General features: G+C 44.6%; 3 protein-coding genes across 6 annotated transcripts; 2 read left to right on the top strand and 1 right to left on the bottom strand.

Moving 5' to 3' along the window:
- Window positions 1-810: 810 nt before the first annotated feature.
- Window positions 811-33,114, top strand: ANKFY1 (ankyrin repeat and FYVE domain containing 1). Its single transcript, XM_059866171.1, has 25 exons — window positions 811-965; window positions 5,644-5,836; window positions 7,337-7,455; window positions 9,760-9,895; window positions 11,343-11,466; window positions 12,680-12,829; window positions 13,318-13,483; window positions 15,488-15,692; window positions 16,415-16,483; window positions 17,213-17,412; window positions 17,829-17,926; window positions 18,311-18,536; window positions 19,495-19,593; window positions 19,952-20,105; window positions 21,025-21,193; window positions 22,374-22,492; window positions 22,839-22,995; window positions 23,947-24,147; window positions 25,365-25,541; window positions 25,949-26,096; window positions 26,374-26,464; window positions 26,848-26,972; window positions 27,219-27,365; window positions 27,845-27,935; window positions 28,904-33,114. Exons 1-25 carry the CDS (start codon window positions 956-958, stop codon window positions 29,034-29,036), a joined length of 3,507 nt encoding a protein of 1,168 aa, XP_059722154.1. The 5' UTR covers window positions 811-955; the 3' UTR covers window positions 29,037-33,114.
- Window positions 33,115-35,169: 2,055 nt separating this feature from the next.
- Window positions 35,170-38,795, bottom strand: LOC132337521 (neuferricin). The gene is made up of 4 exons (XM_059866172.1): window positions 38,555-38,795; window positions 37,969-38,109; window positions 37,256-37,442; window positions 35,170-35,556 (listed from the first exon to the last, which is right to left on the bottom strand). Exons 1-4 carry the CDS (start codon window positions 38,775-38,777, stop codon window positions 35,340-35,342), a joined length of 768 nt encoding a protein of 255 aa, XP_059722155.1. The 5' UTR covers window positions 38,778-38,795; the 3' UTR covers window positions 35,170-35,339.
- Window positions 38,796-39,708: 913 nt separating this feature from the next.
- On the top strand, window positions 39,709-99,149 carry ZZEF1 (zinc finger ZZ-type and EF-hand domain containing 1). 4 transcript variants are annotated; one of them, XM_059866214.1, is made up of 55 exons: window positions 39,709-40,085; window positions 44,199-44,343; window positions 45,347-45,541; window positions 46,425-46,596; window positions 48,046-48,245; window positions 49,284-49,494; window positions 51,268-51,384; window positions 51,595-51,773; window positions 52,815-52,913; window positions 53,985-54,076; window positions 55,088-55,236; window positions 55,778-55,889; window positions 57,400-57,615; window positions 58,111-58,211; window positions 58,548-58,717; window positions 59,478-59,611; window positions 59,908-59,978; window positions 60,428-60,542; window positions 61,154-61,313; window positions 62,247-62,368; window positions 62,453-62,563; window positions 63,199-63,365; window positions 63,926-64,007; window positions 64,600-64,801; window positions 67,059-67,207; window positions 67,982-68,222; window positions 69,735-69,814; window positions 70,675-70,768; window positions 71,322-71,838; window positions 72,469-72,633; window positions 73,288-73,407; window positions 74,278-74,439; window positions 75,132-75,261; window positions 75,511-75,649; window positions 76,685-76,850; window positions 77,324-77,586; window positions 78,548-78,708; window positions 79,251-79,398; window positions 79,953-80,092; window positions 80,519-80,796; window positions 81,881-82,055; window positions 82,752-82,884; window positions 83,998-84,194; window positions 84,767-84,886; window positions 85,786-85,974; window positions 86,331-86,431; window positions 86,937-87,072; window positions 88,027-88,386; window positions 90,261-90,404; window positions 91,266-91,434; window positions 93,265-93,363; window positions 94,122-94,287; window positions 94,938-95,088; window positions 95,571-95,642; window positions 96,123-99,149. In XM_059866214.1, exons 1-55 carry the CDS (start codon window positions 39,750-39,752, stop codon window positions 96,195-96,197), a joined length of 8,898 nt encoding a protein of 2,965 aa, XP_059722197.1. In that variant the 5' UTR covers window positions 39,709-39,749; the 3' UTR covers window positions 96,198-99,149. The 4 variants fall into 4 exon arrangements, with proteins under 4 accessions (XP_059722197.1, XP_059722195.1, XP_059722196.1 ...); XM_059866212.1 differs by having other exon boundaries at window positions 39,710-40,085; window positions 78,548-78,720; XM_059866213.1 differs by having other exon boundaries at window positions 39,710-40,085; window positions 78,548-78,720; window positions 79,956-80,092.
- Window positions 99,150-127,380: the final 28,231 nt, after the last annotated feature.

A 127,380-nucleotide genomic window follows, 5' to 3' on the forward strand; every position in this document is an offset into this window, starting at 1 on the left:
GCCCAGCTCTGGATTTGCTGTTTTATCCAACAGCAAAATAAATGGGCTGCAGAACAGACCTTTTCAAAGGTCACTTCATGGTGGAGTCCAGAAAAAATTATGCCTGTAAAACAATACAGTGCATAAAGTCTTCAAACGTTTAACTGCAAGTTGCTCCTCAAAGCAAGCAACAAATTTGCTGTTGGACCAGCATGGAGTATTTGGCATTTCAGTCGCATGTAAGCAGGAGCGATGAACAACAACTGCCGAGGGGGCAGCAGTGTTGTACACGTGGCTGGGATAATGATCCTGTTACTGGTACGCGGTCATTGCCTGTGGAATGCATCCATTCACCCACCGGGCACCAATGCAGCGTCCGGGGGGCACAGATTCAGTGTCCGGGATTGTTGGCTCTGAAACAGAAGCAGGACCTGAAGTGGCGAGGAGCCCCCGTGCCCGAACGCCCTCGCCGTGGTTCCTGCAGCCGGGCGGGCACTGCCGCGCCGAGGGCGCTTTCCGGGCCCGGGGCAGCGCTCCGGGAGAAGATGAGCGGAGGCGATTTCCCCCGTGCTGTACCCGGGCGGTATTTTCCAGCGTTCCCCAGCCGTGCCAGTCGCTTCGGTGTTCCCCGCCATCCCGGCGCTCCGGCCGGGATCACCGGGCGCCTCCTCCAAGCGGGAAGCGCATCCCGGGGCGGCTCCACCTGGCCGCGCTCTGCCTCCCGCCGCGATCCCGGGGCTGCGCCGTGCCGCCAGCCGGCTGCCGGTGCCGCCGGAGAGCCGGATAATGCAGGAGAAGGCGGGATAACTCAGGAGAAGGCGGGATAAGGCGGAGAAGGCGGGATAACGCGGGGCGAGCGGGACCGTCCCAGCAGCGCGGCCGGTGGCGGCGCTATTGCGCTGCTCTCGCGAGACCGCCGCGCTCTGGCGCTGGAGCGGGCGGCGGCTCTCGCGAGAGCTGCGGCGCCGGAGCCAACATGGCGGAAGGTGAGGGGGGGAACCCCGGTGAGGGGCCGGGCGGGGCAGGGGACCGCGGCAGCCGGGGGCCTCCGCCGCTCCCGGGGCACCGCAGTGTGAGGCTGCGGCCGCTCTCCCAAGCGGGACGGGCTCGGTCCTGCCCGCGGCGGCTGGGGCGGGCCGCCCCCGAGATGAGCGGGAGATGGCGGGGGCCGCGGGCGGACACCCCCGGGCGGGGCCGGCCTGGCGCGGGCGGCTTTGCCTCTCAGGAGGGCGTTTGGGGTGGCCGTGGGTGGCGGGAGCCGGCCAGGAGGTCCCGCCGACCCGTCCCCGCAGGCGGTGGGTCAGGCGGGGCCGCAGGGGGCTCCTGCCCGTGTCGTGGGGCTCATCCCGGCGTGCCCTGCCCGAGGCGCCGCGGGCGGCGGCTTTCCCTGGAGCCGGGCGGGCTGCCGGTGCTGCAGCCTCCCGGTCACTTGTCCCGGAGCCCTTTTGTCAGGCTCAGGTGAGGTTTGCAGAGCTCCTGGAGTGCTGTTTAGCTTGAAGACTGGCAATCGCACCATTCTAATTAATTTAACCTGAAGGGATTTGGAAAAAGAAAAAAAACCGCTTGGATTTTTACAGTTCTGCTCATTTCTGCAAGACAAGCTTCCTCTTTTTCTTGGAGGAAACGGAGTGTGCAGACGGAGCTAAAATGCTCCAAGTTACAGAGGAAATGAAGTTAGAGTCGTGAAAGCAGAGCCTTCAGCTCTTGAAGTGCAGCTCTTGGACAGTGGTGGAATTTTAGGAACACTTGTAGAATATTGACTAAGATGGAGCAGATGCTGCTGGACTGGCATGCATCAGCTGAGAGGATGCTGTAGTGAAGCTGGTTTGATAAGTCCTCAGAGCAGTGCCTAACTTCTTGTGTGCTGAAATACCACTGCTTCATATTTAGCTGACCAGCCTCTTATGCTTGCTTTTGGGCCTTGGTGACCCAGTTCTGGAAGGTTTTAGATGTCCAGGTTGGCTTCAGGTGGTGAAACTTCCCCAAAAAGAGACTCTCAAGGATGTGAGGCTCTGGCTCAGGATCCTCCTTTGCAGAATTAACCTGCAGCTGATACAAGCAAGCCCTGTTTCAGATAATCTGTACTTATCAGGGATTCTTCCCTGCCTTAAGTAATTCTCTGATCTTTTGGCTGAATAAAGCACATGACCAACGAATGATCCTGTGTGAATTGGAATAACAAGCTGGAGTTGTCACCCTTCTCAGTTCCTTAGGTTGTGTTGGAAGAGGGCCTCACTTTGTCCCTGCAAACAAGGTACCTACCTGCAGCCACACTTTTCCAGTTAAGAGCTACCCTTGAGTCAGCTGAAAAGTGAAAGCCTATTAAGGAAGGGAGCTTGTCAAGTTGTGGTTATTAGCTCAGAAGCCAAGTGCTTCTTCTTATAAGGAAGTGTTGCCTCTGTCTAGAAAAATACTACATCAGATTTATTGCAATTGTTGCCTGCAGATTGACTGAACATCTTAGTGTGTAATTTCTGTGTTCTGTACTGCTGATACAGGAGGCTTACAGGCAGGCATGGGTAAGAATTGTTGGATTAATGCTTGAGTGGAAAGAAGCAGTAGCTGTAGAGCTTTGGGGTGGTAAAGATCAAAAATAAGCAAAAGTGAGGAGGAACCAGAAAGCAGTGACTTGTATATCCTTGGGAGATTAGGGTCTGAGTGTGGAGCAGTGGAGGAGATAAGGAAATGATTTGGTTTTCTGAAATATTTCACTCAGGTCGACTTTGTAAGGAAACAAAGTTTGTCTGTATGGCTTCTGGGACTGCTTTTGATGGGTGGAATGGGCTGTGTGATGGGTTCCACTAGAGCCTCCCTCTAATTTTTGATATGTGCTCTCTGTCTCCTCATTGCCTTTTGCCTCCCTTACTTGCATTCACCTATTTGCTCCCATGTTCTTCTGTTCATTCTCCTGTAAGAAAATGACAGTAGCCTTTCCTGAAATCCTCTTCAAAGCCTTTGATATGGAATATAAACTTCTGCCAGTTCATGAGATGCTGATCAGTCTGCCAGAAAGCTGTTAACAAAAGCTACTCTTATTTACCTGGACTGTGGCTCAAAAGAAGAGGCATTTTGTGTTTTCTGCTCTGCTGAACCCGGGCATCCTCCTCACTGAGGCATTGGGGTTGCTGTTTAGCCAGAGGCTTACTGGTATCTGACTCAGCCTGTCCTTTCAGTGTCTTGAGGCAAGGACCATCATTAAGAGTGTGTGTGTGTGCCTGCAGTAATTGTACCTTTTATTTGCTCACTCCTTAAGTGAGCAGTTTATAGGGAAAACTGAGCCTTTGCTCTTGTGCTGTAAATGTAAATTAACTGCATCGTGAGAACTCTCTTGGATGTGCATTTGTAATGTGCTGTAAGGTCAAATACTGTCCTCAAGTCTAGCTACTACACAGGTGTGCAGGTTGTCATGCAGAATAAGAGAAACTTTTTATTTTACAGTTCTTGTAATTGGTACAGTAAGCAAATACCTGTCAGCCCTTCTCACTGAGTTTGCAGGGAGCATATGGTGTCAGTCTGAAAGCAAGAGTTCTCAAAGCTTTGGGTCTTCAAGGTGCTTTCACTGCTAGGAGGGATTGCCTGGGATTGCCCTGAAAGCAGCAGTGACAAAGCTGGATTGTTGGTCATGCACAAAGCTTCAACTACTGCTGTTTGGGGGTTTATGGTAGTTCTGCATTGTATCCTAGTGATTTCAGGGTAATTTGGAGGTAATGAGCTGACTTTGGTAAAATGACAGTATTTATGGTGGTACAGATTCTTTATTCCCACCTTTGCACTCCCATGGTTTGCTTGGAAGGTGCAGGATTTCTGTAGGGAGGTGCATGCAAGGAGCTTCACTAGGCAGCTTCTTATTCCTAGCTTTTGTATTTGTATGCCATCTAAAAATCTTACTGGATAAACAGTGGTGCTGTTCATACACTAATTTTTGGTGCAGTTCTCAGTGTGTTTTGCTCTGGGCTCCTGTCAGACTCCTGCTCTAACAGTAGGACTTGCTTTGTGCCCCAACACTATCCTTCTAGAGAAATGAGGAAGGAGTAATTGCTCAAGGGACGTGTCCTTCTAGTTCTGGGAACACTAAAACTGCATCTATCTTCACATAGAAAGGCTGACCACAGCAGGATTTCAAACCTTCCTTGAGCCTTGGTGTGGTGCTGATGGCACAATTCTGAAATCAGAGTATATTTCAGTAGAAAAAGAAAGGTGTCCCAAAGGAGGTGGCATCTATGAAGTTTTGAAGGATGAAGCTAACAAAAAGGCTGTTGAAGGAAGTACCTGCCAAGACTTCTTTTGCAGTATTAACTGAAAAATAAAATGGGATATGTTGCCTTTTGCTTATCCATTACAATGGTTGTTAAGTTAGGAGGAAGCATTTGCTGCAGGGTCTGTAGAGGACAGGCTAAACAAGGTGCTCTGTCTGCAGCAGAGCCACAGAGTGATGCTCTGCCCTGGGGACCTGTGTCAGAGCAAGGCCAAGGTCAGCTGCACTGTTGAACTTTTCTACAGGAGCAAGAAGAAAACACTGATCAACAGAGCTCAGTTTCTCATTGTTTGTACTAGTGATGTTTAGTAAATATTTTGGAAAAGTCTTTGAAATATGAATTCCTGGCTAGTAGGGAGTAATCTTGTAGGAACTTTCCCACCTAAAACCCCTGGTTAGCCTCTGAATTTATCCTCCCTGCCCTCTCTTATTTTAGGACTGGTTTGGGATTTGGCCTTACTTGAAAAATCAGCCCAATGATAGGGGGAAGATAATGAAGGCCTGTGATTGATAGGAAACATACAGTTTTTGCAACTAATCCATAAATAAGCACTCATAAGTTGGATTGGTTTTAAATACCTGTACAGATGTTTCCTTCCGGCAGCGAAGTGTAGAGGTTTCTAATGGGGGTGGACTGGGTTGATTTACTCCAGCATGTTGTGGAGTGACCAGTTAAGTGTGGTGGAAGAGTGGCTTTTGCAATGGGATGGAAATACCTGCTCAAGGATCAGATTCCTGGGTGCTGTTGCTTTGCTGATCCTGGACTGAAATAGCCATCATGGAATTGACTCCATTTGTGATGCCTTACCAGTGGAGTGCCTCCAGTGGAGGAGTGTGTGTGCCAGCAGGAAGTAGTTTGATATACTTTTGACTGGCCTTTAACACATAGATTCTGGGGACAGTCTGCTTTCCACTCTGGCCATATTTTGGGGAGTTTCTTAGCTGACAGGTTGAGGAGTTCTAAACAGGTCAGTTAAAATACTCTGAGGTAGATATGATACTTAGCAGCTGTTCTCATGCTTATTTGTGGTTTAAGTATCAGCTGAAAAGTCAAACAGCATCTTAACTAGGCTGAAAAAAATGAGTAAGAACCAAAGACTTAGTCCTCTGCCCCACCATAATTCCCACAGAAATGGACTCCCATGGCTTTAGGAACTTTATGGCATTTCTGACAAAGCAGAATTCAGAACTTTCTTTGTAAGTGGCTTTTATCACTGTTACAATTTTAAAATGTATTTATGAAAATGATAGAAAATAGGAGGTTTAATACTGGGGGTGAGGTGCTCGGGTATTTGGAAGAGGAGAGACTCTCCTTGGAGTGTTGTAATTAAACAACATGTGAAGATACCCTCAGATGCCAAACAAGGTGTGCATCTCTCAACGTTGTAGTAACACTGTGTGCCTTACAGAGGAGGTGGCCAAGCTGGAAAAGCACCTGATGCTCCTCCGCCAGGAGTATGTGAAGCTGCAGAAGAAACTTGTTGATACAGAAAGGAGGTGCAACCTTCTGGCTGTGGAGGCCAACCAGGACAATGCCAGCGACACCTTCATCAGCCGGCTTCTGGCCATTGTAGCTGAACTCTACCAGCAGGAGCAGTACAGGTAAGGAATCCTCCTCTGGGAAAGGGAAGTTACAGGAACCTTTGGTTTTATTGACTGTGTTAGGTCCTGGTCTTACACAGGGAGAATTCTTTGTTGCCACATATGAATAGAGTCCTGAGTTGCAGTTGTAGATGGAAGAGGATGCTAAGGTCATGGCATACTGAATCCAGTTCTTGAATTGAGAGCTCTAAGCAGAAGTTCCTTCCAGACAAGTTCAGAGAAAACTAGCCACAGTCACTGTCAGCAACAGAGCTCACTTTGAAGAAGAGAGGAGTTTTGAACTGAACCATGCTCAGTTGATGGATTAATTACACAATGTGTCCGGAAAAGCTGTTCCTTTTGTGAAAGGCTTTGTCCTAAAACATTTTCAGTGCTGTATTCCTGTTGTGTGTGAAGAAGCTTGATTAATTTGGCTTGTCTGGTTGTATTAGTGGTATATGTGACTTAGTGATACACTGTATTTTTGAATCTCAGCACAAAATTGTGCTTAATAGTTTCTTTTCCATAGGCACACTAAGGATCCCTTCCATATTCTAGATCCCTGAGCTGATTAAGTTCTGAGACTGCTACGATATTTATCGGTTTCTTTGCTGTTACTGAAAGCAAAGCCAATATAGTAAAGGAGTTTAGTCATGTAAGGGAAAATCTATTTTAGTTAAAATTTCCTTGCACCAGCATCTCATCATGAGCCTGAGAAAAGGCTCTGTCCGTGCAAGAACTTCCTGTAGCCTGGTGGGTAAAAGATTTGTTAGGTAGTAAATGTCAGAAGAGTTGGAGCACTTTATTTCTGTTCAGCTTCTTAGCTTTAAAGGCATTCAATAGTTGTCTCAAAGGGCCTACATATCACAGAATGAGAAAGGTAGCAGGTCCCAGTGCAGGTTTCATTAAGTAACTTCTCTGTGTGTGCTGTAGTTTATAGCAGTGCTTTGATTTGGAAAATGGTCTGGAAAGCACACCTACACAGTCAGAACATTTGCAAGCCATGGGATTTCAAAATGAGCAGGGCAAATGGATAACCTGGAATAAAGGGTCAGGATGAAATGGGTGTTCTTGACAGCTGCTCTCCTGGGAACTGGGGATTCTGTCTTGCACTCGGCCTCCTGTCAAACAGCGTTGTTCTCTTGCTGGTCTTGCCTGAAAGCATTGGTGCTCTGCTGACAGTATTAGTATGGACACTGTGGCATAAATACTTAACTTCAAGATCGTTGGCTTTTCCTAACTTCTACAGTAATTCTCTTCCTGTTTATTCTGAAACGGTTTAAAAAACCAAGCCCAACCAAGCACCTGAAATATGAATGACTCATTGTATTTCTCTCTAGAAAAATAGGAATTGTCATTTGGCAACATGTTCTACTTAACCAGTTGTGTTTTAATGTCTCAAACAATTTGAACCTGAATGTGGATACCCAGATATAGATACCATGGAGATGCTGAATCTATACATACCTAAGTGCAGGAGAAGTCTGCATAATACATGTTTGGGCTTTTTTCTCCTCTCAGTGATCTGAAGATAAAGGTTGGGGACAAGCACATCCATGCTCACAAATTTGTCTTGGCGGCACGCAGCGATACGTGGAGCCTTGCCAACCTTGCCTCAACAGAGGAGCTGGATCTGTCAGGTCAGTCACTGCTGAGTAATGTGATGCCTCAGTTGTCTTTAGGGTGACTTGTGAAAGGGCCTGTTGGTAGAAGGTTACTTAAGTGCCTTCCAGTCTCCTGCTGTGCACTAAAAGTGGTGCTTAATCTGTTTATAACCAAGCTCTTTCTCTGGAGTGGTAGTGAGCTTGTGAACTGGGTGCTAGGGGTAGTTAAATCAATAACCTGCCTTCTTTCTCTTTAACAAACAGGGGTTGAGATTGGTGGCCTGTTTGTCTTTTCTAGAGTCAACTAAACATAATGAAAAACAAATCTATATGGAGGAGCTTGACTTCTTCCTTTTTGAGGAAGGACAGGGCTTTTTGAGGTAGTGTGCATAATTTCTCTGAAGCGTGTCATGGAAATACCTTGCTGCTTGTTAACATAGTGTGTGTGGGAAGTGAATGCAAGTACTGATTTGTCACTGAAATTGTTTGCTTTGGCACTTTGATACCTTTGTAAAACAGGTGAGGAAGAGAAATTTTCTAACAGACCGTCTTCTACATGAGTGTTTTGTTCTGTGTAGCTGTTTCTTGCATGTACTTACACTGGGCAGTGCTGCTGCAGATTGAACCTGTCAGAAGGCTTTTCTGTACTTAACAGTGTAGGAGAGCCTTATACAATTAGTTTGTGAGCAATAAAACCAGGTATGAAGTTAAGCAGGCTTGTGGACTGGCATGTTGAATATTAAGCATTGGCTTCACGTTCTGCACTTAATCTTATAGTAAATTCCAAGTGCAAACTGGAAAGTAGCAAGTCACAGCAAGCTGCTTTTATGGGACATCACAGGCTTCCTTGTAGCACGACTGGTGGATCTTTCTGCAGCCACAAGAAAACAGATGCCAAGGAGTTTTGAAACTGAGTGCTGTGCTAACAAAAATTATTACTAAAAAGCTCTTATGTTAATTATAGTGTCATTACAAGTGGCAGTCCAAAGCATTTCTAGCTCCACGTCTAAGCTAGTCTGAATCTCAAATGTAGCTGTAGTCTTATGTGTTTAACAAAGCAAACACTGTTTAAATACATGCTAGTAAATGATACTTTCCACTGTAAAATTGCATTATTGATTTTAAAAAAAATTGATAAATGGCACAAGGATTAGCTTATGGAGCAGCTTGAGGAAGATACAAGCTGTTCCCTGCAAATTGTTTTCTGAGGGGTTATCTTAAGAATTTGCAGGCTAAGATTGCCTGAATCTTATCTTCAGAATGCAGGCAGCATTTGAGATTGAGCACTTGTAGAGTTCATGTAATCTGTAGAATTTTCTAATCTTTAAAAGAGTGGAAAGAGATGAACGCATGTTCTCTTATTGAGAGGGAGAAAATGCTCTCTTAGCTCTGCCAAGGCAGAGCTGATAGTACATCTCAAGTAGGCTTTCTGATTGTTGGAGTTTGGCAAAAAAACACTTGTCTTACTAAAACCTTGTGATTCCTGAGAGGCAGTCTGCATGCCAAGTACTTCTACTACTCTGCAGATAATCTGGGCCAACCCTCCATCTAAAGGAGATGTTTTAGGATGGGTATTTCAGGTTCTTTAAGGTTTGTAATTCAAAATATTTTTTTAAAGAACAAAACAGCTCAGAGGACTAACGTTAATTTTTAAAATTTATGGAATTGATCTGATCTTCTGAAGTTATTCTTATCTACATCCTTGTAAGATGGATTGTCATTTTAATTGAGAGTGAGTGACAAAGGTCCTTGGCCACTGGGCTTATGTAGTGTCCCATGGTGTGATTTTCTGGTTTTCCCACTGTGTGAAAACATCAGTTTGTGATCAGTCTTGTAAAGACTGAAATCTAACCAGCTTCTTAACTGGCTTTTTTTGCACTTCTAGAAATGGCTAGGAGCAGTTTGAAGTGCTTTGTAGTTACTACCAGTGTAATAAGGTGTAAGTACCTTTGTTGGAATGCAGCAGTTCACAACATACGGCTGTTAAATTAAAGGGGGCTTTGTTCTTGTCAGGTGTGGATGTGCATTAGGCCATATGTGAGGGACCAAGGACTTCATAAGGGCCCCTAAATATGCAGCATTGGTGTAGCAGGTAGATGTTACAGTGCTCCCTGCATTCTGCACGGTGTCACAGTGTAAGAAGGTTTTCCTGCTTGGTGCCAGCACTGTTACTCAACTTCTGGCCAGTTTCACTTGTTTTGACGTTTTGAACAAAGTACAGTTTCAAAACAAGACTATCTTTTTCTTTTTATGGTAGCTTTTAGAAGTCAAAGGAATAGCAACTGCTAGGACAGGTGATTGGTTTTAGTATTTTATTAATCCTGTTGCTCCCTGTACCAGATGCTGACCCAGAGGTAACCATGGCAATGCTGAGGTGGATCTACACAGATGAACTTGAGCTAAGAGAAGATGATATCTTCTTGACAGAGCTCATGAAATTAGCTAATAAATTTCAGCTCCAGCTGCTTAGGGAAAGGTGAGTCTCAGTAAATACACTTGAACTCTTAAACCTTGTTTGAACAGAGATAAGATGATAGCTGCTGGCAATAGGATAGAATTATGCTTTTTCAAAGGTCTTGAGCTTTTAATAATACAGCATGTCATTCAGTTTATCAGGGGCAATGAAGCAGTGCACTAGAGTTAAACTGTAGCAGACTTCTCATAGGTTTTATGTTCACTTTTCAGTTCTTCTCACAGCCAAACTAATAACCCTACTCGTGTGTTGAGAGAAGATCAGTAGGATGCCATCAGGTTCAGGAGAGTTGCAAGAAAGAAATTGTTAGAGAATGCTAGGTCGAATCAATGACAATTAATTTGAGGTATTAAAGTGTCACAGGTGAAATTTTTGTAACTTCTGTGCAACCTTTCTTCAGAAATAAGGTTAGTAACAGTATGATACTTTCCCAGTCTGAGACTATGATTACACTGTGGCACTAGGGGCTAGGTTGTTATCTTGAACTCTTGAGAGTGTTCTAAACCATTTAGAGTTAGTGAGAAGCCTGAATGTACAAACTGAAACCTCGTCAAGTTGTGTACAACTTCAAAGCCTTCAATTTAGTCAAAGTACCCTTTGATAGAATAATCCTTTGCCCAAGGGATGTCTGTAACAGTACATGACATTCATAAGCTGTGATTTGTGTGCCTTCAATGTGAAGCAACTAAATTGCTGTCAAGTGTTCTGACCAGAGGAGTTGAAATCTGTAAGGCCAATGCTAAAACTGCTTCAAGCCTTGTAGCAGCCTGGAAGCTGCCCTTATGTTGTACTGTGAACTTAGCAGTTGTCTGGTCAGTAGTCCAGTGACAGCTCCATGTGTACGATGCCATTCATAATTATGAGATGTTTTTGTAGGTATAGAATCACTGAATAATGGAATTGTTTAAGCTGGAGAAGACCACCAAGAGTAGCCAACAGCCCAGCACTGCCAAGTCCATCATTAACCATATCCCCAGGTGCCATATCTACACATCTGTTAAATCCCTGCAGGATGGTGACTCCACCCCTGCTCCAGGCAGCTGTGCCAGTGCCTGACTACCCTTGCAGTGAAGACATTTTTCCTAATACCCAACCTCAACAGCCCCTGCCTGTGATCACTGTAGTACATCTTCCCTGCTTCATAGCAGTGAATGAACTGCAGTTTGTGTCCTTGGGAGAGCTGGGGTGTATCTCTACTTGCAGACAGCTGCAGGGTGGGGTTATCATGGGACCTTGGCTAGGTGGATTCTGATAGAAGTCTGCTCTTAGGGGAGGTGTCTGCTAGGGCTGCTGATGAAAGTATGTTTATGCAGTTCAGCCTTCTAGTAAAGCAAGTCCATGCCATATTCTACCAGCATCTAAAAAACTGTGTTAGGACTCTGTTACAGCATGGGACAGTAATTAAGTAAAGCTTTTTGATTACTGACCACTGGCTTTTCTGTTTTGACAGATGTGAAAAAGGAGTGATGTCACTGGTTAATGTCAGGAACTGCATCCGTTTCTATCAGACTGCTGAGGAGCTCAGTGCCAGCACCCTCCTCAACTACTGTGCTGAGATCATTGCTAGCCACTGGGTGAGTCCTGGCACGAGGAAGCAAGATGAGAAATGTTTGCACATTATAGAAACTCAGGGGTAGAATTTTGCTTACCTTACCACACTGTCTAACCTCTGTTAGTTGGTCAGTTGTCTTGAGAATGTCTTGGTGGGGAAGATTAACTTCTACCCAAATACTTGTTCTGTTCATTGGAAATACTTCACTGTACAAAATGTCTCAGTTTCCTAAACATGAAGGAGATAGAAGGGACTGTCTCCTAATAAACAAGAGGGTTGTTTATCAAATCTGGGCTTCAAAGTGTTTATAAGTTCATCCATAGTTGGTCTCTGTCTATACAGATCACAAATCCCAGGCCTGCTTTTATTTCTAAAAATAGTTCATGGAAGCCAGGACGATTTATCTTCTGTAATGGAGAGAGACAGCCAGTCTTGCAACCAACTTGGAAGTTTCACTTGCTCTGATCTCTTATTTTGAAGAAAGTTTGATTAACTGAGTAATGAATTAGCCTTTAAAATAAGACCTGTCAACAGTAGACTTGAGGTGGGGCTTTAGGTTATTTTAAATCTCAAATTCATACTCTAGATATGGAGGTTTCTTTCCTTGGCTAATTTGAAGGCAGAAGGAAGTGTTTTGATATGTTAATATATTAAAAAGATTGTTATATGTGAACTGTGAGTCAACAGTTATAACTCTTGACTTTCTTCTTGATTCCTAAATTTTGATGCTTACCTCTACCTGGAAATGCAGTTGCTTCTGTTTAGTCAAATGAGCACTAACTCAGACCTAAGATCTTTTTATTCCTAAGCTTCTCTTTACTTTTATTAATAATTTTATGAATCTTCATTATAATAATATATTCATAATTTTATGAGTCTTCAGTAGTAGTAGGACTTCTTCTTAACTCTTTAAAAAAGTTAATAGAGGAATATTTTAAAGACTAGATGTTAATCCACCATAGGAGCATTAAAATGCTGCTTTTCCATGTCCGTAGACAAAAAGAAATAAAAATTTCACTAACTGATCTTGAAACTAAAATGCAAGATTTAAAACTTCCTGATTGTTTCTTCCTAATCTTTAAAGACTATCTGGGATTGTTCTTGCCAAAATGTTCTCAAAATTGAACTTTTAACTGAACTTGTTTTGTGAACTTGAGAATTACATTGTGCGATGCCTTGTCCATAAATAAAACATGAATGTGTTGCTTACCCTTCTCTTTTTTAATTGCTCCTAGGATGACCTGCGTAAAGAAGACTTCAGCAGCATGAGTGCTCAGCTGTTGTATAAAATGTTCAAGTCCAAGACAGAATATCCCTTGCATAAGGCCATTAAAGTTGAAAGAGAAGATGTAGTCTTTTTGTATCTCATTGAAATGGATTCTCAGGTATAGTGAGACTGACTTGATCTATCTAGAATTTGATGTTTCAAATAACTAGTTCCTAAGTACCACTCTGAACCTTGTTAGGGATTTTTGTCACTAATTCTTATTTGCATGTTTAGCATTGCCACAGCTACTTCTGTGTCTGTAATGGAGATCTATCTAGCAGTAGCTCCACAAGGACATAATTTAGAAGTGATTCATAATGCTTAGAACATCTTGCATGCAACAGAATATATCTAATAAAATCCATTATCTGATATTGCTATTGCCCATTTAAAGCTGAGTGGTTATAGTAGACAACTCTGCTGCTTCATGACAGTTCAGTAAAAATAATTTCCTTGAACAACTTTTCTGTTGAAAGGTGAAGTAACAGGTGTTTGTTTGCTTGGATGAAAACTCCAAACAACTAGCAAATAAATTGTCCCCCAACAAAGGGCAGGGAGTAATTATTCAAATACTTTTAATGCCAGTTGGCTGTGTTTATGTTGTAGCTTCCTGGGAAGCTCAATGAATTGGATCACAATGGAGATCTGGCTCTGGACCTAGCCCTGGCCCAAAGATTGGAGAGTATTGCAACTACACTGGTCAACTACAAGGCTGATGTAGATAGGGCAGACAAGAGAGGCTGGAGTCTGCTCCATAAAGCCATCCAGAGAGGTAAGTAGATGGGATCTTAAGCTTTGTTAACTTCCAGTTGTTCCCTCTGTGGAATACATATTTTAAAGTCTATTCCTGTGTCATGTTTTAGTTGACATTGCAGTTAGAAAATTGTAGTAAAGTATGAACTTTGTCCTGTTTTCGTTTTTTTTTTTAGACATAAAAGCAAACAGTCTATTATCTGAGATCTGAGAACCAGTCTAGTCTGCTAATTGGGGAAACCTATGCTGTATGATATCCAGGTGCAAGCTATTATAACATTGCCTGCTAAAAGAAGAAATTCAGGGAGACACTGGAAATATTCAAATTTGACAGTATTCTTTCTGACAAATAGTTGAATTGAGCACCACAACATAAGGGTCACAAAGATGAAGTCTTTTCCTAGACTTGGGTTGAATGCAGCATATGGGTCTTTGAGATATGGATATAGTTAGTGAGGGTCCTCACTACTGCACAGCAGTTTCAGAAGAGGAAAATCTGACTGAAAGAAGATGAGGAGCAAGTTGAGCTACTTCTGTCCAGCCTAAATATTTTCAAAGCTTCAGTAGCAGTTATCAGAGTAGAGTCTGAGTACAACTACATGATTATATTGAGCTGCTCTCCACCTTAGAGTGGAAAATGCATCTTGTGAGAACTGGAGCACAGCAGGTTCTGGTTGCCATAGCCACAGTACTCTGAAGGGTTTGGATCAGCAGCATCTTGGCCTGTGGTCAAAGTGTGATAAAAATCTGCAGCAAACACCTTGTGCTGCTCCTTGTTTCTGCAATGTCTTTGGCAGCTCTGTTCCAGAAAGTTTATTTCTAGCACCAAACTGTCTCAGACCCCTAGAAGTAAAGGAGGAAATTGGGATCTGTATTTTAAGCTCACAAAATTTGAATTAATCTCCTACATGTCTGAACAGGGTAATACTGGCATCTGATCCTGTGAGTGAGACTTGAGCTGCAGGAGTAGGAGACGTTGTAGGCATAGGTCAGTGTGTGATGGCTGCAGCCCTATAAAACACTGGATTTTCAGCAGGCTGCTCTTCATTCTTAATACTGGCATTATTCTCTAGTTCTAATGTCTGCTTTCAGTCTGAGCTAGAGCTCTGAGAACGAACACTTGCTTTTCAGTAACCACAGCTTCAATGAATTAATCACAGTTAACAATCACATGTTCTGGAAAGCAAACTGTCTGCACTTGCCACATGATTCTTACTACTTATGATCACTGAAAAGTGGGGGAATGTGATATGGAAATGAGAAAATGGGACTTTTGTTTTTGTTGACAGAGATAATCCAGCACTATAGATTGTAACACTGTTCTTTGTTCTCCAGTCTTACATTCAGACCAAGCAAATGTGAAAATGTCTGTGCAAAGTAGCCTTTAAAGCAGGGGCAGCCAGTGTTTTCCTGAAGTTATTCTTTGCATTGCTGTTTCAAGTTCAAGGTTTCATGTGTTGATGTGGATCTAGTCAAGAAGGAGTTCTTGGGAATGCTGTGCATGGTGGGTCTGCACTGCTAAAGCCCTTACCCTGTATGCATACAAGGGCCTGAATTTCCAAGAGCAAAGGCAGTGTTATTACTTGTTTATGTAGTAAGACTCCACAGACTGACTTGAACTGGAAATTTTTGACTAGTGCCTTGAAATAGTACTTTTTTTTCAAAAAATTCTTGTGTGTTCTTGCACAGTTTGCCCAATGTTTGATTAAGGCAACAATGGATATATCTTTTATAGAGGAACAAGCAAAGTCAGTATCTCTATTACAATAAGCTGGTGTGAGAACTTGAGTCACAGGTAACCTGTGGGCAAAGCACTTTTTCCAAGGGCTTGTTGTGAAATATTTTAATCCTGACTTTGCTGTGAAGCATTGTTGAAGTTGCCTGTTGCTGAGGCATTCTAGGAGCAGATATTGTGTTGGAATGAATGTATGGTATGGAGTGAAGTCATGTGTCCCTGTTTACTGGAGTATAAAATATATGGGCTACATATATCCATTAATAACATTGTTTTGTTTCCCAAAAGGAGATAAATTTGCTGCAAACTTTCTCATTAAAAATGGTGCCCGTGTGAATGCTGCTACACTGGGAGACCAGGAGACTCCTCTGCACCTTGTGGCATCCTACAGCCCCAAGAAGCACTCCCCAGATGTCATGGCAGAGATGGCGCAGATTGCACAGTCCCTCCTGCAGGCAGGAGCCAATCCAAACATGCAAGACAGCAAAGGCAGGTAAATACTGGGGAAGTAAAATGCTGCCAGTGTAACAGACAATGCTGTGGTGATCAGATGCAACCTCCTAAGAGCCTGGTCAGGTCTTTCAGCAAAGGACAGCTGATGCTGGAAGCAGGAATCTATTTACCCAGTTTGAGCCCTGTTGGTAGCACTCAAAGTAGAAAGCTATGCAGGCTGAATGGTACCTTGTCATGGCAAATTAAACACAGCCCAGCTACAGAAAGCTGGGGTGAGTGGTAGTGTTAGAACACATGGCACACAGTTAAACTGCCTTTATTGAGTCACTGAATGGTAAAAGCTAACTAAGATGACAAATAGTATACCTGAAGCTGTCAGGGAAACCAAAATGTTCTCAAAAATGCCAGTTTCTGCAGTATGTTTGTCTGAAGTGTAGGGCCTGTAAGTTTTTTCACAGGTTAGGTTAGGCTGGCAAGCAAGTTTATAAAATGATATAGAAGACTTGGAATGTATCAGCTGCATAGTTCTGATAGGTAAAGCTATTGTGCTTCTTCCTTTAGAGTTACTTCTTACATTAACGAGTTCCTTTCTACTAAATTAATTGGAGTCATGTTCACTAAAAGTTTAGATTTCTCTTTAAGGAGTGCTTGTGCCCTTCTCCTTTAAGCAGAGATGAAAGCCTGTAGTTCTCTAGGGCACTTTGGTGGCTGGGGCCAAAGTCTGGAGTGTCTCACTGTAACTGTTCTCTGCTCCAATTCCAGGACCCCCTTGCATGTGTCCATTGTGGTCAGGAATGAGCCTGTGTTCAGCCAGCTCCTGCAGTGCAAGCAGTAAGTCTCACATGAATGTAAAATGCACTAAAGTTACCTTGTACAGTGAAGATCTGAAGACTGTTTTAACAACTCTTCTGTGCCTTTTTGCCTTGTAATAAGACTAGTAAGAACTTGGGATGCAAAAGTGTAAAGGCTTTGCATAAGTGAGATGCTAAAACCATATCAGAAGCTGTGTAAATTTTTGCCCTACTGTAAAGAAGCAGCAAACTGCATCTCTGTGTTTTTCAGAGAGGCTGAAATAATTCCAGAGGTGAAGGTTGATTTGTAGTGGAGCTAAAAGGAGTAATAACACTCCTGAAATATCTCAGTATATTCTTGAGTTTAACTTGGGTTCTTCTTAGAGGTGCCTTCTTAGGGTGGTGAAGCAGAAGACTTCATTTGAAGCTTGCAGTTTCATTGCAGCTGAATTTGCAGTTCTTGTACACTGCTTGCTCAAGGGAATTTGCCTCTGTTACACTTAGTGGGAGCCCAAATCTGCCAGGGATTCTGCACTTCCCTAGGAGCTATGAGCTTGAATCTCATTGTCACTGAAAGGTGCTGTGTTTGTTTCAGAGTATTCACAAATTCTCTGAAGTAACTGGAGCTGCAGTAGGCTTCTTGGCAAGCAAATGTTGTCAGAGAGGTATGAGATGAGCTAGTACAGCTGTTCAGACACTTGGAACTTCAGCTGTGTTGGAAAACCACTTTTTAAGGTATAAACTGGGGGACACTAACTCTTATTTTCAGACTAGACTTGGAGCTGAAGGATCATGAAGGCAGCACAGCTCTGTGGCTTGCAGTCCAGTATATCACTGTGTCATCTGATCAGTCTGTGAACCCTTTTGAGGATGCCCCTGTTGTGAATGGAACCTCGTTTGATGAGAACAGTTTTGCAGCAAGGTTGATCCAGCGAGGCAGCAATACAGATGCTCCAGACACAGTAACAGGTAAACCAGAGGTTTGTATTTCATTGTAGGTGGAAGGCTTGTGTGTTAATTGCTTAATGCTGACTGCACTTGGAGGAGCTGCATGAGGTTTCAGCAGCAATTGCTCCATAATAAATGTTAGGTGGTAGTTGCTTTACCCAGAGCTGGTGCACTGACAAGCTGAGATGGACTCACAGGAAGTGACAGAAAATCTGAACTCTTTGCCAGGTTCTGTTACCCTCTTTACAATTTCAAGGTGTGTCATCACTAAATGGAAGTGCATGTGACACTTGGAAGGGGGCTACTATTAACCCTAGTACCAAGGGTTTTCCTAGTTGACTTCAAAGTGTAATGTTGTAAGGTAGTGGGGAAGGTGTTAGCACACTTGGTAGTATCAAAGTGTGCTTGGAATAACAGTGTTCATGGTTTTTCTTTAGGAAACTGCTTGCTTCAGAGAGCAGCTGGTGCAGGAAATGAGGCAGCTTCTCTCTTCCTTGCAACTCATGGAGCAAAAGTCAACCACCAAAACAAATGGGTAAAAGCAGAAACTTAGTCTGAAAGTTTCCTTACTTCTCTTCAAAAATAAGATAGCAGAGGTCTCTTATAGCTAAACCATAGCTTAAAGCAAGTTGGAGCACTTTGTGAACCTTTGCATATTTTCATATATTTACTAGTGACTGCTTGCATTCTTGTGGCACTGTTCTTGCAGAATCACCAGTTGTTAACATGCTTTTAGCACTTCCTGCAGTGCCTGGTGTAATAAAATCCTTAGTAAAAACTAACTCATGTAGTTTGGAACTCCTAATGAGCTTTAGCTACTAGGAGTGAAACTGTTCACACCAGCTCTTATAGTTTTAATAGTTTAAAGCTGCTTCTCTTCATGTCTCAAGCTGTTAACCCAGCACCTTGTTTATTAAAGGGAGAAACCCCACTGCACACAGCCTGCAGGCATGGCCTAGCAAACCTGACAGCAGAACTCCTGCAGCAAGGAGCCAATCCCAACATCCAGACAGCAGAAGCAGTGCTTGGGCAGAAGGATGCACCTGCTCCTCCATCAGCAGAGAATGTTCATCTGCAAACTCCCCTTCACATGGCTATTGCTTACAATCACCCAGATGTGGTGTCAGTCATCCTAGAACAAAAAGGTAGGTGTCCAGACTGTTGATGCTGCAGTGGATTGGTGTGTCAGGATGGCATCCAAGCTGTTTTGACAAACTGCTAAGAAAGCATATCTTCCTGTAAACAGTGTTTAAGTGTAGCAATTAATAAAACTGGCTAACTAGTCTTAAACTCAAATCATCTGCTTGTTAAAACAAGAAAACTGTTTTGTCTGTTTGTAAGTTCTCCACCGTAGATAATGGACTTGAGCAGTTAGTCTTGGGTTTTGTTACAGCTGAGATAGCTTCAAAGCATTTGCTTCAGGTGATTGCTGGAAGCAATTTTGGATAAAGGCATTTTTCTGTGGTGAGACTTCTGCCTCCCTCAACTCCTTAGTAAGAGGACTTTATACAGAGCAGTGCTGGTATTACTGTACAGTTGAGACTTGAGTGCTCAAATACCAGCAGATGAGTTCATTAAATGCTACTACTCAGCTTCTTTCTAGCAGTAGGAAGGGAATTAGCTGAAGCAGGGCCAATTTTGTCTACCATAAGTGGGATTTAGAAGGAAATAGGTAAACTGGGGTAAATATTGCCCATCCCAGTAGGTGAACTGGGGTAAATATTGCCCATCCCAGGAGGTGAACTGGAGTAAATATTGCCCATCCCAGGCTGCACCATATTTTGGAGCCTCCACTCTTCATTCTCAGAGCTTTGTATATGCCACTCTGTTTGGAATTGCAGCTATAAAGGCACAGGTTAAGCCTCTTAGCTAGAAAATTGATTTTTTTTCTTGGTATATGTATTAAGATCAGTCAGTATTGGCAATATGGTCTGAATCCTAGGCAGTGTCACATCAGAGAAGCTGAAGGTACTTTGCTCAGATCTTACAAACTGACTGCTAAAGGAACAGCCTAGTACAAAATGTGATATTGCTGCTGCAGCTTTCAGTGTGTGACTGCAGGTCAAGTACAAGAATGCCCTAATTCCTTATGCTTTCTTGTAGCTAATGCTCTTCATGCTACCAACAACTTGCAAATTATTCCTGACTTTAGTCTGAAGGACTCGAGAGACCAGACTGTGCTGGGACTGGCTCTTTGGACAGGTATGTGCCTTCAGGATGTGAAGCTACAATGTGAACAAGATTTTCTTAAAGATAAAACAGCTGCTGTGTGTTCATGTTCAGGCTTGTGCTGCTGGGGAGGAGTTGTCAAGGAGAGCTTTAGATGGTTCTTCATATTTTAAAATCAGTGTTCACATATGACTTAGTGAAAGATTTGTAGTCCTACAGCTTCTGCCAGAACTGTACTTGCACTTTAGTGGAATTCTTCCTCTCTGAACTCCCTGGTAGTTTTCAAATCAGATCACTGTATTGTCTGTGCACATGAACTTTGTTCTGTTAGTCTCAGTGTGTCTGTTTTATAGAACTGAAGGTAAAATACTAATGAGCTTGATCTGTTCAGGCATGCACACAATAGCAGCTCAGCTGCTTGGATCTGGGGCATCCATCAATGACACCATGTCAGACGGACAGACACTCCTGCACATGGCAATCCAGAGACAGGACAGTAAGAGTGCCCTCTTCCTGCTGGAACATCAGGCAGATATAAATGTCAGGTAAGGCCCTAACTGATACAACTCTCACCAGTGTATGTATCTAGGAGTAGGTGCTGACTGCCTTTGTATAATGGCTTGAGATTTGTTTCAGATCTGATTTACACATAGTTTTATGTTTGGCATTGTTTTGTGGCACTTGTTATGGCTGAGGGATTACGTGTGTTAACTTGGACCTAGGTATAGCTCCATTGGTCAGTACCTCCTCTCAAAGCTGCAGAAAGAGGTGCCACTTAATTCTAGGTAAAACAGCTTCCTCTGTAGCAGACTGAAGTCCTAGAGACAGGCCTAGAGGCACTGAACTTCTGTTATCTCATCCATTTGCCACCTTGTTAGAGCTGCATGTTTGCTGCCATCTAAAATAATTAGATACAGATCCAGCAACAGGAGTCTGATAATCTTGCCTTCTCAGTATCTCCTAGACAACTTAACATTAGATTTAACAGAACATTTGTCTGCTTACATGACTGACAGGCTGTCTGTTAAATTTGGCAAGCTGTACTGTAATGAATGTCATGGGTACAAACTGCCTAAAGCTGCTGTTCTGACTTCAACTTTTTAACAGTTGGTATTTGACTGTTGCTTGAAGTGTTGCCACGTTGGAGACAAAGCTGTTTGCTTCTGTGGCAGCAGGCTGGCTCAGAAGGAACTCTGTTCAAATAATTGCTGCACTGAAGGAATTGAATGTCTCTGGGCTAAGAACACTAACTTGATTTTCCAGCTGTGAAATCAATCACTTCTTAGAAGTGAAGGGGAGAAGAAAGGTAGACTACAGAGCTGTGATGAAATACATGGTGTGTTTGTGATGGTCTTACCACAGCAAAAATACATACAAGAGGAGTTAGTTCTTGGCTTTGCCAGTAAAGTGCTGTTGCTGAGCTTCATAATGCATCTGTAACACTTGGAAGTGTCCCTGCTGCAGGACCCAGGATGGACAGACAGCCCTGCAGCTGGCCATTCAAAACCAGCTCCCACTCGTGGTGGATGCCATTTGTACCAGAGGAGCAGACATGTCTGTGCCTGATGAGAAAGGAAATCCTCCCTTGTGGCTTGCCTTGGAAAACAACCTGGAAGACATTGCATCAACTCTGGTAAGACTGTCAGTTGGCTTCAGTCTCACTTCTGTTCATCTTGCTAGCAGCAAAAGGCTTCATCAGGAAAGCAAACTCAATGCATGTAGAGAACAGACTAGTCCAATATTACTATTTTTTTGGAGGTCTCTTCTTCACCAGAAATTCCTCTTTACTGCAGAAATCTTATAAATACTGTAGTCTGCATAACCAAATATCTGGCAGCCACTTTAATAAAAAAAATATATTCTATATATGTCCTGCTGTCTGGATTCTTGATCTGGATGGAGTGAGGATCTGCTTAGATCAGTCTGTAGCATACACAACTTGTGTAATGATCAGCTTTCTGAATAAAACTGAATACTCATTTTATGCTTTAGTGTATGTGCTGCTTTTTATTGCATCTTAACATTGAACCAAGAAGGCCTTTAAATGCTTATATTTACTTTAAAGACTGTTTACTTTCAGGCCTGGGTGATACAGCAGATTTCCTAGGAGACACAAGTAGACCTCCTTGTGTTTTTTTCATAAGGAGGTTACTTGAAAGCTTTGTCCAATTGTCTGCTAGAGGCAACTGTTTAAAAACTCTCCTAGTGATGTGAGAAATGCATTTTGTAGCTGTTCTTGACTGTGCTGGTCAGCACTTTTTTATGGAGTCAACACTCTTAACTACTCGTCTTTAAACCTTGTCAATAGTTTGTCAAGTGGAGTAGAACAAGTCTTAAGTGCCACATTGCTCAAGTACATAATTCTCTAGTTGAAGAATACAAATATTAGCAATACAGTTCCTGGAAAAAAACTCTCTCTGTTTAGCTGAATGTCTGAGAAAGCAGGGAACTGGGCCAGACCTTCAAAGGGAACATCTGCTGGTGCTACTTGATTTACTGTAGGTGCTTGTCATTGCTGAAAGTGAGGTAACTAGTCCAACCTGCTTCAGATCTGTCTATCAAAGTATATGGATAAATATTTGGATTGTTAATAAATACCATCTAATTAAGGATTACACAGTAAACCAATAAAGTATTGGTCAGGAAGACCTTAAAATAGCTTCCTGAAATTCAGTGACTGTCACAAGAATAGACAAGGAAGGCATCTCAAGTTTTATCTCTGGGGGATAATGTTCCAGAAGCATTAGTCAGGGACTATAGTAGGAGCCTGTTGAAAAAAACCCTTCACTGTGTCATTGGGCTTCTCTTTCCAGGTCAGGCATGGCTGTGATGCAACATGTTGGGGGTCAGGACCAAGTGGCTGCTCACAAACCCTTCTCCACAGAGCTATTGATGAGAACAGTGAACAGATTGCTTGTTTCCTGATCCGCAGGTCAGACCCCTTCCCAAACACAAACCCTTTAACATGCAGGTAGGGCTGTCCCTGGCATAAATTAATTGAATGCTATCTTAAATCAGTAACAACTATGTGCTTCCTTAGGCTTTTGCTGGGTGGGTGACACTTAGGGAATTCTCACCAATCCAAAGGACACATTCTGTTTTCTGTAATAGCATCATGTTCTTGATGACAAGAGTCAAACCAAAACCAGGAACTTGTGCTTTTGTAGAAGGTGTCAGCAGTTACTGTGTCAGCTCTTGTAATCTTTTGTGTGACCTTTATTGAAGCAGTTTAAATCTGGATTAAACATCATGAATTGACTGCACTGTGTTTGTTGTAGTGGGTGTGATGTGAATAGTCCCAGAAAGCCAGGCCCAAATGGAGAAGGAGAAGAGGAAGCCCATGATGGACAGACACCCCTGCACTTGGCAGCCTGCTGGGGGCTAGAGGAGGTGATCCAGTGCCTTCTGGAGTTTGGTGCCAATGTCAATGCTCAGGTATGTGGACAAATCATGCACAATGTTTAAAAGTAAATTCTTTTCCTCCAACGTACTGAAAGCAAACTTTCCTTTCATCTGTGTATTTTGCATGATGGAGAAAGGAAAATCATGCTCTTAGAGCTGAGCCAGTGCAATGACTGGATGCAGCTCTGCTTTCTCTCCTGTCCTTTTTTACCACAACTGGTGCTTATCTGCCCATATGGTGGTTAATTCAGGAAGCTGTGCTGAAGGAAAATGATACAGCAAATTTACTGCAATGTTAGTTTTCTCATGGAAGAGTGGGATACAATGTCTCCTGTCCCTAGCAGGAATTAAAGGCAGGAGCACAGCTGCAATTAATCATTAAACCAGCTACAGTGTAAAACTCCAGATTACTCTGCTTTTTTAGTATGTTTGGGAAATGTCGTCTTTTATTGAGTAAACTGAGGTGATGTAAGTATGATTTACACTTCATTTTGATTACACAGTAATCCTTAAACAGAAGCTTTATAACTAACAACAAAAGAAATGAATGGATAACGTTTTTAGGTCCTGATGCAGTTGAAAGTGACATTAAAATGAATTACAGAACACAGTCACAAAGCAGCCTTGGCTGTAAACTGCTGCTTGATGCAAACAAATGTTTAAACACCTCAGCTGACTTTGCTATTAAATTGAAATGCTAATCTCTGCCCCCAAAAAGACTGACTAAATGGGAGATGTTATGGTGAGCTATTTAAAAGGCTGTATAGCACAGAATTGAGGCCAACCTGTTGGGAGAAACAAATCTCAATTTGCTTTTCTTGCAGTGTGGGTTTGAGCTTGCCCTGCAGCTGTTTGATGTCCAGACTGAAGGAAGCTGGTTAGGTCACAGGACTAAACTACTAAGTTTCCTTGAGCCATCAGAATTAGGGAAGGATTTAGGTACTACTGAGTCTATATTTAACAAACTTTCTGGTTTCCTTCTAGGATGCAGAAGGAAGAACTCCAATCCATGTTGCCATTAGCAACCAACATAATGTTATCATTCAGCTGATGATTTCACATCCAGATATTAAGCTGAATGTACGTGACAGGCAAGGAATGACTCCCTTTGCTTGTGCCATGACATACAAAAACAATAAAGCAGCTGAAGCAATTTTGAAGAGGGAACCAGGAGCTGCAGAACAGGTAAGCTGGGAGAGTTCAAACCATGCTGGTTTTGTTACTGCACTAGTTTGTGGTAACAGCTGTTCCACAAGCCAGTTCTGTTTTATCCTTTTGTGCCTTTACATGCGATCCATTTGCCAGATGCCAGTTCTCTTAAGCAGGATTTATTAGGAAACTGTAGGTGTGTATGTGATATGTGTAAGAACATTAAGGGCTAGTGTCTTGTCAATTCTCCTTATCTTGTCAATACTAAACTGAGAAACAGGCATATGTGTGTATAAGGAGAAAATTCTAACACCACTCTTGTCTTGTGCTGGACTAGTACAGAAATAATCTGTTACCCAGCTCTCCTAAAGCTATCCACAACAGAAAATCTGACCTAAAATAACTGAGTAATAGATGCTATGCTGCCCTGCTGAACTATAAAACCTCCAGCTGTATCTTCAGGCTTCTGGTGTGACACTTCAGCAGCTGTTCAGGAGATTCTTCCTATCCTGTGTGAGTTTAATTACCAGTAAAATATTTGAGTGCTTAGTGAGCTCTTGTATTATATCTAAAACATGGTTACAAATACAGCCAGTTTAAATATGCTTTAACATCAGCTGCAAGGCAAAGTTGAGCAACATGTACTTTGTATTAAGCAAAAAAAAAAAGAATTCTCAGGTTGCCCAGAGCAGCTGTGGCTGCCCCATCCCTGGAAGTGTCCAAAGCCAGATTGGCTGGGGCTTGGAGCAAGTTGGGGTAGTGGAAGGTGTCCCTGTCCACAGCAGGGGGTGGTCTGGATCACCTTGGGAGGTCCCTTCCCACCCAAACCATTCAATGGTTCTGTGAATACACTTTCCATCATTGTGGCAGGATCCCATGTTGCATCCTTCTCCTGCATTAATTGCCACATGGACTCAAGCTTGTTTCATTTAACTGAGTTTATCATTAACTGCTGCTCAGTACTTAACCACAACAGCTGCTAACTTTTTGTCTGTCTAAAAATACTGTCCAGTGTGTGGTCAAGAAAGGACAAGGTTATAAAATAGTGTGAGGCAGACTGGACTGAGCAGTTTCAGCAGATAATGTCTCAGTTCAGTTATTCAGTAGTCACATCTATCAGACAAGTGAAAGGAACAAGATTCTGCAGTTCAAGCAGAGGGAGCAAGTGTCTCTTAGTGAAAGCACATCCCACTACATAAAACACCTTGTTCTACAGGAACAACAAACTAATTTCTCTGCCCTTTCTGCCTCAGGTTGATAACAAGGGTCGGAATTTCCTGCACGTGGCCGTTCAGAACTCGGACATCGAGAGCGTGCTGTTCCTGATCAGCGTGCAGGCCAACGTCAACTCGCGCGTGCAGGACGCCTCCAAGCTGACCCCCCTGCACCTGGCAGTGCAGGCTGGCTCCGAGATCATCGTGCGCAACCTGGTGCGTGCTCCATCAGCCTCGCTCTGCTTCAGAGTGTGAGCTCTGCTCGCTGCACAGGGCCTGCAGGCTGGGCAGTCACAGCAGTGACACCACTTCCTCTGGAACAGACAGCTCCCTTTGCTTGGACTGTTGGCTGAGCTGCCACAGAGGCCTTCACATAAAGGGGGTTGGGTTTGCAGCAATCACTGGGTTTGGTTCTTCGCAAAGAATCTTCCCTTGCCCTTTTTGCACATTTGAACACAAACACAAGTTGAAGTAGCTCAGTAATTTTACCATTTTATACACTCTGGAGGCCTAGAAATATCTCTGTACAGTAGAGTCTTGAGTGCTTCATTCACAGAAATAAACTGTTGGCTAAAATAGCCCTGAAACCATCTTTGAACATATTCCTTCTTGCCTCCTGACAGCTGCTTGCAGGTGCCCAGGTGAATGAACTGACCAAGCACCGTCAGACTGCTCTTCACTTAGCAGCCCAGCAAGACCTGCCCACCATTTGTTCAGTCCTTCTGGAGAATGGAGTCGACTTTGCAGCTGTAGATGAAAATGGAAATAATGGTAAACTTCAAGTTACACAAGTAAATGCAAAACACTTCAGTAGGTCTGTTAATGATGTCTCCTAATGGTGGAGAGCTCACTGTGAATGGCCTTGCACTGCAAAGGTGAAAGAATGAAAATCCAGGAAATCAGAGCAGATGGAAGGAGTTGTTTGAGAAGGGGGGATTGGGAAAGTGGAAGGAGGGTGTTTCATTTAGTTATTAGGCTGTAATTATTGCTGGTACTCAGAGTCTTGAACCTTCTTTTTCTCTTTTTCTTTGTTTTTTTTGCTGTTCAGCTCTGCATCTGGCAGTGATGCACGGCCGGCTGAACAACATCCGAGTCCTCCTCACAGAGTGCAATGTAGATGCAGAAGCCTTTAATATCAGGTAATTATTTATATTCTAATAATATCAGGTAATTAAAGCCTTTAATATCAGGTAATTATTTCTATTCTAATAGTACCAGGTAACAGACTAAAAGAACCACTTTGTATTTTAAAATACATGCTGACATGCTGCTTAAAAATATATATTTGGCTTGTATTATATTATTAATACACAAATTTGGAAGTATGCAGATGATGCTGTATCTAAATTCTGTGCAAATTATATGTATACACCAAGGAAGGAAAGTTAAGTAGGCAGTTGTGTGTGATGTACTGAGATGTAGCATTGTTCAAGTCTGAACCAAACTTGAAAGCAAGGAGAGTTGGATGAGTAACTGCAGTAGCAAGCAGACTTTGATCAGGATAACAAACTCTTTTCCCCAGAGGCCAGTCACCTATGCATATTTTGGGACAATATGGGAAAGATAATGCAGCAGCCATCTGTGACCTCTTCTTGGAGTGTATGCCAGAATACCCTCTAGACAAACCTGATGCTGAAGGGAACACAGGTAGGTGAGACTCAACAACTATTAAACTTGAAAGTAATCAAGTTGTATTCGTGGTGTGTCACTTTTAAAGCTGGAATAATTGGCAGCAGTATGTTAAATACAGTAGGAGGCATACAGTACATGGAAGCTTAAAAACTAAAGATCCTATCTGGACTGAATGTAACACAATCTACCACTCTGTTTGCTGGCTTTTATTTTCCAGTGCTCCTCTTGGCTTACAGGAACTGTCTGGCTTTTATTTTTCAGTGCTTCTCTTGGCTTACATGAAGGGAAATGCTAACTTGTGTCGTGCAATAGTGAGAGCTGGGGCTCGCCTGGGAGTTAACAATAACCAAGGAGTCAATATCTTCAACTATCAAGTTGCTACAAAACAGCTTCTCTTTAGATTGCTGGGTAAGTACCACTTGCTGTGGTGGGAAAGTATTTCTGGCTTATGCTTCCAGGATACTTCAGAGGAAAAAACTCTGGACTTTTGACTTAGATGACAGTAATTCCAGAGAGGCAGAACTTGTGAATTTTATACTACTAACAGTGCAGAGTAGAAATACTAGTTTTTCTGGTGATTAGCTGAAGAGTTGTATGATGCAGACTGTTAGATGCTACTTTTTCTGGAAGGATAGACATGGAAACTCTTCTGGTTGTGTAGTCCAATGTAGCCTAAAACACAGACACTGCTTTTTAACTGGTGCTGTACAGTTGCTGTGGACAATATGATGGGAAGCAACTATAGATTATCTACAAATGAGATTCCAGCTCCTGCAAGAGTAGTTAAATCCATTACACTGAATGCAGCCTAGAATTGGAAAAAGCCTTCAGAAGGCTTCAGAAGGTGTCTGAGCCCATTTTGCCTTCACATTTTTACCTCTTCACAGATATGCTGACAAAAGAACCTCCCTGGTGTGATGGCTCCAACTGCTATGAATGTGCTGCCAAATTTGGAGTCACGACAAGAAAGCATCACTGGTAATATGAGCCCCCTTGCTGTGCTTACAAGGAAATGGATTCCTCCCCAAATGTAGCTAGGCTTGTTCCTTCTAGTAGCTTAGGAAACCTCCATGTTAATGTAGGTGTATAACCACTAATCCAGCTGAAACATTCCATCCTGTTTTTGTGTAGTCTGACTGAAATCCTATTTTAAGCAGCTTGTGCATTTAATATTCTGATTAGTTGTAAATGAGAAATTATGTATAAGTTCCAGTAGTGAAACAGGATTTAAATACCCAGTTGTCAAGAGAGAGAGTGAGGCACTTCACAGAGGAGCAGCAATATGTTTTATTAAGAGAGTGAATTAATAGAAGTTCAATGGTAAATGTGTCAGTGGTTTATCAGGACTTGATTATTTCCTGCTTAGAGGCTGGGTCAGGGAGAGCCTCCTGTGGAAGCATGAGGTTCAGAGAGAACAGCCACTGGGGCTGTGGCTTGCACAGGAAAGACAGGAGGGAGCACACCACCACCACAGTGGTAGGATAACCTCCTCCAAAAGAGGTGGCAGATTTGGGCAGGTCTTGACAGCTTAGGTTTGGGATCCTGTTTGCAGTGTGGAAATGGCTGAAGATGAACATGAGCTGCTCTTGTATAGATAGGAGCTGCCTTTTAAAATAGTCTGAACTTGTACAAAACATGCTGGTTGGAAGGGTGTTAAGCTAAGATGTTTGTTAGCTCAGTGTGCTGGAGAAACTACATGTGCCTCAGTTGAAGCAGTACCTTGTGATTCACTAGTACAGAACCAGCACGTGCTGTTGGCATTTGTCAGTTATTCCAAAATATCAGAAAGATACAAGACAAATATCACAAGATACAAGGTAATGATAGCTTTTCAACTGCTAATGTGTATTTAATGATGCTGTCATTGATAAAGAATGTCAAACAATAATATCCTGGTGTTCACTAGGAGGGAATTCACTTTTCTCCCACCCCTCTTCTGTCAACAGCCGACACTGTGGACGCCTGCTCTGCCATAAGTGCTCAACAAAGGAGATTCCTATCATAAAATTTGATCTGAACAAGCCAGTTCGAGTTTGCAACATCTGCTTTGATGTCCTGACTCTGGGAGGAGTCTCCTAGTATGCTGTGGAAGTAAAGGGATTCCCAGTCAGTGCTCCTGACAGCAGCTCTGCTTACAAGCCCTCTGGATAGGGAAGAGGAGGCTTGCACATGTCTTCTGCAATAGACTGAACTAATTAAGGACCCTGTTATGATATACTCTGGTATAAATGATTTTGTATGACTAAATGTATCGGGCTGCGATAGACTTCACTAGGAATCAGAGTGGATTGTTCAAACCAAGTGACAAAAGAATTGAGACCCTCTTCTAGTTGCAGTGGGGTATGGAAGCTGAAATTTGTACTGATTGAATCGGCAGTAAACAGGTCTGTCCTCAGCATGGTGCTTTGCACTGAGCAACTCTATTAAGTCCTGTGGCTTTCAGGCTGCTTAGTAGAGGTGGTATTAAGTTTCAGGGTAACCAGGTGTCTTTCTTTGCTTTGTCTTAAGGATAAACGTTCCCCTTCTCTAGAGAAGATTTTCATGAAGCTAAACTGAGCTGTTGCAACCACTGTTCAAGAAACTCTTCAGACCTGGGTGTAGTTCTAAGTATAGCTCAAGAATTGTGGCCTTACAACAGAAAGCTTTACAACATCTGATGCAAAGCAGTCAGAATTGCAGATCCACATCTTGATACCTCCTCAGCAAATGACTCGTTAGCTTTAGCATGTTCAAGAGAAGTGCAAGATTGTTTTAGGAAAATGCTCTTGCTCATACCTGCTGGAACTGTCAGTCTTCATTGCACTTTCATATTTATGTTGCTGGTCCTTCCAGTCCATGGCACTTGTATAAATGACCATGAGTTTGCTGAAAGGCCTGAGCATGTGCTAAAGGAGAAACACTAAAAGTGGTGGACTCTAACTCACAGTACAGCAATAAATGCTGAAGTGCATTGGGAGTCCCAGGAGGGAGAGAAACACTTTCCTGGGGCTTAAGGGGCCTGGTAGCTGCTTGGGAGAGTCAGTCAGTCACCCTACCAAGTGTAGAATGTGCTGCACCTCTAGACACTAAACCTGGGTCCATTTTCAGCAGGATTGCTGGGGAGGGGGGGAGTGTACGTGGAGGCTTCCTGTGAGGAGTAAGCTGCAATATTTAATCTAGGCTGATTGTACTCTCTTCAACATGCTGAATCTGTGGAAACCTACCACCACATTGTCTAGGTAAACAGGAAAGTACTTGACTGGTAGACCACTTTGTGATTTGGTGGGCAAAGGCTTCAGTTAGAAAAAAAGGGTACTTAAGCAGCACTGCATGCCATGTTAAGGCTGTTTTTATTTCAAAAGATAAAGCTAGTATAGACTCAATTCAGCATTCCTCATCTTTACTCCATGAATTGGTGTGCATTTTTTAATGACTGTTATCTCCAGTGAACAGTATGGACAGGTGATGATGTGTTGCCCTGTTTGGAGCAGTGACTTGTTGGTCTTGAAGAGTAAGATGAGATGATGAACCAGGCTGCTCCTGTTACAGGAAACTGTCTCCATTTTTCTCAAGCTTGTACAAGGAGAGGATAGGAGAGGGTGCTATTGCTGACATTTGTATGATTAATTTCACATCAAGTCTCACTTGATCTGCACTTTGATCTTCCAAAATGCCTATATTGTAACTGGAATCAGCCCTGTACCACTAGGGAAGAACAATGGATGAAATACAAACTTGCCTCACTGTTTGATGTCTGCTGCTGACACGTTCCACCAGAATGCTCTGGGTAACACAGCTGGTCTCTAACACAGTTCCTAATGCAAATGGTGCACCTCTGGCATAATCCTGTAGGTGAATGAGGGAAAATAGTGCTGTCAGTTAATGTTAGCTACAGTAATTGTTGGTGTTAACTACAATCTACAGTTTGGGGGTTTTTGAGTGAAAGAGGTGATGGAAGACATTGGACTTCTGGTATTTCAAGGTGTCACTGGTTGCAGATCTCTAGCAGTGAAAGAATGATGGAGAGAAAGTGCATTTGGTGAAAGAAGTCTTGACTGTAATCCCATGGTAACATGTTATTTTCATTCCTGGTTTGGAGCTGAAGTGGTGTGGAAGGGTAAGAGTGTGCTCAGAATGCTGAAAGATAGTGCAGAGGAGGGGTTTTCCAAGGCCACAGCCTATGGGCTTCAGCCTGTTGGGAAAACTGCACAGCCTGTAATTGCCAAAGCATTTAAACATCACTGTTTCTGTGGCTTCTCTGATGTAAGGGCAAGGGAACAGGAAAGCAGTGATGGAAAATGTGGATCTGGTGAAAATTCAGATTAACTGAATGGCAAGTTAAGGCTGGGTAGTTGCTTTCTTAAAAATAGGATCTTGATTATAACTGTAAAACTGTGGGAAGGATCTGGGAAACCATCTGTAGTGCTCCTGGTTTGCTGTTTACAGCCAGTACTGTCCCAGCTTACTTACTGAAGTCTGAAAGGAAAGTAAGTTATTGTTAAATGTACAGCCTGAGGTGTTAGTTTAATTTAAAGCAACTAAATTCACAAATTTGATCCTTTTAAAGTGCCTTTGAGATAGTTTCCTTCCAGCCAACTCTAAATAGCTTTCTGCCAGAGCTAAAGAGGGAAAGCTCACAACTTGAACCAAAACCCATGTTAGTTCTTTTCTAGTTCAGCTGAGGAGTTGACCCCACCAGACAACTGGTGGGGCTCAATCCCTCACACACTCTGCCTAGTGTTGGTCTGAGCTCTCAGACCACTGAGATTTTTTTGGGAGTTTTGCTGGCAATGCTCCACTACAGGGTACAAATGTGAATGAGGCACTTGGTAATGTAGTGGTGGTCAACACATTTCTAACTCTAAACAACTGCTCTTCCCTTTTTGTAGCATAACACAGTTGTTACCAAAACCCCCACCCCTCTTAGCCCTGCTTTTAGTGGTGTATATTAACTCAAGACTCAAGTCTGCCAAGCATTGAACAAAAGGTTAGATGGAAAATCAGTTTGTGTCCCTGGAAGTGCTGCTGTCACACGAGGCTTCAGGCACTTCAGCAGGGTTGCATGGGAGGTCAGCTGGTTCATGCTGTAGCTTTTTGTTCTGAGACTGGATTCCTTTTGACTGCAGTCACCCAGCACTCTTACACAAGCACAAACCGTGGTCTGGCTGAAATTTGGCTGTAAAAGGTGCAGTCACTGTTTCACACCACTGAGTGGAGTGAGAATGTTGCTGTTGAAGGCACTAACAGAGCAGAGTAAGTTGCTGGCTAAAAGCTGACAGATGCCTTAATGACTTCCCATGCTGGAGATAACAGCTTGTCCAACTGCTCATGCAGTGCTTATAAACTAACATGTAACAGTATGGGAGGCCAAGGCTGGATGGTTTTGTAGATCAAATGTTAATAGGCAAGTCCTCTTTTTTCTGTAACCAGCAGAGGTGGTCACTGCAGCAAACTCATCTCTAGAAAAATCAAAGCTTGTGTGAGTGACAGAAATAACTGAACCTTCTAATACCCTCTGTGAAATAGAAAAGGAAGTCTTAGAACAATGGCATTTTATCTGCAATGTTTGTCTGGAGTTGTTGTAAAAATGTATTTTTCCAATATGCATTACTTCGTTGTGTAATGATTCTACTTGTAATAAAATGCAGAACTAGATGATGCATTGTGAGGTGAAACCTTGCTAAGGAAGTGTCTGCTCCTGTAGAGACAGCTGCCCCTCTACAAGCTTATCCTGACAAACCACAAACAAAACCAGGGATACAACATCCAATTGGGTATAACAACTTTATTCTTTGTTCTGAAATTAGTCCAGGTATTCATTTTCATGTTGTGGAACTGCTACAACTGTTCTTTTGGCTGTCGAGGTCTGGTGTTCTAGTTTGTACCATGTAGTCATCTTGAATGCCTTATACTAGACTTACCTATAATCAGTCTTGTGAAACAAACCCGAGCTCCCCACGGGCCAGAGCTGCTTCATGGAGTTCATCAGTTCAAGTTCCCAACACTGGGTGCCCTGAGCTGTGTGCTGGAGGCAGCCCAGCCCCCTGGAGAGCAGAGAGCTGCTGCAGCTTCACTTCAGGAAAAGAAAACTTCAGTGCAATAGCAAACCCAGCCAAGACTTCTGGGTGAGATTGTGATGCATTATTAGTCTTTTATTAATAAAACTTACTGAAGTACAGATGAATGGTGAGCTTTATTAGAGCACTGTCTGTGGTGACTTGAGCCCTCTGTAGCTGTCACTGTTCCCTTTGCCACCATGGGAGAATCCAGCTGAGCTGCTCAGTTGGAGATACAAGCACATGACAGTCCTGGAGCACTTCAGGTCACTGAGGGTGTCTCCCTGTTTGCTTTAATAGATGACTTATTCCTAGTGCAAGGCACACTCTTCCTCCCCAGTGTTTCCAAAGCCTAAACTGAGGAATAAGCTGTGAACTGGTTTTCAACCAACTTTAACTTAAGCCAACACCTCCCTGCCCTGCCTTTTTGCAGCAGTTTATTTGATTTTTGTGCAGCTCTTGCAATCAAAAACCATCCCCTCAGCACTATTTGCATAGTGATGGAGTGTTTCAGCAAGGTGAAACTTGCTCAAAGGTCAAGCTGGTCCCACCTTCTCTGGGACTGGTTTGCCCCCACAAACTACTTCTTACAGCATTTAATAGTCTGGAATTTGCTGCAACTTTTAAATAGCTCTCATAAACTCTTTTATTGACACATGCCAAGCATTTGGGGGGATGGTTTCACTACTTTAAATGCAATTTCTTTTTAAAGTTGGGTGTCTTTTTAAATGTGGCAAAGGCCAAAGCTGTGGAGGCAGTGAAGTACTGCTTTGCAGCTCTTTGCTGCACCTTTTGCACAGCTTGATCTTCAGCACTGTGTGAAATGAGCTCTCACTCCACCCCCAGAGATGGCTCAAGGCCAGGGCTGAGGTTTGGTTCTGCCACACATCCTGCTCCCCCCTGAGTGCCACGAGCTGGCACAGCAGGGCAATGCCTGCAAGGGCTTCTCTTCAGGATGAAAATAGGTAAAAAAACCCAAAATAAAACCACAACCCTGTGCCCCCCACTGTTCCAAGCATGTGCAGGTTCAAGTTTGTGTGGCTCCATCCCTGGCAGCTGGAGCCTCCTCTGAGCTGCTACCAGTGGAAGTGTGTAATGTGTCCTGCTGCAAGGGAGTGACTGGTGCCTCCTGTACCAATTAATCACATTTTGGGCTTCTCTTTAGAGGTGCTGAAAGCTAAAAATCAGTTTATAAACACTTTCCAGCTGCTTACACGGGTAAGGAGAAGAACTGACCACAACCTGTGCCACCACTGGACCCTGATCTGCATGTCTCTCCCAAAGCTCAGCTCCACCAAAACTGATTTTAACAGCAGATTCCACTAAAACCAGCAAGTGCTTCCCTGCAGCTTGAGGTTTGTAGTGCAGGTATTGCTTCCTCCCTTTTAGCCCCACACAGAGAGGGTAATGACCTGCCCTGCCTTTCTGGGAGTCACTCACATTGCTGAATTCTGCCAGCTGTGACACAGTAAATATGGATTTTAAAAGTGCTGGGTCTTGTAAGGGCACATCCAACTCAGGTTATAGTCTGACAGGCACAGACCAGATGGGAGGAAGTCTTCTACCAGAATGGAAACAGGAGGCAGATTACAGTAGGATGGTTCTGTTGCCACCCAGGCAGCAAAAAGAAAGCTATTTAAAACTACTTCTTCCTGATCAGAACACTTTGAAAGTGGTGAATCACAGACCAGGACAGTGAGGTTAATATCAAACAACAATCCTCACAGGTGGCTTCAATATCTGGGTACAGCATCTTATGCAAACACAGTGAGGAAATGCAGCTCTGGCCTTTGCCTTCTCCAAGAATTTGATAAAGCTTGTGTGTAACTAAACTGTGCAAGTTCCTGATACTGTGGACCTTGATTGCAGAAGGAATTCAGGGTTCTCCCTGCTACCTTTAAACTTCTGGGAGTGAGTCAGGTGCCTGGGAAGGAGCATCAGCACTGCCTGCAGCAGGACCTGAGGACTGCATGACCTGTGGGCAGTGATGCTGCAGCAGCTCTGTGCTCACTGACCTCACTGCCTTAAACCACAGCTCACTGTCCCACCCCTGTGCACACAAACATCCAGTCCCTGCACAAGGAGCAGTTCTAAAACACAATTCAGGCTGTGTATCTTACAGTATGTTCCCAGGTGCAGAAATATTTCCCATAGAAATAAAGAAAGCAGCCTGTTACTTGATTTTTTAGCCACTGAGCTGGCTGAAGTGTTTCCTCCATATGTTAAAAAGCATCACAAATACCATGAGATTGTTCCTGCTCCCTTTGCAGGGACGGGTGGAAGGGATGGAGCTGGAGCTGCCCACCCCCAGTGCAAGGTTTCACTGCAGGGCTCCCCCTGCCCTGGATCAGCCCGTGAGGAGGACACACTGCTCGGCCAGGGGATGGCAGCCCTCGTACTGCTGCAGCCGAGGGTCATCCAGGTCGCCTCTGTCGCTGTGCTGGGAGGAGCCAGGCTGGCCCCAGGGCGGCCCGGAGCTCCTGACACACACGCAGGGAGTGCCCTGTGAGCCGGGGCGGTGCAGCCTCCGCGGGACCCCGGCCCAGGCTCTGGGCACGCCCCCGCTAGGAATGGAAAATGAAAATCAATTACACTTCAAACCCAGGAAAAGGCTTCCAGTCAATAGAGAATCCTTAGGAAAAAACCTGAGATAATCTGAGGAAACTAGAACTAACACTGAGGTAGGCTTTGCTTCCACAGAGTTCCCAGAATGACTGGGTTGGAAGAGACCTTAAAGATCGAGTCCAGCCCATGCCCCAACACCTCGAGTAAAGCCTGGCACTGAGTGCCACATGCAGTCTGTTTAAACAGCCACCATCCCACAGCCTTTTCCTTTTTATGGGCTGTGCTTCAGAAATCTGTGGCCTGGCCCTGGTTTCATCACTGCTGCTGCAGGCTCTACCACTCTGAGAGTGACCAACTCCTGCATTCTGTGTTTCCATTGCTGGAAGAGGAATCACAGCCTGCTGGAGCACAGCAAAATGCCTTTATGGAGGTTCCTAAGTGCTCACAGGTGACCACACATCTTCACAGAATCACAGTGGCTTGGGTTGGAGGGACCTTAGAGATCATCCAGTCCAGCCCCTACCATGGGCAGGGCCACCTTCCAACAGACCAGGCTCTCCTGGGCCTTCTGTGCCTTGACTAAACACTAAAGACAGTGATTTTGAGATCTGGGGCAGAAGAAAAGTACTTCCCCAGCTAATTCATCATGTCTCTTTATGTCTCAGTGTCTCTCTGTGGGCCAACTCCCCAGCCACTGCAGCTTTTAAGCCTCTAACACAAGTCCCTGCCACATCACACCTGGTCCTAAGGCTGTCCCCAAGCCCAGTGACACACAGGAGCAGATCCTTGGGGCACACAGAGCTGCTGCTGGGCTGACATGAAGCCCAAGCATTTTGCAGTGTGGTCTGTGAAATGATTTCATCTTCAAACAAAACAGTCCCTAAGCTGAGAGATAGCTACTCAAAGGAGAGGAGGAAACAATTATTCAAAGCTTAACCTCATTTTTATGTGGTTTAAGTGAAAATGTTGTGGTATCAGCATCTGAGCCAGGCTGTGAAACTGCCTGAAAAGCACAGGTTAATGCCTGTATTCCTGATAGGTGACAGAACCTGTTTGAATCCCAGTCCTACTGGGATTTCTGTCCTGTTTTGCTGAGAACAGGAGATCACAGGCACGTGTGGTAAATTCTTTGATTCCAGTGTGACAGAAGAGGCCCAGCCTGGAGAAAAGGGGGCTCAGGAGGGACCTTCTCACTCTCTACAACTCCCTGACAGGAGCTTGAAGCCAGGTGAAGTTCAGGCTCTGCTCACAGGGACAGGGTAAGAGGAAACAGCCTCAAGTTGTGCCAAGGGAGGTTTGGGTTGGATACTGGGGAGAATTTCTTTATGGCAAGGGTGGTCAGGCACTGGCACAGCTGCCCAGGGCAGTGGTGGAGGCCCCATCCCTGCAGGGATGTAAAAGCTGTGTGGATGTGGCACCTGGGGGCACAGGTCAGTGCTGGGGGAATGGTTGGACTGGGTGGTCTCACAGGGCTTTTCCCACCTGAACAACCCTGGGAATTCAGGCAGGGACAGAGCCCATGCCAGGCATATTCCAGCCCTGGCAGCACCACTGCCAGGTCCCAGAGCTCACCTACCCATGGGGTCTGGTGGCTGCAGGGGCCAGGACACCTTCCCATGCCCCCCCCCTGCCAGGAGAGGCAGGAACAGAGCACAGGGCACCCAAAAAAAGCCTCTGCTCCAGAGGGGACTGGCTTACCTCTCTGTGGAGCACCAGAACCGAGTGCCTTTGGCAGAGCTCCATTCAGAGTTGCAGGGTGGGAACTGCTGCTTCTTCTGATCACTTTCTGCTTGCATTTTGAGAGCTTCCTCAATGGCAGCCTCCACCTCCCTCAGGGCTTCTGTTGGTGCCCCATTTTCATCATAGAATCTGCCCACCAGCTTCCCTGGGAGAGGAGATCAATTAAGACCAGAGTGTTTCCAGACCACAGACCTGTTTCCAGGCAAGGAAAATGCATAGTTCTGGTGGGGCTTTATTTTTAATTTGCTATTTAAAAGGAGATGTCACCCTGGCCCAATTTTAGAACCAAACTGAGCTTACATCCCTTCAACCCTTGGACCACACAGCAATTTACCCATATTTATAAACCCATGCAGGACAAGCTTAGGCACACACACATTACAGAGCTGAAAACCAAAGCCAGTTTCAGCTGCACAACCCAGAAGCCATTCCCAAAACAGTTTCCCTACACTGCTGCCCCAACATTCTCCTGAGTTCTGGTGATTTCAGGCTGGCTCCACGCTCTGTGCTCGGCAGAGACAATCAAGCAGGACAGCAGCCAGGTGGGAAAACGATTCAACCTTCCCTTGGAGGGAAACAGACCTCAGAGACCTGGCTTGGCTGCAGCTGCACCCTCGCAGGGCTCAGGACCTGCACACCCATCCCCAGTGTGAGCCCACCCCCAGACCTACCCACGGGCTCGTAGTTGTCGCTGTAGAAGCTCAGCCAGGTGTGGATGGAGAGCAGCTCCGCGGGTGACAGCCCCGACACGGTGTCCACCAGCCCCGCCGGGCTGAAATCGCCGCTGGCAAACGCTCGGGTGGCATCTCTGCCTGGGGGCATGGGGTGAGAGCACAGCAGGGGGAGAGCACAGCAGGGGGAGAGCCCAGCCACGGAGTGAGCCCCCCAACCACGGAGTGAACCCCCCAGCCAAGGACTGAACCCCCCAACCACGGAGTGAATCCCTCAGCCAAGGATGAATTCCCTCAGCCAAGGATTAATTCCCTCAGCCACAGGGTGCATTCCCCAACCAGGGGTGCGACCCCACCCGTGGAATACAGCCCAGCCCTGGAGTGGGTTCCCCGAACAGGGCCTGAGCTCTCCCTCCTCGCAGCCAGGGCTGCGTTCCCCGGCCAGCGGTGACACCCGGTGTCACACACCCCCAGGTGATCCCTCCCCACCCCCAGGTGATGCCTCCCCACCCCCAGGTGATCCCTCCCCAGCCAGGCCCACACCTCAGGCCCTCACCCAGCCCCCCTCTCGCCCCACCGCAGGTACCTGCGAACCCGCTGTACGCGCCGCCGGGCCCGTAGTGCTTGCGGCCCCGCTCCACATCGAAGACCCGTCCCAGCAGGGCGAGGTAGAGCCCGGGCTCGCCCGGCGCCCCCCGGTAGCGGCGCAGCTCGGCGGCGCTGAGCAGGCGGGCGCGGGGCTCGAACCCGTGTCGCAAGAGGCAGGCGGCGGCCAGGCACAGCAGCGCCGCGGCCGCGCCCCGCCACATCGCGCCGCGACAGCGCACCGCTTGCGCGACAGTTTCCTCGCCGCACGGCAGCGTGGAGGCCAACCCGTCCAGCGCCGCGTGCGCCGGACGGCCGGCCCGAGGGCGCGCTTTACGGCTGTGTGGCGGCGGAGCCATGGGCGTCTCTGGGCTGGGAGGAGATGATCTTTACACCGCCTCCCACCAGCGCAGGCTGCTCCAAACCCCGGCCAACCCCGCCTCGAACACTCCAGGAACGGGGCGGCTACAGCTTCGCTGGGCGCCCTGTGCCAGCCCTCACCACCCTCTGAGTAATGCCGTTGTTCATAAGGACAGTCACAGAATCTCGTGTTGTTAGTGGCCTGTGGAGATCACCCAGTCTGACCCCGGCCAGGGCAGGGTCACCTGAGCGGGTGACACAGGAGGGTCCGGGTGAGTTTGGCATTTCTCCAGAGAGGGACACTCCACGCCCTCTCTGCACAAGTCTGTCCCAGTGCTCTGCAACGCTCATGTCAAGGAGTTTTCCTCACGTTGAGGTGAAATTTGTCATGGTTTTGTCCACGGCCATTACTCTTTATCCTGTCACTGGGCACCACTGAAGAGAGTCTGGCACCGCCCTATTGGCACCCCTTGAAGATACTTCTACGCATTAATGAGATCCCCCTTAGTCTTGTCCACACGAACCGGGTGCAGGTCCCGCTCTCTCTCCCCAGGAGCGCTGACCCGAACCCTCTCTGCCGCCGCCAGGTCCCCCGAACGGCCCCGTCCCTGTCACGGGAGCCGCCGAGCCGGGCTTTGCGGCAGCGCCGTGCCGCTTTGCGGCGGTGTGGCGCTTTACGGCGGCGTGGCGCGGTGGCGCTTTGCGGCGGTGTGGCGGCCCCGCGCTGACAGGTGCGGCGGGCGGGAAGTTGCTGACTAAGGCGGGCCGGGCCGGGCGGGGACCGGCGGGAGCGGCGGCGGCACCGGCGGCGGCTGCGAGGGGCTCCCGAGCGGCTCATGGGGACGGCGGCGAGCCACAGCAGCGAGGAGGAGGAGGAGGGCGCCGAAGAGGGCATGGAGGGGGCGGCCGGCGCGTCCCAAGCCGGCGCGGCCGCGCCGGCGCTGCCGCCGGCCGAGGTGCTGCTGGAGCAGGCCCGGCTGCGGGAGGCCACGGCGCGGCTGCGGGAGGCGGCCCTGCCCGAGCCGCTCGTGTCGCGGCACCACAGCGCGCTGGTGCGATGGCTGGAGGAGCGGCTGAGCCGCGGCGACGAGGCCGTGAGCCTGGAGCAGTTCTGCGAGGTGCTGGAGAGCGTGTCCCGGCTGGCGGCCGGCTCCCGCGGCGAGAGCGAGGAGGTGAGAGCCGGCAGGAAGCGCCGTCCGCAGGGATCGTGGAACAGCTCGGGCGGGGAGGAACCTTGGAGACCAGCTCCTTCCAGCCCCTGCCACGGGCAGGGACGCCTTCCAACAGACCGGGCTGCTCAGAGCGCCGTCCAGCCTGGCCTTGGGCACTGCCGGGGATGGGGGTTCCCTCCGGGGATCCGCCTGTCCGGGCAGGGGGGTGGTCGGCATCGGGGGAAGGGAGGCGGGGGAACCTCCGGGTGCTGCTGGGGGTCGGTGTCCCCGAGCCCTCGCTGCGGGCGCTGGCACCGGGTCCGTGGCCATCCCCACGACCCTGGAAACCCCGGACACGCGTCTTGGTACGTGGGGAGGGCCAGACCAGAGGGTTCTGCAAGGTTGGGAAAGCGGCTGCTGCTGTTGATGGACAGCCTGTCAGCTTCCAGATATCCCTTAAAAAAACTTATGTCAGTTAGCAGTGTTCATGCTCAACAGCCACTGAAGAATAAATGGGTGTTTACAGCAGTATTTCTGCTGGTGCTGGTGCAGCTGAGAGCACAGGTGTGGTGGGAACATGGGTTCCTGAGTAATCCTGCCTGAGTAATTCCTCTTGGTACTTACTAGCGTTATCAGCAAGTCAAAGTTTACCCCGCTGGATTTTATTGTAGCTTTTAAAAACCAGCAGTGAAATTGTCAGTAATTTCTTTTATTGTAAGGTAGGACTTTTGGAAAACTTGTAAGGAAGTAGTGTAACAGAGATCCCCTTCCACAGCCAGAAGGTTTTATGGTCAGCTTTAAATGGTTGAAGAGAGCAGTTTCCTTTCTGCTGGGATTTCCAGTTTTCCCCTTCTGTGGGAAATGATATGGAGAATTTAATGTCTCGAACACTTAAGCTTTAACTTTGCTCTGTAGTAATCCAAACTATAGCAGAATACCCTGCTGGGAATTCCACACTCACTTGAGAAAGTGGCTGTGTCTGAATTCCTCAGTGCAAGCAGTTCCTGAGGCTCAGCAGTCACTTCCTGCTGTCTTTGTTTTGCTCCCGAGTAGCAGAACAACTGTGTAAACAGTTAAATCACACACACACGCCTCAGATCAGTGCTGACAGGTGAACAAGGCTCCTGGAAACTGGAAGGAGATTCATTTTCATCTCCAGATAGGTGTGTTTTCACCAGACTGGTTTAAGTAGCTTGGTGAAATGCTGCCTCCACTTGCAGCTCCTTCCCAAGAAGAGTCAGTAACGAGCACATCGTCATTTGTAACAGCAGCAAGGGTGAAATGAGTCCATTGGGGTTCTTCCTGTTGGCACAAACAGCTGGGCTTTGTGGGCTGCAGAAATATTTTGAGGATTGTCTGTATTTCACCTCCTCCTCTGCATGAGGAATCTATTTGTTTTGGTTTCATTTCCTGCTCCAGGGAGTGGGGAAAAAGCTTGTCACAGGATTCAGCGTGCCACGGATGGGTGGTCACATCTGCTCTGCCCTGCAAAGCTGAGATGTTCAGAGTTCTGTGGAAACCCTTGATGTCATCATTTCTGGCACCAACCCATGAGCTGTGGTGTTTGAGCTTTCCTTTCACACTGAGGAGAAGTCAGTTTAGGGGCTGGCAGGTCAATAGGTTTCACTTTTTAATGTCTCTAGAGTCCTGTCTGTCACAGCCCAGGTTTGATCTGCCCTTTCAGTTACTCTGTTCTCAGTGCAGGGCTTTCAGCACAGACTTCAAATGTTTTATGAACAATGTTTAAATGCAAAGTCTGTTTTCTGTAGGAACTGAACCTCTGAATCCTTCTTGGTACTGCTTCAGCAGTTGTCATGTCATGTATCCGGCTTTGGCTGGCAACATTAATGCTGCAGTTCTGAGAGCAGAGGGTGAAATACAAAGTTCTCCCAGGTCACCTTTCAGATACCTTGTTGTGCCATCCAGCTCCTGAGCTGTGAGATGAGGGGCTGATTTTGTCATGTGCCATATTTCCAAACAACCCTCTTGCCCATCATTTCCTGTGAAAGGTGTTTCTCACATGCTTCTTCATGTTCAGGGTTGGACTGTGTGGAGTTACTGCATTTTATAGGGGTAGGGTGAGCTGGGTTGTATAAGGCTGCTGCTGAGTTGTATCATATCCCAGTCCTGCACACAGCTCAAAAACTCTTTGAGTACAGGTTGACACTCTCTTTTTTTCTCCCCACTTTTTTCCCCCCCCATTACACAGGACAGAAGTGGAAATTGTGTATGCTTTATGTCAAATACAGAGTTTAAGTTATACTGAACAGTCAAAAAATAATTTTAGAGTTCTAAGTTTGGTGCAATCTCCTGAGATCAGAGGAAGAGTTTAAAAATAAGATAACAAAATACTGCATTATGATGTGAGGAGAAGCATATATGTAGTAATCCCTTCTTACATGAGACTATAAAAATTTTTTTTAAAGTAGGTGTCAGCAGATTCAGCCTTGTTGCCTTGTGTTTTATTGTCATCAGTAACATCACAAAACTTGTTCAATTTGTAGTTTAGTAATTCTGCAGTTTCACTTCAAATATGTGGAAAAATGGTGAGAATGGTGTGGTGTGAAACTGTACATTGAATTGTTTTGGCATCTGAGTTATGTCTATTAGAATTAATTCTCTCTGGCTTCTTGACCTCAGGCAAAGGTGTTGGGTTTTTGTTTTGGGATCTGCCCAGTGCCTGGGCTGGACTGGCCCTGGTGCCTCCTGGATGCTCAGCACCAGCTTTGCTGCTCAAAATAATTTTTTAAAGGTAGTCATTATTAGCTTGGGTTCAGCTGTGTGTACAATAAGACACTCTAAAGTTTCCAAGCTCAAATCCAGCTCTGTGCCACAGGAGTGCCAGAGAGCTTTAGTCAGCTAAAACAGTGTTTCAATTCTGTTGTCTTCTGAGGACTTTGCTCTCATTTTACTGGTGTAATTATGCCGTGGCTAATTGGCAGGTTATTTTGAGCTAATCATTTCAGGCTACTCCTCTCTAGGATAGCACTGTTATTGGTACATCAAGGCTGATAATCAGGTAACAAACCAAGAGAGGGAAGCAGAAGCTTCCTCCTGAGCAGCAGAGAGACCAGAGACCAGATTTGCTTGGTTTGTGTGGCTGAGCTTGGAATACAAAGTTCAGGGCAGGGAGACTCAAGTCTTGCTTGTAAAGAAATATCTTTTGTAAGTGCATTCCCAGTTTATATGAAATAGGGGGATGCTCCTGAAGTACTGCATTTCTCTTTTGGAACAAGTTCCATTTTTAGCAGTTTAACAGAAGTTTGTTTCAAAATTAAATCTGATTGTTAAAATATAGCTAGATTTTAATAGTAGTGTGTCACTGAATCATGAGTTCTCTGAAATAGCTGGTTAAAGTAAGTTACATTTATGGGCTTAGTTCTGATTTATAGGCTCAGCTGAATAAAAATACCTTGTACATTTGTTAGTTCAAAGTTGTGAAGTGCTGTGTGAGTACATGCTCAACACAACTTTTTATATTAAAAATTTTGTTAAGGTTAAAGTTAATAAAGCTGCTAGTGGTTCTCTTCAATAAAAAAAAAATCCCAACCCTTTTCTAACTCTCTCCACTGTTTTCAAAAACACTTAGACAAACTGTATGAAACTGATTTTTGGTGTAGAAGGACAGTTTATGGAAGGAAAAATCAAATAAAGAAATATTGCTGTTCTTAGGACAATTTCTTAAATAAAGAAAATATGTAAACCCTGGAGGAATTGGAGTGGATGCAGTGAGAGGGGGATGCAGCAGTGATGAGTAATCGAAGGTGTGGCTTTTGGAACCAAACCACCCTTCAGCTGAGGAGCTTTTTGCTAAGCAAAAGCTTACCTTCCTTCCAGTCCCAGCTACCCATGGAGGGATCCTGCTGATTCACTGGGGTTTATGATGGGCTGTCTCCACCTAAGCATGACTCCAGCTGACTTTTATAGGAAGGCAGTGCAAATACCTTCAAACTTGCTAAACACTGCAGATTTCCAGCCAGCCTGCTTCCTGTTACCATGAATCCAATACTCTGGGGAATGGATTCTTTTGATTTTGTTTTACTAGTGTTACAACATTTGTTGCTATGGTTTCTATGAAATACCTTGCTTTAAGGAAATATGCTGAAATAAATTTTTTTTTTTGTTACTCTTCAGGCCTTTGCACAATTTGATGCTGAAGGAGATGGCACTGTTGATGTGGAGAATATGCTGGAGGCTCTCAAGAATTCTAGTGGAGCAAATCTTCAGGGGGAGCTGAGCCATGTAATCAGGCAACTGCAAGCTTGTTCACTGGTGCCAGGTATGAGAGCAGAGTGTTGGAAGAAAGGGTTTCCCAAGCCCTGCCCCATAGAAAAGGTGCTGCTTCAATAAATTGCTTTAATAGCATTGCTTGTCCTAATCTTATCAAAACCATTCTCCAGAAGGTTCTTGCTTGTTTAGTGTCAGGCAAGTGGAGTTGTTTTAAATTAAACATTTCCCAGAATTGCATGCAGAACTTCCTTTCACAAATAACCACTGTTTCCTTCTCTGTGTCACTGGGGAGTGTCTTACCCCTGTTTGGTTCATCTCACAGACAGAAAATGTACCTTGCAGAATTTTGGTGAGTGCCCAGCTAATGCAGCCTTGTACTTGGTAACTGCAGGAATAAATCCTCCATGGAGTCTGTTCTAGGGGATGAGTCACATATTTTATTATTATTATTATATTGTTGTTCATTATTTGAAATCCTGATAAAACATAATTCAGGTTTTATGGTTTATAGTTCAGAAAGTGCCAGTTTCCAGAATTTGATTTCTGGGATAAGTGTCAGTTACTGGGTTCCTTTCCAAGGATTTGATGATAAGTGGCTAAAGGGGATTTGCCTTAAAGGATCAGACAAGAAACACTAGGATTTGCTGCAGAGCATTCAGAGGAGAGGACTTGGAGAGTGCTGTTCTATGCATGTACATGCACTGGGATTCAGGTACCAGTGCTCAGGAGCTGACATTTCTGACCAAGCTGGTGGAAAGCATTAAGAGTAATCCATAATTCTAAAGGGAAAAACTCAGTGTAGCTCGGGGTGAGTGATTTTTAACCAAGTAGCAACTGCTTCACTTAGATTTTGAAGGTAAGGGTTTGGGGCAGCAAAATAAACATAAGATTTTTGGTAATTGTTTTGAACTCCTTCAGGCATTTCAAGTCACTGGCAAAAATATTTATACCCTGCACTTTTCCGTGCTGTAGAGGTTGCAGACTTGAGCTCCTCTAATAGTTTTACATCCTTCTCACCTTGTGGTGCCTGAGGAAATGCTGTCTCTTTCTAGGGTTTATTGATATATTTTCTGAGTCCAAGGAGCGCCTGGGCCTGCACGCCTCGATGATCCTGAGGTTCCTGCACAGGAACCGCATCTCCAGCACTGCCATCCCCTACCCAGTGCTGGAGTACTTCAACAACATCTGCACCATGCGCTCCTCCGTGCTCAAGGACTCCTTGGATCGACTGCTCCTCAAGGAGAGAGGTGTGCAATGCTTCCCTTCTTTTTCAGGGTGTGACCTGGCTGTGCAAAAGAGACTGCAGATAAAATGGAAAGCTTTCTTGACTATGTCACCTCTAACAGGCCTCGTGTTTTATGAAGTTGATCTGCATGCTTCTGTGGATTTTTGTTGGTTTTTTGAAGCACATAAATTAATTTCTGAGCTACTCAGCAATCTGACTAACACTCTGGAATGTTCTTATCCTTCTCCTGGCCTGTTTCAGAATCAATGGTTATTCATTTGTGATATTCTGTACTCAGTCAAATATCTATCTCTACAAGTTCCTAGAAACTTAGTTTCCATGTGAAGGTGGATGTTTTAAGAAGTTGACTGTTCAGTACTAAAAGATACTTTATCATTTTGGACTGGAGGTGATTAATCTTATACTGTATCTCTGATGGGACTGGCCTGCTCACTACAGGGAGGGCTCTTTTTCTTTACAGCTTGACTAGATATTTTCATATTTCTGCACTTCTATTGAAATAGATCGAGTTACATGGGAGAGTGCTTTGTCCTTTCTCTAAAATACATGTATTGAAGTTTTCTCCATTGTAATTTACTTTTGCCTTTCATCTGTTTGTATTTGGGCACAAAAATAATAAAGCAGTGTTGAGGCCAGTAATGAAAGGGATAGATAAAGGCTATTGAACTCCAGGGAATGGAGTTGTTTTCATACTGAGAGTGGTAGATGGATATTATTGCAATTTCATCTGAAATGAAACTTTGCTGTCTCCTAGTTCCAGTCTCCCAGTCCTTCAGACGCTGTTTTCTGTGCCAACAAGTTCATTTGTGTGAGATAGTTCTTAAAAAGGTATAACAATACACAAAACAGGCCCGAGAAAAACATTCTGAGTGGTTTCTTTGCAGAATACCCCAGTGATCTGAATGGTAATCAGGAGTCAGACAAGCTGAAGTCTGTCACAAAGTGCTACACACACATTGAAACCTCCTCCAATTCCGCCGACATCGACAAGATGACAAACGGAGAAACCTCCTCCTTCTGGCAGTCGGACGGGAGCGCCCGCTCCCACTGGATCCGGTGAGCTCAGGGCTGGCTCTGGGCCTTGCCCTCACTGCCAGCCGGGGGTTGGGCTGCATTGATCCTGGCTGCATGCCAGGCTGCTCCCTGACTCCCCTCCTCAGCTTGGCAGGGGAGAGAAAATGTAAGGAAAGGCTCTTGGCTCAAGGGCAGGGAGAGCTCTCTCACCAGCTGCCATCACAGGCTTGATTCAGGGAATTTAGTTCACTTTGTTAAATCAGGATGGGGTTAGGAGAAACAAAACCAAATCTTCCCCCCCTTCTTCCCAGGCTTAGAGAAAAAGGGAAGAGAAGTTATCTCCTCCCATTCAGAGGCACAGGGGATGGGGAGTGTGGGCTGCACTGAGTTCATCACATGCTGGCTCTGCCATTCCTTCCTCCTCTGGGGCAGGACTCATCACATGCTTCCCTGCAGCAGTGTAGGGTCCCTTCCATGGGAGACAGTTCCCCTCAAAGTGCTCCAGTGTGGCTCCTTCCCATGGGGTGCAGTTACAGAATCACAGACTGTTGAGTTGGAAGGGACCCTCGAAGATTGTCAAGTCCAAATCTTAAGTGAATGGCCCCTATTGGGACCAGTCCTTCAGGAAGAGGCTGCTCCAGCATGGGTTCCCCATGGGATCACAAATCCTGCCAGCAGACCTCCTCCAGTGCACACTGCTCTCCCCATGGGGACAAAGGTCCAGCCTCCAGCAACTTCTCACACCCTGTAGCCCCCCACTGCTAAAACTTTGTCACACAAACCCAATACAGGTATAATTGAAAACACCTGGAATTAATGAGAGACAGATGAATACAGATAAAAGCAGAAGTCATTAATCTCTGCATAAAATTTAAAAGCCTGACTGCCAAATAAAAGGTCACCTGTAAAATGCCTGTATCTGCTGTGATGACACAAAGCCTTGTTGTATAGTGAAGCTTTCCAAGCTGTGATACAGATGCAGTGGTTGGTACTTGAATAGAAACACTTTGCCACTGTCCGGGAAGTTCCATGAAACAGAAATGTTCAGTGAAACAAAAATGTTTAGTGGTTTTTTTTTTCAGTGATAGATCTAAGAAAGTGTGCTTCAAAGGAAAAAAAAAATCTCATTTTGGTCATTATTAACATTGCATTTTTATTCCTGTGGAATGAATTCTCAGTTGAAAATATAAATAGAAAATTCTACAGTCTCTCAGAGGCAACTGTTCTCCAAATTTTTTTAACTCCTTCACCATGGTATGGTTAAGAACACTTGTGAAGCATTAGGTAAATTTCAGAGGATTTATTTGTGTTTGTAGAGGAGGAAATGAGTAATAATAAGAAGGAAAATGTATAATAATAATGAGGAAGAGGAATAATAATATAATATCTATTGTATATACACATGTATAATATTATGATATATAATAATAAAAGCACTTGCTTGACTTACCTTCTCTTTTCAAGAACCACTTTCTCTTCTTTGCTTTGCAGTTTAAAGATGAAACCAGATGTGGTTTTGAGACACCTGTCCATTGCAGTGGCAGCTAATGACCAGAGTTACATGCCACAGCAGGTCACAGTGGCAGTGGGAAGGAATGCCAGCAGTCTCCAGGAGGTCCGAGATGTTCACATTCCAAGCAATATCACTGGCTACGTAACACTGTTGGAAAACGCTAACATTAGTCAGATGTGTGAGTCAATAAAGATGCCATTGGGATTCTGCTTTGGTGCTTTGTGCAAGGTGAAAGGTTGGGTAGATCATGGAGAGATGTGTTGAAGTGTCATTCATCAGGGGTGACACTTTGGGCCTTGTCCTTGGGTCAGAGAAATTGATTAATTCTGGTTTAATTTCTAGCCTGTAAGAGAGTTCTCCAAGCCTTTCTTGTGGTCTCTGTAATGTGGGCTAAGGGTTGAAGAGAAAATTACTGAAGATGCAGTTTTAGCCTTTCAGTGTGAAAACATGGGGCAGTTTCAAAATATCCTTGCTTGCAGAATGAAAGCATATGTTGGCTGATAGTATCTAGCAAAAAATCTGCTTTTTTTTTGGTACTGAAACTCTGAAGTTGGTCCAATGTAAGGCAGGTTTTATGCTTTTAAATCGTGTTATTTTTGATTCTGGGTCTGTGGGTGCTATATTGGAACCAATCAAGAAAAGCTGCTCCTTCCTAAGATGGTTTCTGCAGCTTCAGGAATTTTGTCCCTTCAGTTTCAAAAGATGCTTTTCCCTGAGAGGAGCTTTCACTGCCACAGAGGTGGGCAGCAAGGATGTTGTTCCTCAAAAGCAATGAGGACAATGCCATCTGTGCAAAATGGTCAAGAACTTGTGTGAAAATTTTTATGAAACCTTAACCTTTGCCTTTGGGCATTGCTCCTTTTCCCTGTTATCTCCACAACCCCTTGCCTCCAAGACACTTCCTATGTGTCTAGGTAGGAAGGTACTGGTGAAATAATCTATTTTCCACTTTGAGGATATTTTATTACAATTTTTCCTAGTTTTTAGCCATAGCATCTGTAATGGATGCAGAGGCTATTGATGCAAAGGCTAAATTTTCCAGATCAGAGGGTGCACAGTGTGTGTGCTTGTCCATATCAAGCAATGCTGTTCCATACCCGCCATTACTTTTCCATGAGATCCCGCACTAATTTAATATTTGGAATATCTGGCTTCATCTAACTCTAATCTAGCAGAAGAAATGGGAAAAAAAAATTTCTACTTTGTGTTTTGACAGATGTACAGATAAACATCAAGCGTTGCCTTAGTGATGGGTGTGACACCAGGATCCACGGGCTGCGGGCCGTGGGCTACCAGCGCGTGAAGAAGGTGGGAGTGTCCGTGTGCGACGCCTCGGCCATCTGGTACTGGTCCCTGCTGACCTCTCTGGTGACAGCTTCCATGGAAACCAACCCAGCATTTGTTCACACCATTTTACAGAATACTCAGTAAGTACCAAACTTACATGGGGTGTGATTTTAGCTGCTTCTTCGTTTTTTGAAAAAAAAAAATAGTTCGGGCTTTAGGAAGCAATCTGTTGTATGTGACTGGTTTCTACTCCCTTCATTCAGGTGTTTAAACAGCTTTTTCTGTCTCATTGTTCACGTGTTTAAACAGCTTTTTCTGTCTCATTCTTCAGATTTTTGATGTTTTTCTTCTATCCATTTGCACGTACTAGAACAAGTGTAATCCTCCTGGCTGTTTCATCTAATCTAGTTGTTAAACCATGACTTAATGGATTTTAGCTACTTCTTCATTTTTTTAGAAAAATGCTTCTGGCTTTAGGAAGCAATCTGTTGTGTGTGACTGGTTTCTACTCCATTCAGGTGTTCAAACAGCTTTTTCTGTCTCATTGTTCAGAATTTTGATGGCTTTCTTCTATCCATTTGTACATACTAGAACAAGTGTAATCCTCCTGGCTGTTTCATCTAATCTAGTTGTTAAACCATGACTTAATGGACACTGAAAATGACATTTTTCACTGATCCATTTACTTGTAATGACTTTGAGCAGCCTAAAATGAATTCATTTTTCTTGTTCAGTATTAATAATCAATAAAATTTACATCTTCCCCTTAGGACTGAAGCTTAATTTAGCTTAATTTTCTGCAGATTTCTACTTATGTAATGCCTTGTCATGCATTTTGTGGGGATAGAGCTGAGTATTTGCACCATCTCCATCAAATGTTTGCTTGTGGTGATTGACCATTTTCTGTGTAACGCTTCCTTGTTAGATTGCCAAACACTTCTGCTGCATGACTTGAAGGATTGGAATCCCAATAAAACCTCTCCACACCCACATGAGCTTTACAGAGCTCAGTTAGCACAATGTCACCACACTGGAGAGCAGGGCTGTCATTAGCTTAATGAAGCCTGTAGGCTAAAGTCCACTCAGCCTATCTTTTAATTTATATCATCTGTGAAATCTCTTCAAAGTTTAGATAACTTCACACATGCTCATGCCTTAGACAGCCCCATAGTTGCAGGCTTTGCTGAAACTGAGGGCCTTCAGTTTTGGTGAAGTTTAGAGATTTTTTAGAAATATAACATGAACACTGAGCTAATAAAGCATTGAAAAATTATAATGGAGAAATTCTGACTAAGATCATGCTTTCAGCAATTAGATTCACTGTTTAGAATTATAAAGCAAAACGCCCAAGCTTTAGAATTGGATGGAATAACTGTAATACTGAAAACTTTAGTATTGGATAGAATAACATTGGTGAAACTGCTTGAGAATTCCTAATTTCAGGGATTATCACAATATCTTTGGGAATTCAGAATAATTCTGATTTGAGCTAACAAGTGTCTGTCTTAGTTTCTCTTATTCTTCTGAGGGAATTTCAAATCAATTTTCCTTTTATTCACAGGCTCTTGCTCAATTCTGGACCAATTTAAAATGAAGCAGTGCTTGGAAACTAAGCTATTTCTAATGCTGTCACAGATTTAATTTAAAACTCCTTGATATGTTTGTCTCATTAAATATGAGATTGAGACTGGATTCAAGATTACCCAGCAGTCATTGAACTTTCCCTGCCTAGAATGCAATACTATTGTTCCCTTTTGAAGAGAATCTCTGTGTAAATAGATTTAATGCTCTCAGAAGCAATTTGCAGAGACCTGCCCACACAAAGCATGAACAGTCAGGCCTCTAATTCACATTAGGAGGCTCTTTTCTCAATTCTGCCTGGTTTCCTGATTTTATGTTTCACTTTTTCCTAGGAAAGCACTGCAGCACATGCCACCTCTATCCCTAACACCAGGCTCCACAGATTTTTCAAGCTTCTTATCACCAAATGTTTTGGAAGAAGTAGATAGCTTCCTTATCAGAATAACAAGGTGAGCTTGTGTGGTTGATGCAGTGGGAAGTGGTTTGGAAGAGTGTGTAAATCAAAGTTTTACATCTTTACTCACATGCTCTTTTTTAAGTGTCTTGAAAAATAGAAATACATCAAGAAACAGGCACCTGAGAGATTCTGTGGCAGCTTGTCTTTATTGAAAACCAGAATGTCCCAGTTTTTCTTTTCACACTGTTGTTTTTCCTTCCAGTTGTTGTACTACTCCAGAGGTGGAGCTGACACTCCTGGCTTTTGCCTTAGCCCGGGGGAGTGTTGCCAAAGTGCTGAGTTCCCTTTGTGCCATCACTGATCATCTGGACACCCCATACAAGGCTTCCTCCCTGATCTCTTCCATGGCAGCAGTCAGACAGAACCTGCTCTATAAATATGGTAATGGAACAATCCTGGATCCTTCACAGGCTTAAGCAAAACACAGCTTTGAGTTGTTCCACTTGGTGGGTTTTAAAGTGATCCAAATCTTCTTAATTAAGAACTGTCACTGAAATCACAACCTAGCAGCTGAACTGCCCAAAAAGTTAGTGATTGATCAGCTTTCTGTCATCAAAGAGTTAAACCAAGTAGGATCTCAAGAAAGAACACATGAACTTTGTAGATCATGGCCCCTGTATCAGCATGGTGATGATGGTGTTTGTGTTGCTTAAAAGGCAAATGACAGGAAGGATTTTTCTTCTTCCAGTAAGACATTTGTTTGAGTGAGTGAGCCTCTGTGAGTGCTCTCTCCTGCAGGCATGTACAAATTTAAGATGCATTTTAAATGTAATGCCATTAGCATCTCTCCATGCTTCTTTTTTTTTTCTCCACTTTTATAAGATGAGTTAAAATGAAGTTTTTATGATCTGAGTATGTCATGAGTGTAGAGCTGTTCATGGTCTGGCATCAGGTGGTGATTTTGCTGTATTTGCTGGACTTGTTTGCTAAATCTGTATTTTCTCATCTTCTGAGATTCTCATTAATCTCTCATGAAGAATTCATGGAGACCCTTTATTTGCCTTTTAGTCTGTTTTTTCAGTACTTCTTGTCTTGTGCCAAAGAACATGTGGATTATTTTATAATTATCGATGTTTACTTTCAAAAATTTTGAAAATTGGTTTGTTTTCCCCAGAGTAGCTAGTGCCTTTTGTAAGACAAGTGGTATTTCATGGATTGTGAATTCCAAAGTGTGGCAACAGTTGAAGGAACATTAATTATTATGAACTGCATTGTCCTTTTGTCTGTATCTAAAACTCCAACTACTTTAGATTAATCTATCTCTCATATTCCAGTTTCCCTCCTCTTTTTTGGGTCTGACAGTGGTGAAAATCTTGTAGTATTGTAAATTTTTTCAGTTTTTTTTTCTGAATAAAGAACTATGGAAAATATATTTTACCATTTTAAATGAATTTGATAATTCTGTTGGTTTTTTTGATTTAGGAAAGCCTTTACGACTCACTCTGCAAGCATGTGATGTAAAGGGAAAAGAAGATAAATCAGGGCCTGAAAACCTCCTTGTAGAACCATGGACTGGGGATGGTAAGAGCCTGGACTTAAAATCTGTAACATTAGAATCAGAAAATCATTTAAGTTAGGTGATTCTACCAAACATAATGATTGTTAACTATGCTGTGGTGGTGTTCCATATTTACTTACATATATTTGATCCTTTATAGTTTTTATGCTATGGAAGATTTGTAATTAAAAAATAGGTAAACTAACAAAAACCCAAATGAAAACAATATATAAATTCAATTTTGCAGCACTGTGGATTTCTCATAAACAGTTTATTGTCAAAACAAGCCAACCAAACAAAAAGATGGGATTTTGGAGAGAGTTATTGGTATTCTATGTGGAAGTCAGCAGTGAGCTGTCACAAGGAATATTCTCCTAGAGCCAACTTTGGGGGTTGAAGTCATGAATCACTGTTAGTTTCCCAAATATTGATGGAAGAGAATTTGTGGAAATCATTGAAATGCTCACTGCATGTACCTATTAATTCTCTCTTAAAGCCTCTCTTTATTAATGCAATGCTTTTGTGTACTGGATACAACCTAAACAAAGAGATTTGTGTTTCTTGACCTCTTTTTAAAGTGAAATGCCACCTAATCTTTTTTTTTTTTTTAATAGTTTATTGTCTTGTGCAGTGCTACTGGTAAATGAAAGCCATTGTGACAGAAAATCAGGCACTTTCTAAATGCTTATTTTACACCTCTGTTAGTTCATGTGCATTATTTGGGTTTTTTCTTTAGTTATTTTGTGGCTTGTCTGCTGTTGTTTTGTGGGTCACACTTTGGGGGACTATTCACTGAGTTCAGTGAATTGAGCCACAAGCCAAGGTAATATTTGGGAATTACTAATTAACTTTAATAAGAAAATATTCTTGAAACTGCTGCAGACATTGCCCAGAGAGATACTGCCTGGAGAGTTCTGTGTAAAATACAATCTTCTATGTGGTCCCTTTTATTTGGAAACATTTGCTAATGAGCATTTCACTGGAAAAGCTTTGTGGTTTTGTTTCCCCCCTTCAGCCCACAGTCCCAGTATTTTCTTTCAAACCCCTTGCACTAGCACTCATTCACACTCATTCTGTTCCCACTGCTGCTTTAGGTTTTCTGACTGAAACTGGGAAAACCAGAGCAAGTATCATTCTTTCTACTGGAACTGAATCTTCATTTCAAGTGACACAAATTAGAATAAAGGTATGTAGTTGCTGGGAGCTTTTGAAGTAGAAGACTTACTTTTTCCCCCTGGTGGTGGAATTGAATTTGGATATTTTTTATATGAACTGGAATTTAAATTCATGATGAAATGCTGTTATTTTAGAGTTTTTCTTCAGTGTAAGTCAGGGAACTTCAGGAAGAGGAGGTCTTAAATCGTTCCAGGGAGCCACAAGCATGTAGTAAAGACATTTATTTTATATTGATTTTATTTATATCTTGCAATATATATCTCAAGCCAGAGACTCTTTGGTTTATAATTTCTCTCTGAAGTGTGTGGATTTATATGCAAGGTCTTTTATCTTATGTTTAAAATAACTTTTTGGCTCTGTGAATAGCAGGTGTCAAGATACAAAGCATGTGAGTTCAGATTAAATGGAGGTATTTCAAATTCTGTGTAGAGACACCAGTGAAATTTGCATTTGGTGTGACTGTTACGTGGTTTCAAAGGAAGGTCTTGTGATTAAATCTCATGGCCAAGACAAAACTTCAGTGAGGTTTCTGCAGCTGAATTGGCTTGTTTACTTAAGGCAAAGCTATAGTATTATTTAATTCCTGGAGCAACAATGCATATCTCTGTGTCAAGGACATTTCAACATGAATGGACTTCTGGCAAGTAAATTTTACCTGGAGTTGGAGAGGCAGCTGAGTTGTTTTGCAGTGTAGTGATATTAATAGGGAAACATGATTTTAGTTTTGTTTATTTTTTTAAATGTAAAAGGAAAACAGAATGGGAATTAATATGTGGAACTATAATATATCCAATTAATATGTGGAATTCTACTTTAATGTAAGAGTGCTAGCAGGGTGATAAATATAGTAAAGAATAACCATGTGCATGATCTCAATTCAGTGGGTTACAGAAGCTTTCATAACATTTCTCTAAATGTGTTTCATGTTCCTGTGCAGTTCCAGAGAGCAGGATTGTCAGGATCTGGTTGCTTTCCATAGTTCTTTATTTTCCTTACTGCACTGTGTGGCTTTGCCCTTCAGGTCCGCCGTGGTGCCATTGGGGCACAGTGTGGGCTGGTGTTTGCATACAATGGTGCCTCAGAAAAGTTCCATGCTGAGGAGCACTTCAGAAGGTTTGAGAGCTACGACAAATGGAAGCTGAGGGAATTCAAACAGTTTTTAAAAATCAGGTATAAATGGATTTTTGCAATAAATGGATTTTTGCAATGCATACATGGAAAATCATTTGATCATTTTGCAATGCCACTCGAGCTACTGAGAGTTCTTCCAGGTGACTTAAAAATGGGGCATCAATTAATTGTTGTTTGATTTTAATGAGCCTCCATTTGCTGTGTTGAATGAAATATGCATGTAGCCCTTGTTTTCAGCCACTTAATTTAAAGACCTGTTATGAAAGGGATATAGCAAAATAAACCTTCAACTTGGGGTACAGATCAATGATAACAGAAAATTTTTAATTAAATTTTATTAAATCAGTTTTCAGAACTGTTGCTTAGGAGTAAGGAGAGTTTAAAGGGCTGTGCCAAAAAAGATTTTATTTTTAGTTTTTGTTTTCTTTTTCTTATGTTTCACCTTGCATGTGATAGAGTTTTGGGTTTGTGAAGCTTTCTGCTGTCTTTCGTCATCTTTATAGCCATAACATGCTCTAACTATTTTGCAATGTCTGTAAACTTTTTCTTTACAAAGTGTGTTACATTCTTTTATACACAGAAGCAGTTGTTCATCTGATGATTTGGGAGATGATGATCCTATTGGCTGGTTTGAAGTAGAAGAAGAATGGGATGAAGTTGATGTCAAAATGCAGCAATGCAGAGTTTCCCAAGTAAGAACCCACAAAAACCCCCTGGCCCAGTCACACTGAACAGGGGCTCTTTTCTGTGTCAGCTGAAATAAACTGAATTCTGTTTTGTGATAGAGAACTCTTCTGTATAGAGAAAAAAGTGAATAGGCTTCTAGTTAAGTCAATAATTGAACTTTTGTCTTCTGAAATAATTTCTTTTTCTCTGCATGCACACACACATGTTTGTGTGTGTGTGTAGTTAAGTAGTGCTTCATGATCAAATTTAATGCAAAGTTATGTGATAATGTGCAGATTACTGGTTTTAGTATGATTGTTGCTTTATTCTAGTATCTAGACCATTGAACTACTGTGTAGTCATAGCATTTGTTCTTTCAGAGCCAGGTTCTTCAATCCTTGTTTCAGTGGGCAAACACTTGCTAAGTGTTTCCATCAGTTAGGCTGCTGTCCCTGGAGAATGGAGACTCTTTCATTTTGAGAATGGCAAAAGATGGTTTTGATTTTAAGTGCTTGGTGCATTTATAGGGAATGCTGCATTTCAGATCATGGTTCTGGAATCAGCTGTTGTAGTTCCCCAGTCCATCTGCACTGTGGGAATTAAGAGAATTGGTGACATTGTTGTGTCAGCTGGGATTTTTTCTCTCTTGCTGGTTGCTAAGTCCCTGCTGCTGCAGAGTAACCAGTGTATGTGGATGGCAGGACTTGCTGTTCCTTCAGTTTTGTGCTTTGCACCTTCCTGAGAACAGACTGATACAAAAGTATGTTCTAATGGTACATATTGATCCTCTGCTTGCTTTTAAAAGCAGCTAATAATTCTTTAACCTGCAAGAATACTGCAGCTGTGGCAGTGAGGAGCAGTGTGTGCAGAATGAATGAGCTGATAATGAATTGATACACTTTATAGGCTCCTGTAGAGGTCGCAGAACCATCCCTGTGACTTTTTGGAAGCAGGAAGAGATCAAACTTAGCCTGAATCTGAGGCTCAGTATTTTAAACCTCTGGAGGCGATAGAGAAGGTGTAGGATTCAACGTGACCCCTGTGGCAGGGAGAAATGATGAGGAGGACTCCATGGATATCAGAGGGCTAATTAATGACTTTATTATACTATATTATTCTATATTACTTTACATCTAAACTGAATCTGCACAAGCACCCAGCTCAACTGCACAGGATCTCGTGGTCAGCCCGCAGTCCTAACACACACACACGGATTCAGTTGGTCAGTGAGTCAAAACACTGACACCAGAATCCAATTACCAGTTCCCTTCAGGTAAACAGTCTTCCACAATGCTTTCCAGTTGTGAACAACAGAGGAGCAGTAAATGAGATAAGAATTGTTTTTCCTTTCTCTGAGGTTCAGAGAATGTGAATCCCAGAAATATTCTCACTTTTGTCCATGCAGTGAAATGCGCCTACAGCAAGGGTCTAAGGCTTCCCTCTTCAGTCCTCACCTATGTGCACTCATGCCTTTTAAAAGCCCAGTTTGTACCAGCTTTTAAACCCCAATCTTGTGCTATTTTTGTATCCATCCAGTACTTGATGATAAAGTTCTTGTGCACAAGACAAGAGTCAGCAGAACGCCTCGGGGTCCAAGGGCTGAGTGTCCTGGGCTATCTGCGGCCCCTGCGGGACGAGCCCTGCAGGACCATGAGCTGCCTGCAGTGCAGGAGAACTGAGGAGGACACAGTTTGTGGCACAACTCTGCTCCTGAAGACACTTCACTTCATCCAGCAGCTGGCACAGGATCTGGTATTTTTACTTGTTAAGGTTTTTTAAGCTTCTTATTTGTCAGGCTAAAAGGAATAAGGTTGTGCAAACAGCAGTTGTGAATAAGCAAAGAAAAGTTGGGATACTCTTAACAAAGGTTAAAAAGCATGTTGTGGAAAATAATTAGTTATGAAAAGTAGAATTCTGTGTATGTTTTCTGAAGCTTTATTACTTCCAATTAAATTAGATGGAGAGGTGGAGGTTATGAAGTGTTCTGGTAATGGAGAAAAGGGATGGGATTCTAGAAATCCAGAAAGAGGAGAGGATTCTGTGAAGAAGAAGGTTTCAGCATAAACTGTCACATTTAGGCACCAGAATGTCTATGAAAAAACTTAAACTGGAATTCATGTTAGCTGCAAATTTATAGGAAAGATGGCTGTGCTTTTCTTTAAGCCCAGTGCTTAGAGATTTATGTTTTATAAGCATGTTCTGTATAGATTTAACTTTCCAATCCTGCGTTTTCTTTGCCTTTTTAAGGTTCAGCAGAAGGAGAGTGGATTAAAATACAAGTCATTTTTAGATTTCACAGGCCTTGATTTGCAGCTGTTCTGGAAATTTTACAATAAACTGCACCAAAAGTAAGTTTCTTCTTTAGTGTCTGCTGAAGCACTAATCAGTGGTGTGTGTATAAATAAAAGATGCTTTGTTTAGTTACTGCAGTTTGTTCTTCCTAAACTACATCATTTACATAAATAACATTTCCCTACTGCTGCCATATGGACTTTTAACTATGAAGTTATGTAGAAGCTTGAGCTGTAGATTAGTTGAGCTGGTAGCTACACTTCCTTTGGCTATTTCTCTCTACTCAGTGGTTTTTATCTATCTGAAATGGTGATTTTCATAGCAATGCTTATTTGGTGCAAAAGAGCTGCTTTTCTAGTTTTTTCTTCTATTTGTTATGTATCTTCTTACAGCCCAAGGGAAGAATGTATCTTTGCTCAAACACTGCTGTTGCAGCTTCTCCAGAGCTGCTTCTCTGTACTTACTGGAGATAATAAAACTGCTAAACCTCAAGAAACTCCTCAGAGCAAAACAGCTGGTCACACAGAGGCTGCAGAAGAGCTTTATAGACATTTATGTGAAGGTAATTTTTATTCAATCTATATTGCCTGTTTTGTCTATTAAATTTTGGGAAAAGATACTCATTCCTAGAGGCCAAGTCAGGTCCTGTTCCTTTGTTTCTCCTTCAGGTCAGTGTGTGCTAATTAGTCTATCACTAGAAACTTTCCTTGGCCCAAAGAAATGGTTTTGTAGACTTCCTGACAGCGTGGTCTGGAAACAGCTGCAGTAGAAATCTCCTTATGAATGTGTCACCTGCTTGTAGCACCAGGGAATGTGACCCTTTGACTGTAACATTACTGGGATTTATTCATTTCTGATATTGCATATCAGTATGAATGAACTTGTGAGTAGACTGTGAGTTTTACAGGGATACAGGGAAGATTCTGGAGCCAGTGAAGAGAATGGGAATTACACATTAGATTTCATTGGAAGTAGGGTGGCATGCTCTCTATTCAAGTGTAATTTGAAGAGTCTCCTGCAGAAGTGAGCTAGAGGAAAACACTTTATATAGAATCTGTCACATCTTAAAAATTGTATTAGCTTTGATGGATGTCAAGTTATAATCTTCCTAGAATTAATTTACTTGGTGAATAGATATATTCTTTCTTAATATAAATCTCTCTTGCTGTAAGTTAAAAAGTTTCCCCTCTTTTTCTGTGTGTATAATGGGATTGCAAGGGCTTGAAGTTGTGTGGACTAACATTGAATTCAGTTATGCCTCTAACATATTAGATGAGGTATTAATTAGAACTTGTAATTTTGTTTCCTTTTTGTATGAGCAGTAGTGGATATGGGGGACAGTAACTTCATGCCAATGAAAATGCTGAAGGAGGAAGTTAAGAACACCTTACTCAGTGGAGCAGCAGTTTTTTTCCCAGATAGACAGACCAGGCGACACCAGCTCTTCACCATGATGGTAAACATTGAATGAGAAATTGTTTGTTTGGTGCCTGCTTTCTTTATGCAGAAAAGAAATCTGACTTGTTATTCTCAAATAATACATACTTTGTCCCATTCAAGTAAAAGCCTTATTTGTTTTTTCTTTGCCTCTTTTTAGCCTGCCCCTTTTCTCTCTGCAGCTTATCCAAAGAAAGAGGAGCTAACCCTGCCTTTCTTACCAAAAATGAATAATAGAACAAAAAAATTAGAATTCTTTGTCACAGAGGGGGAAAACAGAATATATCATAAAAATAAATCTTTTTCCTTTTCTAGAAAAACATCACAGAGCAAGAACATAAGCAATCTGTACATCTTGCCTTCAGATCCTTGTGTACCCACTTCAGGTGAGGGGTCCTGAAATTGAAAATATTTGTGTGATACCCCACATTTGTTAATAAGTTTCTATTTCATCCTTTTTAGAAATGTTACTTCCCTGAACAATGATTCTCTGAAGTAATCAACTAATGTTGTTTAGAAAGGACATGCTACCAATCAATATTTTAATTAGCTGAATAGCTCTATAAAACACTGGCCAAGGTTGGTGCTGAAATCACAATATATTGCTCTTAGGCTTCTCCTAGGCTGTCTTCCAATTTTTTGAGTAATTGTTTGTCAGTGCTGATGGTTGGTATTGATTTAATTAGTCTGGAGTCATCAGAACACAAACTTTTGATTTTCATTGTAATTATACAACAGGATCTCTACAGATCTGGCACAAAAACTACTAAATTTCTGGTTTGGAACTGTTTGGAACTCCTTGTTGTTGGTTAGTAAGAATATCTTTGTTTTGTAGTGATCAAGATCCAGGTGGACTCTTACTATTACCAGAGAAAGGAGTTTCTGCAAATTTTGACATAAGTGAAGTGTTGTCAGTCATGGACACCCTTCTGCTTGTGGCAGCAAGAGAGGTAACTGGCTTTGCTCCTGCTCCTTTGCCATGAGCTTTGTAGGCACTCAAACACAGGCTGCTTCCATGGATACTGAGGAACAGCTTTCCTGTCCTGGACACAACTGTTCATGGCTGTGCAAGTCTGTAGGATTAGCTTTTCCAGTCAGTTGAGTGTTTTCCTTTAAGCATTAACATTTCATAATAGTAGAGTAGGAAATGAATAATATTTTTCCAGCATGAACAATGTAAGATGTGGTGTTTTTCCATAGCATTGAAAAGACTCTATGGACAGACCCTGGGATCCAGAAGGAATCATTCCATTTTGAGAGGCTGGGATTGGGCATGTCACTAAGGGAGGTGGAAATGGAGGAGGGTTATTTACATATGCAGGAAAACTGTGCTGAGAACATCAAGTGACTCATATGTAGCAGTTCCTATTTAAAGTTGTGATATATCAAAACAAAGCCCATCACTTGCTACAGGGTGTTACATACTGCTTGTCATTTGCATTTCATCTTTTTCTGGGCTGAGTGGGATGATTGTGTCCATCCCAGTTTACTTGGTGCATGCTGTGTGTCATGCTGCAGCAGAGGAGCTCCATTACATTCATGAATGTTCCTTATTTTTCAGTGTGAAATGATGATGCTGGATGTTGCACAGCAGGAGAGTGGCACAGTCTTGTCTTCCTTATTCTGGTCTGTTCAGGGCAGCCTCCTTTCCTGGTGCTATCTGCAGCTTAAAGGCACTGATAATTCAGCCAAGGATCTTGCAGTAGAAATACTTAAAAATTGTAAGTGCTGGGATTGAATACAGAATTAAATATGGGGCAATACAGGACACTTTAAAATGTGATTTTTCAAATTGCAGTGTAATTAGGCATCACCAAAGGTCGCCTGAAGCATACTCAGAACTGTCATAGCAGTTTTAATCTCTCTAGGAAATAATTAGTAGGCATATTAAGCAACTTGGAGTTTTAGCTGTACTGATACTCTTACATTTGGAGAATCTTCAGGAAGCATTTCAGTAAGTTTTGGGGGCCAAATACTGAAAAAAAACCCAAACAACAAATAGTTACAGGCTTTCACTTGAACATTTTAATTTCATTGCATCCCATATTTTGGTAAACTCCTGGGTGGTTATATGTGCTTTCTTGGGTGCTTGTAATAGCAAGAAGTTGGTTAAGCTGGGTACATCTAAGAGGTTTTGTTGGGTTTTTTTGTGGGGGGATTGTTAGATTTTTATAATGCTGCAGCTCAGTGTTGAGTTAATTGGGCCAAATACTTAACAAAAGGTGTAATTTTATGTAAAATTACATCATATTTATGTTATTTGTATACAAATAAATTTGCTGTGTTCCTGTATTACATTTAAAGATGGAGTAAGGCTGTAGTTAAAAATTCCTACCCTCACTTGTTAGTTCAGCTGCATTTCTTAGCAGTGTATGGAGACTGCTGGATACGTGGAGGTTGTTGAAACAATCTTGGAGTGTTGGATGAAATTACTCATCACCCATTTCTTCAGTGATGTTGTTGATAAGCATGACTTGTTTCCACAATAGAAGTATCACAGAAAACTTCTCTGAAGTGTTGGGTGTTGCAGCCTTGGGGCAGCAGATCCTTTCCTGCTGTGTTTGTCCTTGTGCACATCACCATGCACCTAATGAATTGTGGGAGCAAATCCTTAAGGTAGCTATTAAGGATTCTTTTTTTTTTTTTCTCTTCAGATGTGGGCCAGTTCCTGTCAAATATCAGAACAATTTTGCAGTCACTCTTATCTCAATATAGTGGCAAAACAATAGTTGAAAAAATAAGTAGCTCTGTCTTTGCTATGGCAACTCGTCAGCTGGTAAGTGACCTGTGGGATTTTATCCTGTTCCTGGGAGGCATGGCTGTGGGTCTGCCATTTCATGACACCTGTGCTTGCTCCTAGGTCATCTTCTTGTTGGATTTTTGCACTTTAGACATTCCCTACTGTACTCTGCTACAGGGATTCAGCACTTTGATAGAACCACTGAAAAGCCTTTGTAGTGAACCTCATAAGGTAACTAAGGACACAGGCACTATTAAACATTCTGAAACAAAAGCAAAATTGCAAGAAAGAAAACTCAGGTGATTCTATTAGTGAGCATTGGAAAAGAACTAGAAAGCTTCTGAAAGTGTAGGATGTGTAATGAAATGTTGAGTGAAGAATGAGAAACATATCTACTGATATGGCAGAGTGGTCAGAAACTGCAGCTGGAATGAGGGCCTGGAAGGTAGTTAGGAAGGAGGGGGTTCTGTGGGTGAAGAGGAAAACAAATTTAAAATAGTGTATGCTTAACATTTTTGGCTTCACTGCTTGTGGTGATGCAAATAAATCTGTGTGTCTGTAGCACAGATGTTTAAATCTGCATTAGTCATCCAGTGTCTCCTCTTTGTCATGTCTGGAGACTTGGAGTCACTTGTGGGGGAGTCAGTCTCCTCCTCCAGTGGACTGGGTGGGCTTTGCTTTGGGAGTGCTTCCTTATGATTACCAAGGATGTCTTTAGAGCTAATTTCTGTGTAAATCAATGCTGTAGCCTTTTAAATGCCATTTGCAGGCACATCTGGCAACTTAATAGTATAGACACGAGAATCTAGTGTGGAAATTTGGGGTTTTTTTACATTTTTATCTAAGAATGCATTTTTGTTTTACAGACAGACATGGAAAGCTGGCAGCAGGAGCAGCCTGTAGTATTGAGAACCTGGACAATGGAATCACCTCATAACTATGAAAATAATTGCCATGAGGTCTCAGTCTTCCTGTGTCATGGGGCAACTTACTTTGAGGTGGAATTTGATGAAAAATGTGAAACTGAAAGGAGGTAATTTAATCTTGTGCTGTGTTAAATTCCAGTGTCTGTTTGCAGAGGGGGCAATCCATGTTTCAATGTGCACTCCACCCATGCCATTTCAATTTCTTCATTTTCCAGAACAGTGCACAATGTGTATTTTTGAATGACCTTGTGCTGAAAGCTATCTCTCCTGGCAAATTTACAGACATGCTGTTCATATGAATTTTGGTTCCTTTGGCCTTGGTCTGTTTGATTATAATGTTGTGCCCACCACAGTTTGTGCTTGTGCTATTTATTTTGCCCTCATTCTCTTGGTAACACATCAGGCTGCTGCTTAGTTAAAGCATTTGCCAGATGTTAGATTTGGCATCCATTATCAATTCCAAAGCACTGCAGGATGGCAGATCTGTGTTTGCTGGGACTTCTGCATTGAAACATGAAATAAATTCCTTAGCAGTCACATGAAGGTGTAGTTCAGAAAGAAGTGACAGAGTGCACTTATACAGCACTTGTGAAAATCCAGAAGCAAAACCATTCTCCCCCAAAACTTAAAGAGTAAACTTGGAAGTAATGAATTGCAATTTTCACAGGTATGATTACCTGGAGTTTACTGATGCCAGAGGGGCAAAAACTCGTTACGATACAAAGGTTGGCACTGAGAAATGGCCTAAGGTGAGCACCTTTAAAATGATGAACCAGATTATTTAGCCAGTCTTAGGAAGTCCTTATGATTCCTGTGGAAACCTGTTATGTAAAAGGATGTGTGATTTTGTGCATGGGTGTGTTTATTAGGTTCCTTAGGTGGGGGGCAGTATATGGGGAAGAAAATCTGAAATGCTGCAAAAAAAGGAGTGAATAAGTAAAGAATCCCTCTTTGCTCCTGTTATCAAGAGAACAATCAGTTAAAGTGAAAAGGAATAATCATGTTTAACTGCCAATAATACTGGGGTAAAGCTTGCTCTGCCCTTGCAAGTTTTTGTATCATAAGACAAGTGTGGTCCTTTCTGAGGCTGTGCTCTGTCCTCAAATGGGATGCTGCTCTTCTGGTGTTGTGACTTTAAATACAAAATTGCATATTAAGCTCTTGAATAGAAATTTTACCTGCTTAGCACTGTGGGTTTCTCATTGAGATGGTGGGGGAAATTAGATCTGTTATGGCCAGAAGATAGAACTGAAACCCCAGAGTTGCTGAAGGGAATTCATTACCCTGAAACGTTTTCCTGTCATGTACATTTGGCAAAATGACTGTTTTGTTGCTCTGTAGAAAGTGACCTTTAAGGCTGGCCCACGGCTGCAGTTTCTCTTTCACTCTGACAGCAGCAATAATGAGTGGGGCTACAAGTTTTCCGTCACTGCTTACGGCCTCCCAGACGTTGCCGTGTCTTGGGGCTTGGATTTACAGCTGCTTGTCTCCAGGCTGATGGGGCGCTTGGCTTCCCGGAGCATGGCCCTCAAATCCCTGCGAGGTGAGTGCCTCCCACTGCTCCATCCCTGCCCAGGGGAGCTACAGGGGCTTGGTGTTGAGAATCCCCCGTGAAAATGGAGTTCCTTGTGTATTTCCTGCATGTGAATGTGGAGGGCTTGGTGTGTTCCAAGAAGACTTGGTGTGTTCCAAGCCCATGGAAAGCTGGGTGTGTTGCAAGCCCATGGAAGGCTTGGTGTGTTCCAAGCCCATGGAAAGCTTGGTGTGTTCCAAGCCCATGGAAGGCTTGGTGTGTTCCAAGAAGACTTGGTGTGTTCCAAGCCCATGGAAGGCTTGGTGTGTTCCAAGAAGACTTGGTGTGTTCCAAGCCCATGGCAGGCTTGGTGTGTTCCAAGAAGACTTGGTGTGTTCCAAGCCCATGGCAGGCTTGGTGTGTTCCAAGCCCATGGAAGGCTTGGTGTGTTCCAAGCCCATGGAAGGCTTGGTGTGTTCCAAGCCCATGGCAGGCTTGGTGTGTTCCAAGCCCATGGAAAGGCTTGGTGTGTTCCAAGCCCATGGAAGGCTTGGTGTGTTCCAAGCCCATGGAAGGCTTGGTGTGTTCCAAGCCCATGGCAGGCTTGGTGTGTTCCAAACCCATGGCAGGCTTGGTGTGTTCCAAGAAGACTTGGTGTGTTCCAAGCCCATGGGAAGGCCTGGTGTGTTCCAAGCCCATGGAAGGCTTGGTGTGTTCCAAGCCCATGGAAGGCTTGGTGTGTTCCAAACCCATGGGAAGGCTTGGTGTGTTCCAAGCCCATGGGAAGGCTTGGTGTGTTCAAACCCATGGAAGGCTTGGTGTGTTCCAAGCCCATGGAAAGACTTGGTGTATTTCAAGCCCATGGAAGGCTTGGTGTGTTCCAAGCCCATGGAAGGATTGGTGTGTTCCAAGCCTGTGGCAGGCTTGGTGTGTTCCAAGCCCATGGGAAGGCTTGGTGTGTTCCAAGCCTGTGGCAGGCTTGGTGTGTTCCAAGCCCATGGGAAGGCTTGGTGTGTTCAAACCCATGGAAAGGCTTGGTGTGTTCCAAGCCCATGGAAAGGCTTGGTGTGTTCCAAGCCCATGGAAAGGCTTGGTGTGTTCCAAGCCCATGGAAGACTTGGTGTGTTCTAAGCCCATGGAAGGCTTGGTGTGTTCCAAGCCCATGGAAGGCTTGGTGTGTTCAAACCCATGGAAGGCTTGGTGTGTTCCAAACCCATGGGAAGGCTTGGTGTGTTCCAAGCCCATGGGAAGGCTTGGTGTGTTCCAAGCCCATGGAAGGCTTGCTGTGTTCAAACCCATGGAAGGCTTGGTGTGTTCCAAGCCCATGGATGGCTTGCAGTGTTCCAAGTTCCAAGCCCATGGCAGACTTGCAGTGTTGCAAGCCCGTGGAAGACTTGGACACGTGGAAGTAATCCTACTAAGCTAAATTACATTTATGAAGTAGTATGTTCATTATTTTTTTTTTTTCCATTTAAAATTGTCCCCTGGTGCTGTCATTCACCCACATTGGGAGTGTGAATATGGAGCCAGCAAACTGAAAAATTAACAGGGCTTAGGATACAAATGATTCCAAGTTTCACATGAGCATTTGGTATTGAATGAAATTTGAAGTTAAAATTAAGTTTAGCTAGTTCCAGTAGTTAAGTACACTTAAGATTTTGGCATTGAAGATAAGTAAATTAAATTTTAATAAATAATTTTTTTAAAAAATGTTCATTGTTTAATTTAAAAGCAAGAATGCTTCTTTCTAGCTTCCTAAATCTGAATCCATCCACCACTTAGGGGAAATTAAATAAGGCCAAAGAGTTCTTGCTCCAATCAGGTGGTCCATATTTACCTTGGAAAATTAGACAGCTATTTACCTGTGAATTCAGGGAACTAGTTGAAGTGTTTTAGAATATTTTCTTCCTTTTTTAATATAAGCATGTTTATATATAACAAATTAGGTGCTTAGTAGGAGAGATAGTTTTTAAACTCTTCTAAATAAGAAAATTGCTGTAGTTATACAGTGAAAATGTTTGATTTAAAGTCCTTCACTATAAGATATTGATTGCCACTATAAGATGCTGCCATTAATGACAGGGTACATTAGTTTTCTGCACCATGCTAGAAAAATAGAGAACATTGTTAAATTACTTGTTCAGTCTATTTGCATTAATTTTTATTGGGAGTTTGTTGTCAGTTTTTTTTTCCCCTACTGGATGCTTAATGTTTATTATTTTCATTAATCTGTAAAAATGAAGAAAATTATTTAGTAACTGAATGGTCTGTTCTGAATGTCTTGCAGAATTAGGTAGTGAAGCAGACTTGCCTCCTTTGAAAGTAACCTCGGTTCTTAATTCCCCTCTGTGGAAACCTGTCTTCAGGCATCAGCTGTGTCCTGAGGCACTCCCAGGAGCCAGGCAAAACAGTGCCAAGCACCAAGACAAAAACGAGGTACCCACTCCCCCCCTGCTTGTGTTCCCTTGGCATGAAATCCCTGTGGATCACACAGCTTCAGTGGCTCTATGGAGTTGGAATGCCCTTAAGCACACACTGCTGGGCTAACCTTGGGTTGTTTGCGCTGTTGGATTCAAATACTGAGGGGAAAGAAACTGTTGTTCTGTGCCCTTTATTAGTTTCCATTTTCATGGGATCACAAAATGGTTTGGAGAGTGTGGTATTTTCAGGGGCCCCTGTGGCAGGAAGGAAATGGTGAATCTGACTCCATGTTCTTAGAAGGCTAATTTATTATTTTATGATATTATGTTATATAAAAGAATGCTGTACTAAGCTATACTGAAGAATAGAGAAAGGATACTTACAGAAGGCTTAACAAGAAAATAATGAAAACTCAGGACTCCTCCTAGAGTCCTGACACAGCTGGATGGAGATTGGTCATTAAGTCACATGTTGGATAAACAATCTCCAACCACCTTCCAAGGCAGCAGAACACAGGAGAAGCAAATGAGATAATATTGTTTTCCTTTTTCTCTGAGGCTTCTCAGCTTCCCAGGAGAAGAAATCCTGGTGAAGTGATTTTTCCAGGAAATAAGACAGTGACAGGAGAGACTTTAGAAGATCATCTCCTTCACTCCCCACCTTGTGCAGGGATGTGTTTTGTTGGTCACTTTGCTCAGGTGCAGTGGATAAACTGCAGGTTGGCTTAGGATTGCACTGTGTTTTCTCTCAGGCAGTCCTGCAGCTGATGTCTTGTACCTTTCTCTGCAGGCTCGGAGCTCTCCCCACGACGTCTGCCGTAAATTTCTTATCGACTTTGCAAAATCAGATCCTGCCCAGGACTTCAGTGGGCAAAAATCTGAACTTTTCAAAGGACTTACACAGGCATGTAAAAAACAGACCCCAAAGACAGATATAGTTGCTGGTCCTACTGTTGATCAAGCTGTGAACTCAACATTTGCTGCTTTGGTGTATCTCACTCCAGATTTATTTGAGAAGCTTCAAAAATATGGTAACTCTAATATTATTAGATTATCTTAATAATGAAGACTTACAGTTTGTGAAAGGCTCTCTTACAGCTGAGTTTATAACATTTAAAAATCAGTTCAGTGGGGCAATTTAAAGAAGATGTTCTGTAGAAAGGTATCATTTAGGCAGACTAGGTAAGCTTTCTCTCTAGTGTGTTTGTTTTTTTATCAACATATATTTTTGTCTTCAGGGCACTGGCAAAATAATAATCATCAGAAGTTCTTATTCTGTAGAGCTGTACCTAAAGAGGATAGTGATGTCCTCTGGGGCTTTAATTCAGAACAGTGTGGCTCCAGTTATTAGAGGTTCTTGGATCATTTTCTACATTGTACCTTTTCTAAAAAGCCAGCAGCAACTTCTGTTATTAACTGTTGGGGTTGGAGGAGGTGTGAATTATCTCCCAAAATACCATTCTGTGGAAATCAGCTCTGCCATCCGCAGAATTTTTTTTTTTTTTCCAATAGAAGATAATGTTTTGCTATTAACTTACTGGCCATTGTAATACCATTTATGTATTTTTCAGTAGGTAAAATGAACAACTTTTTGACTTACAGCATCCTTCCATTAAATTTATTGATATGTTTGAAGTATTGGATAATAAGATGTTACTTGGTTTTGAAGGATTTCATTTTAGGTTTTCACTTTTTGTCATAATTTTGACACTAAACATTTTACATTTTCATAGAATGATTGAGCTATTTTTTGAGCTGTGAAGTTATGAGTAAAAATGACTGACACAAAGACTGATCTGATGACTAATGTGGTTACTGCCTTTAGTCATTTTGTCTGTGTCTGACAATTGAGCTAATTTTCTGAGTGACATTGAAAAACTGGACAAATATTAATGAGTGTTTGAGAAATCCATCCCACTGTTCTGTCAGTGACTTCATCTGCTGGTCCTGCTGGGGCAGGCTAATTTCAGGACTCATGTTCACCTGTGCTGTGGGAAATTTGGAGAAGGGATGCTGAAAAGAATACAGGAGAAAAATTAGAAAGGGAGAATGAAAAAGAGACTGAATAAGAATGTCTTTTTCTCCATAGTCATTGTCAGAGCAGTTTGAATAAAAACTGATTTGTCAAGTTTTTAATGGTCTTCAAAGTCCATTCCAGAAATTCATAGTGTAAAACAGCAGAGAAAACAATTACATCTATAGAGCTTTAAGTTACTGCTAAGCATTTGTTGATTTTTCTGATGTTTGCATCAGTGTTATTGCATGCATGGGGAGGATTTTATTTTCCATGACTTCAGGCATCAATTTTGGGAAGAGATGAGAAAGATACTCGTAAATTAACTCTGTAAATAAATCAGTCAAGGTGCAGTTTGTGTGTTTAGGACATATGAAAGTTGGCAGGTTTATTCTCTATTTTTCTTACAGGTATAATTCCAGCTATTGACTAAGAGATGAAGGGGAGGCTGTAGCATAATTTTAGTTTAGCAGTTGTATAAAAATGGAGCTGTAAATAAACAGGACTCTCTTCTTTCTTTCATTTCCAGTCAACAGTGGAGGCAAGGTGCCTTTGAGTGATGAGTTTGCACAAGTATATTCCCTGGCTGATTCCATTAGAATATGGATGGTAAGAACACTCAGGAGGGTCTCTATTAATGTAATTTACAGTACTTTACAATGCAATGTTAAGGAGTAGGGTGGAACAGTTTTTCCTTCAGTTATTCTCCATCAACTCTTTTCACTTGGAAAGAATGTATGTTAACTTCAAAACTTTGGACTTAAATGTTTAATTGCATCCTTACACTCCTTTCCTTTCTTCAGCCCCAGATGTGTCATCATGGGTAGTTAGGACTGAATTTGCCTGAAAATCAATTAAATTTGTGTTATGTTTCAGCAAGAACTTATGTTGTAAATTAGAAAGATTCTTACATTGCAGTTGGAGTTCTTTTGAGGTATATCACAGAAAGAAGTATCATAGACATCAATCCATTGCCTTGTGACTTTCTTCCTCCTCTTTTCTGCCCAAGTTCCTGGCAGGCTCATGTCCTAGAGTTACAATGGGTGCAGATGCATGTTTTAAAAGAGTAATTGCCTTTACCCATTGCATGGCAGGTGATGTTTGCATCTGACAGAGCTTGCTGGGGGGGTGACATATTTTTGGAGGACTTTAGGTGTCTGTATTTTCCTGAGTGCTGAGGGTAAATGAGAAACCTTCTTTTCCTTGGAGGACTGGTGCACATCAAAGACAGGGAATGGTCTCAGCCTACAAAGCTTGAGCAGCTCAGGGTGAGGCTGTTACTGCTCTGACAGTTCAGGTGCTGCTCCTTTAGGCTCTTGGGTGGTTTGCTCTGCAAAATTGGGAATAGTAACTACAGTCATCTATTCCTGGGATTAAATTCCTTTCAATCATTAGAGTCTTCATCCTGCCTTGTTATATAGAGGCCCACAGAGAGTCATATTTTAACTATGTTAACGTCCTGTCTGCAGTTGGAAATGAAACAGAAAGCCCTGATGGGGAGGGGAAATGATGCTGAGGAGAAGCAGAACACAGAAGCAAGTGAGGTGAACCCAGAAACTCTTGGTGAGTGTTGCCATGTATGTGTGAGCATTCCAGGTAGCTTAGGGAAGCATTATAAACCTGAAGGCATTATATTTGCTGTGAAAGGTAAGTTAGCAACTGGGGTTAGTTTTTCTTACCTTAAGAGATAACCTAGTGTACATTGGATTAATTATCTGGGATTGTGTTCTGCTATTCTTTGCAGAAAACAGAAAGTTCTGCAGAGAGTGACCTTTTACTCAGGTCATTTGGTTCTGAACTTACATTTATCTGTTTTTGTAGATACTTCTTACCACATTTAACTGATGTTAGAACAGCAGCTGATTGTTATTAGAACAAAATGTGTTCTCACTGACTTCTGTACTTCACATGGTTCAGTGTGATTATTCAGATTTAGCATTTGGAAATCTGAACTTAAGCAACCCATAGCATCATGATCAATAAAACAAGAAAACCAGTATTTTCTAGCTGTCTCAACTGAGAAGAAATAAGATAAATCACTTTCTTCCTAAGCATAAGACAGCAGATTTGATGTTTTATTGTTGTGATTTTAACTCTTCTAATCTTTATGCTGCAGCAAAACTCTGTGTGCAGAAGAGCCTTTTGTTACTGAACTTTTTGCCCATAAGAGCAAAGACAAAAGATTCTGCCTCAGAGAGTTTGGAAGCCCAAGACATGGATGATCCCCAGCAGTTTGTGAGTGATCAATGCCAAAGACAAGGATCTGCTGTGGACATGGACTTCCAGGCAGCCCCGTCGGTGTCGTCCAGTGCAGGAATTCACCCTGTTTCAAAAGAGGGGGCTCAAGCATCACAGTCTGATCTGAAAGTTAAACAAATTCCAGACCTCCACCCAGCAGAAGCTGCATCTGCTTTTCATAGTAAGCCTGTTGAGAATACAGTTTCACAGCAAGAAGATGTGTCATCTCCTCCTTCCACTCCTACCCGCAAGTCTCAGCTGGGCCGTGGGAGACTGAGGCTGCTGTCCTTCAGGTCAATGGAAGAGCCAAGAGCTGTGCCTACTGTGAAGGAAAAATACCCTATTTTGAAGAGCATTTTAGACTTTATTAAGGATCAATCACTTTCACATGAAAGGTAAGCAAATTGAGAATGTTATAACTGATAATATATAGAAGCTTGTCTTCACACCTCTTCAGGTGGAATAAAATATTTTAGCAGCAAGATAATATGGCAGAATATTTTGTATACAAACAGTTGTCAGACTCATGTATCAAACTTCAGTTATTCACAAGGATGTAGGGACTCAGAGAGTACTATTTAATTTCATTTGCTTCTATCACATAGAACAGAATGTAAAAAAGCAGTCACTTGGCAATTTATTGTCTTGCTTCCTTAGATGTGTTTGCTGAGGCATTTTGCTTTTTGTCTGCAAAAGCAAAGCCATGGTATATCACTATTACCAATCCTGGTACCAAATAGAGACAAGTTGCATCTCTCATTAAATTACCTGGTATTGTGAAAACATAAATCAAAAGAGAGATTTCCAATTCTCAGCTTGTCTGTTCTGGGCTCTAGGACATGGAGTGGTGCAGGAAGAGCTGGATTCTGTTTGAAGCTTTATTACTTGCTCCAACTAATACACTGAAATACAGCTGGAAGTTCACATACAAAGCAATTGTGTCAAGCACTTCTTGAATGGTTCTTTTATTTCAGTTGTTTTAAGCACAGGATTTTGAAGTTTTCACTGATATTTTTTGTTTTCAGTGTTTTAAAGGTTCTTGCTTTGAGAAAATCCCAAGGGCAGAGTATTTTGGAAGTGCTCAAGACCATCCGCCAGTGCCTGGACTCTCTTGGGCAGCCACACTGCTTTCACCCACCCTGTGTACTTTTTCTCCTAGAACTTCTAGCCTGTCAGAAAGATTTTACAAAGTAAGTAATTATTTAGGCAAATCTCAGCCATGTGATTGACTGTCTTAGTTCTTGTGTTCCTCCAGCATGTATGACAAGAGTAGAAAGTTTTGCTTTTTAATGCATGTGGATGATAAAAATATGACTTGAGGTTAGTTTTCAGGCTAGTAGGCATATCTTGTGTTCTTCATTTAAAAAAAAAAAACCAAACAAAAATTAATAATTATTTTCAAGTGGGACTTAGTTGCACAGCTGTTCATGCCATGAACATGTTTAGCTCTGATTTCTATGTTGTGTCTGGCCAGTGCTGTCACAATTCTGTCTCTTGGCTTCTCACTTGTCAGGAGCTTTCTGTGGTCATCTTGCAATGCACTGATTTCCTTTAAGATCTTGATTAGATTTTCATAAAGCAACTGTTTAATTTAAAGGAATGTTCTCTTCTTGGTGCTATAAGAATATTCTCTTTGCCTGCTCCATTTCTTCACATCTGATTCCTGGTACAGGATTCTTTCATTTTTGTTTGAAACTTCTAGACTGCATTTTTAAATAAAACTAACATCCTTCCCACTTGTGGAGAGGGGTAAAAAAGGGCCTGTTTGAAAAATTTGCACAAATCATGCTACCTAAAATATCACAATGAATACTAGGCTACTAAAATAACTCTTTAATTTGCAGCTACTTTGGAAACTTGGAAGGCTGTGGTGCTGAGCTACACAAAGAGATTAGAGAGTCCTACTACCAGCTTGTTTTGTTCCTGGTAAATTCTGTGAAGGGATTCAGTACAATTAATGACAGGTACAGTACATTGTTTACTTTATTTATGTGATTTTTTTTTTCATTCCTCCACACCTCCTCCTTTGTAATTTGTTATTTATCATTTAATGCCTTCATTAATTTTGTTTGCACTTTCCATTATTTACAGTACTAAATGAGTAGCCTTGATCTTGTGATCAAAAATGCCAAGTTGGCTTTTTATTACTAAAGGAAAAAAGGAAAGCACAAAAACTTACTAGTGTTAAAAACTTGACTCACTGCATTTTGTAGTTACAATTCTGCAGTGTGTCTCTGTAGTAAAATACTAGAGATAGCAAATTTATCATGGAATACTTGGGCAAGGGTAATACCACAAGAAACATGGCAATTCTGCAGCCATGCTTTATTGTTAAAACTCATGTTTTGGCATCACTCTGGTTAGAATTTGGAGGATTTATAGCCAGGTGTCCGAGAGAAATGAGAATTTAATGGCTATAATGGCAGTCTCTCTGACAGTAACTTTCAAGTCCTTTGTTCAGTTTCAAGTGAAAATGTCAAAAAGGTTTCAAACAGAAGAAATTCCTGCAAATGCCAATAAAGTGTTGTACTGTACAGAAGAGACAAACCCTCTTGCTAATGCTCAGACAACACCATTGGCTTGATCTTAACTGAATCCAGAAGGAAAACTGTCTTTCTTTCAAATTCCATAGTCTGTACTTGCTAAATTGTGTAAGTTGAATACTTTGGTAAACCTGAGTTCCTGCCAGAGTTACTTTAATGCATAGGAAAGCCTGAAAATCAGGGTGTAGGGGTTTTTCTACCCTTCCTCTCCACACACAGTTTCAACTCTAGGTCTTTCAGCTTTAGGTCAGCTTTAGAGCTGTCATGTTAATGTCTTTTGTTTTTATTTAGGTCTTTGCTTCCTGCCTTATCCTGTGTGCAGACAGCTCTCCTGCACCTCCTGGATATGAGCTGGGAGCCCAGTGATCTTTCCTTCTTTGTTGAGATCCAGCTGCCCCATCTCCTCATGACAACATCACAGGAGAACATCAGTATCCATGACAGTGTCATTTGGTGAGTCAGGAGGAATGCAGCTTTCACATGCTGCTAAATACTGATTCCATTTGACCCAGGAGGGTTCCTGAACTTCGTGCTGGAACAAGCAGTAAGGGTACTATTAACAAGTATGGCATAATTCTGGTCAGTAGCCAAGGGCTTATCTGAAGTATTTCAATTTTTTTTTTTGTTGTATTCAGCAAAAAAATTTCAATATTTCAATGTTGAAGTTTTAGTATTTCAGTAGTTTTTGCAAAAACGATTGGAATGTAATGTTTAACCTGGTTACTACTGGAACACTTTGCTTGTTTAGCAGTGTAGCAGGAGGTATATAATACTCTTTATGGCCTTGATGAATGTCAAATGCTTCTAACACCTTCATGTGGCAATTTTATAATAGTTGTACTTGCACATGAGCAAATGTGAAGGCCAGAAAAATTTAAAACATCTGATCTGATAGCAAAAGCTGTTCTATCAGAGTAGATTTTTCTGATTTTTTGCATTATGGTCCCCATATATTTTTAAGAACATGTCACAGAAGCAAGAAGCAAATGTCTGTATGGTCATTTATTAACTGAGTGAATGGGATTTCTCACAATTCTGTTTTTATTAGCATGCCATAGCACTTTGTTCTTCATTAAAAAGTAAAGCTTTATTAAAGGGAAGCCTGATAGCATTCAAACTTAATTTTAAGCTTGCTTTTCTTTTAGTCAGTGGAGTGAAGAAGATGAAATTGCAGACTACAAGCAAAACTGTGAATGGATGGATGAATGTCAGGATGTAATGTTTGAGACCTGGTATGAAAAGATAGCTCAAGCTGACCCAGAGAAGCAGAGAAAGGTGACCTCATGTTTTGTATATTTACCTGCAGAAGGGATAAATAAGAGACCTTTAAAAGCCTAAAGGGCAGAAAAGAATCTGGTTTATTATAATTTTTTATTAGCTGGATCTCTGTAGACTTTCAAGAATGTGAAATGATTAAAATATCCCGATTCATTTTTGGCTGGGAAAATGTTCTGCTTCATGTCTGAAGCTTTCTCAAAGTCAGAAAATAATCCTCAAGTCAGTTGTTTTGGTTTATTGCTGTAGATGCACATGTTTGTTGCTCGTTACTGTGACCTGTTAAACGTAGACATTTCCTGTGATGGCTGTGATGAAATCGCGCCGTGGCATCGCTACCGCTGTCTGCAGTGCAACGACATGGATCTGTGCAAAACCTGTTTCCTTGGTAAGAACCACCAAATGACCCCTCAAACCCCTCCATTTGAAGGCAAAACAGTATCTTGGAAATTATTGTCTTGGTTGGAAAAGGCAGGTGTCTGCTAAGGAAGGCAGGAGCCTGCCTTGAAATGGAAATTGTAAATGCCCTCCCTCTGAATTGTTGGAATTTTGAAATTAAAGGGCTCTCAGGCAGAGATATGGGAGTAGGAATAACAGCTCTTTAGTAGGGAAGAAAATAAAAATAGAAAAATGCAGTAATACAAAACAGCCCTGACAGAGTCAGAATAGATCTGACACCCTGTGTGTCAGGGAGGTGGCACAGTCCCATCCCAGGGTGTCTCAGGGTGGTGGCACAGTCCCATCCCAGGGTGTCTCAGGGTGGTGGCACAGTCCCATCCCAGGGTGGCTCAGGGTGGTGGCACAGTCCCATCCCAGGGGGGCTCAGGGTGGTGGCACAGTCCCATCCCAGGGGGGCTCAGCCCTCCTGCAGTGCCAGCTGTGGTTCTGCTGGAGCAGGGATCCTGCACAAGGGGGGAGTTTTCCTCTGCAGCTCCAGGGCTGCTGGAGATGGGCCTGCTCTCCTCTGGGAATGCAGGGCAGGAGAAAGCTGCTCCTCTGGGAATGCAGTGGCCAAAGGCTGCTGTGCTGTTCCCAAGCTCAGATTGGATCCAGGTAGGAATGCTTGGCTCCTCCCCTGGGCGGAGCATCTCCCCATGGGATGATGGAATTTGATCAGCCCTGCAGGGACACTCAGTGGCCATGGACAGCAGAGATCTCCTGGAGGGAGGATGGGCTGTGGGAGAGATAAAGAAAACTGCTCCATGAACAGCAGAGAACTGCCCCAGCTCTGACAGATGGGAATAAATTACACACCCACACTCACATCTTGCAACCCAGGACAATTAGACACAAAATAAAGTCAAACACTTTTCTCCTGGGTTCCTTACAAATGTTTAACTGTTCTTTCCCTGGTATGAATGTGAACTTGAGATTAGGAAAGGTCCTTTGTCAAAAAGATTTACAGGGAAGTCTTTCTTTCCAGGTGGAGTTAAACCTGAAGGACATGAGGATGACCATGAAATGGTGAATATGGAATATGCCTGTGATCACTGCCAAGGAGTTATCATAGGTCGGAGAATGAACTGCAACGTTTGTGATGACTTTGACCTTTGCTATGGATGCTATCATGCAAAGAAATACTCTGACAGGTATTAAAAATGTGATATGCTTTCCCCCTGTGGCAGAAAAACAGTATTTAGTAGCTAAATACAATCATTCTCATGGTGCTTCCTATAAAGCTGTGTCTGACATCAGAACATCTCCTTGGTGTCCTTTGGGGAAACAAAGATAGGACCAGTTTGGCAAAAATGTCTGGAAACCTGCCCCAGCCTGTGAAGTCACTTGGTAGCAATTGTTTTTTGGATGTGGTTAGGAAAGCTGCAGAAGGAGTTACCAGTCCTGTATGACAGGATAGAAGAGACAATCCCTGCTGTGGAAAGCAACAATTTTCAGTGCTTGACACCAGAGGTCATAAAAACCAGGTCCACAGTTTGAACCTCTGGAATGTGTTGGGTTTTAAGTGTTTTCCTCTGAAGGTGTTTTGTGTTGACTGACTGACTGACTATGTTGGTTAGCAGAAGACCAAAAGCTGCATTCCTAAATGTGTCCCTTGTCCTTGCAGCCACCTGCCCACCCACAGCATCACGGTGTACCCCATGGTGACCATCCGCATCAGCGACCGCCAGCGCCTCATCCAGCCCTACGTCCACAACTACTCCTGGCTGCTCTTTGCTGCCCTGACCCTCTACAGTGCAGATCTGGCAAATGGGGAGGAAGTAGAAGGAGAGAAACTGGATCCCCAGGTCCTCAGTCATGCCAGAGTGCTGCAGCATCAGTGCATTCAGCTCATTGGGGACTGCCTGATGAAAGCGCAGCACGGAAAAGGTGAGTCAGCTCCTCGTGCTCTGAACAATGCTTTCTACAAGTGTCACAAATGTCTGTGTAACTGCCTTGAAAGTTTCCAAAGGAAAGGGGAAGCTACTGTGTACTTCACTGAGAATAACTGTTTATGTAGAAGGCAAATGTAGAACAAGTGTCGTTCAGGGTCGTTGGAACATGGAAAATAGAGTGCTTGAGAAAACTAATTTTATGCTAACATAAACATTGGACACAACTTGGCAAGTCTCTAGTTGTTTTTTTTTCCATCTTAGCTGTTGTAAAGGGATCAGTCAATGCAGCTTCATGTTCTTTTAGTAATGTATCACTGACAGCTGAAGGACAGCAAATAACTTGGTGGAAAAAGTTTTTTTTTCTGCATTTCATGGGAAGAGATTTTAAACTGTGTGGTATAAATTTCTGGCAATGGTGTTTGTTTGTCTGGAAATGGGGGTTTCTGTGAACAAAAACCTACCACAGAAAATAGGGTTGTACAATAGGGACCTATTTTGAATATATCAAAAGTTTTAGACTAAAATTTAAATAAGTTTGCTGGTAGTTTTTGGGAGCAGCTCTAATACAACTGAAATACCTCCACCACTAATTAATCTGTTACTCATTAATTAATCTGTTTACAATATGCAGTTCTGGTGTGGAAGTGGTCAAAAGATTGAAAAATAAGACAAATGTCATTTGCTATTCATAATTTACACTCTACTGTTTTCTTAAATTAAGATCTCTACCCCAATGGCCTCTTTGATGTGGAAGATGTCACCATCTGTCCATCATTAGTATTCAATGGAACTACATAATTATATGAGCTTGATAGAAAATATGTTTTTGATAAAGTTAATGTTCAAAAGAATTGTGTGAGAAGTTTGCAGTTCTCTTTTAAAGTGTTTAAGTTCTGCTTTTTGTCTGTCTTGCCACTCAACAGCTAAATAACTTTCATAACTTCTTTCGCTCCCAGGACTGAAGAATTTAGCTCTCCTCTGCATGTTACCAGAAGATGAGTCCATCTCAGAGAATGACACTGTTTCAGGCAGTCCTCCCACAGACAGTGCTCCAAAAAGTCATCCTGGGGATAGAGCAGGGAAGGGAAGAGATGAGAAACGCAGCCCAGGCTCTTTGGTGCGTCGCAGTGTAAGTAGCTGTTATCTCCAGAACCCCTGATATCACACTTGTGGTCTGATATTAAACATCTTCAGGTCCTTAAACACCCTGTTCTGCATGTGGGACTGAAATAAGGGATAGTAATGATTTCACTGGTAGGTAAAAATTGGGGGGAAAGGGGACAGTTGTTTTTTTCATTCAGTCTGGCTGATCAAAAACTTCTTGTTCTGAACTGATTTTCACAAAAGTGTTGCAGGAGAGGGACATATCTTCTTTGTGAAAGGGCTGTCATTTCCCCTGGTTGTTAGCACAGTTTTATACAGTGTTTAGAACCATTACAGTGTAATAATTTTATGCAGGAAGATATGAGCAAAATAAAAGAACGTAATTTAATTGTATGGAAACTTAAGACATGAATGCATCAAGAAATTCTTCAGTAGAAGGTTTTGATACTCAAAGAAAAATGTTTGTCAAGTGCAGATGACTGAATTCTTTCCATGCTTGTTCCTGCAGGTATTACATTTTGTTTTAATCTTTTAGTACTTCTGTTTTATTTTTAGGGGAAAGGAGATACTCACAAGGAAATCCAGTCTCCTGCAGAAGATAAAGTAGGAAAACAAGAAACTGAAATCAAAGCTGTCTCTGCAAAGAAAGCTGTTGTGAGACAAGAGTCAGACTTGTCTGTGGATGGCAACGTTCCTGCAACAGGTAAAACATCATTTCTCATTTTCCCTGAGAAATATCTACTCATCTGCAAACAAACAGTTGTCCTTTTTATTCCTAATCCAGTTGTGCATATTTTCAAATGTCTGTGTCTGCTTTGTGAAAACCTGCCAGACATTGCTTTGAACAAATGCCTTGCAGTCTGTTTAAAGGAGTCTGGAAATCAGAGTTGATTGCCACAAGTATTTATCCATGTATGGAGATAACAGTCCTTCTTGGTCTAACACAACACTTGTGTGTTCTGATGCACTTGGAAGCAGAAAATAAGTGTCTTATCCTGTTAAAGATTGGGATTGTAAGAATTTTGAAAGTTAAATGGATCTGTCTAGCACTGTCCTATATATGTTTTACTAGATGCTATAAATTTCTTTACCTTCTGTTTCCATACACTTTTATAAGACTTTTTTTTCAAATTGTAATAATTCTTTTTTATAATTTCTATTTATTTTTAGATTTGGATTATAAAAATTAAGCTATCACTTATTTCTTTTATTTTTAATGTCACTTAGGGGATTTTCTTATTTTTTTTATTTACAAAGCAGGTGACTCTGTCTCAGAGGATTCAACCCCAAAACCAACAGAGAAGGTTTTAATACCTAGCCAGGAACAAGTTTTTGCTGAATGCTCTCAGAAGAGGATTTTGGGGCTGCTGGCAGCTATGTTACCACCTTTCAAATCAGTTAGTTCTTTTTACTTCCATCTGGGTTTTTTTCTATGTGCACAAATAAGATGAATAAAATTCACTGGAATTAAATGTGGGCTATGGACCCATGTTGTTGACATGTTCTGAAATGTGAATTAGAATATCTTCAGACATTGGCAGCACTAAGGAATGTAAGGGCTTGTTCCTGGGTGGGGGGAGAGGGAAGGGAATTTTAATGTGTCTGTGAAGTACAGTCTTAAGTGTTTAGCAGAGTTTAAATCTTCAGTTTAGCTTCTCATGTCAGGTCACACTAACAGGCCAATAACCCAAGTAGGAATGTAGTTTCTCATTCCTTCTGTCCCATTTGAAAGACCTTCAGAACAGAAGATTCTGCATGTGCTGACTTTGACTAAAAATCTTGTTTTCTTTCCCTGCCTCACTGAGATTTTTCCCTCTCCACAGGGCTCCACAATGTCTCTGATCAACCTGGAACAAATACTTCCACTGATGTTTCATGTTGTAATCTCAAATGCTGGCCACCTGAATGAAACTTACCATTTAACCTTGGGACTCCTGGGCCAGTTAATCCTCAGGCTTATGCCTGCAGAAGTGGATGCTGCTGTGACTAAAATCCTTTCAGCCAAACATAATTTGTTTGTACCAGGAGATGGGTCTACAGTGCCAGAAGGATGGAAGACAACTCATCTTCTGTTCAGTCTGGGAGCTGTGTGTTTAGACAGGTGCTTCTTACCTTTACCCAATCAGTTAATCTCTGCTGAACAGTAATTTTTTTTCATGTATGTCTTGTTCATAGGGGCTTTTTAATAGAAAGGTAATTAAACCTGTACCCTGGTCATGGAAGGGGCTTAGCATCTGCAGCCTTTGTGGCAGTGGGAATTTTAATTTCTCTCCAGAAGAAGGCTGGCTGCTGAAGAGTGGCCTGATTTCCTGTGCTTACCTACACAGCATGTCAGGGAGGAGGAAGTGAGGTTTGGAAACTACAAGAAAAGCCAAAAATGCAGTCCTTTACTTTTTGTGTGACATTCATTCTCTCCCATTGTTCCAAATCTCTTGTGTAACCTGGGAAAGGAGGAGGGTGTGTCACCAGTGCTGACTCCTGGATCTGGCCCTTCTATGTAAGAGTACTTGAGAGAGGTTTCTTATAGTAAAATTGCACTGGAAACAGCAGGGAGGGACAGATTTGGAAGATCCAGAGAAAGTTCTCAAGCATTCTGAGATTAATGTCAGGCCTGTTAAATATGACCCTTTTTTTTTTTTTTTTTTTTTTTTTTTGTAGCTGTGTTTTACAGGCAGGGTTCATAAACAAATAGAAAAGCATATGAAATTATTTTCATAATTTTTAAATTTATGAAAAGCACACAAAATTTAAGAATATCCAGAGCATAAGCTGAGGGAAAGGATTTTTCTCAAAAACTAGCTTAAGTGTAAGAGACCAGTCCCTGCAGGTTTTTTGTGTGATCCAGAGAGTGAGCAGGTGGTTACATACATGGGAAATACACCTCTTGCTGCCATGCAAACAGAAACTTCTGAGTTCTAAACTAAAATTCAGAGTTAACAGTGGCAATGATCAGGCACACTTTGATGTGGGACTGTGGACCCTCTCAAAAAGCAGAATAAGATTTATGCTCTATAGAAAACAAAGCAGAATTCATGTGTCAGCTGGCATGAAAGCTTTGAGTAGTTGAAAAAACAGTTCTGTGACAATTGGGAAGCTGCAGCTGTGGCAGATTACCAGTGATGGGCTGTCTGGAGGAGGAGAGTCTGCAGTCAGCCCTGCTAAAGCAGCCTGCTCTTGCTTTGCAGCCGTGTGGGGCTGGACTGGGCGAGCTCCATGGCAGACATCCTCCGGGCCCTGAACTCCTCTGCACAGTGGCACCACGTCATTGCTGCCTTCACTGACCACTGCATTAAGCAGCTGCCCTTCCAGCTAAAGCACACCAACATCTTCACTTTGTTAGTGCTGGTTGGCTTTCCTGAGGTAAGTGGTTAAAGCTTTTAGGTATCTCTAAATACTACAGATGCCATCAATTGGAGACAGCCTTTATAAACTCTCAAAACCTGATGTGTGTGGTATTTGCTGGGGTGCCCCGTGGCAGGAAGGAATGAATCTCAGAAGGCTAATTTATTATTTTAGGATGTTATATTATATTAAAGAATGCTATACTAAAACTAGACTAAAGAATAGAGAAAGGATACTTACAGAAGGCTTAACAAGATAATGAAAACTCGTGGTTCTCTCCTCAGAGTCTGACACAGCTTGGCCCTGTTTGGTCATTAAGTCAAAGCAATTCTCGTGTTGGATAAACAGTCTCCAAACACATCCCAAAAGCAGCAAAACACAGGAGAAGCAAATGAGATAATATTGTTTCCCTTTTTCTCTGAGGCTTCTCAGCTTCCCAGGAGAAGAATCCTGGGCAAGGGGATTTTCCAGAAAATATGACAGTGACAGATGTGTGTCAGAGTTCACATCTTTCCACTTGTGCACAATTAACGTTGATCTAATGAGGAATAATGAGCTGGTTTTGCCTGGCATTTCTTTGGATGCTGCTTATAAATAGTGGTTCAGCTAAAAAATACAATAGCAAGAATCAGCAAATGTAACCAATACAGGACATGGCTGTGTATCTGTAATTAAGTGTTCCAAATGCTCACTGAAGTTCTGCTGCTGTTTCAGGTGCTGTGTATGGGCACTCGTTCTGTGTACATGGACAATGCTAATGAGCCTCACAATGTGATCATCCTGAAGCACTTCACTGAGAAAAACAAGGCAGTGGTTGTAGACATCAAAACCAGAAAGAGAAAAACAGGTTCTGTGACATTTTTGTTTTATCAGAGAATCACAGAGTATTTCCTTACAGTTTGTTAAAAGCAAATGTTAACTAGACCACTGTGCAGTCTGCAGAGTTTGAATTCCATTATTAGTAAGTTGCCTGACTTTCTGCTCATAGCTTACCAAATTCTGCTTGCAGGTCACTGCCAAATTGTGAAGCTTCTGCAGTAATTATTTCAATTGTCTTTATTCAGAAAAGGATTTAGAAAGCTGTTGAGACCTTTCTGTTGATTGAGAAATCTCAGAAACAGACTTTTGGCGAAGATGAAGCAGTTGTTTCAAGATTTGTGTAGTGCTTGTGTCTTATCCTTTACAAACCTGTGCTTAATGTTTTAGAACAATTGCTAATTTAAAACCAGTTTGGATATCCCTAAAGTTTCAGACCAAGTGAAACATTTTATATATATATTTATATATATGTGTATATATTTATTTATTTATTTATTTATTTATACATTCAATATATAACACATCATATTTAATATATATAATATATTAAAGTATACTTTACATTTAATATTTAATGTATATTTAACATTTGATATAGATTTGATATATATTTTTATATGACAAATCAGTTGGGTTTTTAGGAGCAAGGGCTTTTCTCTTTGTATGACCTAATATAGTGAAGTTAATAAAGCAAAGGTTGTCTTCTACTCAACTTCAGTAGTCAAATCTTAGGACATTTGGAAAAATCAACAGACTAAACCACTTTTTGATATTCAAGGAAGATTTGAATATAAAAGCTTTTCTTTTTGTTTAACTCTTGACATTTTAAACAGTAATATCAGCAATATTTATTTCATCACATCAATTACAGGTCAGAATTTTCCCCCTTTTAACTGTAAAATACAACATGAGCTACTTTGCATGCTGTGCTGCTAATGTGCAAATATGTGCTGTGGCCAGAAGTGACCTGGGGATTTTTAACTTGTACTGAAAAATGAAATACTGTTCAGGGAATCTGAGATAATTTTTGTCTAAGACCTTTATTAGAACATAATTGATGGAAGGATGTCTCTGCCTTAAGAGATGACTCCACAACATTTTGATGTGAACCAAGTGAATTATGGTTTTTTCTCTCTTGTAGTGAAAGACTATCAGTTGATTCAGAAGTGTGGGCAGGAGGGCAGTGATTCCCAGACCCAGCTGAGGCAGTACCTGCAGCACTTTGTCCTCATCTCCACCCACCTCCTGCAGACCAGCATGGACAGCAGCTATGCTGAGGCAGTGGAAACAACTTGGGTCTTGTCCCTGGCTCTGAAGGGGCTGTACAGAACTCTGAAGGTACCTGACACAGAATATGGTAGAGAAATAAAAATTCATGTTCTACCCTGTGCTGCAGGAGCTTGGGTATTGACTGAGCCCACTGGGGAATCACCACAAGGGCATTGCTGTCACAGCTGGATCCTTTATTCCCTGTCTGTAGGGGATTGGAAATGTTGCTGGGCTTTAAATAGCTTTTGTGAGTCTGAGCTGGAAGTTGTTTTGCTTCTCCTCTGTGGGGGCCAGCCATTCAGGAGAGCTCAGGAAGAAATTCCTAGAGGTTTTATGGAGTGAGGCTCAATTTTCTCACTCCTGAAGTATTTGAAGAGGAAATTTTTCTTTTTTTTTTCCTCTCTTTTTTTTTTGAGTGTCAGATCAAAACAGATTCTCAGTTACCACTCTGCACGTCACAGATGATACCCTTAAGGGATTTGCAGTGGGGATTTTTATTTAGGTAAATGAAAGGAAAAGATTCCCAGTGTAATTCATCTGGGCAGGAAATGCACCCAAGGCTGTGTGACAAGGCCTCACAAGCACTGTGATGCATTGTTCCTTTTTTAGTTATTTATTTGTGTGTGTGTCTGTGTGTGCAGATTCATGGCTTTAAGGAGATCCAGTCTGCCTTTCTTCAGTCTGGCTTGCTCAAACTTCTAGTGAAGAAGTGTAGCAAAGGGACTGGCTTCAGTAAGACTTGGCTTCTTCGAGACTTGGAGGTAAGAAAAGTGACATTTTGTAAAAAGTCAGGCTTCACACAGTGGCATGAAAGGTTATGGCAGTGCACTGCCCTCCTGGGGACTCAAGATTATCCCTAATTAATCTTTAAAACAATGTTCACTTAACTGTATCTCTGAATCTGCCTCCTTCTGCCCATCATAATCCTGTGGATAATAGACTAAATTCTTTAAAGCAGGAGCTGATTTTCACTAATCTGATTTTATTTGGAAAACAATTTGCAGGATGAGACATCACTCACCTACTCAGATTGTTTTATGGATTTTATTTAGACTGTTCTTTAGAATTCCATTCTTCAATTTAGAAAATAATCTCAAAGAAAGGCATGGCTTGCACAGGGTTTTGCTGCAGGGCAGGTGGGGAGATCAATGCACACGTGGGCATATTCTCTCACAGTGGTTGTTAATTGCTGAAAGATAAGTGGGTTCAGCTGTTAGTTATGTTTTATGTTAGGGCAGGAGTTGTGTTGATTCCTCTTTAGGGCTGTGGAGAACCCAAAGGGCTGTTTTCAAAGGAGAAGGGTGTGTAGGGGCATCACTCCTTCTGGGGATGGTCACCTTTGCTCTGGTTTTGTCTTGGAATCTTCAAATCTTTGATGTACTGAAATGGTTAAATAATTACTTTCTCAACTTCCTTTGCACTTTCAGCTAATCACTGAAGTTGTCTTTGCAGCAGCAGGGAAGGTGTAGCTCATTAGTGAAGTGGGAAATGGTTTTGGTTTGTGTTTTGGGGTTGTTTTTTTATTTTTAGGTGTGCTTCTTTGTAAAATAGCACTGTTAAGCACTGTCCTGGTCTGATAATGTTCCTCTAAGATGCTGATTGCAAATAAACTAATAATTCCTTCAGCTGTCACACCATATGCTCCCTTTTTTCTGTGTAGATTTTGTCAATAATGCTGTATTCCTCAAAGCAAGATATCAGTTCCCTGGCTGAACAGGAGGATACTGAACTGGAAGACAGGGAACAAGATCAAGATGTGGAGCAGCCTGTTGTTGGTCCTGTTGACTTAGAGCAGAACAAACTTGATCCTCTGGAGGGCCTGGATGAAGCCACCAAAATATGCTTCTTGGTATTTAAATTAGTTTACCTCCTTTTGGGTAAATGTGCATTTGGTAGTTGCATAAAACATTTGGTAATTCATATGGTTGTTTTCTTTCTGAATTTATAGAGTATGGGTCTGTGATTGCAATGCATCATTCTTTAAAGAAAATAAAATAGAACTACAGTAATTAATGCTACCAAATCATTATACAGTGTTATGCTAAATTGCTTCTCATTGTTATTAATCCAGATACTGAGTCCATTAATTATCTACCTACAAAGTGGGAAATAATGCCCAGGTCATCCTTAAAGAAATTCAGTCTTTCTTTCCCCCCTCTGATGTGTTTCTGGGGTTTTTTAAATTTCTTTTTGCTCCTTGCTCAGATGACACACGATGCACTTAATGCACCTCTCCACATTCTTCGAGCCATGTATGAGCTGCAGATGAAAAGAACAGAATCTTTTTTCCTGGAAGTTCAAAAGAGGTATGTGAAGTTCTGGTCCAGCAGAGAAAGTGGTGGGTGAAAATCTAAAATCCTCTGAGTGCTGAATAGAAATTCTTCCAAGGATAAGATTTGGTTTTCAAGTGTGAAAAAGTAAGGAAATAATCTCCTGCTAAGCTGTATTTATGGAAGCAAGTCACCATCTTCTGAAACACATCACATGCTCTTTTCTGTGTGGTAGCTCCCATCTGAAGATCCACTATGGCTCTGAATTCTGTGAACTAAGGAAGAGTCAAGAGCTCACATGTGGCTTCTGGTACTCAGAGCATCTCACAGAGACACCATGTTCTCACAGAAATGAGTGATTTTGTAACATTTCAATCCTTTGGCTTGTTAGATAGAACAGGGGAACAGTTAACATGATAAAAATAGGCAGAGCTTAATCTTTCTAAAACAGAAGGTGGGAAGATTTAATTTGCATTTAATTGCCCTAATTGAGTTTGCATTACTTTGGAACCACATTGGTGTATTTTTGATTTTCTTGAAGGTTTGATGGGGATGTGATCACAACGGATGAGAGGATCCGGACCCTGGCTCAGAAGTGGCAGCCCAGCAAACGCCTGAGGCTGGAGGAGCAGAGCTCCAAGGCAGTGGATACAGATATGATCATCTTACCCTGCTTGGTATGGAACTTGTACAAACAGCAGCAGTTGGAAAATAATCAATTTTGGCATTCATGCCTGAGAATTTTTTTTTTATACGTCTGAAATAATCTGTTATCAATGTTTTATGTCAAAATGAATGAGCAGGTACAAGAAGCAAGAATTTCTTCCTTGTTATTCCTTCCTTAAGGAAGTGAAAAAACTTGATTCCCAAGTCAGGAGAACAAATTGTGTTTGCAGGCTGTAATTTCCTCCCCTTACACAAGAGAGATTGTATCTCATTGCTGTAAGCTTGTGCCCTGCTACTGTTTTAGCAGATCATTGTTACAGTAAATTCAGCAGAACAAGGAAGCAATGAATCTATCTTGTAAAGTAGACACTACACTTGCAAGCTTTGGGTTTTGCCTTCAATTACAGGGTCCCACAGCTCTGCTTTATGTTGAGGGCTCACTCTTGGCCTTGAGGTGTCACCAGCACAGCTGCATTGCAAAGGGGAAGGAGCTTCCTGAAGCAGTTTCACATAATTATAAGAAAAAAATAGGCCTTTCAGCAGCTTATCTAGAGGCTGTGAAATACCCACGCCTGGCAATCGTCCAAACTTAACTGGCCAAAGCCCTGATTTTGAAGGTATCTCAACCTTAAGTCAAATTTGGAGCAAGTGATCTCCAAAAGTCCCTCCCAACTTGCCTCATTTCAGGGCACTTGCTGGCTTTACCTCTGTAGGTGAGCTTCAGTTAACACTTCTGGTTAGAATTCTGACTGCTGTTTCCACAAATGCATCAGGGTATAGTGAGGTGTGTAGACATAAACAATGTTTCTCAGGAAATCTGTAGCTGTGTGATAGATCCTACATTTGTGGGCTTTTTGACAAATTCATTTGTAAATTCACGTTGCAGTTTGACCGGTCAGATATCCAAACATAAGGCAGCAAATTACTGACAGCCTGTTTTCCAACTTGCATTTCTCTTCTTGCAGTCAAAGCCTGTACTCTGTGATAAAGCCACAGAAGAAACCAATCCTGTTGCCCAGAAGCTGATCACCAACACAGAGAGTGACCTGCAGCTGAGCTATGCCAAGCAGCGCCGCACCAAGAGCTCCATCCTCCTGCACAAGGAGCTGGACTCCAGGAGTAAAAAGGCTGTCAGGGACTACCTGTATCGTGTCAATGAGGCTATTGCAGTTCTCTATGCCAGGCATGTGCTGGCATCCTTATTAGCTGAGTGGCCTGATGATGTGGCAATCAATGAGGAAATCCTAGATCTCAGTGGCCCAGCCCATATGACATACATCCTGGACATGCTGATGCAGCTAGAGGAGAAGCAGCTATGGGAAAAAGTAAGTGGATTTCACTTAGACATGTGAACAAAACCTGTGCCCACATGCCATGAGACTCTGACTAACAGAAATACTTGCAGTTCCTTTTTTCAACTAAATTGAAACTCCGAAATTTAAATTAGTTCTGAAAAACAGTTGGAATCTGTCAGTGTCTTGATGTTCTGATCTTGTTAAGAGAAAATGAAAAAAATAGCTGTGTAGAGAGAACTCTTTCAGTTATGAAAGAGAAACTGGTAAAATAGGCAGTCTGGTTTGAAAATAGACAATATAGATGGTAATCTAGAGAAATTGGTAAAATTGGCAGTGCCTTTTAAAAGCTGCTTTTTCTTAGATCTCAATGTCTGTATTGTGATACCTGCTACTCCACTGATGAGCTGGTGGTGGAAGTGATCTTGGAATTACAATAGGATGTTGTAATGAAAGTGTCAGCTCAAGGCTTCACGGCAGTCAAAGCAAATCAAGTGCAAATCTTCAAAAAAGGGAATGAAAAATAAAGCAGGAGGCACTGATGTGCTACTGAACCAATACCATGCACTCTTTTGGGCTGCAGTGACTCCCCTCATCTCATTAAAAAATTAAAATAAGATGCAATACAACTGGAAGAGGCCTAAAGAAGAATGGCAGGGATTATTACAGCCCTGGAATAACTTCAGTATGAGGAACCAACTGGTTTTCTTCATTCTGGATCTTTCCCCTGTGAGGCATTGAGGGAGAAGGAGTAATGGAAAAGTTTGTTCCTCTTTCTCTGTAGATTTAGAGCAGTAAATAGCATGCAGAAGTTAAGAGCAAGTATTATTCACTGGCCCTCCCAGTAAGAAAACAAAGGAGTGTCAGATTAAGGTAATAAGTGGCAGGTCCAAAACAAACCAAAAGAACAGGCTCTTGACACAGTAAGTCATGGAAATTGTTGCCCCAGGGTGTTTTTATGGGTTCAGAAAAGGGCAGGATGAACTGATAGAATAAAATCTATTAAGGCCTGTTAAATGCAAAAACCTAGCCTTTGTCTTAGGCTGTTCTGCATGTGCAAGGCAAAGAGTGCATTCAGGGAGCTGCTACGTGCTGCTTGGTTTTTTAAACTCCTTTTCCCAAGAAATCAGTTGTTGGCAGATTTGGAGATGAGCCTGCTGGCCTGAGCTGGTGGATTACATTTTGTAGGAGGAGTTAGGAGATGACAGCTGAGGACATGTAATGAGTTGCTCTTTGACATGAAAGGGCCTCAAGTAACAGAATTCCTGGATTCAGGGCTTTTATGCACTGTTCTAAAAATAAGAATAAGGGAGACTCAGGTGGTTCTGAATTATTTTTATTGTGTCCTGATAGATTAAAGGACATTTTTGGGTAGTTTTAAATGCACAGGACTTGCATCTGCTGCTTTCAAAGCTTCAGCCATCTCATTGATACTTTATCATTTCTTCTTCTGCACAGAGTTGTACTTTGTTTTGTTTTTGAAGGCTGAGATATATGACACATTCTGTTCCAATCAAAACCTGTAGGTATAGAAGGTAAAGGTGCCTGTTCAGTATGTTAACAAAGTTGTTTATCTCACTTGATTGCAGCTTTAGTTTCCTGTTAATTACTTCATGGATTAGCCTTGATTGTAGCAGTTGTGTGGAGAGACATGGCCAATATCTGCCATGTTTTTATCAAACAAAGAATGAAAGGTCTAGAACAGAAGACAGAGTGAAATCTTTTGTGCTTATAGAGATGACACTTGCAGGCATAATTTCTGAATTTATCTTGTTTCTTGCTGGTTCCTTGGTTCCCTCTTCCAAAATACTGTGTGGCTGGACATGACTCATGTCAGCCATCAGAATGTACAGCTGTAAGTGTTCTTTTGACAGCAAATTGTATTTCCATGACATTTCTCCTCCCAGATTCTGCAGAAAGTGCTGCATGGGTGCAAGGAGAGCATGCTGGGGACCATGGCCCTGACAGCCTGTCAGTTCATGGAGGAGCCAGGGATGGCTGTGCAGATGAGGGAATCTCAGCATCCTTACAACAACAACACCAACTTTGAGGTAGGGCAGGCATGGGTTACAGGCATGGCTTGAAGCTGGAATCACCCAGGGGTTGGAGCAGAAGCCTCTCAGAGTTCCACATGGATATCTGGGGGACTGAATTCTGTGCTTGAAGCACCTGTGAAATCTGCTCAGTCTTCCTTGGAAAAGGCTGATGTCACTTAGCTCAGGCCTTGCCCTGCAAAGGAATGTGTTCAATCAGGCACTTCAATGGAATTCTAATTCAATCATATGAAAAGTGCATAACTTACATGGTTTTACTGTGCCTGTGTTTGAAGCAGATCAGATTTGTAAATGGTTTTAAGGCCTTAATGATCAAATGTTTCTACCCTTCTTTCCAATGATTTGTTTCAGTTGGCCTCTTCCAGTTGGCCCTTGTGCTGTTAGATGAAAGTAGGAATGGTGTCTTTTTTATTTCTCATTTTAGACTCTTTCCCTGACACAGTTTCTGATTTTCTTCTCTTGATACTGTTTGATAGCATTTTTCTGATATAGCTTGGTAAGTAATTATTGCCTCTGGGCAGTCTTGGGATTTTTAATTTCCCTGCTGCTCTGACTCCTCTGATTTTCATTTTTAAAATGCATATAACCCCTTAGGTTCTGGCAATGAGATCAATATCAGCAACAATTACTGCTTTTAAAAAAGGAAAGCATTGCTGGCAATTCATTTTACATGCTTAACAGCTAATGTGAACAATAGGCCATGCTTAACATTTGTTAAATTAGCTCAGGGTAAAAATATCAAAGTAAAAAACTCCCAGAGATGCTGTAATATTTTTTATATCTCTCTTGTTCGTATAGTGAAAGTTCAGTGTGCAGTACAGTGTGACAGGACACAAAGCTGCTGTGTTTATTTCTCAGGATAAAGTTCACATTCCTGGTGCTATCTACCTCTCCATCAAGTTTGACTCCCAGTGTAACACAGAGGAGGGCTGTGATGAGCTGCTCATGTCCAGCAGCAGCGACTTCCAGCAGGATCGGCACAGCTTCAGTGGCTCCCCCCAGAAATGGACTGACTTCGAGCTTCCAGGTGAGCAGGACTGATTTAAGGGCATGTGGGATATTGCTGGCACTCCTGGGAGGATCTCCTGATGAGATAAATGTGGATGCTCCTGAGATGTGTAGGGAAATAGCCAATCCTTTCCTTGTCCCACTGTGTTTGCTCTGACGTGCTGCTCTTGCATTTGTTTCTGCCAAGTGCCTTATCTGTTGTTGTGCTGTGACCTTTTCTTTCCACCACTCAGTCACAGCATGCACTCAGCTACTGGAAACAAATTTGATCTTGACTCTGTTCCAACACAGTCCTTGTTCTGCACGATATTCACTGACATTGTTTATGCCTTGTCTTACTTTCCACAGGAAGCACGTTTTTTTATTTAAAAAAAGAAAATATATGCTTATCTCTGTCTCTGTGCTCTGCTGCTGCTCTGAGCAAAGAGAGCCAGTGCCAGCACCTTGGCTCCAGCTGGTGCCACAGAGCACAGCTGGAAAAAACCCAGGGTTGGACTGCCAGCTGCACTCTGGATTCTCTAAGCACATTTGTGAGAGCACAGTGAGGAGCAAGTGCCAGAGAGCTCAAGGACTGCACAGTCCCCTGCTTCTGATTTTAACCTGGTTTAACCCACTGAGCTTTGGGGCACTGCAGGAAGCTCTTGACTTTAAGGATTGTCAGCCCCTGTAAAGAGATTTAGGAGCTTTCTTAGCAAACCAGTTTGGGTTACAAGTGCTGGTTTTGGGTTGCAAGGTACTGGTTAAAAGCAGATATGTGTTCTGTAGAAATATTTTAGATTTTTGTGAACTTCTATCTGTCTGCTTTTTCATCCCTAATAGTTGCTGAGGTTTGCCAAGGAGCTGAACTTCGAAGCTCATTGTTTAGAGCAGCCTTGGCTGTGAAACTTGAGTTTCACCTTGTGGAAATTCATTTCCAACCAAGGCTGTCTGGATTAAGGCTTGATTCCAGCAGGTTTTAGCTGAAACCAGACATTTGAAGGCTTCTGGGCTTTTCATTTGATTGAAGGGCTTTCTCCTATGAGTAGGAGAGAACACTGTCTCCATTTCATGATAAAAAGGGAAATTCTTTTATAGATATTTCATTTTAAATCCTAAAAAATGTTTTCAAAATTTTTCTTGTTGATGAAACTTTGAAAATTCTGCTTCCCAATGAAATCTAACCTGCTTGTCCCAGGGTGACAGGCTTTTCCATGGGGCAGGAAGTTATTTTAATAGCTCTAGTATTACAGAGCACAATAGGTAAGAAGATGTTTTGTGTAGCATTACAGCCAACCACCTGGATTTATCTCTGAAGGTGAAGATGCCACAATGGCAAAAACCTTTTGAATGTTTTTTGTCTGATTGTAAAGTGGTCATATGTTTTGATAGTCCTTCTATTTAAAGGGATTAAGTTTAACAGTATTCTTCCTTGGAGTAAAAATGTTCAGTTTAATTTTCTGACATGTAAAAATTTTACTTTCAAATATTTTAAACCTTTAGTCCAATGAATTCAAGTGTTGTTGCAAAGAACTTGGCTGCCTGTATAGGAGTTCTTGTTTCATAAATCATAACTGATCCAGTAACACAACTGGAGAAGTGAAGTTACATGTGAAGAATATGGAGTTTCTTTAATTTCCTATATTTAGTTGTCAAAAATGTAGATATGGGAAACTGTTGTGGGTTTTACTTCAGCCTCCTCTTTGTCACCCCTTCTTTGTGTGTCATAGTTACCAAAATATAAAAGACCACCTCCCTTAAATGAAGCCATCTAGGATTAATTAATTTCAGACTTTTCATTTCAGTTGTATTTGAGATGACAAAACTAACTCAGAAAATAGTAATGTTGGCTTTCTTCCTCCCCTGCACACAGGAGACACGCTCTACTACAGATTTACTTCTGACATGAGCAACACTGAGTGGGGCTATAAGTTTACAGTGACAGCAGGTCATCTGGGCAGGTTTCAGACAGGTGAGAGATGCTCAGAATGTATTGAAAAGGGCCTTTTTTAGTCTTTTTGCTGAGCTTTGAGAGACCTCTGGTTATCCCTTTTCCTCGACTTAGAATTTGCATTCAGTGTCTTAGAAATAATGTGAGCAGTTTTTCATGTGGTCAGTTTTTCATGTGATCAGTTCAAGTTGAAACTCAGCTGATGTCTCTTATTTCCTGTGATTTTGGGGTAGAAACACAAAATCTTCACAGAGACTTGGAGATTACAATTATAATAATGTAATTTGCATGCAAAATCTCATTATGTGATAGTAATTACATGGAGTATTTAGTAAACACTCCAGGATGCCATAACTGGAAACAGAAAAAATGGTAATTGCATTTTTCCAAAGTGGTTATCCATTAAAATAGGATGGTTCTGGGTCTAATTTTTAGCATAAGAGGTTTTGTTAGTTTATTTCAGAGTTTAAATATTTTTAATGAAATTGAGGTTGATGGATTATTTGCTATCAGCAAAACTTTACTGCATGTCATAATAGAGAGGGGCTGTGTTTTGTTTGCCTTATTTGGGCAAAAATTTAATTTTGGATATGATTCTTTCCAATTTTTATGAAAGTTTTGCCTCAGGAAAGAGTTGCCACGTCAGGATGTAATCTAGAGTTATCTCAGATTTTTGTTTGCTATTTTAATTCAATATTTCTGGCTTGCAATACTTGACCATATGAACAAAATGCATCCCTACAAAACTGAAGAGCTGTTTGAATTTTCTTTTTTCCCAGGGTTTGAAATTCTAAAGCAGATGCTGTCTGAGGAAAGGGTGATTCCTCACCTGCCTCTGGCCAAGATCTGGGAGTGGCAGGTGGGAGTGGCGTGTCGGCAGACGGGGCACCAGCGCCTCAAGGCCATCCACCTGCTCCTGAAGATAGTGCAGTGCAGCAGCCAGGGGTGAGTGCTCTGCTCCACATCCTGCACCAAAAAGGCACCACACTGATACTGTTTGGAAGCAAAAAAAAAACCCCTGTGTGATTTGAAGCAGGTTTTCTTAATTTGTCCGTCAGATGCAATTTACAGTGCTTGTTAGCTTTGATGTAATTTCTGCTTTGATAGGAGGAATGTTTTGCTCTCTCTTCTTTCTTGACCTTTAAAGAAGTCTAATTAATTCAAATGTTATTGTAAAGAAAAAAAAATCGTCACAAATCAGGACAAAGGTAGATCTCAATTTTCTAGAAATTTATTTTCTTTGTATTTGTTATACTGCAGAATTAAGGTAAGGATGAAATAATAACCTGGTGAAGTGATGATCTGATTCTCTGTAAAGTAAATAGCTTCTAAATTATTATTTTCAGTTGTACCACTAAGCCTGTAATTGAGTTTTAGAAGAGATATGTGTCCTTAAGCTTATGTATGTATGGCATGAGTATTTCTAGAGTCAAGAGCATTTAGCAAAGTGGGTTTTTTATTGTTAACTGTCACAAATGTATGGTTTTGTTGTCTTAAATTTGATTTGGTTTGGTTTCCCCTCTCCATTCCCAGAAATGGGCATACTGGTTACTCACTATTGCACCACAATTTCATTTAAATTCCTTTTTTTTCAGGGACTGTGACCTCACCTTATTGAAGCCACTTTGGCAGCTCTTCACCCACATGGAAAACAACTTGTGTCACGACTCAGCCAAGCCTGGTATCCTCCTTCCTCTTCATCGTGCACTGGCAGAACTCTTCTTTGTGACAGAAAACAGAGTTACTGTAAGCAGCTCCTGTGTTCCTATCCCTCCTTTCCTCAGTGCTGGGAATGACAGTGTTTTACACTAAATGCAGTTTTCCTTTATCCCTCAGAGCTACAGAAACATTAACAACTTTCACTTATGGAGTGTGGCAGCAAGTTTTGATTAGAGGGGAATTCTGTTACCTTATCATTGGGCTTGAAGTGATAGTCATGGCTGTTAAGGCTCTAAAGCCACTGTTTATTCTGAGAGCAATTCTGGTTTAATAATTAATTTAAAGGTATTTGCATGTGGTTTTTGAGGAGTTGGTTTTGAACTGTAAATATGAGTAGTGTCATGAGCTCATTTCTGTGATCACAAACTGCTCTAGTCTGGGAGAGTCTGGTGTGCAGGTCTCATACCTCTGGTTCTTGGGGACTCTAATGATCAGCATTTTAATGTTAATTAGTAGAATATCACCTTTGGTAGAAACACTGGTGTTCATTGCATGTTTTCTGGCCACAGGAGCTTGGGTGTCTACAGGAGTATTTGCTTGCCTTAAATTCTGAAGATCATCTTCATCGCTGCACAGCACAGGTAGGATTGCACAGCCCCGGGGCTGGGAGGGTCTGGGGTCTTTGTGGCAGACCCTGGATGATTTCTCATGGCCCAGTGGAGTTTATAAAAGAGATATTAATGTACTTGGTCATTACAGTACCTTGACAGGCCTCTGAAAGCTGTGAGTGAACTCTGCACAAATGCTTTTCTAGGATATTGGGAAGAAATTCTTCCCATGAGGGTGGTGAGGCCTTGGCACAGGGTTCCCAAAGCAGCTGTGGCTGCCCCAGCCCTGGAAGTGTCCCAGGCCAGGCTGGAGAGGGCTTGGAGCACCCTGGGATAGTGGAAGGTGTCCCTGCCATGGCAGGGGGTGGAATGAAATGATCTTTAAGGTCACTCCCAACCCAAACCAGTCCATGATTCTCGGTTTCTGTTTCTCTTTAGTTTCATACAATTTCTTTGCACTTTGGGCTTGAGGAGAATATTTGGTGTGACTTTGTTTTTCCCTTTCTCTTCTAGGCCCTGAAAAACATTGCTGCTATCAGCCTTGCCATTAACTATCCAAACAAATCAACAAGTTTCTGGAATGTTTAATACTGGCTCAGGCCGGAGTGCATGGGATAGAGTAGTTTGTCCATAGGACATGGGAACAAACATCTTAACTCCATTCAGGAGAAGTTCCTTCAGCTTCAGTGTATGAGCACTCTGCAGCCTTCCTTCCTTCCACCTTGATGTAGAATTTGTAAAAGTAACAGCTCACTTCAATGAAAAAGCACATCCTGAAGTAACTCATGCGTCCTACAGTTATGTATGCACATATTGTAGCATGTTAGAGTAAACAGAACAATATTGTTTTTTATTCAGAGGAAGTAAAGAAAAGAAGGTAGCTGAAGTATGAGAATGGAAGGCCCCCACGTTTGTATTGTCTGCTCCTGAGGAAACTTGATCCAGGAAAGGTGTCAGCTTCAGAAAATAGTGCTGAACTCCATGGGGTGATGCCATCAGCAGCATCTGTTGTACATCTGCAGAGTGAAGCAGGCAAACCAGAATCTGGTGCCTGCTGCAGCAATGGTCCATGCTTGAATCCTGTCATTTTTGCTTTGGAGGCTTCTTCCCAAGGAAAAGGATTTCAATTCTTACTAAACTACAGGTTATAAAACAAATTGTGGGTGATTTGCAAAGCAGTTGAAGGATTCCAGTTTCACAGCATCCTCGTGCAAGAGCTTTATGTTTCTCCCCTTTTTTGGGTCACCTGTTCTTACCTTGCTTTATCTCCAATGTATCACTCCAAATAGCCCATTATTGTAGTGCAGAGAGCAAAGGCTGGCCTTCAGTCACAAGGCAGTGGTGATATGAAGACCTGAAGAACTTACATCTTTCTGAAAAATCACATCTTTACAAGAAATTATGAGAAGAAATTTTTTTCCTTCACTTATTTTGATGTTAGTGGCATAGGAGGTCCTTCTTGGCAATGTGGGGAACCCAGACTCCCAGCACTCGGGGTGGGGTTAATGATCAATCCACTCTTCTCTCACAGAGCAATAACCACATTTCTCTTAGTGAATATGGAATGAATTGCAGACCTTCTATGCTGCAATAAATTGGCTTTCTTCCTGCACAGCTATATTGGTTATTCTCTTTCCAAAGAGTTAAAAAGATCACAGAGAGATTTGGGGCTGTATTTTGTGCACTATTGCACAGTTTGTAGAGCTGGTCTTGTCAAATATCAATTCAGATTACTTTTACTGCTAAATATTTTCTTCTTTGCTTCTTCACCCCAACATTGGAGAACAGGAAAAAAAGGCAGCCAAAAGCTCTAAAGCTCTAATAGTAACTGAATGCAAGTTGTGTCAAGCAGTGGCTCTGCCAGAAGGAAATGTTTTTATTGACCCTGCTTGTCCAAAATTTGACTGGTGCCCAAATACCAGTGCACAGGAGCCCTGCTTCAGGGAGTGTCCTCTGAACTGATGGTCTTCTCAGCTGGGGCTGGAGTTTAAGGGTGGCCCAATTTCCCTCTGAGAGGGAAACATGCAGTAATACATCCCTTGGATTTTTGTGATGGCCTCTTGTGCTGTAGTTTTGTTTTGACTTCTGTTCAGCCAAGTGAGTGCACAGCAAGTGCTTGAATCAGAATGGGATTATTCTGCTTGAAAGACTTAAAACTGAAGACCAAGAAGGACCATGCTTTCAGGAATGGAGTGGCTCTCTTAGCAAAGAATGCCAGGATTCAGGAAAAGTCTAGTATTTGTGACAGACTGAAAGGAAGCAGAGAGATGCTGCTCTGGAAGCCCTCCTTGAGCACCATGAGTTGATTTCCTTAAAGACATCAGGATGGGAAGGGAGTTCTCAAGATTGTGGTGTACCTTTAATGCACAGATCATTCTGTTCCCACCCCAGGTGTTTGAGTTTGCAGCCTCCCTGCAGGGCTGTCAGAGATCCCTGAGGAACCACCTGCTTCACACTTTGCCATTGCTGGCACAGATCCTGGCCAGGGCAGCTGCTCCACCAAAAGGAAATGTTCCTAAACCAATCTTAGGGAGTCCTGGGGGGGGACAGGTGAGCACTTGGAAGTTGCTTCTCTGGAGCAGGAGGACTTCCTCTTCACTGCCTCCATGGGCATCCATGGCTGAGGAATCATGGATCTGCACTGGGCTGCTGTGCTGACATCTGCCCCGTCAGTCAAAGAAGGATTTTTCTTTTCTCACATCAGGGATGAAGACTGTAAATAAACCATTCATAGAACCTGTCACAGCTCTGTCACAGTCACTTTTTTTCTGTTGGACTGTCCTTTTGCTTTCTGGATGAAGACATGAGGCTGCAAGGATGACACAGGAGTGGCCAGAATTCCTTGCTAGGCATTACCACTCAACTTACTCTACCAGCAGTGACTGGCCTCATGAGTCAGTCATCCTGCCCTGAAGGAACTGTCTAGGAACAGTGTCCACTAAATATAATTTCTACCCACTAGATGGAACTGAAGGACTGTGACCTGAGTTGACACTGAATCTGTTGCTGCCTTATAACTCAAATCATTAATTATGGATTTTTTAACAGATGAGAAACACTGATTATTTTTTTTCCTTCTGGTAGCTCTAAAGAAAGAGGAATAGAATACCAATAATGAATATTCATGATCAATCACATTTTGAAAATTATGCAGAAGTTCCAAGTGGATGTGAATGATGCTATTGAATTGTATAAAACTGTCTGGAAAACAGGTATGCTGAAAAAAAATGTGCCTAATATAAGAAAAACTAAAAAAGTAGTCCTGCCTGAATCACCTATGATGTGTTTAAAACAAATCATATTGTTCCTAATGATACATTTGACTTGCTTTCATTAAACACTTAAAAACGAGAGTTTTATAATTTCTTTTCTTACGGGTTTACTACTTTGCAATTTTTATCAGTTGTTTAAAATATATCAGACCTTTAGATTTATTCCAGTTCAGTTCAACATGTAAAAAGAAAGCTACAGATGTGGGTAAAATATGCAAATGAAGAGAAATATATTGTAAAAATTCTATAAAATCAAAAAAAAGTCCAACACAGTGTCTGGTTTTTTGTTTGTTTTCCTCCTCTCCTCACTGACTGTTTAATGCTGGAGTTTGTAGTGAGATCCAGGGTTTTCCTTAGGAATCCTCATTTTCCATGCCTGCAAGCAAACCTGCTTGTTCTCATGTGGTTGGTAAATATCTGATTTTACATTGAGCTATGCAGGACCCAGACTTCTGGAGTCATCTCTTAAGTTCCAGCCCTGCTGTTTACATTCCAGTGGCCTTACCCTAAAAATTCAGTTTTCCCATGGATATCCATTGGTTTCAGTGCCTGTGTATATTTACTTTGAGACCTGAAACACACATCTGGAGGCCTCAGATGTCTCCTGTAAAGCTGAGATTTGTATTAGTAGGTGTTGATTCTAATTAGTGATGTTTATCAGCAGAGGTGCTTGTGCCTACCTGCTCCAGTGGGTTTCATTGAAAAGGTTGTTTGCCTTGGGTTTGGCTGGAGGAAAGGGCTGTGTCAAGTCAACATCTTCCTGTGTTTGCCTAAAGCTGCAAGTTGTTTCCTTGGAGAATGGGCTCATTAGGTAATTTTATTAAACACAAATAAATAATAGGATTGTGAGGGTGTGGGAGAGTGAGGATTGTTCCCTGAGGTTTGAGGTTTCAGCTGATAAACCTGAAAAAACTCAGTGTGATTGCTGTGCAATGTGGTGTGGGGCCAGGCATTGGAATGTAGCAGAGGGCACCTCCATAGCACCTTGGATCTGCTGCTCAGGTCAAGTTCACTGAGACTGGTTTTTTTCCAAGAGACCACAAGTAGGCTGCCAGTTAGCTTAGAGGTGGTTGACTTTAAAAAAGCCTGCTTTTAGGAGAAGGCTGAGCTGTGTTGAAAACAGACCTGGCCCAATCCCTGGGTTTTCACAGCCCAGCTGAGGTCTGGTGTTGCCAGTGGGTTTTGTGCCTTCACAAACACAAGGGCAGCACCTGCCTCTTGATACCATTTTAAACCTGGAATGCCTGTCTGCAACTCCCTGGAATACCCTGCTATAAAATCTGGGCACACTGGGGCAGAAAAAGTCCCAATAATCTGATTTACTCCTTCCCCTTTTCAATGGTGAATCCCCCTGAAATGGATTGTGTTGGGTCTGCTGGGGGGGCACCAGGACAAACATCATTCCTGTTTCCAGGGGGAAAAAACCACAACCATGGGAGCCTTGAAAAGCACGAGCTGGCCTTGAGGGAAAGCTCTAGAATGTTGGAAAACACATTAGGATATGTAAAGAGGTTGGTTTTCAGCACTGGACCAGGAGGCCAGGCTGGATAATAACTGGAACAAGGAATGTCTGTTAGTAACATTGCCTGGAAAAACAGGAAAAAACCAGGGGTTTGTAGGGGCAAGCTGAAGTCTGGCCCACCTCACCTCTGCTTTTAAAGCAGAGTAGTCAGCCCTGATTCAAGTGAATAAGAGAGAAATCCACTGTGAATAAGTAAGAGGTGAAGGAAGTGAGATTAAAGCTCATTCTTTCCATGGCAGTCAGGGCTAATGTAATCAGGTCTATTCTGCAGCAAAATCTTTCCTGATTTTTACCTAAGAAAGAACAAATAATAAAGAGCTGGTACCCAGCTCCAGCCCAGACTGCAGTGGGCCTCACACGTGGGTCTGCAGCCACAAACACTTGGGGAAGAAAAACCCAAACTCTTTTTTCCTCCAACTGGAAACATCCACAAGCATTCCTGATAAATAGATGGGAATCTTGGGCAGTGTTGTAGTGGTCCTTAGCATTTAGAAATTCCCATTCCTTGAATATAAAAAGAATCAGTGTTTGGATTTAGGGAGCATGGGAAAGAGGGGGAGAAGAGATAACTGGTCTGTGTCAAAGATGGGGTCTTTCCTCACAAGTTGGCTGGAGACTTTCTCCTTCTAATCCTTTTCTGACAACAGCAATTAATTTTTTTTTCAGCTGGTTTCTTCTTTCCATTCCCCACTTTACTGTCTGACTTTCCATAATCTTACTGCATAAATCTTACTGCATTTTGGAGGTTTTTTCTTAACATTTGCAGTGCAAATAACAAATATTTAAACTTGTGTTGCATGGAAAAAGTCAGTTTTATGAAACCTAAGGAAATGTGAATTGAAGTGCCTGCAAATGTTTATCAGTGGTACCTTCTCTGACAGGCTCATTTCCAAAACACTTTGTTGGCATCCCCTCACAGCTGGATCATCACATCCAGTAGGTGTTGGTAAGGCCACACTAAATTCTTTTTAGCTCTGCATAATGAGTCATTCCTCTTACACTGGCTCAGGTTGTCCAGAGGAGCTGTGGCTGCCCCATCCCTGGAAGTGCCCAAGGCCAGGTTGGACGGGGCTTGGAGCAGCCTGGGACAGTGGAAAGTGTCCTTGCCATGGCAGGGGGTGGGATGGGATGGGCTTTAAGGTCCTTTCCAATCCTATTCCATGATCTTTTACACATCTTCGTGTTGTGGGCTGGACCTCTGACCTCACTGCCTTTCAGACACCAAAGATTTTAACTTCCTCAACCACTAAGAACCAACAAAACACCTGAGGAATCCCAGGAAATATACTTTTATACTTTCTCATCAGCAAAAGCATCCTGTGCAGATTTCCCTCTCCAATAAGTCATCTATGATAACGCTTCGACGTGCGTGTGTAGGTTTTACTGGGGCTTCAGTTCATCACTGTGCTTATCTTGGATCAAGTTAAATATGGAATTAAGGTGTAATCTTAAGTACATCTAGTTCAGCTTTTAAAGGTAGGCTTTAAATTGGGTTTGTTGCCTTGGAGCCTAAACAGACCGTGCTGTTGATGGGAAGTGCGCAAATCGCGTGGCTCTCCCTGGCATCCAGCAAAATCTGCAAAGGCAGGAAACAAAAAGATGAATTCTTGAGTCAGGAGAAGTGTTGAGTCAGGAGACCTTTAGTCTCATCATTCTGCTCGAGAATAAATCATGTCTGTGTTTCTTACCCTTCTCCTCTACATCAACCACCCACAGAAAGCTCATTCATCAAAAATGTCAATGGTTTCCCAGAAATCTCCCCGCTCCCACCTTGGGGTTTTTATTCCCCTGAGCAGCAGGTTGGGCTCTCTTCTCCCAGCCAATGTTTTTTTCTTGGGGGGGAGTGAAGGGGAGGTTGTTTGTTTGCTTGTTTTGGTTTTTGGTTTTGTTCCTTCCTACTGTGACTTAATATTTAAAAGGAAAATTTCATCCCCTGTGGGGTCAGTATTGGATACACTACTGGATTTTAAGTGACATCATTTTTTCCCCCCACTCAATTGCCAGTTTCAAAATACACCGTGGTGTGTTTGCTATTTTGCCACCCTATTTTTCTGCAGAAGATGGCTCAGCCCCTCCAGAAGCGATGGCATCTGGGAGGGTGTGCTCAGTGCTCCTGCTCTGGCTCCTCCTGCTCCTTAGGACGAGGAAGGCAGTTCTGTGGGGACAGGACCTGGGGAGCTGAAAGGGTTGCTTTATTTACCAGAAGCTCAAAGCCTCACTTTTGCACTAATAATGCTTAGCACCGGCAGGGCTGCTGCTGGACAGTAATAGCTTGTCTTTAATTAAACTGGCATAGAATTAAGGGGGAATATCCACAGATGAGCGTGGCCTGATGTTCAGTGCCTGTCCCCTGCACCTGTGCTTGCCCTGCTCTGTAGCAGCTCCTCTGCTCCACGAGGCTTCCTCACCGCCAAAACCAGTGTTAGACGGGCACAAGAAAGATCCCTCCAGATCCTTGGGGGTTTTTCCCTGGTTTTTTCCAACGCTCGATGTCTCTTTGTTGAGTCCGGCGAAGGCTCAGCCGTGGTGCCGGGGCTCTCCAGACTCAGTGGCTGCTGCTCTTAGAGACTTTTGCCTGCGCTAAAATCGCGTTCCCTCCCCTCTCGCTGCCTCAAGCTCACCCCGAGCCCTCGCCAGGCAGCCGAGCCCGGAGCTTCGCCAGCGGGGAACGGCGAGAGCCGTGCGGGGCCGGGAGAGCCTGCTCCGTGCGGGGACACGGCCCGGGGCTGCCGGGGAGAGCCTGCTCCGTGCGGGGACACGGCCCGGGGCTGCCGGGGAGAGCCTGCTCCGTGCGGGGACACGGCCCGGGGCTGCCGGGGAGAGCCTGCTCCGTGCGGGGACACGGCCCGGGGCTGCCGGGGAGAGCCTGCTCCGTGCGGGGACACGGCCCGGGGCTGCCCGGATGGGGAGAGCCTGCTCCGTGCGGGGACAGCCGGACACGGCCCGGGACTGCCGGGGAGAGCCTGCTCCGTGCGGGGACAGCCACAGCCACACATGGACCGGGACTGTCGGGCCCGGCATTGCCTGCTCCGTGCGGGGACAGCCACAGCCGCGCACGGCCCGGCGCTGCCCGCGGGGAGCGCGCTCCTGCCGGGCTCTGCGGGCCGGGGCAGCTGCAGATGCTCCAACTTCCCCGGCTGAGAGCAGCTCTGAGGCTTCTCCGAGCTGCAAGCCCCGTGTGTGACACTGCGGGGGCGGCTCTGCCTTTTGCAACACGCGTTTCATACCTGGGCTCCTGCCAAAGAGGAGTTTGCATTCCCTGGGGGAATTCTGGATGTCCCCCAGGGAAAGCAGCGCCCTCTCCCTCACCTTACCCCGACCAGCTCTCTGTGGCAGCCCTGGCCTCCCGGTTTGTGTCCAGTTTGTTCCCTCCTTAGAATGTGGCTCGTGGCTCACAAGTGACCCATCAGCCCTTTATAACCCTGATGGACACAGCAACGATGGGCAGTGCCAGTGGTCCATCATCTGCCCAGAGCAATCTCTGGCTTTTTCCTTTTAAGACTTTTCCTCCTTGCTGTGGAGTGGAGTGGTTGTACATGAGGTCACACAGTTGTCAGTGCAAATGATCCTTGGCTTTAATTACAAACTAGTCCTTTGGAAAGCCTCAGATAAATTAAACTAGAAAAAATTAAATTGCAGCTCGGCCCCAGCTGGTGAGCAGTTGGTTCACTTGGGCATTCAGGCCCCCCTGTCTGTGGCAGAACTCAACCTGAGTGTGAACCTCTCTGGGCAAAGGCTGCTGGTGGTGTCCCACCAGTCGTCCCCAACAGCCCCTGGCTCCCAAGCTGGGCTCTGCAGTTCCACCCTCTGAGCTTCTCTTTGGTGGCACAGCCAAACTCCTGCCTCAGACATGTCTCTTCTGGCTGCTGCATCTCCCAGGAGGTTTCTGCTGCACCAGAGCCTCACTTTCTGCTGGGGCTGCAGAAGAAACAAGGCAAGACAGGAGCCTGGGGCTGTGTAAGGGTGCTGCAGCCTTGGACACTTTGTGATGGGTGTTGGGCTGACCTGCTGTTGTTCATGGTTTTGCTTTAGGTGCTGCCAGCAGGGCTCTTGCAACAGCTGCAGAGCCCAGCAGCAGCGTTCCAGCTCTCCCACTGTGGGTGCCTGGGATGGGAGCAAGGGAGGCTTGAGGGAGGTGTCCAGCTAAAGCACTGGGCAGGGCACCTGCACTCCCCACCGAAACCCTGGACACCTCCACAGGCCACAGCAGCAGCCCCAGGCTGCAGCTGCAGAGGGTAACAGGAAAAGCAGCATCTGACAAGCAGAGCTGGGTGATGCCCAGAATTACCCATCACAAACCATCCCCTCGGGGTGCCTGCTGCAGAGCTGGGACCCTGCAGTGCTGCTGGGAGCAGTGGAGCAGCCCTGGGCACAGCCACACATTTCCATGGGCTGCTGAGGAACCCCAGCCTGGCTCTGGCCCCGGGGGATGCTGCAGGGGGCAGATTTGTGCTCAGTGCATGTGGCCCTGCTCTGATTTTTCAACAATTGCCTTCGGCAGTGATCCAGCGCCGGCGCCTTCCCGGGAAGCCCTGGCAGCTCATAAACCCCTTTTAATCTCTCAAGAAGGTCCTTTGTGCAGCCTTTTGTCAACAGGGCCTGTCCCATTGCTATAGCTACGGCCCCTTTGCTGCCGGACACACCTGTTTGTTTTTCCAGCTCCTTTCTGTTGCAGTCAGATTTCTCTGCCTCCTAAATAAAAATGCAGAGAAAAGCCCTGCCCCGGTCCTGTGCTGTACTCACCCTTGCCAATGAAGGAAACTCCTTGCTCCCTTGGGATCAGTTTTCTGCAGTGGGTTCAAAGCAGCCTGCTCACCAGGGGCCCTTGGTATGGATTTGTTTTCTGGTTATTACCCTTAAAATTACTGTGTGGAGCAGGGCTGGGGATGGTGTTTGCAGCCAGGTGCCCAGGTGAAGCAGATTCCTTGGAAAGGGTCAGGAATGGTGATGTCCCCATGGCCCCTCAGCAGAGATTTTGCAGACACACCATGGGGTTTTCTCATTGAGTGCTTCTCTCCTCGTGCATAAAACTCCCCCAAATCAGAGTTTTTGGGAGATCAGCCTCACGTGTCTACTTGGGCAGGTGGAAGTGCCCCAGCCCCTGGGCCCAGCAGAGTGTGGAGAAAGGCTTTTCCCCTGAAGGACTCTGCTTTCCCTGGCACCAGGAGCCTTCCCAAGGGTTTGCACAGCCTTCTAGAGACACTTGAAAAGGAAAATATTCCACATTCATGAGTTGTGGTTGTTGTGCTCCCAGAAAAAAACCACCCAGAGATGGAAACCACCCAGGGGAAGTTGGCCTTCATCTGCAAGGTGTTTTTCCTGCACCAGGTTTGGTTGGTGGTGGGTTTCAAGAGCAATTCTGTGAGCAAAGAGGAATTCTGTGAGCAAAGCTCACGGTGACCTTTGTGGGGTGAGCTGACCACAGGAATCCTGCTTTTGTCTCCCCATGTTTCCTTTCTCCCCCCTGAGATGCAGCTGAGGTTTGATCCCACCTCGAGCACAGCAGGATCCTCTCTCTGCCTCCCTCCCTGCTCCTCGGCACAGCTGAGTCACACTCCCTGCAGCTGAGTCACCGGGACATCTCAGGGGTCACTGGGATCACTGGGACACCTCTGGGGTCACCAGGACACCCCAGGGATCACCGGGACACCTCTGGGATGTCACTGTCATATTTTCTGAAAAATCCCTTCACCAGGATTTCTTCTTCTGGGAAGCTGAGAAGCCTCAGAGAAAAATGTAAATAATAATTACCTGATTGTTTCTCCTGTGTTTTGCTGCTTTGGAATGTGGTTGGAGATTGTTTATCCAACAGGTGCATGTTGATTGGTTTCATGTGAATTGTTTTTACCTAATGACCAAACACAGTCCAGCTGTGTTGGGATTCTGGAAGAGGTCACAAGTTTTTCATTAGTATCCTGTTAAACCTTCTGTCTGTATCCTTTCTCTAGTCTTTAGTATAGTTTTAGTATAGCATTCTTTAATATAATATAAGTTCATAAAATAATAAATCATGTTCTCCTTCTAAGAACATGGAGTCACATTCTAATTCCTCCTTCATCCTGGGGACCCAACAAATACCACCCTGGGATCCCAGGACACCTCCAGGATCATCGGGATCACCAGGACACCTCAGGGGTCACTGGGATCCCAGGACACCTCCAGGACACCCCAGAGCCAGGCAGAGCCAGCCAGCCCAGGGCTGCAAGGCTTAACCTTGGCCCAGAGCCCCAGCTCTTCCTGCTGGCACCCAAAGTGCTGCTGACAAGAGAGGGGGATGCACAGCTCCAGCCAAGCACAGACACCTGGTGTTGGTGGGAAGGGTGGGCTGGGGCAAGGAGCAGTTCCCAGGATTTGGCCCCACTTTTGTGCAGCAGAAGAATTAAATGAGAGCTCTTTACTTCGCCCAAATGTTATTGCTCTTTATTGTCCCGCTGCTTTGGCAGCTCTTCTAAATATTTAATGTGTTGGAAATTGTATTTCTGATTAATGGGAGGTATTTGGTGTGTGGGTTATAGTTTTAAAAGGGAAAAAAATGGCCTTAAATGCTCTTAATAAAACAAGACTGGGTTTGGCAGCACCACTAAGGCTTTGCACCTCGTCTGCCCCTGTGCTGGGCAGTCCCCATGCAGGCTCTGACCCTGGCAGTGTGTTCCAGCTGTCAGTCTTGCCTGGAATTCAGGATGTAAATGAGTCACATCCCCCATTCCAGCCCCGTGAGGACGCCCTGCTGCAGGTTTGCAGTGATGCTGCACATCTGGAGCACAGGCACATCTGGGCAGCTGCTCCAGGAGGGAGAGAGCAGGAAGGGCAGGGGAACAGCTGGAGGAGTTCAGAGGTGTCCTGGCTCTCCCCCTGCTCATCGTCCCACGGGCAGACACAGCCGAGCTGCACTGGGTGGAAAAGGAGCGTTTCACACACAGCTGGATGTGCTGTGACCCCGGGGCTGCAGGGAGCGGGGTGTGCTGTCAGCTGCCCTGAGCACCGTCCCTTTTGTCTTGGAGGAAAGAAAACATCCAGTTTTGATATTTAAGATTTCCAGCAGTGGAAAATTCACAGCAGCCACGGGCTGGGGAGCCAGGCGCTAATTGGCGGAACTTGTAGGAAGAGTGTCCCTCCAGCTCTTTTCCACTGGAAAGTCCAAAAGCTTTCTCCAACTGTTGATTCCTTGTAAAAACTAAAACAAAACACGCTGGGTGGGGAAGCAGGGGTTAGGGAAGTTCTTGAAAGTGTTGGAGCAGCTCTTTTCACTCCATCAGTACAAATATTTACATTTTTTTTATTGTAAAGTTACTCTTGTTTGGAAATAATTTGTTTTATTTTGCGCTCTGTTACCAGCTTTGACAAATCACAAAGAAAACAAAGTGACTTTGCAGAAATATGATGTTTTAGCTGGTTTTATTCCCTAATTTTTCCTGGGAACATTGACATTTTGGGGCCTTTTCCAGCTAGGAAATTTCAGAGCGAGTTCTCATCCCTGTTTCTCCAGCTGTATCATAGAATAACAATTCTTGAAGGGTTAATAAATCTTATAATAAGTTTTTAATCCATCCTGTACTGGTTCTGGGGACTGCAGCCATCTGCCACTTCCTATTGCTGTGCTCAAACCCACCCGGAGCATCTGCTGCTCCCACCAGAGGCACTGCTGGGACTGAGTAAATCAATTAGAGACAATTAACACGGAGTGCTGCAGGTCACACCTCCAGATCATGCAAATTGCATTTGAAAAGAAAATCTTCTCCTTTTGCAAAGCCATCTCTGGCTGGGTGAGCACAGGTGTGTTTTCTCTCCTGTCCCTCCAGGTGTGTGAGTGGCTCCAGGTGCTTCCTCTGCCCTGGAGGGGATGGAGAGGTTCAGTAATTAGTGCTGGGAATAAAACCACAGCTAATGAGGCTGGGCAGGGATGTGATTCCCCATCCCTGCCCATGGTGGGAGAAGCAGGTAAGAGGGGAGGGATGGGAGAGGTCCTGGGAAGGCTCCAGGCTCAGGAGTTGTTCTGTCAACCACGTGGCATCAGGTCATGGCCACATCCAGCCTTGTCTGGGGGTTTTCCTTTGGGATTAAGGACTCACTGAAGCACTGCTGTCCCCACAGCTCTTCTGTGGGCTGCAGCAAGGTGGGCACAAGCCCTTTGCTTCCCACAGCTGGTGCCAGCACAGATGTCCCCAGGGTGGTGGCTCCACACTCACAATGCTTGTCATCCCTTTCCTTCCCAAAATCTTTTTTTAGGACTCCTGCACAGTCAAACCCCTCCAACCCCAACCCCTCTGCTGCTGCTCTCAGAGCCTGCTGTGACACCTCCTGGCACCTGTGGGTGTGGGGAGGCTCCATCCCTTTCATCCTGCAGAGCCATTCCCATCAGGAGCTTTGCTGCAGGGCTCTGGGGGGTGCCAGCCCCTCCCCAGCAGCAGGAGCCCCCCCTGGGGCTGTGCTGGCAGCAGCTGGTGCTGGGGTGCTGGGCCCATGGCATGGGGAGCAGTGAGCTCAGCTGGGAGCACTGGCCAGGGTGTGCTCTGTGCCAGCCGTGGGGAAGCTGCTCCTGATGGCATCCCTGGCTCCAGCTCGTTGCTCACCCCGGGCTGGGGGTGTGCAGGGGGTGGGACAAACCCCTCAGTACCCACGAGCTTTCTGCTGGAATCCTTCCCCTTGTGTGCCACCGTGCCCTGTGCAGCACTGGGGGAAATCAGTCCAGGCTGGCAGGTGTAGGGAGCTGGTTCAGGTGTGGCAGCAGGACCAAGCTCTGCCTAGCCAGGGTGGGAAGGGGCCAGCCCCTCCTCTGAACCCTCTGCAGGGCACCCACAGCCCTGGGGATGTGTGACATCCTGCCCAGGCTGGGCGTGCAGCGTTTCCTGTGTGAGCTCTCCCTCTGCTTCCAGCAGGGCCAGAATCACCTCCCAGCCTGCATCTCCTGCTCTAACTCTCCAGGTGAGCAGCTCTGCAGGAGCCCTGGCCCAGGCTCTCTGCTGTGGGACACCCTGGCACCAGCTGGGCACCCCTGCTTGGGGCAGGAGCATGGGCTCCCTCTCCAGCCCTGTTTTTTGGGATGCTCCAGGGAAGAGGCTCAGCCAAGCCTGGGGGAGGCTGGTGGGGGTCACTGCTGAGCCTTGGCAGTGCTGGAGGGTCTTGGCTCCCCCAGGGCTCCGTGGTGCTGCTGTTCCCTGCTCTCCTCTGGCACATCCTCTCGCTCAATCACTTCCTTCCTCCCATCCCATTTTTCCAGCAGTGCTTCAGCTGCTGTCTCCTGTCCCAGCAGCTGCTTTATAGCACTGGCTGGTTTGGCTGCTCAGTTAACTATTTATCCAGATGGAGCAGCTCTGCTGTCATGGCCTGGCATGTTTTTTCCATACACAAATCCTGTGTCAGAGCGGAGGCCACAAATCCCAAGATCCCTGTGAGGTGTCCGGGGTGTTTGCTTTGGCCACCTCCAGCATCCCCAGCTCCCAGCCCTTCTCCAGCCCCTCTTACACCAAATTTGGGGCTTTTGTCCTCCCTGTCCCTGCTCTTTCCCTTGCACAGGTCCCACCACTGGACCTTGCCCTGGCCCAGCTGCAGTGAGGAGCTGCCTGCCTTTGTTTTCCTGGCACTTCATTTTAATCAGATGCAAATCCCCAAGGCTTTGCAGAGCTGGTGCCCTGTGCAGGTGCCAGTTGCTCTGGCTGGGGATGCCCTGTGCTGCCCTGGAAGGATTCCCCAACCCTGCTGGGAGTGGTGGGGAGTGGTGGCCCCGTGGCCATTCCTGGCTCTGCCCACCCCTGAGGGTCCCCAGCCCCCGGTGAGGGAGCTCAGGGAGGATTCTGTGACCTGGGCATCCCCCCAGGGCCCAGAGGCTTCCCTGGGGTTTGAAGCTGCATCTCTGCAGCCCCAGTTAGGGCACAAACCCACTGCAGAGCTCAGCTCCCAATTCTGCTGCTTTTCCTCCCTTTCCTGTTGCTGCAGGAGGACTCCTGGCTTACTTGGTGGTGCTGTGATCACCTCTGCAGCCCCCCCAGCTCCCCCAGGAATGGGACACAGCTTCATCTGAGCAAATTCCTCAGAGGGTTTCCACCTCCCTCCAACCCTCCAGCTGGACTGAGGATTTCCCCAGGAGCCAAACCTGTGGCAGATCCCAGCAGAGCAGAGGGTGCTCTCACCTTTACAATCCCCTGGAGCACACCAGAGGCCCTGCTTGGCTGCTCAGCAGCATTTGCATTGGAAATCCCAACTTTGAAATGCAAAAAGTGATGTGATGGAAGCAACTGCAGCAGGCAGTTTACAGAAAAGCCTAAATATTTATTTAGAAACATTGTGTTTTTCCTCTGCTCTTGAATTTCATATTTATTTCCTTTGCTCCATCCTGGGCTGGGCACAAGCAGAGGCTGCCTCAGCTTAGCCATGCTGGAAGGGGCCTTTCTCACCATCTTACAGCAAAACTAGCTGAAATTCAGAAAACCATTCCAAAGCTCTCTGCTCCAACACTTCTTTTTCCCCCAGCCCTTTTCTGAGCAGAGAGCCTGAAGTTTCCAGGCACACTTGTCACTCGGTGTGTGAAAGGAAAGTTGGCAGCTCTCCAGCCCATTGTCACAGCCCTTATGAAACTCAAGGATTTCAGCTACATTTCCTCCCTGCTGACCTTATCGAGGTTCTGCATGTTTTTGGCATTTCTGCAGGGTGCAAAACACCCAAGGCACCAGGCTGCTCACCCCAAGGTGCCTCCAGCCCCTCGGAGGGAGGTATTGCCTGGGCAAGGGGATTTTAATGAAGATAAATTGCTTCCAGCACAATTTATTGAGTAAATTCCATGTTGTTCTGTTCATGAGTTGTCAGCCAAGGTTTGCTGAGGGGCTGGAGCTGATTTGTGGCTGATGGTTGGCTCCTGAAGGCACCTTGGGGGCTTCAGGTATCCCATCCCCTTCGCAGGGCTGGGATTTATGGCCAGCACGTGTCCATGAGGGGCTGAGTGCTGTAAGGGTCAGATCAGGTCGGAAATGTTTCTTTTCAGCCTGTGCTGGTTGCAGGACACGCTGCTGGCAGCTGGGCTCTGTGGGCTGTGCCCAGAGCAGAGGGAGCAGCCCTGCTGGGTTTGTGTGACACACTGGGGCACCCCTGGCCAGCAGCCACCCTGCAGCAGCACCAGGGTGTTGGGCTTCCTCCAGCTGCCTGGCCAGGGAGATAAGAGTGGGGCAGGAAGTGTCTGACTCCGTGCTGGGATGGAGGAGCTGGAGGCAGCACCCGAGTCCCTCAGCAGTGCTGGGGAGAGCCCTGGGGTTTTGTCATGTTTGTCCTGGGCTGGGAACAGTCCCAGTGTGGCTGTGGGGGGATTGGAGGGGGCAGGAGGTGCCAACATCCCCATCCTGCAGCCACGTAACCATCCTGGCTGGGAGCCTGCAGGTGTGACAGTGTTCACGGGGTCCCAGGAGGAGGGAAGAGATGAGAAAGTTGACTCCATGTTCAGAAGGCTTGATTATTTTTTTATTTTACATATTACATTAAAAACTATACTAAAAGAATAGAAGAAAGGATTTCATCAGAAGGCTGGCTAAGAATAGAAAAGGAATGAATAACAAAGGTTTGTCTCTGACTGAGACAGTCTGGACAGCTGGACTGTGACTCTCTATTAATGAGAAACAACCAGATGAGCCCAATCCCAGATCCACCTGCTGCATCCCACAGCAGCAGAGAATCATTGTTTGCATTTTGTTCATGAGGCCTCTCAGCTCCTCAGGTCTTAAGGAAAGGATTTTTCATAAATCATGTTGGTGACCTGCAGGTGACACAAGGGTTGGGCACAGGCACCCCAGGGTCAGCTCCTCACTCCCCCACAAAGGCAAGCTGGAGGTGCTAAGGGTGAATGAGCTCAAACTGGAAGAGGAGAGATATAGATTGGCTATCAGGAATAAATTCTCCCCTGTGAGGGTGGGGAGGCCCCAGCACAGGTGCCCAGAGAAGTTGTGGCTGCCCCTGGAAGTGCCCAAGGCCAGGCTGGATGGGACTTGGAGCAGCCTGGGACAGTGGAAGGTGTCCCTGCACATGGAAGGGAGAGCTGGAACGAGCTGATCTTTAAGGTTCATTCCAACCCAGATCATTCCAGGACTGTGTGAAGCCTCCCCATGTCCCAGGGGAATGCAGCTCCCCTCTGACCAGGCACAGGAACAAGGACACCTCCATCTGCTCAGCATCCACACATCACTGGGAGCCAATCTGCCTGAGCAAAGGGAGCTCCTTGCATGCTGTGCACGAGTCTCCAGGGATCTGCTGAGTGTGGGGCACAGAAAACCCCTCTGCCCCAGTGATCATGTCAGAGCAGGATGCTGCACCTCCCCCGAGCCAGAGCTGGGAGCTGATCCAGCCCTGGGGTTTGTGGTGGGCTCTGCTTTGCCAACAGCGATCAGTAAACAGCCCAGCCCAGGGTGCAGAAGGAGGATTCCAACCTGGCTCCAAAAAAAGCAAATCCACCCGAAGCTATCCTGGCAAACCAAGCCTGAAACGCAGGAAGAATTCCCCTCTGCCATCTGTGTGTGCCCTCCCCCGTGCTGGGGATAATTGCTGCATCTTCCAGCCGGCTGCTCCTGGCAGGGCTCGGCGGGACTCGGTGTTCCAGGGACCGGCTGCTCCCCGGGGCTGCGAGCGCTGCCGCCGCCGCCAGGTGCTCCTGCCTGCTGCCTCCGGGGCTGTGGGGAGGGCAGGCACGGACTGCGACCATCAACAGCTCCTGCAGAGAGACCCTGGTATTTTCTACACTCCTAGAATCCCAGGCTGGAAGGAACCTTAGGGATCATCTGGTCCAACCTTTCTTGGCAAAGGCACAGTCTAGACGAGATGGCCCAGCACCACATCCAGCCAAATCTAAAGAGTTCAGTGTTGGGGAAACCACCACGTCCCTGGGGAAATTACTGCAATGGCTGATTGTTCTCATTGTGAAAAATTTTCCTCTTGTGTCCAGCTGGAATCTCCCCAGGAATAACTTGTACCCAGTGCAGGGTGTGATTTTTTCCTAAAGGGTTCTTGCACACAAGCTTTTCCTGGAGGGAGGAAAAAAATGAAAATAATCAGAGTAAAAAGAAAATAATTGGAGTAACAAAATGGGGGTGCACATAGGGCTGAGCATCAGCAAACCCAGCAGCAGCTCTATGTCCTCTGTTGGTTTTTAATGCAGGGAAAATGGGAGAGAGCAATGGTTTGGCTGAGCACAGCCAGAATGATTCCAGGTGTGCCTGGGACTGGGTCCGTGGTGAGCTCGAGGAGAGGGACCTGACCCAACCAGTCCCTAGCAGATCATTCAGGAGTTTTATTTCTTTATGGGTGATTAATGGCAGTGTTTCATTTCTAATGGAAGGAAATGGGGAGGAAATGGTTTCTTGCCTTGCATTTGTCAGGGATTTGTTTAAAAGGGCGCTCGTGTTCCCTGGAAATAGGTCAGGGTTGTGTATTTCCAGGGATGAGGAGCTGCTCAGGCTGAGGCTGGATGTCAGATGTGTGCATGATGGAGGACACCAGGCTTTCCTGTGTGAGGCTGTTCCCTTCTCCTTCCCCATCCCTGTCCCCTCAGCCCTGTGCCAGGGCCACCTGTGTCCTGCTGTGGGACCAGAGGGGTGGAGGGTCCCAGCTGAAGCAGCCCTGGCTGCACAGAGGATCAGCAGCTCCTGGGGTGGAGATGGATTTTCCTGGACTCTGCTGCAGGCAGTGGGAGCTGAGTAAGGAGGGTGCCTCAGCCCTGGGAGCTGTGTGCCTCCCTGAGGGGCTCTGGAGCAGGCAGTCATAGATCCCTAGATTTCTGTAGGCTGGAAAAGCCCTCTGAGATCACAGAGTCCTGCTGTTCCCCCAGCACTGCCAAGGCCACCACCAACCCATCTCTCCAAGTGTCACACCTACAAGGCTTTTAAACCTTCCAGGGCTGGTGACTCCACCACTGCCCTGGGCAGCCTGTGCCAGGGCTGGATAACCCTTTGGGTGCAGATATTTTCCCTGATATCCAACTTGAACCTCTCCTGGCACAACCAGAGGCTGTTTTCTCTTGTCCTGTCCCTGTTCCCTGGCAGCAGAGCCTGACCCCCCTGTCAGGGAGCTGTGGGGAGTGAGAAGGTCCCCCCTGAGCCTCCTTTTCTCCTTCAACTGCTCCTCATCAAACTCCAGACTCTTCCCCAGCTCCACTGCCCTTCTTGGGCACAGGAATGCATTGGGCCCAGAGCTTTCAAAGGAAAAATCTTGGTTTTGACTGAAGTGGATGTATTGCCCACAACTCCCCATGAGCAACAGGGACAAGGAGGCACCAGTGGGCCAGCCCCAGGGACAGAAGATGGCAAAGCCACTGTCCCATGTGCTTGCTGCTGCCAGAAAAGCTGAGATGGAGTCACTGCCCCTGGAACCTCTGCCTTGTGCTGTGACTTGGGCACATGGTGGGCTGCAGTGGGGAGGTGCAGAAGGGTTTAGCAGGGCTTCACCCCCCATTGCTGCCCTGGCATTGTGCTCAGCGTGGCACTGGGGAGAGTTTCAGAGGCAAATAGGGATGTGTGATGTTTTCTAAATGCCAGTTTCTGGTCAGTTTGTGCTTTGAGGTTGAGATGTTCCCATGAGTTCCAAGCCCAGGGCACTGGGTCACTTGGGGTGACCCTTGCCACCATGCCAAGCCCCTCAGGGGACACACTTTGACGTCCTGGAGACCTCCAGGAGCCAGAAGTGTTATTGATAATCTGAGCCATTAAAAAAATTCATTTGAGCACTGAAAGGACTCAGCCTTTGGGAAAGTCACTCAGGTTCCTCTTCAGCCCCACCATTGCTGGTGGCTGTCCTTCCCCAGCCCTGCTGTGGGCTCTCAGCCTGGCCAGGCAGTCTGAGCCTGGAAATCCCAGCAGCAATGACACTGCTGGGTGCATCTGCATCCCTGCAGCCTGAGCAGAGCTGCTGACACACGTGGGGCTGGCGCTGGAGCTGCTGCGGTGCCATCTGCAGAGAGAGCTGCCTCCACGCTCCTGCAGATCCCATTCCCTCAGCTCCTGTGCTTGCCCAGGGCTCAGGCTGCTCCTGGTGGGCTCCACAGGGTGGCCCCAGACCTCCCCATGCCCAGGGGATGCTCTCTGCAGCCCTCTGAGCTGTCACATCCCCTTTCCTTGGCACGCATTCTGAGCACAGGCTCCTCCAGGCATCCCTCCCTCCCCATCAGCACTTCCAGCAGCAAATGTTCTTGTGATTTTTCTTATTTGATTTGATTTTTTAAAGAAATCTCTTTATCCCAGGCTGTTTCTGATGTAGGAGACAAGGGCTCAGCTCTGCTCCACCTTCAGAGGGATGCAGCTGGGTGGCTTTACACCCTGCCAGCCTTGGTGCACCTGGGGATTCTTGTGTTTTAAATGCCAGCTTGGCTCTTTGTGTTCCACTTAAAGTGCACTTGGGGACTCGGGAGCTGGTGGGATCAGGTTGGCTGAGGGGAGGGAGCTCCTGGTTTCCCAGGGAAGCTGGAAAACAGGCATGTGGCATTTCACAGGGGGAGAGGAAGGAAGCCAAGTCCTCCATTGCATCCCAGCAGTGCCAGGAGATGCCCTGCGTGGTCCTTCCCCCAGAGCTGGGAATCCACACCTTCAACAAAAATCCAACCAAACCTTGTTTTTAAAGAAATGCTGGATTCTAAATATATGCATGCTGGGGTTTACTTTTGGAGAGCACTTGCTGCATGTCTGCAGCTTGAAACTTGGAGTGTAAAAATAGCATGAAAGCCAAGATTGGTGTGAGAGACTCCAGGAGAAGAGGCAGGCACAGCAGATGCCAGCTCACATGGAACCACTTGTCCCCACACAGGGGGCATGGAGCAGCCCTGAATTGCTGTGGGGCTGCTGATCCATGGGGATCCTGCACTGGGGCTGTGGATAAGGGGGCAGAAGGGGTAGAGAAGAAGATAGAGGGTACCATTATATTTTTTTTCATTGTTTGTTTTTTTATTTTTGTATTGGGTGTTACTGTAGTAGGTTTTTTTGTTGTTGTTGTTTAAGTTATTGGGTTTTTTTTAATGTAGTTTTTGTGTTATAGGAAAAATTGGTTTAATTTATGGTTAGGTAAGAAAAGTTTAGTTAAAGGCTATTTTATTATTTTTTATTTAGGATTTTTAATGTCTTTTATTTGTTTTGATTTTTATTATATTTGTTTCTTTTTTATTTTATGTTTGATTTTTTAAAATTAAATTAAGGGGGATTAGTGTTTTGAAAAATTTTTATTGTTTAAGGAATGGGTTAAAACTTTGGAGTTTGTTTGTTTAGAATTTTTATGGTGGGGGTTTTTTGTTGCCTTTTTTTTTTTTTTTGGTTGGCTGTGCTATTAGCACATGATATTAAATTTTAAGGTGGTATAAGTATAGCTATAGGATTTTTTTTTTTTTTGTCTCTCCCTCCTAGGAGAGAGAACCAGCTGGGACGGGGGAATGAAGCAGAGAGAGAGGATGTGGTGGTGTTCACAGGAGTCCCAGGACAAGGGAAGAGATGAGGATCTTGACTCCATGTTTCAGAAGGCTGATTTATTATTTTATGATACATGTTATATTAAAAGAAAATTGTATATTAGACCTATACTAAAAGAATAGAAGAAAGGATTTCATCAGAAGGGTAGCAAGGAAAGGAATGGAATGATAATAAAATCTTGTAACTGACCAGAGAGGCCAAGACAGCTGGACTGTGATTACCTATTAATTAAAAACAACAACATGAGACCAACCAAAGATCCACCTGTTGCATTCCATGCAGCAGCTAATCCTTGTTTACATTTTGTTTCTGAGGCCTCTCAGCTTCTCAGGAGAAAAAGATCCTAATGAATGGATTTTTCATAAAACATGTCAGTGACAAGAGGAGCTTGGGGTGAGGAGAGCTGTGCTTGGGGTCACGCTCGGTCACTGCAGCACCCCTGGCACAAGGTGAGCCTGAAAATTGCTGACTGCTCCCTGCTGCCAGGAAGGGAAGCTGGGCCAGCCAAGGGAGGATTTCCCTGCCTCTAGCAGGGCTGCTTGTGCTCAGTGCACGGTGAGGACTTGCAGATACTATAAATAATCCTCCAGACCAAAACCACGCCGGGCCGATGGCCCTCGAGCAGGCAGCCCTATAAAAAGGCAGCCCTGAAGGAGCCTGATTTCCTTTGGCAGAGTCTTTTCTCATTCCCCAGTGCGGGAGCAGTGCTGGTCATACCCACTGCACTGCTTTCCCTGCCATTCCTCTTCACAGCTTTGCCCAGGAGTGTCTCCCCTTTGGGAGATGAGCTATCCCAAGGGGCTCACCTTTTTCCCTCCAGGTTTATGTTCCTCCATGGCTTTGTGGGCAGCAGCCCTGGGATCAGAGGCCATCCCCTGGCACTAAGGACATCCCAAACACCGATGTGTTTGCCTTTCCCACCCCAGCACGACCTGTGCCAGCAGCGGAGCCGCTCAGCAGCCTCATCCCGCAGGGATTTGGGGTTGAGCTGGAGCAGGGGCATGCCAGGGTGATGGAGAAGGTGTTGCTGGCACTGGGTGTTTCTGCCACGTGGGCTGAGCGTGGGAGCAAGCCCTGGCTGGCTCTGTTTGCCCTGGCAGTGCCCGCTCAGCCCGGCCTTTCCGAGAGGGGACATTTTCCACAGGAGCCGGGAGAAGCCTCCTTGTCCATGCCAGGGCTGAGTCAGCCTGGTCGTGAGGAAAGGAGTGTGTGTGTGTGTGTGTGTTTGGGGGGAGGGGGAATTAGACAGTCAATCATGCTTTCAGCAAGCCTGAAATCATCTGTGATATTTTTATTTCCAGATTCCCGGCTCCCATTTTTGCGGCAAGGTCGTTCCTGGCGTGCCGACCGCGGCGACGCCGCGCCGAGGGCAGCCCTGGCACGCTGCTGCTGGGGGTGGTGAGCAAAGCCTGGCACCATCCCATCCATCCCAGAGCTCCCCTCCTCCCTGCCCCACAGGCTGAGGACTGGGGGCAAGTTTCAGCAGCGAATTTGCTTTTCAGCCCCTTGCTGGCCCAGGGGAAGGTGGGCACGTCCTCTCCTTGGCTGGCAGCTCTTCCCTCTCCCCCGTGCACACCTCAGGGGCTGTGGCACCTCAGGGGCCCCTGGAGCCACCTGCCAGGGCAGGGAGTGGTGTGCAAGTGAGAGCCCTGCTTTGGGAAAAGCTGGGAATAGAAGGAGCCTGCTGGGATGGAGCCTCTGCACTCAGGGGAGGAGAGCAGGGTGAGCAGTGCCTTTATAAAAGAACACACAAAATAAATAAAAGCAAGTAAGTGGTCCTTGGTTTCAGGAGGATGAGGTGGGGCATTTCCCCCTAGAGAAGCTGCCCCATCCCTGGAAGTGTCCATGCCAGGTTTGATGGGGTTTGGAGCCTAGTGGAAGGTGTCCCTGCCCGTGGCAGTGGGACTGGCATTAAATGGTCTTTAAGGTCCCTTCTAACCCAAACCATTCCATGATTCTCTGATCTCAGGAATGTGTTTTCCCCCAAAGCCTCAGTCCCTGGAGCAATGTAAAGAGGAGAATTTCAAAAGGTTGGGTTTTCTGGGTTGGTTTTTTATTTTTTGCCTGCTTGGTCCCTGGCTTCTGGCCAGAGGCACAGCCTGAACCCACCTGGCCCAAGCCCAGCAAGAACAACTAAAGCAACTTGATTTGGAGGGATGCTCATGAACGATGCTTGGAGCTGGGAAACCACCACCAATTCCTCAATCTGGAAGGAAAAAATGGTGGGAAAAAAAAGCTTTACATCTCCCACAAAAGCCTTGGTGTGAACAGCAGTCCACAGCGATTCCAGGCTCACAGTCCAAACTGAAACTGAGCAATCACACACATTTTTTTTCCTTGTGGAGCCAAAAGCAGTTCCTGTCAGGCTATATATTTGCTCTCTGATTAATATAGGAGATTTTTTTTTTCGGGGAAGAGAGATGGAGAAGCTGACAGCAGCATGTGAAGTATTTGGCAAAGAGTGTCTTTTATGTTGGGTGTAGGTAGTGCTGGATATATTTGCAAGCTATAAATAGATCCACACTTACAGACCTCCCTCCACATATTGTTTCCACTTCTTTTGCAGACTACCTGCAAAACACAGCCACCCTCTGAAGCTGTCAATACAGCCATTACACTGGCTGACAGCCCACTCTCCAAGGTTTTCATGCAAAACACCTTGGTGTTTTCTGGGGGATGGTGCAGGGATATGGCCTGTGTGTTTTGGGGGATCAGTGCACCCTGAGGAATAAGGTGTCCTGGAGCTGTGGCAGTGTGTTGGATAATTCATGGCAAATTTTCAGATGGTTGAGAAATTTTCTTGGTGTGGGTGTCAAATTGGGGTGGTGGTGGCTTGGCTTCTCCTTTCAAGATGAAAATAGAGTAAAAATTTTGATAAAGGGAGCTAAAATTAAAAAAAAACCTTTTGTTTTGGTCCCTCCACCCTAAAGAGTCCTATGATTTTTACAATTTGGGATTCCTCCCCTTCTTACATAGAGAAAATCTTTAAAGGGAAGAATTCCCTTTCTGTCTTGTTTCTTTCAGAAGGGCTGGAACAAGATCCTGGGACTTTTTGGGGGAAAAAAAAAAGCTGCTGTCTTTGATTTCTCCCTGCTTTTTCCAGCTTGATTTCTCAGTCAAACCAGTCCCTTTTCCTCCCAGTTGCATTTTTTTGGCTACAAGCTCATCCGCACACTCACCGCCGTGTTTTCCCAGCCCTCCTCCCGAGCCATCCATCCTAGCACTGCACAGAAATCTGCTGGGTTGCCTTTTTTTGTCTCTCGAGGGCTTCCCTGCCTCGGAGCCGAGGGCTGGTGCAGGTTTATCTGGTTTCCCTTTGTTCAGCACTAAGGAAAGAGGAAGGAAAGGCGCTGCTGCCCGCCTGCTGCTCGGGTAAAAATAGCAGGGCTGGGGCTCCCAGCCTGGCTGCAGGGCCCTTCCCTGAGCCCCCTGCTGCACACAGGGCACAAATGACCTGCCTGGGCACATTTCTGGTGGTCCAGAGGCAGCAAGGAGCCCGGAGGGTGACAGGATGCTCACTGCCCAGCTTGGCTCCAGGCTGTGCATGGAGTTTGTTTTCCACCCCGGTGACACATGCAGGGTTCCCTCCTCGGTGTCAGGGTGTGACAGCCCTGGTGGCGTCTCTGCAGCTGGAGAAGTGGAGCTGGAACATCCTGACTCCCTCTCTCCCATGCTGGCTGGTGCACGGGGCCTGGCTCTGCAGTGGCTTTTAATTTTTATTTTTAATATTTTTTTTAAATTTCAAATTACTTTTTAAACTTTTCTTTTAAAAACCCCGTTATTTTAATTTTTCTCTTAAAATATTTTAAATTTTATTTTAATTTTTCTCTTAAAAGTTGGATTTTTAAATTAAATATTTTTAAATTTTACGTTATTATTAGTATTACGCTGTGCAGGTCAGCCACTGGCTGAGATCAGGGCAGCCCCAGCAACGTGACCTTGGTGATTTTAAATTTTCCTTCATTATTATTATGCTGTGCAGGGCAGCCCCAGGGGTCAGCAGTGTGACCCTGGTGACCTGCAGGGCATGGGACAAGCTCCTCTCCTGTCCTGAGCGTGGCTGGGTGTGGGCAGCCAGTCTCCTGGGAAACTGCAGGAAGGGCTCACACAGTCAGAAAGCCCCTGTTTCCCCTTTTCCCTCTCCTCAGTATGAAAAAGAAATAATGTGTAAAATCCCAGCCCCTGATCCCGTGCAGGGTGTTGGGTGCTGATGTCCCCTCCTGCCATCCCAGGGCACCCACCCACCCTCCCTGGGTGAGGAGGGGTGAGGTTGCTTTGCTCCCCTGGTTACATCCCCACATCCTGTGGGCATTTTTGGCTTCAAAGCCACTGTGGTGTTTGTCCCCTGCCAAGGGACAGGAGCAGCTGGAGGGGTCAGTGACATCCTGGCTGTGATATCCTGCAGTTCCTGCAGAGTGCTGAGGATGGGAAGGAGAGAGGCAAACCCTGGTGATGCTGGTCCAGGGCCAGGGAAGTCTCCAGCCCTCACCCTCCCCGTGGTGAACATCACATCTCCATGGAGAGCAGGAATCATTCCTTCTGCCTGCTGGAAACCAGACCTTTTTCCATTTTTGGCTTCTGCTTTTGCTGGAAGGAAACATGCAGTGAAATTTTGCCCACAGGGAGAGGGCTGAGTTAACCACCTCTACCAAGAACCCAGCCCCAGGTATGTGAGGGACCCTTGGAGCTGCCTGGGAGCCTCCTGTTGTGTTATTTGTTTTCTCTGTTTCCTAAACTCCAGCAAAATCCCAGGAATGACACGCCACAAAGGCAGGTTTTTTTCCAGGAGGCATTTTTGCATCAGGGAAAAACCCACTTGAGTGTCAGAGTGAGTGTTGTGGTGTTCTCCCTTTAATGGATATTAATGTATTTTCCTGCCTTTGAAAGGAATTGGAATACAGTTTTAAAAAATAATGTAATAATGGGCCAGTACTGGTCTGGATTCATACACAGAGGCTCCTAAGTGTGCTGCTGGGGGAAAATGCCAGGGAATTTGGAAATACCACAGGATCCAAGCTCAGATCTAGTTTGGGCAGCCATTCCTGACATGCCCCAGATGGGGAATTGCACTTGGGAAAGCCCCACTTCCAGCTAAATTGTGGACAGGGCCATGGAAGAAAAGCTAAAAATGTGTGCTTAAGAGCTGCTGCAGTGAAAGTCTGACACTTGGGTGAATCCTCATTTTCAGAGCCATCTGCAGCAGGATCAGAGCTGGAAGAGAGAGGGACTGCCCTGTGCAGACGTGGCCTCCCACAGAAAATCCTTGTGCAGACAGTCTGTCTGTCCTCATTGTCCCCAGATGTGCCACCTGTGCTGGCCAGGTGCTCCCAGGATGTCCCTCTGTGTCACCCATGGCCCGAGGTGGGCTCTGCAGAGCTGGCACTGCTGGCCCTGTGCTGCAGACCCCCACCATCCCCTGCACCCTGGTGGGAGGCACGGCAGGTCTGCTGCTTCCCTGCCACCTCCAGGGGCTGCCCTGGTGCTCCAAGAAGCCAAATCCTGGTAAACCACATTCCCACACCTCCCAAAGTTGCACAGGGCAGCACAGGATGCACAGCCAAGGGAATACACGTCCAGGAAGGGTGGGAACACCAGAGCTCCAGCCCTGAGCATCCTGGTGGTGAGGATTGGTGTTGGAGCCCTCAGGGAGCAGGATTGACCCACAGCTGCTGCAAGTCCTGGTCAGGGGATTAGAAATAAACCCCTAAGCCTGGCTCTGAAAGGTCAGCAGCGTGTAACATTTAGAAAAGCCTCAAACTGTTATTTCAAGGAGAATTATTTTTTTTTTCTCCATAGGAAAAGCAAATATCTAAGCTGCTGCAGGGGGAAAAAAAGGAAAAGAAAAGCTGTTCCTGCCTCTCCCTTGTGGATGGGGATTTGCTGCCTGTGAACTGGGGGATGCAGTGAGAGGAAGCCTGGAGCAGAATGACAAATGGCAGTGGCACTGTCACCTCTAATTAATGAAGTAATTAATTAATTAATACCCCCGTGTGTGACCGCCCTGGGGCCAGGGGAGGGTGTGGGAGCAGGACAAGGGGCAGCTGCACATCACCCGGGCTGATTTAGGAAGGTGAGAGCTGCTGACAGGAGAGATTCACACCTCCTGGTGCCGCAGCAGCTGCTCGGCTGGGGGTGGTGAACCCTGGGTTTGCTCTCCTTGGGCTCTCAGCTGCTCTCCTGGGTGACCTCGGGGGTGGCAGTGACATCCCTGGAAAGGTGTGAAGGGCACATCCAAGGGCTGGCTCCTGCAGCTGCCACCCGCCCTCTGCACTGAGATGAACTTCACAGAATTCACAGAATCACTGGGCTGGAAGAGACCTTCAAGACCATCGAGTCCAACCCAGCCCCAACACCCCAACTAAACCCTGGCACCCAGTGCCACATCCAGGCTTTGTTAAACACACCCAGGAATGGGGACTCCACCACCTCCCTGGGCAGCCATTCCAATATTTTATCACCTTTTCTGTGAAAAACTTCTTCCTAATATCCAACCTGTATTTCCTTTGGTGCAGCTTGAGACTGTGTCCTTGACCCAGCGAGGTGGGGAGCTGTGGATGCTGAACCAGGCTGGTGGAGAAGCAGAGAGGATGGAATAAAAGCCCTGTGCTTTCTCTGAATGCTCCTGGCAGTTCTGACAGCCACAGGGTGCCAGCACTCGGGCTGCAGGAGTGTCAGAACCCAGGACATGGCTCTGGCTGCCCTGGAGGACTCGAGACCCTGGCAGGGGCTCAGAGACCTTGGCATGGAGTCAAAAACCCCTGTGCCTTTGATTTTAGCCCTTGGAAACAATTACCAACTTTGGGTGAAGAGTTACAAGCCACAAGGGTTTGAGTAGAATGACAGTGAATTTATCACTGTGTGAAAATGTAGAATGTTGGGGATTTAGAATGGGGGTTCAAGAGGCAAGATGGAGGAATCTGGGCACGTTCTCTCTTTCACCTTTTCCTTCTTGGCCTCCATCTTCTGCTGTGATGGTGGCACTTTTGGATGGGTTTAGAGTAGAGACAGACTGTCTAACATAGGTGATAGGTATTGGAAAATTATTGTAAATAAAGTACAGGTAGTTTTTAGTATAAAAAGATAACACTGCCCTGAGGGTGTCAGTGTGCCTCAACCCGACCTGCCAGACAGACCCCAGCGGGTCAGAGAAAGAATGGAATAGATAAGAAAAAATAAACAACCTTTAGAACCAGAGCTGAGGAATCCCGTCTTCTCCTTTGGTCTCGGGGCTGGGAAAAAGAGACTTTCCAACACCTCGGGGTCATCTCCACACCCAGCCCTCGCCAGGGAGCTCCGGGATCCGTCGCTGCCGAGCCCCGCCGCAGCCCGCGCCGCTCAGCGGCACACAGCCGGCTCCCTCGGCGACTCCAGCACCCTGAATGTTTTCCCCGTCCCAGAGGAACGAAGTGGAGATGAAAGATTAATCTTCCACGGGTTGTAAAACCCTTAGAGTGAGGGTGGTGGCGTCGGTTCAGCACTGGCAGCCCCGGCAGGCTCCAGCCATCCCTGCCCTCAGCCCCAGCCGGGCAGCAAACCCACGGCTCTGGGCAGAATTATTCCTGATTTCCTTCTGGAAAAGCAAGATTAAAACCAAAACTGCCTGTAGACTTCCATGTCTTGTACAAGCACTCAGCCTGGCTGGGCCCTGCTCTTCCTCCCACACCACCTCGGCAAAAACAAACCCACAAAAAAACTCCTCAGTAGCCTGGGAGGTGTTAAATCCATTCTTTTCTTCTTTTTACGGCTCTCTCAAGCGTGTTTACCTCCAAACATTTTTACCGTGGGGGAAGCCACGATATCTCAGGAGGGTTGCCCTTTGTGTCAGGGCTGGCCCAGTACAGAAGGGAATCCCCCACACCTGGGGGCTGCCAGGGATGGAGCCCAGCTCCCTCCACAGCCCAGGATGTCTGTGGACCCTTCCCTTGCAGTATTGAGTGCTTTCAGTCCACTTTTCCTCACTGGCTAATTTACAGCTCCAATTGCTAATGGTTTTCATGGTCTGTTTAATTTTAGGTGGGGTGGATGGTGCGGCCTTGTTAGCAGGGCTGCCAGATGTTCCCTTTGTAACTCTCATCTCAGCTGCTCCCACCCTTGCCAAACTTTCACCGTTGCAGCTGGGACATCATCCTTGTGCTCTTTTCCAGTGGATGACTGGCATCATCCCATGAAACTGGGAGAAGCAGGAGCAGCAGCCTGCACTGGCCCAGTGACAGGGATTCACGTGTGAGGTGGGACACTGCTGGTGTGGGAGGATGTGACAAAAGGGTCAGGAGACACTGGGGGGAGCAGTGAGGGTCTCCAGGGGGTACTGCACAGTCACACAGCTTGAGCTGTGTCTTTGTTCTTGGTCAGCACAAGGAGCACTAAACCAGACCTTCACCCTCTGGTGTGCAGGTGGGGCAGTTTGTGGTGTAGGGCCTCATCTAAATCACACCCAGGAGGACACCAAGAACCCTCCTTCCCAAGGCAGCATGTTTGCCCTGAAACAGGGGAACAATCTGCCTGTCAGGAGCTCCCACACAGGCTGGGGAGGAGGGGTCCCACCCCACCCCTGCCAGAGTCACTGCTTTGGGAGCAGCCCCCAGGTTTTGGGGATGATCTGTTGCAGCAGGTTCTCTGTGCCCCTGGCCAAGAGCACATCATGTGGTAATATTTTCACATCCCATCAATTCTTCCCAGGCCCCTGGTGGAAATCTCTCTAACGAGGACAGGCTGAGGGAACTGGGCCCTTCAGCCCTGAGAAGAGATGACTGAGAGGGGACCTCATCCATGTGTGTCAGTGTCTGAAGGGAGGATGTCAAGAAGATGGACCAGGCTCTTCCCAGTGGTGCCAAGAAATAGGACAAGAGGTGATGGGCAGAAATGGATGCCCAGGAAGTTCTACCTCAACATGAGGAAGAACTTTAATTCACATTGACCAAGCACTGAACTATCTGCCCAGAGAGGGTGTGGAGTCTGCCTCACTGGAGATATTCCAGAACCCTCTGGACACACTCTGTGCCATGTGCTCTGGGATGACCCTGCTGGAGCAGGAATGTTGGACCAGATGAGTTACTGTGGTCTTTTCCATCCTGGGATTCTGTGAACCACCCAGCCCCACAAGCCAGGCAGCTCTGGGGCAGACTCTGGCCAAGGGCAGCACTATTGCCTGGGAGGCTCAGCTGCAGGAGCAGCACTTTTCCTCCCAAAACACCCATGAGAGGCAGAGGAATATGACTGGTGAGCTGTGCTCCTTGCCAGAGGACCTGGGACATGCTGGGCTGAGCTTTGGAGCAGCCTCTGCCTCCCACGCCTCAGCTGTGGTGAACCAAAAAAATGAGTTTATCAAACCTGAAAAGGGAGCCTGCATTGCTTCAGGACCTCCACTCCAGTGGAAGCTGCAAGACATTTTCTGTAAGTGAATTTACACAGAAATAAATAAGCCAGAGCTCCTTCCTGAGATATCTGCTGTCCCTTCCTGGTGCTGGCCGCTGTCTCTGCCTGGGACACGTTTGTGCAGAAGTTGGGTTTGTCACCCTCTCAGCTGGAGAGCAGTGCCAGTCACCATCAACTACAGGCTTCTTCCAGCAACAGTGGGAAAACTGGAAGTACCTGAAAAGTCAGGAGTTGGTGTTCACCTGGGGAGAGTCACTGGGAGCAGGTTTGAGCCGGGTCATGGACGAGCTGGAGTCAGGGGGCCGGGTCAGGTGCACTACATCAAACAGTCCTGCAGGTGTGGTGGTGATGGTGACCCTTAGCTGGGTTGTACAGTGGATTTTGGGGGCAACCCTTCTTTCCCAGGTCAGGGTAGCTGTCATGGTGCTGCTGGTGGTCTCTGCTGCATGGGGCAGCTGCTAAAAACATCTGGAAGAAGTCATTAAGTAGCCTGTGGCAAAGAGGGATGTAAAGCCCTTGTGGGGTGTAACTGGAGCTCTGGCCCACCTGGAGCTGGGCAGCAAGAGGACAAGGAACCTGGCTAAACAGGGCAGTGAGGTTGAAAAATCCTTGCCCAAACATAAGAGCCTCCAGGATAAGCCCATTCCTCAAACATGGATGCTCTGCCTTCTGCGTGGGGACAAGGAGCACTGAGGAGTGTGAAGTGTGGGATGTCCCAGGATGTCTGGGACACGCACAGTGAGGCTGGTGCTCAGGTGGTACCACACAGGAGGTCCCTTGGATCCTTTCTCTGTCTCCCTGCAGTGACAATTTACATCTCACATTCCCAAAGACAAAGGCAGCCCAGCACAGCTGCCTCTGGACACAGTGCATTGGTGGGAACAGTGTCCGTGGTTTCCACAAGTGTCAGGCAGGGATTTGTAATTCGAGGGCTCCTGCTGCTATCACACAGTGATAACCCTGATCCCACCAAAGGCAGTGAGCATGGAACTGCTGTGCTTCCAGCAGAGGGGTTGAGGCATGCTCAGCTTCCAGCTGGAAGTAGGGTGCTGGAGGGGACCCAGGGAGCATCACTCTTAGGCAGCCCCCTTAGACACCACAGTGAGGTGCACCCATGCAGCCCTTCCACCTCCTTCTATTGCTCCTGATATTTTTAATATTATTTTTGTGATGGAAACTTTACT

Source organism: Haemorhous mexicanus, chromosome 22, assembly GCF_027477595.1.
Source record: "Haemorhous mexicanus isolate bHaeMex1 chromosome 22, bHaeMex1.pri, whole genome shotgun sequence".
NCBI lineage: Eukaryota > Metazoa > Chordata > Aves > Passeriformes > Fringillidae > Haemorhous > Haemorhous mexicanus.

What these genes read in the sequence shown, in the direction of transcription:
- ANKFY1 (XM_059866171.1), top strand. An exon ending in TACCAGCAGGAGCAGTACAG is followed by an intron (nt 5,837 to 7,336) that starts GTAAGGAATCCT and finishes TTCTCCTCTCAG; the next exon opens with TGATCTGAAGATAAAGGTTG. An exon ending in AGATCATTGCTAGCCACTGG is followed by an intron (nt 11,467 to 12,679) that starts GTGAGTCCTGGC and finishes AATTGCTCCTAG; the next exon opens with GATGACCTGCGTAAAGAAGA.
- LOC132337521 (XM_059866172.1), bottom strand. Translation starts at nt 38,777, where the DNA reads ATGTGGCGGGGCGCGGCCGCGGCGCTGCTGTGCCTGGCCGCCGCCTGC. An exon ending in CGCGTACAGCGGGTTCGCAG is followed by an intron (nt 38,110 to 38,554) that starts GTACCTGCGGTG and finishes CCATGCCCCCAG; the next exon opens with GCAGAGATGCCACCCGAGCG. An exon ending in CGACAACTACGAGCCCGTGG is followed by an intron (nt 37,443 to 37,968) that starts GTAGGTCTGGGG and finishes CTCCTCTCCCAG; the next exon opens with GGAAGCTGGTGGGCAGATTC.
- ZZEF1 (XM_059866212.1), top strand. Translation starts at nt 39,750, where the DNA reads ATGGGGACGGCGGCGAGCCACAGCAGCGAGGAGGAGGAGGAGGGCGCC. An exon ending in TGTTACCACCTTTCAAATCA is followed by an intron (nt 80,093 to 80,518) that starts GTTAGTTCTTTT and finishes CCCTCTCCACAG; the next exon opens with GGCTCCACAATGTCTCTGAT. An exon ending in AGAAGCAGCTATGGGAAAAA is followed by an intron (nt 88,387 to 90,260) that starts GTAAGTGGATTT and finishes TTCTCCTCCCAG; the next exon opens with ATTCTGCAGAAAGTGCTGCA.